This window comes from Prionailurus viverrinus, chromosome B1 (assembly GCF_022837055.1).
Source record: "Prionailurus viverrinus isolate Anna chromosome B1, UM_Priviv_1.0, whole genome shotgun sequence".
NCBI lineage: Eukaryota > Metazoa > Chordata > Mammalia > Carnivora > Felidae > Prionailurus > Prionailurus viverrinus.
Genome location: NC_062564.1, coordinates 67,610,876 through 67,755,054, shown reverse-complemented (window position 1 = coordinate 67,755,054; position 144,179 = coordinate 67,610,876). Strand labels below are relative to the sequence as shown.

General features: G+C 34.9%; 2 pseudogenes; one reads left to right on the top strand and one right to left on the bottom strand.

Moving 5' to 3' along the window:
• The first annotated feature begins 45,298 nt into the window (after positions 1-45,298).
• LOC125164776 (ubiquitin-conjugating enzyme E2 E1-like) lies at positions 45,299-81,704 on the top strand (annotated as a pseudogene).
• Positions 81,705-83,818: 2,114 nt separating this feature from the next.
• Positions 83,819-84,160, bottom strand: LOC125164130 (60S ribosomal protein L35a-like; annotated as a pseudogene).
• Positions 84,161-144,179: the final 60,019 nt, after the last annotated feature.

The following is a 144,179-nucleotide window of genomic DNA, read 5'->3' as shown; positions in this document are numbered from 1 at the left end:
TGGCAATCTGCAATCTAGGAAACCGCTGCTTCTTCCACTTCCACCATTGCTACTTCGTGCTCATGATCCTGGTGGACAGACCCTGGAATTGGAGCCCAGAACCCACAAATACTCACAGCTATGCAATTGTGTTTGCCAGACTCCACAGCTGCAGGGAGATGGCACCTACCTCACTTCTAATTCTGTGCCATTGCACTTTACTCACAGAAGCTGTTTTCCATCAGAACTCGAAATGCAAGTGAGGATGGGAAGTTTGTTTTTACCCTTCCAGTCCCTGCTATACAAGGAGAGAACAGATTGACAGGAAGGGGTGAGTGAAACTGGAGATACTTAATGCCCATATTTTTCACATGCGAACTCTCTTTATTACAGCATTCAAGAGGTTTAGTGCAAATGTCATAGCTGAAGTTATTTTTTAAGCTCATTCGGAAATGTTTTCTCTTTTAGTAGGAAAATTCAGTCTTTTTATTTTGGGAACAGTATGGCAAATTGACAATTTTTTTTCTCTCATCCAGTTATAAACAAAATGGTTTGAGTGAAATCTTTCTTCTGTTTGACTTATTGATAATAATTCAAAGTACTATTATTCTTCTCAGTCTGTGATTCCTATTCCTTTAATGTGAAAACAAGATATCAAGTAATTCCTACATTAATAACCTGCCTTACTGCTCTCCCAACAAAAATGTATCCTTGTGAAAATAATTGTTTTCTCTCATTCCTGTGGTCCAGTGAGACCTCTAGACAGTTTGAATTCTTCTCCTTGTTCTTTCGTCTTCTCCTTTTTCTTTCTTTTCTTTTCCTCTTACCCTCCTTCTCTCTTTCCCTGTCACCTACTTTCCTCCAACCCTGTGTCTTTTTGAGATAATGAAGTACTTTTGGCTCCAGGATCAGTATGTAGTACTTACAGTAGGCATTCCTACTGTGTCCCTCACTACCCATTTAGTAATAATGGAGAGTCTACTTCAAGAATCCCACTTGACACTTCTGTGGCCCATTCTTAGGTAGTGTACTGTTACCATTCAGATTTCCTAGTAGTTGGCTGGATTGATACCAACATTCATTGGTCATCCACGCTTCCAGAGCTGTTCATCCATATAGAGGCAAAGGAAGCAAAAGTTGTTTATTATTCTGATTCCAGATAGGTATCACCAAGTAGATATAAGAATTTTGTAGGAAAACACATGACTTCGAAGAAAAAAAAATGAGAGTTTTCAGGAAAAGAATTGTCAGTCTGACAGGAGGAAGTCAGGTCTTGAGGACTTTTAACAACTGTTACTTCCAGTGAAATGGAGAATAATGCATGACACTGGCAGAGAGTTGTTGCGATGGATTGATTATTGAATAATTTTATTTTGAGGGGATCACCAAGAAAATTTTTAAAGGTTTTATAAATTATAAAATGATATAAAATATAAAATAATATTTAATCTCCTTTCCCTTCTCTCCTGTTTGCTGTTTTTATCTTTTGTTTTCCAATATGATTATCATTATCATTAATTATTGTATTGTCAGACACAATAGCAATGCCAATATTTGTCAATATTAGTATCAGTGTGCTATGTGTTAGTTTAACATTTACTAAATATTAAAGATGTTTTTATTCATTTTTGTAGTGTCTATTTATTTTTGAGAGAGAGAGGGAGAGAGGAAGCAGGGGAGGGGAAGAAAGAAAGGGAGACAGAAAATCTGAAACAGGCTCTGCACTGTCAGCCCAAAGCCTGACATGGAACTTGATCCCACAAACTGTGAGATCATGACCTGAGCCAAAGTCAGACACTCAAGTGACTGAGCCGCCCAGGCACTGTTAAATATTAAAGATGTTTTGAAAATAACATGTAAATATATCATAGAACACAAAGTAGAATTGTAGCTATGAAATATAAACTTTAAAAATCTTTATCATTCTCATATATAAATTATTAACAGCAGCATATACAAAATGTAAATACAATATAAGTGAAGAATATTTAATTAATCATAAAATGTTAAATGAAACAATGTTATATAACTTTATTTTGATCCTTCAATATAAATTTGTCATTTATGTCATAATCAGACCTGGAGCATATTCTGTACTAATTTTCCAGCTACCAAAAGAATTCTTTTTAACTCTATATGAGACTTGATGAAAAATTGTTATAATCCAATTCCAAATACCGTCCCCTTGACTTTTTCATCTTAAAATAATCTCATCTTTTTCTTGGTGCTTTGAGATACCCAGATTCATTGTGTATAGATGGGTATTTCAAGTAGAATTAATTATATCATTTTGATTACCACCACATTAACTTTTAACTTAAGAAAGTCTTTACACTAGAGGAAGAATTCTTGTATTTCACACTTTGTTTATCTCTTATTCTTCCTCTTGAAAATTCTAAAAGTTTAAGACAATGCACAAATACTTGATATACAATTTTAATGTGTATATCTCAATTGGTATATTTTTATGTTTTATGTATTTTGAATATATATAAATGAAATTTTATACTAAAAACTATGGGTACTGTATAAACTGTATTGCATACTGGAATTTGGAAATTAAAAAATATATTACAATTTTTACCTTCACTATTGTGATCATCATTATTATTTGATATTTTTAAGAAAGTTAATAAACAACAGTGTAAAGGAGATCATGAGTGAGGTATACAGCCTTTTTGAAACAGAAAAAAAGAATTCAATTAGAGAAAGGATTGTAAAGGTGGACATAATTTATATTGACTAAAATAGACATTGATCATTTCTCTCTCTCTCTGTCTATATCTGTCTCCTCTCTATCACTCCATTGTCTATCATCTATCTATCTATCTATCTAAATCATCTGTCTATATAGCTATCATCTACCATTTTTGCACAACTTTTTCTCAGTCTTTGAAGATAAAACATGAGTATACTAAAATTTTCTTTCTAAAATTTGGTACTGTTTCAACATATATAAAACACATTAAAATAATATTACCACTTAACTGTGTGAAGTCATCAACCAGACTTTTCCTCATGTTACAGTACTGTCCCCTACCCCTTTTGTATAAGCTATACACAAACAAAAATACACACCCCTACACACACATGCAAACTGACAGAAACTTTGCTGACTGATCTACTCACATTAACTGCCCTCTTTTCCTTAATCATCCTTTAGCTAGGGATGGCTGTGCAACATATTTCCTGAAAGTAAAATGTAGGAAGGCACTCATTCTTAATAGAAGGCAAACTTTCCTATAACATAGACTCCTTCCATGTGTTGTCCATGTCCCGAGTATTTTAAAGTAATTAATCTGATTCTATCCACATAAACCAGGAAACTGACATTGCAAATAAAACGAACTAAATGATAATGTATATTTTGGAGGCGGAAAGAAAAGCACACACTTACTTCTTAACTAGGAATGAGGGGTGAGGAGCATGGACTGAAATGGAGAGTGAAAAGTCAAAGGAAAGCAATGTCTTTCTGATTTTGAATAACTGACTAAACTGTGATTCTACAAAGTAAAATCAAGAATCCAGGAGCCCCAGCAATTTGGGGAAAATAAAATTTAGTTGACTACAGGAAATCCAAAGAGAGATCTCCTAGGTCATTTTATGTAGAATCTAGATTTTCAGAATTAGAATTACATTAGGAATATCCATTTAGGAATTATGGTAATTGAATACATACAATTGTATATATTCTTGATAAAGACTGAAGTGACATGAAGAGGGAAAATAATCTGAGCAAAAATCTGAACTGTAAGAATGTATTTGGGGTGTAAGGAAGAAAGTAAGCCAGCCGAAAAAGCTGAAGCATAATGGCCAAAATTACAGGTGCAATGGAAAGGCCTCTGTAAAAGTTTCAGGAAAGAAAGAAATGATGAAAATAATGAATGGTCCTCACTGAGTATAGGGAACCAAAAGTAATTCATGACCTCAGCAAGAAGAACGTATATGGTGTAGTAGTGTAGAAGAGAGTCTGTCAATAAATGAGGGGTAACTGGGGAATGGAAATTGAAGATGATGAAGATACAACTGCTTTGTAAAATATTGAATGTTCAAGAGTGTTGGATGCAAGAAAGGGTGTAGGACCAAAGCAAAGATTTTGTATTTATTTGTTTTTAAGATGTGAGAAATGTGAACAAGTTTAAATGTACGTGGAGGCAAGAAAGAAAAGGAAAAAAAAGTAACATAGAAGAGATTTACACAAAAAAACATACAATTGATAGAACAAGATCCTAGAAAAGTGGGAGATTAAACAATCCAGAATAGAAAAATTGGAGTGCTAAGACTTGTACAAGAAATGGGACATATTGTCAACAGGAGAAGGGGGAGAAAGCAAAATAGATGTGTGTATGTGTTGCCAGGAATATTTGCAGATTTCTGTGAAATAACCTCCTGTTTTGTGGCTTCTATTTTGTCTCAGAAGGAAGTAGTGTTCTTTGTGAGTTGTGAATGCATGAGTTTGAGGTTTCAGGGACTTGAAAGATTAAGAGAGTGTGGAGAACTGGGAGCTGATTGCAGAAACATAAATGGATTTCTTGATATCGCTGAGAATCTATTTGAGGTTGCAGATTAAATTGGTCCCATATTCAGTGTAACATAACTTTTCCCAGGTATAATCAGTGCAGGGTTCTCAGAGTTCAGTGAGAATGCAGAGTTAGACTAAGGCTATTGAACTTTTTTAACCTTTTGAGGACCATTTCAAATAAGATATTCTGTATAAGAAATGATCTGATCTATGTTTTCACCCCTACTGAAATTGTTTTTCGTCTGCATTTGTGTTTACTTTACATTTTGTATTTAACATCATAGCACTTTTCTTGGTGCATTAGACATATCCCCTTATGACTTATCTCAACTGAAAAACAAAAAAAAACCCTTTATTCATACTTGTAGTTCTAGTGTCCAGTGCATTTCCTGGTATTATCTGCTTACTGCTGGCTAAAAGTTGATAACCCGAAAGAAAACATTGCTGAGATTCTATCAAGATAGGCTGTGTAAAGGAATATTTTCCCAGACTCTATAGGATTACAAAGAGAAAATCTAGAGTAAATTAATATGATAGATCACAATGGGAACATTTATATTGTGAACACTAGATACTTTATTCACTGAGATATCTAAAATTATGGGGCTGCTGGGTGGCTAAGCTGGTTAAGCACCTGACTTCAGCTCAGGTCATGATCTCCCATTTCGTGAGTTTGAGTCTCGCATGGGATTCTCTGCTGACAGCTCAGAGCCTTCAGATTCTGTGTCTCCCCCTCTCTCTGCCCCTCCCACACTCACACTCTGTCTCTCTCTCAAAAATAAAAATAAAACATTAAAAAAATATTAAAATAAAATTAAAACTCTGCTGTCCGATGCCTTAATCACATGATGCTATTGAGAACTTGAAATGCATCTAGTTCAAACTGAGATGTATTTTAAAATTAATATATACCCAGTTTTTAAAAAATGTCATCTATCTCCTTAATATTTATATGGATTACACACTAAATTTAAAATATTTAGATATATTTAAATAAATAAAATATTGTATTAAAATTAACTTCACTTATTTCTTTTTACTCTTTTTAATGTGGCTACTAGAAAATTTAAAATTAAATATGTGGTTATTATTTAAGGCTTGCATTATATTTCTATTGGATGCCAAGCATCTATTCAGAAAATAATACCAAACTAAAATTTATAGTTGTGTTGTCTTTTATTAATACTTTCATTTTTTCATTATTTTTCAATACTTTTCATTATAATGGTATTAACCATCTAATATCTTTGATAATCCAATTTTCAAGGGTGACTAAAGAGCCTTCATATTCTTCATATGGCATATCACATAATACATTCAATTTTTATATGAAATTAGTTTGAATAACTGCTAGATTTGCAATCATATAACCCAATATCAGCATTTTGTTCTTCTTTCAAGTCACTGAATTTCTAGTTGCAGTATAAAGACAATTTGAGATTATTTAGTAATATATTTACACCCGTAACAAAATATCTTTTGAAATAAGATAATTTTAGGGGCGCCTGGGTGGCGCAGTCGGTTAAGCGGCCGACTTCAGCCAGGTCACGATCTCGCGGTCCGTGAGTTCGAGCCCCGCGTCAGGCTCTGGGCTGATGGCTCAGAGCCTGGAGCCTGTTTCCGATTCTGTGTCTCCCTCTCTCTCTGCCCCTCCCCCGTTCATGCTCTGTCTCTCTCTGTCCCAAAAATAAATAAACGTTGAAACAAAAAAAAATTTTTTTGAAATAAGATAATTTTAAAATATTAAAATCCTGCAATGGTCATCAGACTATATAATAAAATCTACATTTATAATCTTATAAAATGGTAACAAACATACCATATGAAAAGAAACAAAATTGACATGACTAAACACCAGCATAAATGATAGAAAATGCTGTTTTCAATAGTGTATAATAACTCTCACTGACATTTAAATGTAAAAAAAATAGTGTTTTATAAGTTGATGTTATATAAATGAAAAATTTGTAGCCATTTACAAAAGAACATACCATCTTTGATCCTACACGTGCTTACAAAATATAAGCCATATATTTATCATTTAGAATTGTTATGTTATGAAAACTTCATTTATACACTAGACACAATAATCTGAAATTCATTTAGATTTTTATAATATTTATTAAGCCTGACTTCTATTTTCTTTTTTTTTTTTTTTAACGTTTATTTATTTTTGAGACAGCGAGAGACAAAGCATGAACGGGGGAGGGGCAGAGAGAGGGAGACACAGAATCTGAAACAGGCTCCAGGCTCTGAGCCATCAGCACAGAGCCCGACGCGGGCTGGAACTCACGGACCGTGAGATCGTGACCTGAGCCAAGTCGGCCGCTTAACTGACTGAGCCACCCAGGCGCCCCCTGACTTCTATTTTCTTTTACCATCAGTCCATGATGCTATTAAAGCTGTTCAAGATACCGTGATACCAGAACACACGATAGAAAGAAATTTGTAAAAATGCTTTTAAATGTTTATTTATTTTTGAGAGAGAGAAAGAGAGAGACCACATGCAAGCAGGGAAGGAGCAGAGAGAGAAGGAGGAGACAGACTGCCAGCACAGAGCACCATGCAGGGCTCGAACTCACCAAGCCACCAAGCCTTGAGATCATCACCTGAGCAGAAACCAAGAGTCTGACCCAACCAACTGAGACAACCAGGTTCCCCTAAAACTGCTTTTAGATAAGTAATTCATATATACTTGTATTCAAAAGACTCCTCATTTTCTTGTATTTTTATAGTTTTCTTATTACCTTTATAAGAAAGTGTATATACTACTAAATCTATTACTCAGTTTATTTATCCTAAAATATGCTGGGTGAAGCAGATGACATGCAAAGTAAACGTTTATTCTACTGATACTTGTAATATTTTCACCATAAGGAGTATAGTTTGTATGGACTTGCCCTCAATTTCAGTTAATAATGAATTATGTAACAGAATCAACACTTTATTAGTATTGGATATTAGGTATCAAACCGGTAAGTTTTCTCTTTGACTTAAGTTTTCTCTTACAAACCGGAATGATAGAACTCTTTGAAGCCCCTTTCTGAGGAGTAACAATAGATATAAAAATTATGGAACCATAGGTGTTTGCAAATACCTATCATAGTGTTCATTTGCCTTATTTGTGGTCACCCTTGTGCATTGGATTATTAGAAAATCAACACTATCATGGAAAATAAATGTGACTATTAAAGAAAATGCAAACATAAATCTTAATTCAGTAGTATTCTCCGTATCAAGACACTCCAATGGAAACATAATTTTTAAACTTTCTGGTAGTCACAAAAAGAAGATAAAATAAAATCAGATGTTAGTATTAGTAATTAGTAATATAGTTTTAGTAATTAGTAATATAGTTTAATATACCCAAAATGTGTTTTAGAGTGTAATCAATATAAATATTTGAGATCTCTAAGATACCTGGGTTTTTTTACTACTAGGACTTCTAAATATATAGTTTATTTTACACTTACAGCACAACTCAATTAAGATGACATATTTCAATAGCATGGCTAGTGTTTTAGTCAGGATATCTTCTGTTAAGAAAGATACATCTTCATAACTGTACACTCTATACATATGTGTGAATTATTTATTTATCAAATTCCTGGAGCAAAGATAAATGTGAGAAAAAAATGTGGAAGTGTTTGAGGAGGATAGAAATAAAGAAATGACTTTTGTTCCACATAGAATTACCTGGTTTTGATTTGATTCATTCTAATAGAGGTTAGCAACAGCTGCAGAGGGAGAATACTGGTGAAAATCAGGGCTCAGTAATCAGCCCTATCACAGAATTATGAAGGAATTCTTTCTCTTCAGTTCTGCATACCACTTATTACTCTCTTGGACTCTGAGGAAATAAAGCTATGGGAGTATGAAGGCATTACATCATAACCATAGATGAAGTTTTCTCTTCAAGAGAGCCAGAGAAACTTTGCAAGAGGTTTTACAAACAAAGCAGACATTTAAAAAATGGGAGCTGGAATAGAAAAGAAAAGAAAAGTCAGACATCTAGTGTAGACTGACACTAAGGAAACATTGAGGAGATTTTGCTAAGGAATACAGAAAGAAAGAAACAAAGAAAGAAAGAAAGAAAGAAAGAAAGAAAGAAAGAAAAGGAAGAAAAAAAGAAAAGGGAAAGAAAAGAAAAGAGAAAAGAAAAAAGAAAATAAAAAAAGAAGAAAAGGAAAGAAAAGAAAAGAAAAGATAAGAAAAAAGAAAAAAGAAAAGAAAAGACATTTTGGTTTAGGAGTGTAGAAGGTAGAAATATTGCTACTAAGACTATGAAGAAAACTACTTACAGGTATTTATGCTACATGTATTTGAAATTGAATAGTAACTTTTTTATTACTTGCTTAGCAACAATAAATGCAGTAGTTGGAGATGGTTCTATTTCAAATACCTAAACTCTCATACCTACATTTCTGTCGTTCGTGTTATTAAAATATGGTAACTATAGGTCCTAGGACATAGATTGCTGTTTCTGAAGCAGGAATATTTTTTTAATGTTTTAAAAAAAATTTTTAATATTTATTTATTTTTGAGATAGAGAGACAGAGACAGAGTGCGAGGAGGGGAAAGGCAGAGAGAGAGGGAGACACAGAATCCAAAGTAGGCTCCAGGCTTTGAGTTGTCAGCAGAGTCTGACGCGGAGCTCAAACTCATGAACCGTGAGATCATGACCTAAGCTGAAGTCCGACTCTTAACCTACTGAGCCACCCAGGTGCCCCTAAAACAGTAATCAGTTTTAAAAGTATATGTAAGTAAATAAATAACTCAAAACTGAAAAGCATATTGCCAGCAAAGGCTTCAGAAGTGTAAACAATATCATAGTCAAGAGTCATCTTTTGAGATGATAAAGTAGAGTGACCATAGCTAGAAGTTGAAGAAAGTGAAGCGTATGAAATCCTTATGTCAATAAGAAAGTCTTAGTAGTTTGTTGGCAAAAATAGGTGGTAGAAATCACAACTTTGCAGTGTATTCGATAATGGGAATTTTTATTTTCAATCAAGGCTTTGACAAACCGTGAATATTAGGAAAATATGAGAGACAGCATTAGTTAATAAAATATAAGGTCCCAATCATTTTCAAAATTATTATAAATCAGTGGACAATACTCTATAGACATAGTAGCCACTACAAAGTTTGTTAGAAGAAGATTGAACATAAATTCTGTCCAGAAATATTCAAAACATCGCTTATACTAAAATAGTCTCAAAATGCTGAGGAACTGTTTAATAGAAGCAAATATAGGAATTCTTTGAATGTAGTATATTGTATTCTGAGTAATCAGTTGCAAATTAAAATGAGATAGCATTAATGTTTTTTTCTTATGAAAAAAACTATGAGAATACTGTCCCTGTCTTTTTTTTTTTTTAATGTGAAATTTATGGTCAAATTGGTTTCCATACAACACCCAATGCTCATCCCAACAGGTGCCCTCCTCAACGCCCATCACCCACCCTCCCCTCCTCCCACCCCCCCATTAACCTTCAGTTTATTCTCAGTGTTTAAGAGTCACTTATGGTTTGCCTCCCTCCCCCATGGTCTTCTGTTAAGTTTCTCAGGATCCGCATAAGAGTGAAAACATGTGGTATCTGTCTTTCTCTGTATGACTTATTTCACTTAGCATAACACTCTCCAGTTCCACCCACGTTGCTACAAAAGGCCATATTTCATTCTTTCTCACTGTCCCTGTCTTGATCTAAAGCCTCAAGAATCTCTAAACACATAATATTTAATAATATAAAAAAGTTTGTGCAATGTATTTATACTTATAAGTTAATAAGTAGCAAAGTCAAGTAACTGTGTTTTTTTTTATTTTAATGCTTATTTATTTTTGACAGAGAGAGAGAGAGAAACAGAGCACGAGCAGGGGAGGGGCAGAGAGAGAGGGAGATGCAGAATCTGAAGCAGACTCCAGATTCTGAGTTGTCAGTACAGAGCCCCACGCGGGGCTCAAACTCATGAACTGTGAGATCATAACCTGAGCTGAAGTCAGACACTTAACTGACTGAACTACCCAGGAGTCCCTAATTACATATGTTTTCTTTAAAGCAACGATAATTCAATGAGCACTTTTGCCTATATGACGCTGAGCTAAATTTTATAATGTAAAGAAAGATGAGTAAATGCACAATTCTAGTTTCAAGGATCATACAGTATAAAACAAGATATATCTGATCAGTATTTTCATAAAATAAGCTACAAAAAGAAAAAGTAAAGAAAATAAAGTGTTTATAGTAATCATAACAGAACATTCTTAGCCAATGCTCCCTTGTTACCAGTCTGGCTAGGTCCAATAAGGGTAAACAGTGAAAGGGGACGGTCCTACGGATACCGTAGGGTAGCGGTGTCTTCTGTCAGTGGTTTGGATCTGCAAAGCTGGGAAGAAGACAGCCATAGCTGAGATCCAAATACTGGTGTTCTCACACCAATCTATTAACCCTGACTTTCTGGATCACTATTGCAGAGAAAATAATAGGCATAGCCAAGATGAATCATCAGTTGTCTCTGACTCCAGAGCTGGGCTCTCAAATAATGTGCTATTCTGCCTCTGCTGTGCTCAAATGTTACAAACCTGTACATGCTATGAAATGAGAGGAAGACAAGTAGAAAGTAACTGGAGAATTTCAGAAATGTAGTGAAAGAAACAGGACAGGACTCTGATATGAGAGTGAAAGGGACGCTATTTTAGTCGTATAATACAATACTACAATGCAACATAAAGTTTATATTTTGTGCAATTTGCCCTTCTTTTAATCTAAATATCAGAAAGTAAAAGGATAACTTTAACAAATTTATGGAATTTAGAACAGCTTCCTTGGGGACATTTTGCTAAGTATCACTGGCAGTACTCTTGGGAAAACACCTAATTTTTTTTGGCTTTCTTTGTTTGCTGGTTTACTTGTTTACTTTGTTTTGTTTTGTTTTTGTTTTTGTTTTTGTTTTTGTTTTTGTTTTTTGAGAACATTAAGGAGAGAACCTATTTTATTCTCCTTCCAATCTCACTTTAAATATTTTTCCAGCATCCCAAAGTATTAGTGATTTAATAGTTGGTATTTTTTTTCTAAATTCAATGTTGTGGTATCTTTCTGTATATATTTTTGAACTACCCATGTTAATTTATATTCCTGCTTACATAAGTGGTTTTAGCAAGTCCATAGGTATAATTGGATGAGCACTGTGTGGATCCCTCTAATTAGAATTTTCAGCAAGTTGAGCAGGAACAGCTTCTACTCTGTTATGCATGTGTAATTTCCACTAAAGTGAGCAAGCATAACTAAGGACAATGTTTTCCCCTTTGAGCACTTTGAATTCTATGTGCTCCAGATGCTATGGAGACTCCTATGACTATTCCCTTATTCAAACTGTTGATTTGTTATGGCAATATAATTCCTTATGAAATCACTTTTGTTTGTTTAAATGAAGTTTTAGACCCCTCCAAAGTAATATAAGTTCTGGTTATAGAGGCGTTAACTTTTCAGTGATGGAAGAAATATTTGCTAAGTGAAATGGAAATATTTGTCAAGGCCATCATGCTTCTAGTTTGATGATTCTGGACAGGATGCTGATACTAGCTGGCAGAAAGAGATGAACATCCCTGCAGATTAAAATGCAAATTTTATTGCTGAAAACAGCAATACACAGAAAAGCCATAGAGCCTTTCAGCTTTCTGACAGCAGCTTGCAGAATCAGTGCACTGAATCACTCAATATCTTTAAGTGTCTATCCTATTCTGGAATTCTCATAAACATCTGCTCACACTGTACCCATGCCAAGTTCCAGTTTTAAGAATATACAGTCTTCAAGATTAAATAACTGTTGGGCTAAGCACTTTCTCTAGAGTACATTGTGATTGAATATACTCTTAATTAAAAAAAATAGAGTGTGAAAAAATACAAGGTGATAATATAACATCATATAGAAATCTAGACCGATATACAATTCCTATTCTTAAAAAAATCACAAATTGAACTTGATTTTTACTGAAGGAGAATATTCTTTTACATACAAAAAGTAAAATACTTTAATTGTGCAACGGAAAGGAGATGATAAGGGGATTTCAACAAACACTTAGTAAGTGATTTGTAGATACCAGGGCCTTTACCAGGTTGAGTGGATACAGAGAAGATGATGAACTAGGCTGTCCTTCAAACACTTAACCCCAAAAGCAACTAAGTCCAGTAAAATGTGGTAATACTTTGTTCAAATGGCAAACTGTAGGCTCAAGATTGGTTTTGCTGCAATCTCTCAGTATAGAGAAGTCACTGTTCCCTAAATGGAAGAAACTTTTATCTTAAGCTGGTCCCTGGTGATACATATTCAGAAAAAAAGTTTAGTAGATAATCACAGAATGGAATGCTGTTAACATCTTATAATGACCAGTTGTTCTTTTGAACAGAGCTACTAAGAATACCAAACTGGACCTTGGCTAATATTGGAAACATAGTGATAAATCTGCAGCTCTTTTTCTTGGGTCCTTCTTGACTTGATTTATTAAAGGATATGCTATAGTCACTTATTAAGTTTAAGTTTATTAAGGTTTACTCAGATATCCATTGATATATCATTTGTGGGGGGGGATGTCACCTCCAGAAATCGCTGATTACATTCTTTCATTTCCCCATATTAAATTTGTAGAAGAGGACTTTAATTTCAAATATGTAAGCTACCTTATTGTTGCCCCCTGCACTTCAAGTAAAGTCACAGTTTTTGCTTTTGCCTGAATTGTGTGCAGCACAGTCAAGACTGAATCATATATAGACATTTAATATGAAGCATACTTCACATTCAAGTTTCTCCCATCAACCAATATAATTCTAGATTACTATAAACCATCCACATATTAATTTAATATGGCTGGGCAAAGTATCATTATGAATGTATACTTGTAAAAATCTCTATATGTATTTTTAATTCAACTTAAAATATGTTTTTTAATGCAACTTTAATTCAACTTACTTTTTTAATTTATTCATGCCTATGTTTATCTCCCTCACTTTGAATAAACCAGAGTTAATTGCATTTGACTTTTCTTTAATTCCATTTATATGTACTTTAATTTTGTTCCTTTCTCTTCTACTATCTCTAACTTTCATTAGGATTTTAAAAGTGTTACCCAACATAAATGAGTTTGTAAAGTACATTTCTGACATTTTCTTATAGTGTTCTTGTAGCTAATATTGTCCTATTTTATCACTACCGTTCCTAAAAAGTATGAAACATGCATTGTATTTCACAAATCTGTTCCTCGTTTACACATAGAATAAATCATCCCACGTGGCAGAAAGCCCAAAGAGAGGCTCGGAAAACAAATACACATTAATGTGATTATTGTTTAATACCCAGGAATATATATCTTCCCCTTGCAGGTGGAAGGAGGTCTTACAAAAGAAAAGAGGGCTTAATATTGACCTGTAATCTGAGGGCAGAAAATAACATGGAAAAGTCATCACAAACTAATGTTGACTTAATTTTTTCACTGTGTGAGGGAGTCCAAGAATTAAAAATTAACGAGTGTCAGCCTTAGGCATTAAAGACAATAGTAAAACAAACTATGCATGGATGTATTAGATGGTTTCAGTATAGTCCTATTCCTTTAATAGTTTTTTTACAATTAACACTGTTGAAAGAAGGGAAGGGCTTTGTCCTCAAGTGTCCATGCGTGTCAATGAGAGCTATCACTGCCATCATCTAGAATTAATGGGAGAGAAAAGGTCTCAGAGATGTCGTCTCTTTCTATAGATCATTCTATGAAGAAAAACTTTCAAATACCAAGGACTAAAATAAATACATTTTTTTTACCAATTTTGGGGTTTACATATATTTGATTTAGTGTGGAAGAAGTGCCTTCTCTCAGCAAATGACCCTTCCTTATAAGCTAAACCTTTTTATGCCTATAAATCTGTGAGTTAGAGAAGACACACACACACACACACACACACACACACACACACACACACATATATTCCACAACACACATACTTAGATTCAGGTAGTTATGGCTTCATTTAGATTTTTCCTCCCCAAAATTTTATTGATGGTTTTAAATTTAGCTTTAATGTTCTCTTTTATCCAATTGATCTGCTTGAAAAGAGACCAAGGCCAAACATACCATAACTAAAGAATTCATGGTTCCTTGGCCATAGGACTAAGCCTGGTCACATCCCAGCAACTGTAACTCAACCCACACAGTTGTTACAAGTCACTGACAGGTAATAATCAACACATGATTGATATATTTTGAATGATAGCTTGTCCATTTTTGTTTTAAGGATACAATGGCTTTTCATTTCCTCTGGACAAGTTTATCTCACAAAATTCTATGGTTTTTATATTCTATTTGAAAGTCCATGTTATTATATTTAAGACATTAAGTTTGTTCTATACTTTAAAGTGAATTTGGCGGGTCCCTTTATGACATTTTGTCATAATTTGTCACATTTTTGATAAATTTTGAAGACAATAATATTTAACTAATTGGAATAACCTGCAGTTGAGTTGAGAAAACAAAGTAAACATGGGTATGAAAGATACATATCCCCGTATATTTTTAAAGGGCAACACAGAAAAACAGACTGTCATAAGACAATGAATGGGAATCAAGTAATAGTGTACATAATTACAAGAAATGATACTATATGTCATATTTATAAACAACATATCTATGTATAGTATTTGAAAGTTATTGAATAGTTAATGTTTACCAGATACTGGACTAAGCTCCTCATATCATTCTATCCTCACAAAACTTATAAGTTATGTAGTAAGTTTGTGATTCCAGAAGATACTAACAAGATCAGTTTCGCAGTTGGAAAATAGTGAATGCAACAGCTGGGAATTACTAGGATTTTGGAATGAGGTCTTCAGAGAATTTTGTGCACTTGGCTAAGATTGCTATTCTTATGTGTTGCTTACTATATGTCAAGCATTGCGTGAAAGGCTGTACACATAAGAAATAACGCCTTTTACATTTATAAGAGTCATATGAGATGGGTACTTCTATTACCTCCATTTTACCATTGACAAAACTGAAGCACAGAGTTTTGACTTGCCCAAGGTCACACAAAACGTGGCAAAGTGAATTTTCTCAGGTAGGAAATAGGGATTCGTGGTATCTGATTAAATTGTGCAAGAGTGGGAGGAAATAAAGATTAAGGATGACTGAGTTTTTGAGGCTAGTAAAATGTGAAAATTATTTCACCACTGTCAAAATAAGAAGTCAAAAGGAAATCCAATAGGGAGGACTTAACTGTAATAACATGCTTTCTTCTACATTTTCAAGACATGAAGGAACTAGGTTAAAAGTCTCAAGGGCACTATTATGAAAATTGAATCAAGACCTACTCTTTTTTTTTTAAACTTTACTTGACTCTCTACAAAGATGGAATCACCATAAGAATGTTAAAAATCCTCTGAGGGATAGTTCCAGACGATATATTATTAGAAAATAGCCTCTAATTTACATGTAAGTGTCAGAGTTTGGTACACAGACAATTTATTTATATATTTTAGAGTTATAAAGTGAAAGCATAGTCTCAGGAGAGGAAAAAGAGGAAAATCTTGGTAGTATATTACACTAAGAACAATAGCGTCAACCATAGGTCATGTATGTATTATTTTTCAATTGTTGAAGATATTGCATGCTAGGATGTTAGCAATGGATCTGTGTGTCTCCTGGGGAGCAGGGTCAAAGTGATCACCTGTGGAGAGAGAAACTCCAAATCAGGTTGGGTTCTAATACTTACTAATTTGACAATAGGCACATCTGTTTTATAGTCTCAGTGTGCTTGTTTTAAACATGGGAATAATTTTAGAGATTGCCAGATTATTGATTAAATGAGATAGTACATGAAATGTACTTGGTAAGTTACTATATAAATGTGGAAGGTCTGCATAATAAGCCTAACTTCCATTGATATCCAGTGTAAGTGGCAGACATACACTTTTATCAGTAGAGGGAGAATGTGTAACACTGAAATTCTCTTTGATGGTTGAAAGAGACTGGTCTCATTATGAAACAGTTCAATTTCCTGGGTTTTGAGTTATGTGTTATAGAATGTAAGTCAGCATTAGTTAAATCAACAGCAAAATTTAATTTTTGTTTTGAGAAGATTTCCTGGATCATCCCATGACTTATTTTAAATTAAAAATAATTATAAACAATGTATTTCTACATTGCCCTAGCTCTCTGGTGTTGGGGTGGGGAGAATTAAACCAAAACATTTCTGTGTGAGGTTCTGTGTGTGCCTAACCAATGTTCAGGTTAATCAAAATAAATAATAACTTATTTCTGTAATTTCATTCTTTTAATACAGTCACTAATTTACTTAATATTTAATTTCCTGCTTTATTTTATTGCAGCACACTTCCACTGAATTAGACTTTGAAGTAAGCATTTGCCTATTTTTGCAATTTTTGTCTGATTTAAAATGTTTCAATATTTATCTAATCTTACTAGTCATTCACAGCTGTCCAATTTGAAATCTTTACAGGTCAAAATTAATTATAAAAAGTGTATTATAATTAGAACTTAAGCCTTGAAAACACAATGCCTAACCAGCTTAGAATGCCATTGAAGAAATGTCCTTGACACCTACATTATCAAACAACATCAATTGGGTTGGCAAAGGTTAAGACTGACAATTACCTCTGGTTGCTGCTAAAATGGTCACTGTGCATCCTGGAATTTTGTTCATCTTATTTCTATGGAATGAGAGTTTAAGTATACAAAGTAATTACCTGAAGCCTGAACAGATTGGTTGGACGTTGCTTCCTCATCAGAATTCAGTAGCGGTGTAAAAGAATGATAATGAGCATAAAGTGGAAAGGAAAGAAAAGATTGGTATAGAGAAAGAAAAATCTATGTTAGTCCTTAATTGATCTGAGGAAGAAAGGGTGTTTGTATGACTTTAAATTTTCTTTTCCACCACTTCTTAGATTGACATATGACTATAAACTTAATTGCCTTGAAGATTTCTAGTTATCATTCATGCAACCTTAAAGAACTAAGTCTGGTCAGAAAGGAAACAGATGGAGAGGGCACTGCCATATACCCCTCTGTGAGCTTTGTCACTACATTGTCATTCAAAGCATAAGCCCACAGAGTTAAAACAGCATCACACACAAAAAAAATGCACCACCCATCATAATTGAGCTATATGCAATTGTGCAGTAAAACATAGCTGTATTTTTAATAAAGATCCTCAACGTATCCTGTCAGGTGATTTTCCTTAAATTAAAAGGATCTCTGGAATAAATCCAGCTTATATTAAAAGGAAGCAGATGTTTTATTTTATATTTACTCAGACTTGGATTGACACCTAATTATTTTACATGTGAGTCTGGAAGTAAATATGTACTGCAGTTTGTTTCTCAGAATAATAATAATAAAGAAATGTTGACAAGTGAAACAAGTAATAAATACAGCAACTACTTCTCATAGGAAATTCTTTGTAGTTGTCATGAATTTCAGTTATGAGATACTGTCACTAATTTAGAAGCCCAGAAATAGTTTGGATAGATAACATTAAATGTAGCTGACTATTGAGGGAGAACTTCATGATTGAGCTATGTTGAATGTATTTTTAGTCTGAAATTGTTCTATGAGCATACACATAGCAGTGGGAAAACAATCGCCTTGAGATGTGGTGAGTGTGCCTTAAACACAAGATGAGCAGTGTGAAAGAGAACATGGAAGTTATACCTCCTAAGGTACACAGTACAGTTGCATAACAAATAGTAGAAACATACACATATACTAATTCTTTGTAGGATCCTTGCTAATAGAATGAAAATAGAGTTGAGAATGAGATAAATATTCATCAATACATAGTAAATTAAGGGACCCCCATAAGATGAAGTAACATACATTCCTAAAAAAAGAATGAAGGCAATTCATATGCAGTTAACATAAAAAGCTTTTTATGATCTATGCAAATTTTAGAACAGGGTTTCTAGTAAAATCCTACTTGTATGTAAATAATATAGAAAATAAAGTTAATGATTGAAAATTTAAATAAACATTTTGAACGAAAAAGCCAGAAACTGCAATTACCTCTAGAAACTGCAAATGAAAATAGATATGGGGAGGGACCTTCTAATATTTTCCTTATAAAGTTTACAAATTTTAGCATGATAAAATAGTGGAGGTATGATAAAATATTTTTTTCAGAGATGACTGCTTCATTTCACTTCACCTCTAATTGTGTTCATCTTTCATAAACTCTAGCTTCATATACCTTTGGCCTTTCAAAAAACACAAAAATGCTCTTTCAGGATATATTCTGAGGTCTTCTATGTGGTTCATTATATTATTTTGGTAATTAACATTATTTTGTTAGAAAATTTGTATATCTAATTTACCTGATAGAGAAATTGATTGCTGAGGAACATATTTTTTGTTCCTATTTAAAATGAATTAGAACATGGTAGTAATGGACATTCAATTTAAATACCTCTTAGAAAATATGTATAATGATATTTAATGACTACCTTAAAAGCATTTCAATAAATTAATTACTTTAGTATTGTTTAAAATTCAACAACCATTTTATGATCTGTATTATAGAATGCTGCATATATAATGGTATAAAGGAAATTATTTACATCTTAAATATTTAACCAAATGGATATATAATTAAATAGCCATTGTGCTACCTGAATGGATTTCCCCTTGTAGATTGATCTTTAGTTTTATTTGTTCCTGTGGTTCTAAGCTTCACATATTTAATAAAGCAAGCTATCTGTTGAATACCTTCTAAATTTAAATTTCTATTACCTAGGTTTCAAAATGTGTAGTTTTCAAACACTAAAAATAGCTTTGAAAAAAAACACACCAAGCTAATGTTGCCCAGTAAAGATCGGCAGAACTAAGCAAATAGTCACATAGTATACACTTTGGCAAATTTGAGTCAAAGTTTCAGAGACATTAAAGATGTAAAATCAAAATACCTATGAAGTAATTTGATAGACTCCTACTTGGCTCTTGAAATGAGATTGGTAGTAACACATTCACAAATGGGGAAGTTCGAGCGAGATCAGTTTTGAAGTTAATATTCTTTAGTTTGTAATTTTTAGGTTTTGAGGACGATGGACAAGGGGAGACAAACTAGGTTTGAGATGCATCGCAGCCCTCAGTGTATTGGATCACCAAAGGTCAAGTATATAAAGGGAAAAGAGTAGAGGAACAAGATACCAGGATTCAAAAGGGAGCCATAAAGGAGACTAAGAAAGAAGGTGAGGTTGACTAAAAGAAACCCTAGTAGGAGTTTTATCAAGGAAAATAAGAGAATTTTTTCAGAAGGTGGCGTGTACAGCAAAGCAAAATTCATCAGTACCTTATGGATACAGACTAAAAATGTTTGTTAGTGATATTTTCCTATAAACCTGATTTCCTGTCAACACTGTTCTACTAAGCAACATTTGCAAAACTACGAGAACAGTGACTTTGCAGTGACTTGATGTAAACACCATGGAAGTGTTTGATAAAGTTACAGTGGATATAGAATTCAATCACAAATGATTCTCATGATAAGCAGATTCGGTAGGGGTCAGATTTCAGTGGATTGAGAGCCAAAAGCAGAGACAGCAAATGTGCACTCTTCTTTCAAAAAGATTTTATATAAAAGAAAAAGAAGAAGAGGTATATTTAGGGTATAAGACTTGTAGACACAGGAGAATTAATAGTAAATAAAGGTTGGTGACAGAAGTTTGAGAGTTCATACATGTGATCTTAATTTTACCATTTAAAGTGGAAAAAAAAAGGTTACCTGTAGTGGGGTCATAGGACATAAATTGAGTGGCAAAGATACAGAAACATCATTAGGTGGGGATGGATTTTTACAAAAGAAAATTTTAAAAAACAACTGTTTTTGTTTTTGTTTTTGTTTTTTCCTGTTGTCAGTAGGGGCTTAAGATCACTGCTTCCATCTCCTGATTCCACCCTGGAATTTCTGCTCCTTCCACATGAGGAGAATGAAGGAGGAAATTGTCCAGTCCCAGCTGTGATCATGCACAGTGATATTAGCCTATTCTCTGTGAAAATGGTAGCATCTGTGTCCTCGGTTAGCATTAAAATTCAAAGGGGGCCAAAATATTTCACAACTTTTATTCTGCCTCAAATAATCCCAACTTTTAATTTCATGGTAGAAAAATGGGTAAAAGAGATTGAGTGTCTAAGATAAGATCAAAGCAGGTTGAGGGCATAGGCCTCGGAGGTCTCCTAATAGATTATGTTGGCTGCTATTGCTTGTAGGGACAAGCTGGGTGGTCTGAGAACAAGTAACTTATACCTTTGCAGGGGTTTGCTACTCGTGACTTAATTGTTATATTGATAAGGGAATACAAGGGAAGTTTTCAAAGCATCTGTAAAGTGATGATTTTTTTTTTAATTTTTTTTAACATTTATTTATTTTTGAGACAGACAGAGACAGAGCATGAACGGGGGGAGGGCCAGAGAGAGAGGGAGACACAGAATCTGAAGCAGGCTCCAGGCTCTGAGCTGTCAGCACAGAGCCTGATGCGGGGCTCGAACTCACGGACCGTGAGATCGTGACCTGAGCGAAGTCGGACGCTCAACCGACTGAGCCACCCAGGCGCCCCTGTAAAGTGATGATTAAAGACATTGGATTATCTTCCTTCACAAAATCTGTTTACTTTCATTTTTTGATGCCTTCAGAACTCATTATCTGCAATTCTTTATGATGAACACAGAAAATAAGGGGAGAACTCTTCCAAATCATGATTTTATTTATTTATTTATTTATTTATTTATTATATAATTTATTGTCAACTTGGCTAACATACAGTCTATATACTGTGCTCTTGGTTTTGGGGGTAGATTTCTGTGATTCATCGCTTACATATAACACCCAGTGCTCATCCCCACAAGTGTTCTCCTCAATGCCCATTACCATTTTACCCTCTCCTCCACCCTCCCCATCAACCCTCAGTATCATGGTTTATTTTAAAAAGGACATATAGGGGCACCTGGGCCACTCAGTAGATTAAGTGTCTGGCTTGGTTTCAGCTCAGCTCAAGATCTCACGTTCCATGTGTTCGAAGCCCATATCTGGTTCCATGCTGACACTGCAGAGCCAGCTTGGGATTCTGTCTCTCCCTCTCTCTCTCTGCCCCTTCCACACTTGCTCTCTCTCTCTCTCTCTCAAAATGAATACATAAGTTAAAAAAAAATAAAAAGGACCGATAGTATCACGTATAATTGACAGGAAAGTCCTCTAATAGGAGTGTCTTCTTCATCTGTGCAGATAGCTTCGGTTAGGAATGATACAGCATAACAAAAATAAGTAGGATTAATTCAGAAACAGTCAGTGAAACTTACATATCACTTCATGAAAGGCTAGAAACAAATCCCCTGAGCGACTCCATGGCGGAAAACATAGTGTGCCTCATTGTCGCATTGAATACTGGGGAAGCTTCTCAGAAATCTGGCTCTCCTTCAGTAGACTATCTCATAGAATAAAAAGACATCAAGTCTCCATATCCCTGCACATGAAACGAGAAATCTTAACGAGAAAAAGCTGCAGCTGCTTTTTCATGAGAAGAGGTGATGATGTGGTAACAGATGTTTAGCTTCTCCCTTAGTGACAGAGCATATTGGTGATTTCAAGTAGGGCTGGCATCTCAGAGAAAGCAATTAGGTTCTTCATGAGTGATGGTGGTAAAGAAACCAAAGTAATTAGGACAGATTAAAGCAAAGAAAGATAAATATCTTGCCCCAACAGAGGTCGAAGCTACATGACCACAATTATTTTGGCAGGAAACAAAGCAGTACATATGGTCATGGGCAGCAGTACCTTAATATCCCAAAAGTATATTTCATAAGTAATGGTTATTAAAAGCCTTTAATTTAAGATGTCTTATGTAGTCACATCAGGAAAGCATATTTGCTGAAAATATTTGTTGATTGCCTTTTAAAAGAAGATATGGGTATGTTTCAACACTACCATTTTTGAGAGGAACTTTTAAATTTTATATCGTAAATACACTTACAGCAGATTCTAGGAAAATAATAATTATGAATTTGAAATCTATCTTATGTAGGTATCATCTCGTTGAATTGTAAAAAGCTCTTTTTTTTTCAGACACACTTGCCTATTTGTACCTTGTTACTAGTCCGCTATCATGATGTAGTGAGCGAGCATCCTGATTACTTGCTGGCAAAATACAGAAGCACAGGAAATGATGCATAAAATTATTTAGTTTAGGCATTGCAATAAATAAATACACCTGAAAGAGAGGCTTAATTGTAGGCTTTTTTTTAGTTGTTTTAAAAAACTAAATTAAAGGTAAGAGTAATTCTACGGTTCTAAGATGAGCCAATTGAAGAGTTAAATAACTATATGAACTAGCGTCAAAGGCACAGATTAATAAACCAGCCTCCTTCAACAGGGATTAAATTTTCAGCTATACTGTATCATGGTCAGCTTTAGGATGATATGAATAATTCCTATTTGTCAGACCCTTCTCTGATAGCATGCCCCTCTCTCCACCAGCATTCACATGGCTGACACTTTTTTTTTTCCTGGTGACTTTTTCTTTTAAATTTTTATTTTAATTCAAGTTAGTTAAAATACAGTGTTATATTAGTTTCAGGTGTACAATATAGTGATTCAACACTTCCATACAATGAGTGTTTTTTTTTTTTGATGGAGATGAAGATCTTATATGATACTTAGGTGAACCATGGAATTAAGAGTTAATGCTGAAACTATGCTGGTAAAGTGGACTAACAATAAAGTGACAATTTTCACTACTATTAACTCTACTTATTTCTCTCTTCTACACACAGTTTAGATGGTTGGGTCCTTTGGGAGACTAAGAAAATATTACAAGATTGAGAGGCACACCTATTTTACTCTGAAATTCAGGGAATGACCATGTCCAAAGTTGATTCTATAAAACTGCACTGAATTTCTATGAAATTCTATGAAACTGAATGTATATAAATTTTAAAATATCACTAAATCCTCCAATCTCTTCCAAGTTCTTTCTCCCACCAACATCAGGACCACGGCAATCTTCACAATAATAGAGGTGAAAGGCAAGATTTCTGATGCTTCTTTTGGAAAGCCTCCTTAATTTTTCCTTTGATGATTCGCTATTCATAGCACTTAAAAATAATTTAGGCATTGTACACTAAGTATTACAAAACACACCTTCCCTTTTCCTCCTTCAGTGTATTGAATTGAAGCCAAGAAACTGAAATAAGAAACATCAGAAGAGACCAACAGTAATTGAAATGGCATGGGCATAAAAAGGCATCTTGGGAATGACTGAAACAAAGAATAAAGGTACATATGAAAGATTTTCTTCCCGTTATCTGATTTTGTTTGACTTTTAAATATTCCTCAACAAATATAATCACTGACATACTAATTGTTATAGTTTATACCCTCATCATGATGCATAAGATGAAAAAGCTTATGCTTAAAGCTCTTAGTTTGGCAATGATACATTATTCATGACATAAGAAAATTAATATAAAAAACACATCTAAAGCATATTTTAAGACCTATTTTTTTAATCTAGAAATCAACTACAGATATAAAATTTAACATGTGAGTAAGACAAAAATGTTTTGAGTTTAGAAAAATAAGCACACTGAGTACAAATACATCTGAAATTTTAAGAGATATATACAATACTTTATGAGAAAGAGTAAATTAGAGGCTACCAGAAAGGAAAACAATGATAACTGAGATTCAATAAAGAAACTAAAACCGACCTTTAAGGTTTTTAACATCAGCAATTTCACTTATGAGTTTTTCTACTATGACTAAAATCCTTCTTTAATCCTCAAATTTGGATTCCAGATGTGATGACATATAAATATGGCTGCAGTTCCATTATGAGACTAATGAAATAATCTACAAATAGATGGCATTATTTTATAACTTAACTGACATCATTTAAAGAACATCATAGTTATTTAAATAAATGATACTACATTTAGATCCTAAGCAAGCAAAGAGCTAGGAATTACTTGATAACAATTAACATCAGACATCCTAAGACATTTGAGTCTTCATTAAACTTTAGAAGAATGAACACTAGGTATTAAATGCAGAAAAGACAATAATCAAATTGACTCATTGTTTCAAACTTTGAAATGAGTGGAAGGCAGATATGATGGGGAACACCAGATAATTTGGAAGATATTAAAAAAGGATGAAAGCATTAGTTTTGGTATACATTTTGCTCCATATTTTTGGGAAAGAGAGTTTGAAATTAAACTAGTGTTCAGAAATATGTGTCCTGTGAAATACAGACTGTATAAAACAGAGTGACTGTACCTATAAGCAGTCCTCAGAGGATTAGAGCCAGAGTGGCGTGGGTTGGAGTTTAAAAAAAGATGAGGTGGGGAGCCTGGGTGGCGCCGTCGGTTAGGCGTCCGACTTCAGCCAGGTCACGATCTCGTGGTCCGTGAGTTCGAGCACCGCGTCGGGCTCTGGGCTGATGGCTCAGAGCCTGGAGCCTGTTTCCGATTCTGTGTCTCCCTCTCTCTCTGCCCCTCCCCCGTTCATGCTCTGTCTCTCTCTGTCCCAAAAATAAATAAACGTTGAAAAATTAAAAAAAAAAAAAAGATGAGGTGACAGAGATGAGAGAATCACTATAAGAAGAGACTATTTATAAAGAAACAAAACACATCCACAACTCTACAGGGTTTTGAAAATAAAGAATAATTTTGTTCCTCTTAGTAGCAGAAGTATTTACAAGTCAAACCAAGTACTGGCAAGCAATATGTAGCCCTTCATCAGTCTTCAAATCTTTTTATTTTTTTAACATTTATTCATTTTTAAGAGACAGAGTGGGATGGGCAGAGAGAAAGGGAGACATAGAATCTGAAGCAGGCTCCAGGCTCTGAGCTGTCAGCACAGAGCCTGATGCAGGGTTTGAACCCACAATGACCCCAGCCGAAATTGGACGCTTAACCAACTGAGCCACCCAAGCACCCCAGTCTTCTAATCTTAATTAATAAAAATTCATGACCCATAATCTGTATGGATTCTATATGAATTATGCAACTCACGTAGGTGGATTACAAAACGTAATTTTGGACTAAAATACCGTTTAGGTTGAAATCTAAGTCGATTGATAATCCCTTAAGAGTAGGAATTTTTTCAAACTAACCCTATTATATACCTTTCATTCAAGGACACAGGTACTGCAATGAACAGAAAATAATCTAAACAAACTGGGGGCCATTTGCTGAATGTACTGACTAAAATTAATACTTTATTCATCATACCACTGCCATCAGCTTTTTTTACATCATAGGATGCCGTAACTACAAATGCATAATCCAGGAGAACGTAGGTCAAAGGAAAGTGTGAAAAGCATCCTAAAATCCTTAGACACAGAGGAGAATATATTGACACTCTGAACAGAGTTAGATATAATGATGATATCGATACATAAGGGATGTAACTTTTCATGCAATACATTCCAAAGTACCCAAGCTACATTTAAAGCGTATCTGATGATCAGAAGAAGGGGAATTCTGGTGTTCCTAAGGTCAGCAGAGAGATTAGTGCATGCTATACATCACCAATTAAACCAGGTTGCTTTACATCAAATTTTGTGATTTTAAACTCTATCACACAGAAAGCAAATATTTTATGATGTCCTTTTATTAGCTTGAAATGATATCTACAGGGAATATAACTTACCTAGATACATAATTTTTACAATATAACCCACTATATACAAAATGGGTAAAATAAAAATAATTATGCATAATAAAATCTATTTGCTATGCAAGCTTAAGTATTTTCTACCAGAGCAATAATCTGTAAACTAGGGACAATATACCTCTGTAGATACACAGAGACTTATTAAAGATCTTAGTGGGGAGCCTAGTGGCTTTGTTGTTAAGCATTTGACTCTTGATTTCTGCTCAGGTCATCTTACGGTTCCTGGGATCAAGCCCTGAGTCAGGCTCTGCAACAATAGATCCTGCTTGGGATTCTTTCTCCCTCTCTCTCTATCTCTGCCCTGCCTGCACTCTCTGTTTGTCTCTCTCAAAATAAGTAGACATTGAAAAAAATGTAGTATTAAGTTTTGGAAGAGTTAGTTATTCACAATTAAATAAGTGGAATTATAACTGTTTAATTATGACCTCTAAAAGATGGTTTTAAAATCTAAGACCCTGATCTATATATAAAATTACTGAAAAATAATATGCATTTTATCATGATCATTATAATGTTTTAGTTATACTTCATTATTACAAAATAATTCATAAAATATGACATAACTTGGTTACTCTTATATGATAATAAATAACTTATACTAGATCTATGTCATTTTACCTTGAACCTAGATATATTTGTTACTCCATTTTATATAGTGCATTCAACAAAGTTGTTTTTTTTTCCCCCTTATATAACATAGTGGCTCTTATAATATGCTTGAAAACACATTAATGTGTTCATTTCTGCAGAAAACTGTAGTAAGGTTTATATTTCAACAGAAAGTAAGTATTACTGGTTGAATGAAAATGCAGACTGCTTTTTCTTTTATGTTATGTGATGAATATTTTCTGCATGTCAAATCTGTAGATCTAAGCACAGGTATGGTGAAAGTATTTATATATGGAATCTAAAAAAATTAAGAAGAAAAACAAACTTATAAGAAAAGAGATCAGATCAGATTTGTGATTACCAGAGGCAGAGGGTGAAGGGAGAGGAAAATGGAGGAAGATGGGTCAAAAGGTAAAAACTTCCATTTATAAATAAGTACTCGGGACGCAACGTACACCATGATGACTGTAGCTAATGCTGCTGCTGCTATAGTTGTTAAAAATAAATCTTATGAGTTCTCTTCAGAAGGAGACTTTTTTCTTTTTCTTTTTTCCTTTCTTTTCTTTTTATTGTATCTATATGAGAAGATGGATAAGCTGAACCTATCACAGTAACCATGTATGTAAATCAAACCATCAGGCTGTATGCCTTCAACTTACACAGGGATGTATGTCAATTAATTTTCAAATGGGAAAATTGAGAAAAATCTCCTCCACCAATTTTTTTGTTCGCAGAAATATATTAAAATGAAATAATTAATTTCCTAATCTTTTCTGAGTTTCTCTAAGTAAAAGAGTAACAGGTAAAATTAACTGTTGTTTTACAAATCTTGATAAAAGCCTTGGTTACATTTCTCAGCAATTACAAAAGCAGCTCTAATATTGGATAAAAAAAAAAAACCTTTAGAATCCCTATGGCTTACAATCTTTGCTTTCAAAAATTGATGGTAAACATATTCAAAATGTCAGCTTAAAGATCACTAAAAGTCATCAATGTTGCTAATTCACTTTGCGATTTTTGGTGCATACCAGGGAGTTGAAAAAATTGAGTGATGTTGCTTTATGAAAGCAAAGTTTCTCAAAATACTCATTTATAAGAATGCAAAGTAGAAAAAGAATTGATGGTAAATCTTGCTTTTATCAGAACAGTAATAAGCATCCAAGAAAACAGCCAAAATCATCTAATAAAAAAGTATTCATTTAGTTTAATATTTAATTACCAAAATATGCAATATATTTAATTTGTAATGTATTAAATTGTATACCAGTAATACTTGGGATTACAACTCATTCAGAAAAAAATAAAGTCAAAGTGCTGTGGACAAATGGAAAATATTGTTTAACTTTATACACATATTTTTCTTTGGGAGTTGCATGCTTATATATTTGAGATGTCAATTTACTAACAAGGAAATGTAGTTATTTAAAAATAATTTTAGCAGGCACAAAAACAAAAGTGTCCAAAGACCATTTTACTGAACAACGTAAAAACTGCTATATTCTCTTTCCCACACATCCCCTTACATACATACGCAGACACGCACACACACACACACACACACACACACACACACACTTTTCCATAATATTCCTGAGACAGTGCTATTGCTTGTAGAAATTCACAATTCCAATGGCAAACCTGAGGAACAACGTACTTGCATTCTAATGCAAAATAGAGATGGAAATACTGAATATACACCTTTATATTCAAAGATAGACATAAGAAAGAATAAGTAAAAAAGTATACCACAGAACTAATAAAATTATATCATAAAGAAACAGCAACATTGCCTAAAAATCCAGAGTAAGACCATCTATCTAAATTGAGATTTTTTTTGAGATAAACAGCAGATATAAAAGCCACATTCTTGCTATATTAAAAGATGCATGAATGAATGTGAATGACTTCAATAAAAAAGAAATAAAATTACATAATAAGAAAAAAAAACTTAAGACAGGTACATTTCTACTTTTATGCCAATACAGAACATTAAAACAAACAGAATCTTTGCAGCCAAAAGAGAACAGACTATAAATTACAAATATCAACAAACATAGGAAGGATATAGTATGAAATAAGAATATTCATACTATTATTTATTTACATTTATGTACTTACTCATACATTTAATAAATATGTGAAAATACATTACTTAAACAATAAAGATATTATAATGATTAAAATGGATAGGATTCCTGATTCTAAAATCTAAAAAAAAGGAGGTATACTATAATCAATTAATGATAAAGTAAGTGTAATATTACAACTGCCCTTAGTTTGGACAAGAGCAGCACATGGTGACTTGATAGAATAAAACATGGGAATTTAGCCTGATTTAGAAAGTTTTCCCAGGACTGATGATAGAGCTGAGAGCTGAAAATTGAGTGAAACAAAAACAAAAAGGGAAGGGGCACAAAGCTGGGAAAAATAAGATTTGCAAAACCCCATCATGTTACCTAGACGGGATGTGTTGCAGGGGTCATATAATTCAACATTAAAAGTATTATACAATTACTAAAAATAAACCACAGAAAAACCAGAATTATCACAAAGAAATAGATAAAATACACATATCAATATACATATATTAAATGTATTAGGGGCGCCTGGGTGGCGCAGTCAGTTAAGCCTCTGACTTCAGCCAGGTCACGATCTCGCTGTCCGTGGGTTCGAGCCCCGCATCAGGCTCTGGGCTGATGGCTCAGAGCCTGGAGCCTGTTTCCGATTCTGTGTCTCCCTCTCTCTCTGCCCCTCCCCCGTTCATGCTCTGTCTCTCTCTGTCCCAAAAATAAATAAACGTTGAAAAAAAATTTAAAAAAATGTATTCAAGTATGTGCATATTATATGTATATATGTATTTATTATATGCATATACTTTATATATTTTTGTAAATTTGAATCTTTGTGTTTTATAGACACATGTTGTATTACGACTGCATGTTTAATCAAGAAAGATGTGACTTGTCCCCCTCACACACGCATGTTTTGGTAAGCTGTAGTAACAGTAAACTGTGAAGCACTCACAGTTTATGTCATACAAATAGTCATATGTGCAAAATGGGTAGATCTCCTGGTTCTGAAATTTGTAATTACTTTAACCTCTGTTGAGGATTTTACTTTTCTTATTATATTTATTTGTGTTGGTTTTGATTTGTCTTCTTGCCCATTCAAGCTTTTAGTACTTCCATGTCGTATTATCTACAAATTCAATTAGAGTTTGGTGTGTTAGAAAAACATATTGACCGGCATATTAATGTATGTGGCAACCTTCCACATATATCACTAGAGAGTTGCTTCATTATACCCCTAAAGGTCAGTACTATTAAAGCTTATCGTATTTTTAAAAAGATACTACTACATAAAAGCTAGATAATCAAAGTTTTCAGGAGAAAGTAGTTGTGTTTGTATATCTCGCTAAAAAAAAAAAGGGAATGTTGTATTTAGTAAATGGTGCTAAAGGTGGCCATCTCTCTCTCTTCCCCTCTTTTTTTTAGCCATGAAAAAATGAATTCAAAACAAATAAAACTGAGAATAGCTCAGTTGAAAATGGTAAAGACATAGTTTCTGTGTCCATCTGATTTTGGATATAAAATTTGAGTTTTTCATTAAATAAAATCTAATATGTAAAGATGAATTTATTGCTTGGTCAACATTACTTTTACTTAAAAAAAAGCTTTTACTTTAACAGCAAAGTAATGAAAAATAAACATAGAAGATCAAATATACATGATGGTGGAAGCAAGGCAGTTCCTTAGTACTTCCTTATTTCTTCAGTGGGTGCTTTTGAAATTCAGTGGTCTCAGCAGCTAACATGGAGAGAGATGCCTCCTGGGACAGATGAGCCCAGAAATCCGTGCTACCTGCTGCCTTGTTTCCCATTTATGTCCAGTTTGGGGTAGGATACATGTCAGTCTATCTAACTCAGGATTAACATCTGAGGTTTATAATTTCTTACTGCCCCAGTCTCATATTCCAGTTTGATAATACTTATAAAGTATCATATATTATCCAACCATATCTGAGCTATATATTTTATTTCCTGCCTCACCACACACCCATTTTCACACCTATTTTCTGATTCAGTGTAACAGGACTAGCTGCTGCCTATGAAAAACTGGCACTGGGAGATTTCTCCTTTAATTTTTTTTAACGTTTTTATTTATTTTTGAAGGAGAGAGAGAGACAGAGCATGAGCAGGGGAGGGGCAGAGAGAGAGGGAGACACAGAATCCGAAGCAGGCTCCAGGCTCTAAGCTGTCAGCACAGAGCCCGATGTGGGGTTCAAACCCACAAATTGTGAGATCATGACCTGATCTGAAGCTGTAAACTCAACCGACTGAGCCACCCAGATGCTCCAGGAGATTTCTCCTCTAAATGAGAACTTGGATGATGAGAAAGACTACAGAATTGGTCTAGGACTGTAACAGCTAGTGAAGTCTATTCTAGACCAAAAATCCAAACCAGTGATCTTTTTATAATTCCTTTTTAGTTCGTGTAATTCTAATACTTTATGTAATGCTAATTATTTCACTAGAATTAAGTTTTAAAGTTCTTTCATAAGGCTTTTTTAAAGAGAGGTATTTGTGTTCTAATAGTACTAATGATTACATCGCAAACTTTTATCTACTTTGAGATCTTTTTAAGCCTGTATCTCATTTAACAAGGGTGAATAACTATAAAATCTCAGAAAAATCCTTTTGCATTTAAGAGAGCTAGTAGATTTGTATTACTATTATTATTATCTAATTAAAATCAAGTAAAACGGCACGTATTGACACAACTGAAGAAAACGTTAAGCTGAAATAATTTGATATATTTTAATAATCTAGATTTACTCTGCTTATGTGATATAGGTTGGATTTAGTAAAGCTATCATCTGCTGTAAATTATAGAAAATCATTTGGGAGATAAAATATATATTTGAATACAGCCAGTTTAAGTTATGCCATACAAATAGTCATATGTGCAAAATCAATGTAGGACATGGGATGACAGTGTATATTTTTACCTGCATTCATTTTCTTACATTGTGTCTCTTCAGTGAAAAAGTATCTACTGGGGGCTCTTTTAACTTATAGAATAAAAAGGGAGAAAAATTGCATTCCAATTAACAATAAATTATTTTCCCTTGAGTCTGATGTAATATTTATTCTGTAGTATAGCACAAGTTGGGAAAGTAGAAAAATTGCAAATATTACTGTGTTGTTATTAATATTTTTCTATCCTTCTGAACATTGCTGAAGGTAGCCTCATCCACCTCTGTTGAGATGTTAAATAATATCTCGAGTGCCCTGTTCATGATGAGGTGACAAAGTGCTTTTTAGAATTTGCAAGGTGTTAGCAGTGAGATTCCAAAGCAAGATTTATACTCAAGTTCCTAAGGTTTTTTTTTTTTTTTATCATAGATGGGAACCAAATAGATCTTAATAACTCTGAAGGTTACTGATTCCTTTTTGACAACATTAAAATCAATTAATGTTTTAAATTTTTTTTTCAATAAATGTTTCCTAAGACTTTCCTTACAATGGATCAAGTCGTATTCTAGGAATTAGGAATGCAATATTAAACTGAGAAGTTACATACCATTGAAGGAGACAACTTATAATTCAATAACTACATAAATACTTACATGAGAAATTGGACCAGCTGTTCAAGTGCTATACAAAATGTAAATCAGTGTGATATGCTATAATGACAGTGTGGCTCCATTAGGTTGAGTGGTTAAAGAATGCCTGTCTGAGTGGGTAACACACATAGCCAAATTTAGAACTATTCACGGGAGAATCAAGTGGAATGGTATTCCAAACAATTTTTCTAAAATAAGAATGGGCTCCATGCATTCAAAAAAACCATAGGAAGGCAATGTGACTGGACCATAGAAGCAAGAGAAAGAGCATTATAGGGTGAGATCATCTTTAAGGCCTTGTGAAGAAGGAAGATGATGTAGAGCTGTTTTAGCTAGAAACAAGTTTAGAATTTGTCTCAAATGTCAACGTGATTCTTGGAAGAGTTTTATGCAACTGTGTGGAGAATAGTTGGTAAGGGTGAAATGTGAGAACATAGAAGGCCAATTAGTTAATCCAAAAATAAGTTGTGGTTAATACACTGATAGTAAAGATAGTGCAAAGTGGAGACATTAGAAATTAAGATAGATTTTTTTTATATAGGGAAAATTATGAGTTACTGATGTACTGGGGTGAGGGAAGGTAGTACTCAAAGACAATTCTTCAACTTTTGACTGAGCAACTGATTGGAACCAATGATCTTTAATGAGTTGGGCAAGACTGAAAGAAACATAGGAGTGTCAAGAACAGGAATCAAGACATTTGACATGTTAAATTTGAGATCACTCTAAGAAGTCTACATAAGCCTATTGAGTAAGAAGTCTGAGGGAGGTTCAGAGAATTTAGATATAAAATTAAGAATCACCAACCTATAGTCCCATGTTGAAGTGACAATTGAAATGGAGAAACTGATAGTGCCAGAGAGAGTAGAAATAACTTCTTCAAATAAAGAGAGGAGAGAGCCCAGGGTATTAGTAAAGAGACTTTACTTGAGTGATAACTACAGGGACATTTTATCCATGGTAGCAAGATAGAAGGCAGAGAATGCACGTGCATGTGCATTTGCTCTTGATAAGGTGAAATCAGTCCATTCAGATTGGTTCTGTTTTCCCAGTGAAGCATGGATCAAGGCTATTAGCTGAGAATGAAGAAAGAATAGCAAAAAGAAAATTAAAAGGGATATAGAAAATGAGCAAGAGATTAGGGGTAGTATAATTTTTTAATGTAAAATATAGTCAGATTTATGAGTTAGGTGTAAAGTGATTATTTGAAATTTGTAGTCTTGAATTTAAGGTGAGACAAATCAGTTCTGATGTGTGCATTCATGGAGAAGGCAGACAATTGAGTTTAATTAGGAATCAGGTAAAACAGATGGAGAAGGGGGAAGGGAGTTAAAAGTGTTTGCTAGGGTGTTGTTATCATTCTGGAGCATTGACTCTAAGCTGAACAGGAAATAAAATGAAGACATAGTTTGGAGAAAGAGGAGTTCATAGAAAAAAAATCAATTGGAGTTTTCCATAAGGTGAAAATATCAATAAAAAAGAAACTGAATTAGAATCATAGGAAACATGTTCAGAGAGTGCTTTTTGTTTTCTTTCATTTTTTTCACCTATCTTTGAGTCCTAATTTATGTAGTGATTAAAGAAAAACAAACAAACAAAAAAACCCAACACATTCATTTGAGAAGGCTTTACAGGTGGTGTTGTCAGGATATGATTGAGTTTCTGTTAGAAAGAGGTGGATGGACATGCAGAGTAGTTTGAAAATTTGAGGAAATTTGTTGATCATAGATCTTATCAGTCAAAATATATCATAGGATGGTCCTGGAGATGGTTAAACATAAGGATTTATGCCAGATTAATACATATGTATGATTGGATGTGGGCCTGGAGTCATGGGTTTCTAATGGTGTATAAGGTATAGGAGGTGTCTATGGTGTATAGATTTTTAATTGTATACAGGAATGTATGACACTTATAAAGTTCATCATGGTAGTCTGTTGAGGAAAGACAACAACCATTTTAATATGGATGGTGTGGAGCCTCAAAGCATTTTCATTTTAGTCCTGGGGGGGCGTGGTATCCATGATGATGAGTGTGACTGAGTGCCTGCTCCAGATATGGCTTCTTTAGGTGACTAGTTCTACTGAGGCCTTTTTATCCAATAACCTTGCTCCATGGCACCCAGCGTTCCTCCAGTAGGAGCTAAGAAACTTTCTCTTTTTTCAAGTGGTAGAGTATGGTTGTGGCTGGACTCAGAGGGGCTCAGATGGTACTTTTTCTCTGTACAACAGTGCTGTGAAAAGAATGATATATATAGATGATGTAACATGGTTTAATATTTGTCTGTGGGTACTTCAGTCACATTTAGTTCATAACTTCTAACAGTAGATCTCAGATATTTTTCATTGTGCAAAAGAATGAAGAGGTAACACACACACACACACACACACACACACACACACATATATATATATATATACACTCATGCACAGATAAATAAATATATATACATATATATTTATTATATACAAATATATGTATTTAAAAATCAAAAAATGCACATTGGCCCAACTGTATGTGTTTTGCACCTAAACAAAAATAGATACTCTGACAGCAAATTTAAATTGTGTATAGGTAGGAGTCCTAATAGTTTCCCCAAAGAGGGTGCCTGAGTAAGCTTTTTGGAACATGGCCACCCCGTTTTAGAAACCACTCAAAATATGCCCACTATCAGAATTATATTAAATATTATTGATATTATATTAATACAATATATTAATCAGAATTATATTAAATATTATTGATATTCAATAATATTTCAATATTGCAGAATTAATCAGAATTATATTAAATATTATTGATATTATATTAATATAACATATTGATATTATATTATCAGTGGGTTAAGAAACCCACTATCAGAATTATATTAAATTAATTCATAATTATAGTCAGGTATCCTAGTATATACAAAATATATAAGGATATATTTAATTTTTGTGAGAAAATCATAGGATGTCTTCAATTCACAAAACAGATAAGAATGAATCTGTCCAGTAGATTCTCTGTTTTTCAAGAGATTAAGCTTATTTTAAGCTTGTAAAACCTGATTTCAGGATTTACTGTTTATTACAAAACTTTTTAATCTGCCCCTGACTGCTTTCAGAGTTAACATGTGTGGAATTTAAATGTTTTCTAATGCTCTAAATTTTATGCGTAAACGTAGATCCAGCACGTGTGTTAGCATGGCATGCCATTTGATTCCTCTCAGTCTTCACCTGCACTCTCCTTCTTTTTCCCCATTGTCCCTCCTTGATTTGAAACCCAGTCATCTCATATTTGGTTTGCTTCAATGCTTTCTTTTCTGTCTACTCACACTGTCTTTCACCTTTGACCCAGTCTGTGACCCATCACCACATTTCTATTCTAAATTTAGTTCTTGTACTTTGTAACTGTCACTATTGCTGAGGCGCTGCTGATACTTATTAAGTTGGATTCTAATCTCTCAGCAAAACATTCTAGAGTGCGAAGAAATTTTTTTGAATGACCTGGCTTTCTATTATGATTTTAAATTTATCTTCCTCTATATGAAACTTTACTCCAAAAGTTTCAACTTTTTATTTTGCTGTCCACTATTCATTTTTATTTCTTATTCTGGGCTTTGTTTGATCTTGTCAATTTAGGCTTCTCCTTTTAAGAGTCAATCTGTATATTATAGTAAAAAAGAACATATATCTCCATTTGTAAATTCATTTGTAAATTCATTTGTAAAAGATTATATTTGTTAGTGATAAATTAGCTTAAGTGAGAATACAACCACGAGTATGTTCAAAGACACAAAAGTGTACTCTAAAACTGTACCCACTGGAGGATGGATCCTGGAAAATGGAAGCACTTCTGTTTGAACTGGAATATGCAAACTTAAAGGTTAGACATGGGCTTGGGCTGAGATGTTCTGCATAATAAACAGGAGATTTTGAATGTCTCTGGAAAATCCAGGAGAGACAAAATTTTCTACCAAGGTTGTCACTGCATAAGAAATATGTGAGAAGAAATCAGAATAAGGATATTGGATATTAGAAATATACAGATATGACTAAGGAGATTTGGGTTTGATTTAAATTATTTTATAGAAATGAATAATATATTTTTCCTTTACATACACACTTTAGTAAAATTTATATTAACCAATTAATTTTTTTAGTTACTCTTTTGGGAAGAATCAAAGAGACACCGATATTTATTCTTGGAGTGATAGGGAAAAAATGGAATGCATGGCTTCAGAAAACAGAAAATGAGAACTTAGCTGGAATCTTAGACCCAAAAGTCCTACAAAGTACATCTAAGTACCATCTCTCTAATATATCCTCCTTTAATGTTTATATCTCACAATGTCCCCCTCTAGGTCTAGCTTTCTTGTATGAATGTTTTAGCAAATATAGCACTTGTTCCTGTACCACCACATATAATACTCATTATTCTATTTTATAGACCCCATTTTCTCCATTACACTACACAAATATTTGAAGACAGGAAAATATAATCTAAGTGTTCTTTAGTCCTTTAAAAGACTGGAATTTGGGCATAATCAACTCCTTATAATTGTGTATCATTAGTATTAGGGCATTTTCAATACATAGCTTCTTTATGCATTAAATAGTAAAAATTATTAAATACTAAGATTACTTGTTATTTTATGCATATTCTAAGTAAATATGATAGGAGAGTGTTTACTGCACATGCAAGAAATATTGCCAGAAAATTAGAATCTTTCATTATATGTCTTCATTTTGTATTTTAATTTTTTGAAAAGTTATTTTATAAGCTATCAGTAGCACTAAAAATCTCCAAATATGGGTCCTGGCGATAATTTGGTGTGGACAGATGGATAAATGCTAACATAACTGTTTGAAAGAGCCAATAGGGCTCAGAGTTTTGGTAGTCTCCCCCCCCCCCCACCCCTGAAAGTCTCCTATATCAGAAAATGTAATCACAATTAAGCAAAGAAAAATCATGGTCCAAATCCTGGCCACAAATAGCAACACTGTGAGTATAACATGCTAATTAACTTTTTGTGTATTGTTTGAATTGCTTGGCTTTATTTAGTCTTTCCCTCCATCTTTTCTAAAACTGAAAGTGGGACTGAGCCAAATAATTAGTTAACAAGTTGAATTGTTATCACAAGTCAGAAGATGCATAAGCATAAATGACATAAATAATACTTGATTTTTAAAAAAAAACCTAAAATCCATTCTTTACCATATGAAAGATTTGTGAATATGTAATGACAAATCAAATTACCAAAGTCCAGCAATAGTAGAATTATGGAGATCTATCATTGAGGAGTGAAATAATTATGAAATTTTTGACGTTTTGCTAGCTTTTCAATGTATTTTCAATTTTATATTTTTATTTCACAATATGTGTGAGGTAAGTAGGGAGAATGCTTAAAAATTAGTGATTTTTTATTGATATTAAAAATGTGCTGCATTGGTATGGGGGGGAGCTAAATGGGTGATAGGTATTAAGGAGGGCACTTGTGATGGGCGCTGGGTGTTATATGTAAATAATGTATTACTAAATTCTCCTCCTAAAACTAATGTTACACTATATGTTAACTAAGTAGAATTTAAATAAACACTTGAAACATTAAAAAAAATTTAATGTGCTGCATTGGAAAACCTGATCATTTCCATGTTATTATAAGTGCATTAAGAACAGGAATTCTGGACTTCTCTTTGCTACTAATACTAGTGATTTTTATTTTTCAGTACCTAATTGTATGAAAAAATAGAGTGAAGTTATATAATATATACAACCATTCATTAAATCTTGTTGAGTAGCATCAATTGCCATAGTACCATAAATGAACCATTGACTAGAATGTACAGTACCACATGATAGCTTACTCTTCACTAGTGGGTGTATGAAAATCTGAGATGGTCATAAGACATAATGTATTGTAGTGAAATCCTTGAAAGAATTACAAGGCAAGAAAAATATTTATTGATAATGATGAGCTAAATTAATTCTAATTAACTGATTCCAACATGTGTTGAACTCTCTCATGCAGTTAATTGGTTTTGATTATTTTACAGATAAACTTCTAATCCATTGTGGTGCCCAGTTTACCACAAAATTGGTTTTGTTGAACACTCAGATCATAGTTGATGTTGCAAATGTATGCCTTTGATAATCAAAATCTAAAGATTCTTGTTGATGTAGTAGTTGATGTAGTAGTAGTATTTCAAACATATTTTCCCAAATCATCAAAAAAGTAAGAGACAGTGTAAATAAAACACTAGGAACTGCCATGGTTTTCCTGTTTCTGAATTCACTGAATTATGATAAAGAGGATTATAGACGTAGCAGCAAGTTTCTAAAGATGCCAGCAGGAACCTAAATGTCTACTACTGAATCTATATCTACTAAATGGATTGCTACATTCCATCATGTGATAGTACTTTCTTCCTTTTCCCCATGTGGCTATATGATTATAGTTTCCAGTGATGAGCTTAGAAAATAAACATTCTTCTTAAATATATTGCTGATGCAAACAATTTTTTTTTGTATTTAGATGACATCTTTTAAAATAAAATATTAATGATTTTATAATTAAACTACATTATACAGCAATTATTTGACAGTCACAATTTGGTTTAGGAGATAAATTGATCACACTCTTAGAGGCTGGTGGCAGATCATGCATCTAATAACTGTCCAGTAAATGAAGAGCGAATTATGCAGATAACAGCAGTCCATGAGCACATTCATCACTATATATTTACTAACTATAAAAATACCTATATTATTTTCAAGTCTTCTTCCATAGCTAAGGAGATGAAATAATCAATACAAAGCTCTTGAATTACTAAACCAATTACTTTATGATAAAATTTTTAGGATTTTGATGAGAAGCCTTATTTATCTCTTCTGTCAAAGTTCTTTATAAATTGTATACGTACATGAAAAACACAATACATACGTGTGTGAATGTGTGTTTGTGTCTATCTTTCTATCTATCTATTTATCACATCAGCAACGACTCTTTTAAAAAACTGAGAGAAAATGAGTTGAATAAGACATTTTCCTCACTGGCAGAACTGTCCCACCAATTATAGAAAACAATGAGAAATTTTGTGAGTTGTTAAGGAAGACAAACTTAAATATTTTGAAATGTTTACAATTCACTCATCCTGAAATAAGTTGAAAAAATATGAAATTGCTCTACACCTCAACATAAAATAAGTCTTCTATGCAACTGATAGGAAACACTGCTGATTTGGTTGTACTATTTTTACAAACAGGCTGGAAACAACCTCTGGATGCCCAAGATTGATCTGGATGGATTAACCTTGAGAGCAAATAGTAGCAGTGCCACACATCATACACACCATCCAATATTTTGCAGTGGAAAGGCTGCCTGAGGCAGCATATTGAAAAGACTGAAGTATAGCTTAATACTTTGAACTGTTAACGGTTCCAAGGACTTTGCCACAATTGCTTACTTCTTCCTAATCAATGCTTTTAATATTAGATTATTATGCTGTTTTTGGAGCTGCATACTTCATGGCCACGTATTGCTACCTTATACATTAAAAGCAGTAACACTCGAAAGTATTTATGTTGGCTGTATTTTAAGTTTATGCTGAGAAATTAACTCAAATTAGTTATTCTCATTGCTTTGTGAACCGGTTAAATATACACTGTCTCACCTTGTCCCCCCAAAACAGCCAGTCTGTTTAGCTCTCATTAAATTCTACACATCTAAACTCCTTAGAAAAAGCAGCTGCCCATGATCCTTTAATTTTTTGATAATATACAAAGTATGTTCTATAAGAACTCTATCCTACAAGCGGTCTTGCAGTGCATTCCCATTGGTACTTTTGAGTATGACTTCAGTCTTCTATGTATGCCTTTCCAAAGACCTAGGGCTTCCTCTCTTCTATTTTTCACCATGCAAAAGTTTGCAGTCTTTTCCAAACATCTGTACACAAGTCATACTAATCAACTAATTAAACTTCCTTTTTTAAAAACTTACTAAGTATGAAGTACAGTTTTAGGCATTGAGGGAGACACTAAGTAAAATTAAAATAACTTCCTCATCTAAATTTACAAAACTGGCCTCACAAGGTTTAGATCTACAATTTATTTTCTTGATATTTCTAAATTCTTGTCATATATATATATATATACACACATACACACACACATATACGTATATACGTATATATGTATATATATGTATATACATATACATACACACACATGTATATATGTATGTGTATGCATATATGTATATGTATACATATGTACATACATGTATATAGATGTACATATGTGTGTGTGTATATATATATATATATATATGTATATATATGTCTTCTTTCTCTACAAAGGTTTTTTTTTTTTGGTTTCCTTGGTGGCTCAAAATTTAAAATTGAATCTGAATTATTCCTAATTTTTTATTCAGTCAGTGGCTAAATTCTAGCCTACTTCAATAAGGCTTTTCAAATCCACCCTCTTGTTTAGCATGTCACTGCACAAATTCAGGCCCTCATAGTCTCCCACTACTAGGCAAGAGTAGATGTCTCCTAGAGAGTTTCCTTGCCTTCATCCTCTTCTTGGTATAATCCATTCTAAAGATAACCTACAATGCATTTCTTAGAGTTCAAGTTACTACTCAGCCCCTAGGCAAGCTTTTGACAAAAAGCATATGATAAATAGCTTCCATATGATTCAATAGACTTTAATTTCCAATTTGATCATGATCAATTCGCACCAAATTCGTCAACAACAGGCACATTATTTTGTATGTTAACACAACTACCTGCCCACCCCCATTGCCTACACTGTTTCTGTCCTAGACTACCTGCTTTGGCTCTTATTAGCTAGTTCATATTTTTCTGCCCTTATTCCCTCTTACCTTCTGGGACTCTAATACATACGGTAGACCATTTTATATTATTCCACAGGTCAGTGAGGCTGTGTTTATTTTTTTCCACTTTGTTCTATCTCTACTTCTGTTTGGATAACTTCTATTGTTCTACTGTCATTGTCTCTGATCTTTTATTCTACATTTAATCTGTTGTCAATTTAATGACATATATATATATATATATGGCTTCCAAGTTCTAAAAGTTCCATTTGTTTCTTTTTAAAAATGCCTTTCATTTCTTTCCTCATTATCTTCACTGTTCACTTCAAATTTTTATGTTATTTTAAAGTCTTCATTTATTAATTCTTCCATCTGTGACTACTCCCTCCCCCAATATTTGCTATGTGGCTCTGACTTTTCCACCGTTGTCTAACTCCAAAGGCTGCTGCAGGACATGCTGGGAGATGTAGTTCCCAACCCTGTAAGAATTAAGATTCTGGAATGTTTACTTTGCAACCAGATTTTGCTTTCTAGAATACAGATATTATTATTTTTTTACTTAAATTCTTTTTTTTATGAAATTTATTGACAAATTGGTTTCCATACAACACCCAGTGCTCATCCCAAAAGGTGCCCTCCTCAATACCCATCACCCACCCTCTCCTCCCTCCCACCCCCCATCAACCCTCAGTTTGTTCTCAGTTTTTAACAGTCTCTTATGCTTTGGCTCTCTCCCATTCTAACCTCTTTTTTTTTTTTTCCTTCCCCTCCTCCATGGGTTCCTGTTAAGTTTCTCAGGATCCACATAAGAGTGAAACCATATGGTATCTGTCTTTCTCTGTATGGCTTATTTCACTTAGCATCACACTCTCCAGTTCCATCCACGTTGCTACAAAAGGCCATATTTCATTTTTTCTCATTGCCACGTAATATTCCATTGTGTATATAAACCACAATTTATTTATCCATTCATCAGTTGATGGACATTTAGGCTCTTTCCATAATTTGGCTATTGTTGAGAGTGCTGCTATGAACATTGGGGTACAAGTGGCCCTATGCATCAGTACTCCTGTATCCCTTAAATTCTTTATTGAGTCCCTGTTGTCTCCAAGGAAGACTCCAAAATGCCAGCACATTTCATGATCTGTCTATGGTTGCCTCTCCAACCTCTTCTATACTATAACAAATGCTTGCGGAAAGGGGAAAATTATATTTTCTTACCCTTTCTGTGTTAAAACACAAATCAAACAATTGAAGACTCAAAAAGTGAGTTTTTGAGAAAAATATATTGGGCTAGATATAATCATCAATGATCATTTTGTATCCATGGCATATTTTTATGGTGTTCTTAGAATTATCTATTTTTTAAGTTTATTTATTTATTTTGAAAGGGGGAGACAGAGAGAGAGAGAGAGAGAGAGAGAGCACAAGCAGGGGAGAAGCAGAGAGAGAAGGAGAGAGAATCCCAAACAGGCCCCATGCTCAGTATGGCTCAATCCTGAGACCAGAAGATCATGACTTGAGCAGATATCAAGAATCAGAGGCTTAACTAACCACCCCCCCCAGGCGCCATGGTTCTTAGAGTTAGCTTAATTATGTCTTCACACAGTGAGTCATACAGAGAAAGTGGGATTTTCAAAAATGTTTCTTCAGTTGAATCACAGAATTTTAATAGAATTCACTAGAACCTACCCCAGAGGTCTGAAACACAGTCTCTGCAAGAAGGGTTAGATGTCTTAATTTTAATAGCTCTATAAGTAATAATGAAACAGCCATGGTTACAAATCACTGTACTAAAAAGCAAAAGATTGCATTCCTATATTTCTACTGTTTAATATGATAGCTAAACTTCAGTAGGCAGTCAGGAAATCTTTGTTGAATTTATAAAAAAAATATAGCTTTTTGCATTTTACATATGTAGTTTACACAGTTAAAATTTTCTTAAATCATATTTGTGTGTAACTGTATTTGTTCTGACTATCATTTTAAATGGGGATCTGATCTGAGGTGAACAATCAATGCCTATGCATTCATGATCCTTAAGTTGGTGTCAATGGATTTATTCTTAACCATAATACACTGACACACAAAATAGTCAATTGCATATTCTGTTCTGTCAAATTCTTTCATTCTGTTTAAAGGGCATGTTGTACTATGTTTGTCTTTGTTAAATGCACATTAGCTAACTTAACATGACCAAGTTGTCACTAGAGAATAAATCAAGAATTACAGAATAAAATAAATATTCTCATTTTAAAAGAAAAATACCACCACCATTATTCAAATTAAAAGGTAAATGTGAACCTCACTCTGGTTTTGCAATCTCTCTTTATTTCAGTCTAGTGATTAGCAATGTAGACGTATAATCCTATCCGATGTTCATTTTTATTTTTATTGTATTTTGGCAGACTTGCCAACCCTTCAACCAAAGATTTAACCACAAAGAAAACAGAACGACATCAAAGTATTAGGCAAGCTGTGCTGTGTCTGCTTTGATAATAACGCGCTTTCAGAAATTCAAAAGCTTCACGAATAATATATTTTAGAAATAAGTATGTGGTCTACACTGGATTTGGATGACCTTATTTTAGAAACCTGCCCTTGCTTTACTTTCAAATAGGAAAATCCAGCAGTATTATTTGCATTCCTTGCCTTATCACAAATAAATTTAATAATTTGAATGAGGCTTGTCTTTCAGTGTTGGTTATGTTAAGTCTTTATTTTATAGACTAGACTTTTTCCTTCTCATTCATTCACCTTTTCAATGATCACCTGCTGACAACCTATAATGTGAAACATTGTTAGAGGTTACTTGAAATGTCTATAATGTGGATCATGGTCCTTGCCCTCCAGGAGATTTAGGGTAGTAATAGAGAGCAACACTGCAAAAATGACCACAGAAAGTTAATAGATGATAAAATCAGCACACATTTATTCTAGTCTCTTCAAAACTTCCAATTATATATTAAGCGGAGGTGAGTAATTTGATCTTTCTGGCTCTCAGCTTTCCCACCTATTATATGAAAATAAGTTAGATTAAATTCTCAGCAACCATTCAGGCACAGCTACAATGTATACTCTTAGTTGGCTTCATAATTGTGCTACCAGATACAAATCACTTGATCAGTATTTCCTCAGCCATAAAATGAGAAGACCTTTCTTACCTTAGGTAGATACAATCCTAAAATATGCTGTGACCACAGTGAAATGATTTTTTTTAATTTTTTTAACGTTTATTTATATTTGAGACAGAAAGAGACAGCATGAATGGGGGAGGGTCAGAGAGAGAGGGAGGCACAGAATCCAAAGCAGGCTCCAGCTCTGAGCTGTCAGCACAGAGCCCGACGTGGGGCTCGCACTCACTGACCGTGAGATTGTGACCTAGCTGAAGTTGGTCACTTAACCACCCAGGCGCCTCAACAGTGAAATGATTTGTTGTGCAAAGGAAGACACAGTGTAAGCCTTTTCTCCAAGGACTGCAATTAGGATATTTAGACATGCTTATTATTATTTATTTCAGATAAACTATGAAGAGAGACCCTAAATTTAATTCTGTAGCCAGGACATAAAGTCCTTAGTTGGAACATTATTCTGAAAATTAATTTTTGTTCTATAATCTTGTCTATTCTATTTATGAATAAAGAAGAAAAAAGATAGCTAATGAGAATTACTGTGTTTGAAGTCTTTGCTACAATAATCTGGGAATCTATTTTTTGGCATACTAGTTGATACTATACTCAGCTATACCAACCATCATTTAAAACATCACACACCCAAGAATTTCTCAACTTTTGTGTTACACTTATGCCAATATTTAATCTAGATTTTCTAAACCTGTATCTTTTTCGGTAGATACCTTCCTGGGAGTCTCCAGCCCAAACAATTATAAAAACTAGACTAGTCGTATGTATCCCCAGATTGTGACTGGTGGGAAATTCTTGCTGATGGAGTGAAAAATACAATATCACCCTTGAGGATGGTTTCTGCAATTACCAGCAAAAGGTCTGCTCTCTGGAGCCATCCAAAATGACTGGCCTCAGCATCAAGCTCCTTAAATTTGTTCAGGTTACAATTGTTCTGTTAAGTGAGAAAAGTAGAATTTTATCTGTCCATCTTACACTAATTTAAGGATGACTTAAAAAAAGAAGCCTTGGGGCACCTGGGTGGCTCAGTCAGTTGAGCATCTGACTTGGGCTCAAGTCATGATCTCTCAGTCTGTGAGTTCGAGCCCCAAGTCGGGCTCTGTGCTGATAGCTCAGAGCCTGGAGCCTGCTTTGAATTCTGTGTCTCCCTCTCTCTCTGCCCCTCTACCACTTGTGCTCTGTCTCTCTCTGCTTCTCAAAAATAAATAAATGTAAAAAAATTAAAAATAAATTTAAAAAAGATAAAGAAGAGTGGTCTCCAAAATTGTAAAAATGTGCAGAGGAATTTATATTTCAATACATACATATCAATGCAGATACATGCATGCACACATCACACATACACACACACACACACACACACACACACACACACACATTTTATTGCCCCAAGTCAATTATAATGCCTGGGGTTTTTCCATCTGAATATATTCTATTGTATCTCATCAAAGCTAATCCCAGAAATTTGTCTTTTCCCCCAATTCCACACACCTGGTTTTCAGGAAATTCCCAAAAGGCAGTATACCAGACACATCCCAAATTTTTCTCCAATGAGCTATACTTTTGTACAATTCCCTCTCCTTGCATTCAGGTGGAATCTTGATTTGGTTTTAGCCTTTAAAATATAAAAAAGGTAAAAATATTTTAAAAATGTACTTACAATACTTAACCAGTTGATTTTAAGTTATTCAAAAGAGATAATATTCTGTATGGGCCTCACTTCATCAGATTAAAACCCTTAAAGAGGAACTGGTCTCCCCTAGGTCAGACCGATTCCTCTGCTGGAGTTGAAGAAGCAAATGGCCGTGATTTAAATAGCCATGTAACCACCTATAAGGTAGGACAATGCAAGCAGACTAGGACATAAGGGCATATGCGGGCTGAGAGCCAGAAAGATAATGGGAACCTCAGTAAATTCTGTCAACAATGTGCAGGAGGAGGTTGGAAGTGGCTCCTTTCACAGTCAAGCCAATGGTGAGCTCTCAACCTCAACTGACATCTGGATTGCAGCCTAGGGAGACTCTGAAACAGAAAAACCATCCAAAGCATACCTAACCCCTGGTCCATAGAAACTATGAGGCCATAAATGTGTCCTGTGCTAAGGTCCTAAGTTTGTGTAATTTGTTTTATAGCAATAAAAAACAAATAGAGGTGGCATCTTCCATCTATAGGAGGAGCAGGTTTTCCACATTCTGCGATGCTAAGCCATTCACAGAAAAGCAACACCAATAGACTACTTAAGGGAAGTTCCTGACCATTGTGTGAAAATGGAGAGCTTGCTTGTGTGAGCTCAGAGCTTTTCTTGGGAGCTTTCTGAGCATCTGTTTGTGTGCACATAGGTTTTTGTGATAAATGACCCTGTTCTCAAATCTTGTTCATATTTTATCGCTGGCATTGCTTCTGTTCAGCTTCATATTGAGCATAACTTCTCCAACCTCAGTTTTTGTCATTTCTCCATAAAGACTGAATCCAGACTTGTAGATGGGGGCACAGACCGGTAACATCCACTTGTTTCCATTCCCTTAGTACTCCGTGTATTTTTTTGGTGCGTCATCAAACTGAAAACAACCACCAGCCAAAACAAAAACTGTTAGAACAAATCAATGAATTCAGTAAAGTTGCAGGAAAGAAAATCAACATACAGAAATTGTGTCTCTAAACACTGACAATGATATATCTGAAAAAGAAATAAAACAATCCCATTCACAATAGTATTCAAAACAATAAAACACTTAGAGATGAATTTAAGCAAGGAACTCAGGGATCTGTAAAATTGATACTAACAAGACAGTGATGAAAAAAGTTGAAGAAAACACACACTGGAAAGATAACCTGTGGTCATGGATCAAAATAATTAATGTTAACTGTCCATATTACCCAAAAACATTTATAGATTGAGTTCAATCCCATTAAATTCCCATGGCAGGGTGCCTGAGTGGCTCAGTCGGTTGAGCATCTGACTCTTGATTTCAGCTCAGGACATGATCTCACAGTTTGTGGGACTGAGCACTAGGTTGGGCTCTGTGCTGATAGTGAGATTCTGCTTGGGATTCTCTCCCTTTTTCTCTGCCCCACCCCCACTTGTGCACTCACCCTCTCTCTCTCTCTCTCAAAACAAATAAACTTTTAAAAAATATTTTAAAAATTTCAATGGTGTTTTTCATAGAAATAGGGGAAAAAAGAACAATCCCAAAATTTGTGTGGAACCACAAAAGGCCACAAATAGCCAAAGGAATCCTGAGAAAGAACAAAGCTGGAGTCATCATACTTCCTGATTTCAAACTATACTACCTATGGAAAATAACTCATGTCCATCAATGGATAGAATGGACAAAGAAGATGTGAGATATATATATATATATATATATATATATATATATATATATTATAATGGAATAAGATTTAGGCACCCAAAAGAAAGAAATCTTGCTATTTGTGACAACATGGATGGGCCTTGAGTGCATTATTCTAAGTGAGATAAGTCAGACAGAGAAAGACATGTACTGTTTAATATCACTTATATTTGAAATCTAAAAAGGCTGAACTTGTAAAAATGGAGGGTTGAATGGGGGTGCGGGAAATGGGGAGAATGTGATCGAAGTGTACAAACATACAGTTAGACTAAGTTCTGGGAATCTGATGCACAGTATTGTGATTACACTTAACAATTCTGTATTATGCACTTACAAGTTGCTAAGAAAGTAGATCTTAAATATTCTCACCACAAAGAAGAAAAGATAATTCACTGATGTGATGGAGGTGTTAGCTAATGCTACAGGGAAATCATGTTGTAATATCTAAGTGTATCAAATTAACATGTTGTACACCTTAAACTTACAAAATATTATGTCCATTATGTCTCAATAAAGCTGAAAAAGAAAAAGATTCTGCCCTTGGTCGCACATAAGTAACTCATACTTATACAGACAAAGGGTAGAGGGAATGATGATGTTTAATTCTTCTCACTGAAAGCATCTGAATCAAGACTTGTTCACACAAGAGGCTCAAGAATCCTTGTTTTCTCTATAGCTGTTAGAAGATGAATCATTCTAAAAATAAGAAAATCTAATTTTTGATTTTTCATGCTCAGTAGCATATTATTTGCCTAAGTAATGTTTACAGGCACCTGAAAATTCCTTTACATTATACATATTGTATCATTATCATAAATTAATAATTATCTACAAATTATATAATTACAGTTATAATAAATATTTTATTATATTTTTGTATTACAATATTGAATTCAGGAGTAGATAACTCTCATTTTAGATATATCAGTTGCTCTTAGAAAGGAATGAAAGGGTCAATGATTGAATTAAATTTTGGTGAGAAAAAAATCATGATAGATTGATTAATTTGACATTTTGGTGTTGCTATCTTTGAATTAAATGTAGATATGCATATTTTATACATGTGTGATATTGATATCCTTGTAATACTTATGTAGAAAATATCTAAGAAATGCAGATATTACCCACATTGTTCTCATATTATTTTCATATTATGTCTATACTTAGTTTTATACAACCATTGTTTAAGTATTAACAGATTCATTCAATTTTATCCCTGGAGGTGAACATACATAAAAGCACCTTTTACCTGGGAAGGGAACAAAGGCATTAGAAAGATCAATGACTTCAGTGTATTTACATAGCAACTAAGTCGTGGAGTCAAGGTTCATTTTCTTGGTATAAACAACTATACCTCACACTGCACTGTGGTTTATAGGGTTTATTACTATTCTTAATATATGTTATATAATCTATATTACAGTTTTATTCAAAATTGCAATATATTTGCTGAATGTTACATAAAACTGTCAGTCGTCTATCCATTTATTTTTCTCCCCATAAGACTGTTTATCTATCATCTATCTATGAATAGTCTATATTTTGTGTACATTAATATTGCTTAACATATGGGACTACTCTCATCATTACTGATTTTAATAATTTGTTTTACATTTCTCATGCTAAATGTAGAAAAATCAAATTCTCCTAATCAATCTAAACATTTTTCTTTTGGTTTTACTTTATGGAAAGGAAGCACACTTAATTTGTGATGTATCTCATTATTATTTCAATTTTTTTATTTATTATTTCAATTTTAAATGTAATGTTTTTCTCCCCAATACCTTAAACAATAAAGAAAATAATGAAATATCCCTGAAAATGTGGGCATCTGGGTAGTTCAGTGGGTTAAATTTCAGATTTCGGCTCAGGTTATGATATCACAGTTTGTGAGTTCAAGTCCCGCATCGGGCTCTGTGGTGGTGACAGCTCAGAGCCTGGAGTCTGCTTCAGATTCTGTATCTCCCTCTCTCTCTCTGTCCCTCCCCTGCTTACAGGGTTTCTCTCTCTCAAAATAACCATTAAAAATAAAAAAAAAACACGAAATATCCCTGAATATGTTCACACCTTGAAATTGTGATTCCTTTTATTGTGATTCTTTTTTTTTTCTTTTTTTTCAATATATGAAGTTTATTGTCAAATTGGTTTCCGTACAACACCCAGTGCTAATCCCAAAAGGTGCCCTCCTCAATACCCATCACCCATCCTCCCCTCCCTCCCACCCCCCATCAACCCTCAGTTTGTTCTCAGTTTTTAACAGTCTCTTATGCTTTGGCTCTCTCCCACTCTAACCTCTTTTTTTTTTTTTTTTCCTTCCCCTCCTCCATGGGTTTCTGTTAAGTTTCTCAGGATCCACATAAGAGTGAAACCATATGGTATTTGTCTTTCTCTGTATGACTTATTTCACTTAGCATAACACTCTCCAGTTCCATCCATGTTGCTACAAGGGGGTATATTTCATTCATTCTCATTGCCACATAGTACTGCATTGTGTATATAAACCACAATGTCTTTATCCATTCATCAGTTGATGGACATTTAGGCTCTTTCCATAATTTGGCTATTGTTGTAAGTGCTCCTATAAACATTGGGGTACAAGTGCCCCGATGAATCAGTACTCCTGTATCCCTTGGGTAAATTCCTAGCAGTGCTATTGCTGGGTCATAGGGTAGGTCTATTTTTAATTTTTTGAGGAACCTCCACACTGTTTTCCAGAGTGGCTGCACCAGTTTGCATTCCCACCAACAGTACAAGAGGGTTCCCGTTTCTCCACATCCTCTCCAGCATCTATAGTCTCCTGATATGTTCATTTTGGCCACTCTGGCGTGAGGTGATATCTGAGTGTGGTTTTGATTTGTATTTCCCTGATGAGGAGCGACATTGAGCATCTTTTCATGTGCCTGTTGGCCATCCGGATGTCTTCTTTAGAGAAGTGTCTATTCATGTTTTCTGCCCATTTCTTCCCTGGATTATTTGTTTTTCGGGTGTGGAGTTTGGTGAGCTCTTTATAGATTTTGGATACTAGTCCTTTGTCCGATATGTCATTTGCGAATATCTTTTCCCATTCCGTTGGTTGCCTTTTAGTTTTGTTGATTGTTTCCTTTGCTGTGCAGAAGCTTTTTATCTTCATAAGGTCCCAGTAGCTCATTTTTGCTTTTAATTCCCTTGTCTTTGGGGATGTGTCAATTAAGAAATTGCTGCAGCTGAGGTCAGAGAGGCTTTCCCCTCTAGGATTTTGATGGTTTCCTGTCTCACATTCAGGTCCTTTATCCATTTTGAGTTTATTTTTGTGAATGGTGTAAGAAAGTGGTCTAGTTTCAACCTTCTGCATGTTGCTGTCCAGTTCTCCCAGCACCATTTGTTAAAGAGACTGTCTTTTTTCCTTTGGATATTTTTTCCTGCTTTGTCAACGATTAGTTGGCCACACGTTTGTGGGTCTAGTTCTGGGGTTTCTATTCTATTCCATTGGTCTATGTGTCTGTTTTTGTGCCACTACTATGCTGTCTTGATGATGACAGCTTTGTAGTAGAGGCTAAAATCTGGGAATGTGATGCCTCCTGCTTTGGTCTTCTTCAAAATTACTTTGGCTATTCGGGGCCTTTTGTGTTTCCATATGAATTTTAGGATTGCTTGTTCTAGCTTCGAGAAGAGTGCTGGTGCAATTTTGACTGGGATTGCATTGAATGTGTAGATAGCTTTGGGTAGTATTGACATTTTGACAATATTTATTCTTCCAATCCATGAGCAGGGAATATTTTTCCATTTCTTTATATCTTCTTCAATTACCTTCATAAGCTTTCTATAGTTTTCAGCATACAGATCTTTTACATCTTTGGTTACATGTATTCCTAGGTATTTTATGCTTCTTGGTACAATTGTGAATGGGATCAGTTTCTTTATTTGTCTTTCTGTTGCTTCATTGTTAGTGTAGAAGAATGCAACTGATTTCTGTACATTGATTTTGTATCCTGCAACTTTGCTACATTAATGTATCAGTTCTAGCAGACTTCTGGTGGAGTCTATCAGATTTTCCATGTATAATATCATGTCCTCTGCAAAAAGTGAAAGCTTAAATTTATCTTTGCCAATTTTGATGCCTTTGATTTCCTTTTGTTGTCTGATTGCTGATGCTAGAACTTCCAACACTATGTGAAACAACAGCGGGAGAGTGGACGTCCCTGTCGTGCTCCTGATCTCAGGAAAAAAGCTCTCAGTTTTCCCCCATTGAGGATAATTTTAGCTGTGGGCTTTTCATAAGTGGCTTCGATGATCTTTAAGTATGTTCCTTCTATCCCGACATTCTCGAGGGTTTTTATTAAGAAAGTTTGCTGAATTTTGTCAAAGGCCTTTTCTGCATCGATTGACAGGGTCATATTGTTCTTATCTTTTCTTTTATTAATGTGATGTGTCACATTGATTGATTTGTGAATGTTGAACCAGCCCTGCATCCCAGGAATGAATTCCACTTGATCATGGTGGATAATTCTTTTTATATGCTGTTGAATTCGATTTGTTAGTATCTTATTGAGAATTTTTGCATCCATATTCATCAGGGATATTGGTCTGTAGTTCTCTTTTTTTACTGGGTCTTTGTCTGGTTTAGGAATCAAAGTAATACCGGCTTCATAGAATGAGTCTCGAGTTTTCCTTCTCTTTCTATTTTTGGAATATCTTGAGAAGGATAAGTATTATCTCTGCTTTAAACATCTGGTAGAACTCCCCAGGGAAGCCATCTGGTCCTGGACTCTTATTTGTTGGGAGATTTTTGATGACTGAATCAATTTCTTTGCTGGTTATGGGTCTGTTCAAGCTTTCTATTTCCTCCTGATTGAGTTTTGGAAGCGTGTGGATGGAATTTGTCCATTTCTTCCAGGTTGTCCAGTTTGTTGGCATATAATTTTTCATGGTATTCCCTGATAATTGCTTGCATCTCTGAGGGATTGGTTGTAATAATTCCATTTTCATTCATGATTTTATCTATTTGGGTCATCTCCCTTTTCTTTTTGAGAAGCCTGGCTAGAGGTTTATCAATTTTGTTTATTTTTTCAAAAAACCAACTCTTGGTTTCAATTGATCTGCTCTACAGTTTTTTTAGATTCTATATTGTTTATTTCTGCTCTAATCTTTATTATTTCTCTTCTTCTGCTGGGTTTGGGGTGTCTTTGCTGCTCTGCATCTATTTCCTTTAGGTGTGCTATTAGATTTTGTGTTTGGGATTTTTCTTGTTTCTTGAGATAGGCCTGTATTGCAATGTATTTTCCTCTCAGGAATGCCTCGCTGCGTCCCAAAGCGTTTGGATTGTTGTATTTTCATTTTCGTTTGTTTCCATATATTTTTTAATTTCTTCTCTAATTGCCTGGTTGACCTATTCATTCTTTAGTAGGGTGTTCTTTAACCTCCATGTTCTTGGAGGTTTTCCAGACTTTTTCCTGTGGTTGATTTCAAGCTTCATAGCATAATGGTCTGAAAGTCATGGTATGATCCCAATTCTTGTATACTTATGAAGGGCTGTTTTGTGACCCAGTATGTGATCTATCTTGGAGTATGTTCCATGTGCACTCGAGAAGAAAGTATATTCTGTTGCTTTGGGATGCAGAGTTCTAGATATATCTGTCAAGTCCATCTCATCCAATGTATCCTTCAGGGCCCTTGTTTCTTTATTGACCGTGTGTCTAGATGATCTATCCATTTCTGTAAGTGGATTGTTAAAGTCCCCTGCAATGACCACATCTTTATCAATAAGGTTGCTTATGTTTGTGAGTAATTGTTTTATATATTTGGGGGCTCCCGTATTCAGCACAGAGACATTTATAATTGTTAGTTCTTCTTGATGGATAGACCCTATGATTATTATATAATGCCATTCTTCATCTCTTGTTACAGCCTTTAATTTAAAGTCTAGTGTGTCTGATATAAGTATGGCTACTCCAGCTTTCTTTTGACTTCCAGTAGCATGATAAATTGTTCTCCATCCCCTCACTGTCAGTCTGAAGGTGTCCTCAGGTCTAAATTGAGTCTCTTGTAGACAGCAAATAGATGGGTCTTCTTTTTTTATCCATTCTGATACCCTATGTCTTTTGGTTGGTGCATTTAGTAATTTACATTCAGTGTTATTATAGAAAGATATGGGTTTAGAGTCATTGTGATGTCCGTAGGTTTCATGCTTGTAGTGATGTCTCTGGTACTTTGTCTCACAGGATCCCCTTTAGGATCTCTTGTAGGGCTAGTTTAGTGGTGATGAATTCCTTCAGTTTTTGTTTGTTTGGGAAGACCTTTATCTCTCCTTCTATTCTAAATGACAGATTTGCTGGATAAAGGATTCTCGGCTGCATATTTTTTTCTGTTCATCACATTGAAGATCTCCTGCCATTCCTTTCTGGCCTGCCAAGTTTCAAAAGAGAGATCAGTCACGAGTCTTATAGGTCTCCCTTTATATGTTAGAGCATGTTTATCTCTAGCTGCTTTCAGAATTTTCTCTTTATCCTTGTAATTTGCCAGTTTCACTATGATATGTCATGCAGAATATTGATTCAAGTTACGTCTGAAGGGAGTTTTCTGTGCCTCTTGGATTTCAATGCCTTTTTCCTCCCCCAGATCTAGGAAGTTCTCAGCTATTATTTCTTCAAGTACACCTTCAGCACCTTTCCCTCTCTCTTCCTCCTCTGGAATACCAATTATGCGTGGATTATTTCTCTTTAGTGCATCACTTAGTTCTCTAATTTTCCCCTCATACTCCTGGATTTTTTTATCTCTTTTTTTCTCAGCTTCTTCTTTTTCCATAATTTTATCTTCTAGTTCACCTATTCTCTCCTCTGCTTCTTCAATCCGAGCCTTAGTTGTCTCCATTTTATTTTGCTGTTCATTGATAGCATTTTTTAGTTCCTCCTGGCTGTTCCTTAGTCTCTTGATCTCTGTAGCAAGAGATTCTCTGCTGTCCTTTATACTGTTTTCAAGCCCAGCGATTAATTTTATGACTATTATTCTAACTTCACTTTCTGTTAATTTGCTTAAATCATTTTTGATCAGTTCGTTAGCTGTTGTTATTTCCTGGACGTTTTTCTTAGGGGAATTCTTCCATTTCCTCATTTTGGATAGTCCCTGGAGTGGTTCAGAACTGCAGGGCACTTCCCCTGTGCTGTCTTGAATAACTCGTTTTGGTGGGTGCGACACAGTCAGACCTGATATCTGCTCCCAGCCCACCGCTGGGGCCACAGTCAGACTGGTGTGTACCTTCTCTTCCCCTGTCCTAGGGGCGGGATTCACTGTGGGGTGGCATGGCCTGTCTAGGCTAGTTGCACTCTGCCAGGCTTCTGGTGCTGGTGATCTGGGGTATTAGGTGGGGTGGATTTGCAAGGTGCACAGGTGCGGGAGGGGCAGGCTCAGTTCCTTTTACCTTCGGAGATCCACTTCGGGAGGGGCCCTGCGGCACCAGGAGGGAGTCAGACCCGCCAGAGGGATGGTTCAGCAGAAGCACAGCATTGGGTGTTTGCGCGTTGCAAGCAAGTTCCCTGGCAGGAACTGGTTCCCTTTGGGATTTCGGCTGGGGGATGGGCGAGGGAGATGGCGCCGGCAAGCGCTTTTGCTCCCCGCCAAGTTGAGCTCTGTCATCCGGGGCTCAACAACTCTCCCTCCCATTGTCCTCCAGCCCTCCAGTTCTCCGAGCAGAGCTGTTAGCTTATAACCTTCCAGATGTCAAGTCCCGCTGGCTGTCAGAACACACTCTGTCCGGCCCCTCCGCTTTTGCAAGCCAGACTCGGGGGCTCTGCTTGGCCGGTGAGCCGCCCCTCTGCCCCAGCTCCCTCCCGCCAGTCCGTGGAGCGCGCACCACCTCGCCGCCCTTCCTACCCTCTTCTGTGGGCCTCTGGTCTGCGCTTGGCTCTGGAGACTCCGTTCTGCTAGTTTTCTGGTGGTTTTCTGGGTTATTTAGGCAGGTGTAGGTGGAATCTAAGTGATCAGCAGGATGCGCGGTGAGCCCAGCATCCTCCTAGGCCACCATCTTCCCAGGATCCTCCTCATGATTCTTAAAGAATGACATTATACTGGAGAATATTTATATGACAAATTTAACAAATTTAACACTATTAAGTTTATTAGGTTCCTACTGCTACTGTAACCGATTATGACAAATTTAGTGGTTTAAAAGGCACACATTTATTCTCTTACAGTTCTGGAGTTTGTAAATTTAAAATGGGCTCACCTGGGCAGAATTCTTTCTGGACACATTGGGGGAGAGTCTATTTCCTGTGCTTTCCACGTATCAGAGGCTTCCTGTAATTTTGGTTTGCAGCCCCTTCCTCCATCTTGAGTGAGCAATGAGGAATTTCAAAATTCCTTCCTGACTTGCTTCCCTCTCTTCTGTCACTACATCACGTTCTCTCTAATACCCATTGCTCTGCTTTCCTTCAAATATAACCTTTGTGGTGGCATTGGGCCACCACAGATTTCCTTGAAATATTCTTCCCATTGCAAGGTCCTTAATTTAATCACATTTGCAAAGTCCTTCTGAACTTGAGCATAACATATTCACTAGTTCTGAGGATGAGGATTGAATATCTCTTGGGCCTGCTGCCTACCCCACCACACTTGCTACATCTCCCAGCATTTTGGTGGAAGTAATTCATTCTAAAAACCTTCAGCTGCAAAATTTTATCATATCTCCCAATGTATTGTCATCTCTGGTAATTGTTGACAGGTTAATATATTTGGTCACTCATCTATTTATTAATTAATGCATTCAGAATGATTTATGAAGCACTTACTATATGGCAAGTTCTGTGCTATGTGCTAGGAATATAATGGTAAACCAAACAGACATCATGTTTCATTCAAAAAATATTTCTCAAGACCTTCTTTGTGCCAATCTCTGCTCTGTTGATGGGAAAACAGAAGTGATCAAGAGAATTAAGGTTTATTTTTTTCCCTCTCATTCCATTACAATGTGGTGTAAAAGATAGATAAAGGTGAAATAAATTAGAAATTTGTCAGAGAGTGATGATTTCTATGCAAATAGTTACAATATGATAAGATGTGATAGATATTTACCATATAGCCATTTGTGAGTCAAAGGTAGGGAAGGCTTCTCTCAGCTCGTGACATTTAAGCTACAAAATGGATGATATTAACGACCCATCCATGCAAATATCATGTTTTAAACAGAAGAAATAGCTATTGTAAAACCTTTAGGGAAAAGAAGATGGTCTTTTTCCTCCTAAGCGCCAAAGAACATAAAATGTAATATCATTTTTAAGTAAATGTGGTAAGGGCAATGAGTGAGGAGGTGTCCAGTTCAGAGGGAGGGACTAACCCCACCTCATTGCCAGGAGCACTCACACCTGTATCCCATTTCAGGGCTGCTCCCTCTGACCTTGTTCCACTCAGCCTCCTCATTGTGCCACCTTCACAACCATTTGATTCTTCTCGTATCCTGCACATAAGGTCTCCAAGCCTGCACAGAAGGTCAACATGATCTTCCCTCACAAAAAGCATAACTCTTCCATCCACATATCGACTCCTCAGTGGCAATCTTCTGTGTCCCCCAGGCAATATCCAGACTGCTACTTTCCCCTCCAGCTCATGTTGTTTAACCTTATTATCCCTACTTTATCAGTCTAAATATCCATCACTAAATTCTGGTTTCCTTTACTATTCCAGTTTCCTAAGCCTGTGTTTCATGTTAAATCATGCCTACCCCCATTTCTATGTTAAAAGCTTAACTTCTCAAACTTCTGAATGTGATCTTATTTGGAAACAGAGTCATAGCAGTTGTAACTAGACAAGATGAAGTTGTTAGTTTGTGCCCTAATCCAATGTGACTGTGTCCCTATAAAAATGAGAAACTTGGACACAGAAATATGTACTTTGGGAGAATGTCAAGTGAAGAGAGAGACAGGCACAGAAGGAAGACAATGTGAAGACACAGAGACAATACCATCCCCAAGCTAAAGATACCTGAGCCTACCAGAGGCTAGAAGGCCTGATAGAAATCCATCCCTAGTGCCTTCAGGGGAGCATGGCCCTGCTGATACCTTGATTTTGAACTTCTATCCTCCAAAACCTAGTGATAATAAATTTCTACTCTTGTCAGCCACTCAGTTTGGGATATTTGTTTTTCAGCAGCCTGAGGAAACTAATATACCATGGTATGTCGGTCCAGTGCAGGGACCTACTCAAGATCCTGGACCTTATCAAACTTATACACTTGAACCATATGAAATCTTAAGTTTGAACTTTAACTCTGACTACAACTTCCTATAATTCCAGCATTTTGCTCGCCTACTCCCTCTAAATCTTTGCTCTTACCAGACTTGACCCTTCTATATTTGCCTATTGATTTCCTTCCAATGTTTAGTTCCTTGCCTCTACAGTCAACCCCTATAGTCTTTTGTTTTAATCATGCCCTTTCTAATAATTTCAACTTCCTTCTCTTGTTCTCTTTGACAAACTCTAATTCTGAATTAACTTCAGTTTTTGCTTTTAATGTTCCTTTACTTAAACTACTGAGTAGAGTGGGGAGAAAACCTGCATTAGCCTAGATAATTTTTGTTTACAGTTCTTTATTTTGAGAAAAATGCATATATAGTGGGAAGCATAAATTCTACTCATAGAATTTGTTAGGTTTGAAAAGCAAATTCACCCACATAGCCTACATCCCTATTGAAACTTACTATAGTACAAGACTCCAAAGTTTTCCCTTGTGATACTTTTCTTTTTCTTTTTAAGTTTTATTTATTTGAGAGAGACAGAGATAGCATGAGTGGGGGAGAGTTAGAGGCAGACAGGGAGAGAGAGAGAGAGAGAGAGAGAGAGAGAGAGAGAGAGAATCCTGAGCAGGCTCCACACTACCAGAGCAGAGACCCATGTGGGACTCAAAATTATGAAACTATGAGATCATGACCTGAGTCAAAACCAGGACTCTGATCCTTAACTGAATGAACCACCTATGCACCCCTCCCTTGTGATACTTCTCATTCAACAACCACAACCTGGTCATGCTGAGGCCAGCAGGGTATTGTTGTTTTGTGTACAGATTTTTTTCCACAAAGAAAGAGAAATAAAAATCATCCATATTGTATATACCAGTAGCTCAATCCTTTTTATGTTGAGTAGCAGTCCTGTTCATAAATATGATTAGTCCACTTTACAATTTATTGTGTCATGTCCAGGTTTGGCTATGATGAACAGATTTTCCATGAACATTCTGTATATACAAGCTCTTACATGGACATATGTTTTCATTATAGTTGAATACATAACCAGGAGTGTAATCGTTCTGTGGTGTGGTAAATGTATTTTTAACTTTACAAAAAATGTCCTTATCTTTTCTGAAAAGGTTGTAGCATTTTACATAACCACTAGTGATAGATACGAGTTAGTTACTCCACATTCTTGCATATTCTTGGTGTTTCCAATACTTATAATTTAGATATGTTGGTGGATACACAGTGATTCTTAATCATAAAACTGAATATTGCCTTCCAGAACAACTGGACTTGCTTGGAAAACACTATGTTTTCATTAATGTGACACTTTATTAATGTCAAAGTAGCACATGCTGCTGTCTACCTCCCACAAAATCCATCCTACAGAAACTGACTATGAAGAATCAGATGGGACTGGACAGCAAGAATCATGAACTGACAAAAACCTGTGAGAAACCCCATGAAATGTCCTTTTTCCAACTAATAACTTAACCCATCTGCATAGAATTTTTCTCCATTTGTACTGTTACAAAAATTGAAGAAATATCTTTCCTGTCTAAGGAAGAATTTGTCTAAGGCAAATTCTTGGACCATCTGTTATGTTTAGTGGCTTCCCTAGAGATATTCTATTCTATATCTATATCTATATCTATCTATATATCTATATCTATATCTATATCATCTATATCTATATCTAGATATATAGATAGATAGATATATAGATAGATGGTATATAATATATGTCATAAAATACAATGCATACATGTATTTATTATTGTTAGCAAAACTTTTCCTTTTGTAGGAAAGAAATATACCTAGCTATTATAGTAAAATGGCAAATAAAGGTGGCATTTGTGTTGTGTGTATGTGTGTATGTGTGTTTAAATAAGTAACCAGTGAGCTTATCCCTGTCCAGGAAACTGGAGAAAAATATCTTATACCATTTTTATGAGAGAAAGGTGTGCTAATTGTTACACACTTGAGATATATTTCCTGTCAATGTTTCTTTGTCATAGTTTTAGGAACTGATATGCAGTTAAGATCAAGATTTTCTCTCCTCAAGTGATAGATTTATTGGGAAAACGTTTCTAGTAGCTAACATTCTTTTCTTAAGATCTTTAAAGAATTTTTTAAAGTTTATTCATTACTGAGAGACAGAGGGAGACAGAGCATGAGCATGGGAGGGACAGAGAGAGATGGAGTCACAGAATCAAAAGCAGGCTCCAGGCTCTGAGCTGTCAGCACAGAGCTGGACACGGGGCTCAAACTGAACTCACAAACTGCAAGATCACAACTCGATCTGAAGTCGGACACTTAACTGCCTGAGCCACCCAGGCACCCCAAGACCTTTAAACATTAAAACCACATTTCAGTTTTTCTCACAGGTATTTATTTATGTCAGCAACTTAACTGAAGGTTATAGAATTTTTTATATTAAACACTTTTTATATTATACTTTTTAAGAAAAATTGAAACATAAAATTAGATTTATTCACAAAGTAAAATATTATACATTGATGAAAATGAATGAGGCAGAAACATGGTTACAAATGGGTAAATCTTACACTTTTATATTAAACACTTTGTTTTAAACTTCTTATCTAGCAACAACAAAAAAATAATTATTTGGCTGTGGTATGTGGTAAGAATGGCCTTTGATCATTGCTTACTTCAGGGAGACTGGTAAACTCTATGCTCCTTATACTTCCTGTTCCAATACACTGTTTAATAGAGTGGACTTAGGATCTATGGTAACTGCTTGAATATTTCATGAGAGTTTTATGATAGTTTAATGATGGTTTTTGTACTTGCTTATTTGTCTTTTAAGGTGGCTGGTGACACGAGTGGCAAAAAACTGCACAAAGAAGAGAACAACAGGATAAAGGCCCTGAAATTGAGACAGGGAACCATCAAAACCCTAGAGGAGAAAGCAGGAAAAAACCTCTCTGACCTCAGACGCAGCAATTTCTTACTTGACACATCTCCAAAGGCAAGGGAATTAAAAGCAAAAATGAACTATTGGGGCCTCATGAAGATAAAAACTTCTGCACTGCAAAGGAAAAAATCAACAAAACTAAAAGGCAACTGATGGAATGGGAAAAGATATTCGCAAATGACATATCGGACAAAGGGCTAGTATCCAAAATCTATAAAGAGCTCACCAAACTCCACACCCAAAAAACAAATAACCCAGTGAAGAAATGGGTAGAAAACATGAATAGACACTTCTCTAAAGAAGACATCCAGATGGCCAACAGGCACACGAAATGATGCTCAATGTCGCTCCTCATCAGGGAAATACAAATCAAAACCACACTCACGCCAGTCATAGTGGCTAAAATGAACAAAACAGGAGACTATAGGTGCTGGCAAGGATGTGGAGAAACGGGAACCCTCTTGCACTGTTGGTGGGAGTGCAAACTGGTGCAGCCACTCTGGAAAACAGTGTGGAGGTTCCTCAAAAAATTAAAAATAGACCTACCCTATGACCCAGCAATAGCACTACTAGGAATTTACCCAAGGGATACAGGAGTGCTGATGCATAGGGGCACTTGTACCCCAATGTTGATAGCAGCACTTACAACAATAGCCAAATTATGGAAAGAGCCTAAATGTCCATCAACTGATGAATGGATAAAGACATTGTGGTTTATATACACAATGGAATACTACATGGCTATGAGAAAGAATGAAATCTGGCCTTTGTAGCAACGTGGATGGAACGGGAGAGTGTGATGCTAAGTGAAATAAGCCATACAAAGACAGATACCATATGTTTTCACTCTTATGTGGATCCCGAGAAACTTAACAGAAGACCATAGGGGAGGGGAAGGAAAAAAAAAAAGTTAAGAGAGGGAGACAGCCAAACCATAAGAGACTCTTAAAAACTGAGAACAAACTGAGGGTTGATGGGGGGTGGGAGGGAGGGGTGGGTAGGTGTTGGGCATTGAGGAGGGCACCTGTTGGGGTGTGCACTGGCTGTTGTATGGAAACCAATTTGGCAATAAATTTCATATTTAGAAAAAGAAGAAGAAGAAGAAGAAGAAGAGAATGACAAGCAGGACAGAGTTTATTCACTCTCCAAGGGAGGAGAGAGGCCAGACTTCAACAGAGATGAAAGCCAGCCAAGTTTTTGTTTGTTTCTTTGTTTGTTTTTCTTTTAGCTTTTTTAAGGATGTGAGAGCATTGCTGTGCCCATAGAAGGTGTGGGGAGCAGGTGGATTCTTGGCGGGGTAGGGGAGGAGGTGGCAGGTGTCTCAAAGGGCTCTGTCCATGGCTCATCTGGGATAGGGGATGTGGTCAGGCTAGAAAATATGTTTAGTAGTTGGGGTCTATTTTTTGAGAATGTAGGGCCCTGTGACCTAGAAAAGCAATGACTTAGGGCCAAGTGCAGATATCTGTGAATTTTGTCTGTAAACTTGATTGGTGAGGGTGGAGGGGGTGCTTTGAATAGATTCCTTTCACTATCTATGTGTCCATGTTTAATTGTGTCCATCTATGTATCTATGTATATATGTGTCTATGTATCTATCTATCTGCCTATCTATCTATCTATCTATCATCTATCATCTATCTATCTATCATCTATCTATCTATCTATCTATCTTTCTTTCTTAATTTTAACATAATCTAATTTGTCATTTCACCCATTACAGTTATTTTGTCTATCATCTATCTATCTATCTATCTATAATCTCTATTATATCTATCATCTATTTATCTATCATCTATTGATTTATCTGCATTATGTTATAGCAGACCTAATTGTTTCTAGGGAACTGAATACCAACAGTTAATAGTGAATTCTCTAAGACTCCAAAGGAAACAAATAATGTGATTACAATTCTCTTGGTGCACATTTTTTTTGATGGATAGCTGGAAATATATAAAAGTAAGTTATTTAAACCTAGTACAGCAGAATTCTAAGCCATTGGATAAATTCAGGGGATTTTCATACATTTGGAGTCTTGTAATTTGGGGAAAAAACTCTAAGAAAAATTTACATTTCATCTGCTTTGCTTTTCTTCACTCTCCCTCCAGGAGGGAAAAAAATGTGTTTATTTAGACAGTTAATTCAAGAACATTAATTGGGTCACCTTACTAAATGATAGATTTAGCAAGAGATGTAAAAACAAGTTGGCATGCAGCAAACACTTGTTTATCTTTTTCCTAGAACTGGCTGAGGTGTAAACTTTTGTGTATTTTTATCTCTATAATAGATACTAGCTGCAATATAGATGCTAAGGAAGGGTCTTCAGTACGAGAGTGCCTGCTGACATGCAGATGGATGATCAAATACTATTTTTGTTCCATTTCCTCATTATAGTTCCATTTTCTCTCAGCAAACAGTATAACTAGATTTATTCAATAATACAGTAATTGCCAGACTAAAAAGAACATCAGAAATACAATCTTTTGCTGTCAATTTCAAAGGGATTCCATGCCTATAGTAATTAAAATTAAAAAGTATCATTATTCAAGGATGTTCTGGGTTTTTTTTGAAAAATATTTTACTTCATTAAATTGGAAGTGAGTAGGAGAGGAAAAAACGAGTTGGTGTCATTTTCTCAACAGAGTATAACGAAATGGAAAAATCACGTGTTAAATCCAGTCAAATCAAACATCAGGCTGAGGATATTAAGTTTTCCATTTGTGTATATGCTAAATGCAGGTAATTACTATTCAGCAGCTAATTCTACATTCTTTAAGCCTTAAATGAAGTATGAAGCATATATTAAATACAAAATTTATCCATGAGAGATGAAAACTGTTAACAAGCAGATACCAGAATATTATCCAAATCCAAATGATTTTAAAATAATTTTCATTTTTGTAAATGTCCAGATGCTTATATCACTTCATGAACATTATTATAGTGTACCCTTGGGGAAATTAAGTAAATATTTCTCTAAATTTCTGGATATATATCTTCTAATATTATTATTTGTTATTATACCAAACAGAATAAAATTATAACACACTTATTGAGTTTGGGAGTCGCTCACATTTTAATATTTACAAAACAAAAACACTTTTTATAATTGGAGATATGTCACAATTTCATTGGGTGCTTTTTATAATATTTTTTTTCTACATGCTACAGAAAATAATGATGTCTCTTGGAATCTATATTTTTTAGTTTCATTAAAAATGACATGGATGGGAGCACTTGGGTGGTTCAATCAGTTGGGCGTCCACTCTTGATTTCAGCTCAGACCATGATTTCATAGTTCCTAGGTTCAAGCCCAGTGTTGGGCTCTGCACTGACAGTGTGGAGCCTGCTTGGTATTTTCTCTCACTCTCTCTGCCCTCCCCTGCTTGAGCACTCTTTCTCTCAAAATATAAACATAAAACATTTCTTTAATTAAGAAAAAATGGCATAGATGATAAAAGTAATTATAAGAGAAGGAAAAGTATCTCTTAGATTTTTAAAAGCTCTATATTTGGTAGCTTGATTCTTTTATCTTGACATATTTTAAAAATATAATTTAAATTTAATTGATTTATATGAAATTTGTGTTATTTATTTTCTTTAGAGCAGTTTACTTATAATGCAGAGAGAAATCAGCTCTCATGTATTTGTAAACAGGAAAATAATTAATTAGATTATGTAAATTGGCATAGTGTGGATCACACTATATATTACACAAAAACTTCATAAAATACTTACCTGAAAATAGTATCTGATATAGTAATAAGAAATATAACAAATGGTTTTCTAGTACTATGTCAAACTAGTCTCTATGATTTTCAAAATAGTTGGCATAATAATATTCATTATAATAAAATACATATTATTTAAAGAGTTTACAAACCCGATATGAACATCTTAAACACATATATGAAATTATAATAATTAGTTAAGATAATAATTTTCTTATCAATTTCTTTTGGTAATATTCTAAATCGATCTGCATTTCCAGCTATTGCACGGAAAAAATATTTTGCATATATCTTGAGAGAAGCTTAAGTAAGGGAGATTAACATGTAGAGGACATTTTGTTATGTAATCTAATTATAACTTTGAAAAGGTGATTTGGGATGAGTTTGTTCATAAAACAAACACATATTTTATAATGCAAATGTCAATGGAGATTTATCTAGAAAAATAAAAACTATATAAACAACTATTTTACTTTATGTATAATGCATTTTAAGTTATAATAAAGTATGCTAATTATTAAAATGAACAAATGGTAAATCAACTGTTAATTTATTTGGAAGTTTCCTAACACCAGTAAGATATATCTTCCATCATTTCAAGTCGAATTTTCAGTCTGACCATAAAACATTTAATTTTACCCCAAATCTTTGAAGGTATAATAAACTTCTCAAGGGCCTCTTTCATTTACCCTATTGATACTGAATCTCCTTTGAAGAACTTATGATACCATCATTCCTATTGATTTTCTCCTTTTCACAATTTTGATGACCAGGTCCTTAATTGTCAAGGACTTTGCACATGACTTAGGAATTTTTAACGTTACTTTCTTTGCTCTCTGTAAAACTCAGTTATATGACCCTGTACACTTCTGTAACTTCTAAGCTTTTTATTATACTGTGTCCCAGAGAGGTTAATGGTTTAACTTGCCACAACTACTTAGCGACAGAAATAATATAATTAATAAATAATTATAGAGATATTTACATTAAAGTCAATAAATCTACGTGTGTCAGTTTACTAGAGCTGCCACAGCAAAATGCAATAGACTCTCAAGCTTTAATCACAGAAATCTATGTTCTCACATTTCTGGAGCCTGGAAATCTAAGATCAACATGCAAGAAAATTTGGTTTCTTCTGAATCCTCTCTCCTAGGCTTGTAGGTGGCTGCCCCCTTGCTGCCTTTTCACATGGTCAATCCTCTGTGTACATACAGTCCTGGTGTCTCACCTTCTTACAAGAACACCAGTTGTATTGGATTCTAGAAATGCTCTAATGGCTTTATTTTAACTTACTGACCTCTTTAAAGACCTCGTCTGCAAATATGGTTGCATTCTGAGGTACTGGGGTTTAGAGCTTCTATACATATGAATTTTTGATGGGATACAATTCAGTCCAAAACAATATGCAATGCCAATATTTTATTATAATTATAATTATTATTATTATTATTGTTTACTATGTATTTTATTATTCATCCAACATATTCAGTGCTCCTGTTTTATTGTTATTACTGGGCTAGCAGTGAGGATAATACAAGGAAAAATACAAACATAATATGCCACTTTTTTCATAATATAATAAAACTTAATGTATGAAACTCAAATTTCTTTTTTTTTAAATTTTTTTCAACGTTTATTTATTTTTGGGACAGAGAGAGACAGAGCATGAACGGGGGAGGGGCAGAGAGAGAGGGAGACACAGAATCGGAAACAGGCTCCAGGCTCTGAGCCATCAGCCCAGAGCCCGACGCGGGGCTCGAACTCACGGACCGCGAGATCGTGACCTGGCTGAAGTTGTACGCTTAACTGACTGCGCCACCCAGGCGCCCCTGAAACTCAAATTTCTAATAATATTTAACATAAATAACTAAACTCAATTCCTTGAAGAATTTTTATTTTCCTCATGACTTCTCTCCAATCATAATTTTCTTGCTTCTTCCAATCTCCTTTTCTTGCTCTCACTCTTCTATTTACTGTCCAGATGAGATAAGATCTAAGAATCAATGCTAGATGCTATTACCATTTCTACCTTCACTCACTCCTTCAGTGTCTCGTGGCTATAAATGGCAATATATGCCATAAACAGGTCTATTAATTACACTCTTTTCTCCAAAATTGCTCCTTGTCAAATCTCCATTTCACATGATGGCATTGATTGCTCAGACAAAAACTTTACTTTTTTCAGACAAAAATATTTATAAAAATCCTTCTTACTTTCCCTTTTCCCTTAAAATCCATATAAAATTAATCAGTAATCACTGCCAATACTAACTCCAAAATAGGTCCCAAAACATTCTATATCACCTTTTCTTCATAATAATCACTGCAGCTTAGGGACAAAGCTATAATTGCCCCTAAGTTAGATTCCTTAAATTTCTTAATTTCTCTAATTTCTTAGTGCTCATTATTCAATCAGTCTGTAAAGGAATGTAGAATAACATTTTATACTATTATATATAATATGAACAAGTTATGGACACCTTAGTTACAACATAGTGTCTATAGCTACAATTCTGGATTGTACACTTCAAGTTTTGTTAAGAGCGTAGAGCTCATCTTAAGGGCTCTTACCATATGAAAAAATGTGAACAAAATCACATCAACAGACTAGAGACAAATTTTTGTATGATTATATCAAAAGAGTCAGAAAAACTTTGACAGCATCCAACACACTTTTATGATAAAAACACTTAGCAAACTAAGAAAGAAGGGAACTTCTTCAACTTGAATATAGTTTGAAATTGCACCAAAATCAATAAGATACCTAGAATAAACCTAACCAAAGAGGTGAAAGACCTGTACTCTGAGAACTATAAAAACTTTGATGACAGAAATTGAAGAAGACACAAAGAAATGGATATTCCATGCTCATGGGTTGGATGAGCAAACACTGTTAAAATGCCTATACTGCCCAAAGCAATTTATACATTTAATGCAAGTCCTATCAAAATGCCAACAGCATTTTCCACAGAGCTAGGATAAACAGTCCTAAAATTTACATGGAATAATAAAAGTCCCAAAAAAAGCTAAAGCAGGCTGGAAAAAGCAAAGCAAAGCTGGAGGCATCACAATTCCAGATTTCAGGTATATTACAAAGCTGTGCTGATCAGAACAATATGGTACTGGCACAAAAGTAGACACATAGGTCAACGGAACAGAATAGAAAAACCAGAAATGTACCCATAACTACATGGCCAATTAATCTTTGACAATACAGGAAAAACACCCAATGGGAAGAAGACAGCCTCTTCAACAAATGGTTGGAAAAACTGAACGGCAGCATGCAAAGGGATGAAACTGGACCACTTTCTTACACCATACACACACAAAAAAATTGAATATGCATGAAAGACCTAAATGTGAGTCAGGAAACCATCAAAATCCTACAGGAGAACACAGACAGTAACCTCTTTGACCTTGGTTATAGCAACTTCTTATGAGATACAGCTCCTGAGGCAAGGAAAAGCAAAGCAAAAATAATCTATTGGGACATTATCAAGAATAGTATACAAAATGTATAAATAACTTATCAAATGCAACAGCCAAAAACTGAATAACTTGATTAAAAATGAGAAGAAGACATAAATAGACATTTTTCCAAAGAAGATATACGGATAGTCAACAAACACATGAAAAGATGCTCAACATCACTGATCATCAGGAAAATACAAATCAACACTACAATGACATATCATCTCAAATCTTTCAGAATGGCTAAAATCAACACAATAAACAACAGGTGCTGGGGACCCACTTTGCACAGTTGGTGAGAATGCAAACTGGTGCAGACACTCTGGAAAATAGTAGGAGGATACCTAAAAAAGATAAAAATAGAACTACCCTATGATCCAGAAACTGTATTATTAGGTATCTAGTCTATGAATACAGAAATACTAACTCAAAGGGCTACATGCGCCTCGAAGTTTATAGCAACATTATCTACAATAGCCCAATTATTGAAAGAGCCCAAGTGTTTACCAACTAATGAATGGAAAAAGGTACACACACACACACACAATGGAATATTACTCAACCATACAAAGAATGAAATCTTACCATTTGCAACAACATGGATGGAACTAGAGAGTATTATGCTAAATGACATAAGTCAGTGAGAGAAAGACAAATACCATATGATTTCACTCATATGTGCAACTTAAGAAACAAAACAAATGAGCAAAAGGGAAAAGAGAAGGGAGAAAGTAAACCAAGAAACAGAGTCTTAACTATAGAGAATAAACTGACTTTTATAAATAAAAGTGAGAATCTAGATTCTTTCCCCTAAGATCAGCTGCAAGACAAGGATGCCCCCCACCCTCTCCTCTTTGAGCACTCCTATTCAACATCTTAGAAGTCTTAGTACAATAGAGCAAGAAAAATATACAAATCCATACAGATTGGTTAAAAAATGATTTTTTTCTTATAAATATAAGAAAATTAAGTAAATCATTAAGAATCAATATCAACAACAACAACCAAAAACTTCTGAAACAAATAAAGCCATTATAGAAAGGCTGAAGGATACAAGGTCAATACAAAATAGTCAACTGCTTTCCTATATACCAGTAATGAACAATTAGAGTTAAAAAATTAAAAACACAATACCATTTACATACACATAAAATACCTGAAATGCAAATATAAATCTAATAAAAACCATGTACGAGATCTGTATGAAGAAAACTATAAAACTCTGATGAAAGAATCAAAGATGTAAGTAAATGCAAATGATAATAATTAAAAATATTCACATTTATGAATAGAAAAAATAGATATCTTCAAGATGTTAGTTCTTCCCACTTTGATATACAGATTCAATACCATCCCAATCAAACTTCTAGAAAGTTATTTTCTGAATGCCAACAGAGTCTAATGTTTATATAAAATGGCATAAGATCCAGAATAGCCAGAAAATATTAAAGAAGAACAAAGTGAGAGTACTGAAGTACTGAAACTACCTGACTTCAAGACCTCCTGTCAAGTTACAGCAATCAAGAGTGTGGTATTAGTGAAATACAGAAAAAATGATCAGTGGAACAGAATAGAGAGTCCAGAAATACAACTACACAAATACAGCCGACTGATATTTGACAATGGAGGAAAATAATTCAGTGGGGGAAAAAGAAAGTAGTCTTTTTAAGAAATGGCTTTGGAACAACTGAACATCCACATGCAACACAATGAATGTAAACACAGGCTTTACACCTTTCACAAGAATTAACTCAAAATGGATCATAGACTGAAATATAAAACACAAAGATATAAAACTCTTAGAATATAACACAGAAGAAAAACGAGGTAGACATTCTTGGTTTGGCAGTGACAATTAAGATAAAACACTAAAAACATAACCCATGAAACACAAAATTAATAAATTGGATTTCATTATAGTTAAAATGTTCTGTCTTGTAAAAGGTTCTGTTAGGAGAATGAAGAGATAAAACACATAAGAGGAGAAACATTTAGAAAACACAATTGGCAAAGGATTTATATTCAAAATTTCCAAAACTGTTAAAACTCAGCAATAAGAAATCAAACAGCTTAGGTAATAAATAGGCGAAAGATCCGAAGAGATGTCTTACATAAAGGAGATATACACATGGCAAGTAAGCATTTGAAAAGATGTAAACAACATGTTTAATGCCATTAAGGAATTGCATGTTAACAATCCGATGCTATAGCACAGCTATTAGAATAGCTAGAGTTCGAACTACTGACAACACCAAATGCTTATGAGTGTGGAGCAACAAGAACTCTCATTTATTGCTGGAGGAAATGAAAAATGGTACAAGCCACTGTGAAAGATAGCCTGGCAGTTTCTTTCAAACTAAACACACCACCTTTATGATCCAGCCATGATATTTACCCAAATGAACAGAAAACGTCTGTCCAAACAAAAACCTTCACATGAGCGTTTGTAGCAGCTTTATTCATAATTCCCAATATTTGGAAGCAACCAAATAGGTGTTTCAGTAGGTGAACAGATAAATAAGCTGTGATGCATTCAGATTATGCCATATTATTCAGCACTAAAAAGAAATGAGCTATCAAGTCACAAAGACATATGGAGGATCCTTAAACGCATATTGCTAAGTAAAAGCGGCCAATTTGAAAAGGTTATGTACTCTATAATTCCAACGATATGATTTTCTGGGAAAGGCGAAACTAACGAGACAATGAAAGGATCAGTAGCTGACCAGGAGTTCAGAAGGAGAGACAGAAGGATGACTAAGTGGAGCACAGTGGATTTTTAGGGCCGTGGAAACGTTCTCAAAGATACTGTAACGGTGGATTTATGTTACACATCTGTCAAAAATATATAAATATGCAACACAAGGCGTTAACCTTAATGTAAAATGTGGACCTCAGTCGTAATAAGGTATCAATACTGGCTCATCAGTTGTGAGAAGTATATCACACTAATGCAAGACATTAATAATAAAGGCAACTGTGTACAGAAGGAGAGAGGGTATATTAGAAATCTCTATTTTCACTCATTTTTTTTTTCTGTAAACCTAAAAATTCTCTGAAATATAAAATCTATTCAATTAGGCAATTTAAAGTCATGGATAAAAGGGATATAATAAGAAGGTTATGAATCAGAAATAAAACTGATATTTCATGAGACAACTGCCAAAATTTAATGAAGTAGTTTATCACAATACTAAAATAGAAAAAAAAGGAAAGAAAGAAGGGGACAATATGAAGCGTGGCATTGCACAAGAATGAGTTCCAGTACATAGACTGTGTTCACATGTTATGTCTGTTTTTCTTCAAAATTTTTACTTTTCTCACCACTAACATATAGATAATGGAAACAAAATAAACATTAAAGTAAGAATTTTCAAAATTACCTAGAGTATTTTTATTTGCATTTTTTTAAAAAAGCTCTCTTCTTGTCTTCCCAGTACGCATCTGACCTTTTCTATTTTCTATCAACCTCCTTCATTGTTTTAACCTTCTACATGACATAAAAATTTCCTTTTCTTGTTTTCTTTTTAAAGATTACTGAACTTGCACTTTTCTATGAACATTTATCCAATATTTTCCCATATTGTTCCCTGCCCTCTTTGCAATAGTTTCAACCACCAAGAAATGGAGTCCCTTTATGTCTTTCTGAATGTTGGCTGGTCTTGTTTGACAAAATGCAATAGAAGTGGTAGTATACTTCTCTCTTAGGCTTAGGCTTTGTACATTCCTACTCCTTCTGTTAAAAATCTAAAACCATGTAAATGAACTTAGGCTAGCATGCTGAAGGGTGAGACCATTGGGCTGTAGCCCAAGTTTTCCAAGGTATCATTTGTGAATGACATTTTTAAAGAGCCATCCATGGCCAATCTACCAACTGACTGAAATACATGAAGCAAGACCAGCTGAGACTAGTAAGGATCCAGTAAGAACCACCTAGATGTTTTGCTAACCTACAAATACACGTGAGCTAAATAACTACTTAAATTTCTTTAAGCCACAAAGTTTTAGAATAGTTTGTTACAGGAGAGAGGGAAGATGGCGGCGTAGGAGGACGCTGGGCTCACCGCGCGTCCTGCTGATCACTTAGATTCCACCTACACCTGCCTAAATAACCCAGAAAACCACCAGAGGATTAGCAGAAGGGCGTCTACGGAGCCAAGCACAGACGAGAGTCCCACGGAAGAGGGTAGGAAGGGCGGCGAGGCGGTGGGCGCTCCACGGACTGGCGGGAGGGAGCCGGGGTGGAGGGGCGGCTTGCCAGCCAAGCAGAGCCCCCGAGTCTGGCTGGCAAAAGCGGAGGGACCTGACAGACTGTGTTCCGACAGCAAGTGCGACTTAGTGTCTGGGAGGTCATAAGTTAAGAGCTCTGCTCGGAAAGTGGGAAGGCTGGAGGACAAAGGGAGGGAGAGCTCAGTTTGGTGGAGAACAAAGGCAGTCGCCAGTGCCATCTCCCCCCCGCCCATCCCCCAGCGAAAATCCCAAAGGGAACCAGTTCCTGCCAGGGAACTTGCTCGCTCTGCACAAACACCCAAGTCTGTGCTTCTGTGGAGCCAAACTTCCGGCAGCGGATCTGACTCCCTCCTGCTGCCACAGGGCCCCTCCTGAAGTGGATCACCTAAGGAGAAGCGAGCTAAGCCTGCCCCTCCTGCCCCCATTCACCTTGCCTACCCACCCCAGCTAATACGCCAGATCCCCAGCATCACAAGCCTGGCAGGGTGCAAGTAGCCCAGATGGGCCACGCCACCCCACAGTGAATCCCGCCCCTAGGAGAGGGGAAGAGAAGGCACACACCAGTCTGACTGTGGCCCCAGCGGTGGGCTGGGGGCAGACATCAGGTCTGACTGCGGCCCTGCCCACCAACTCCAGTTATACACCACAGCACAGGGGAAGTGCCCTGCAGGTCCTCACCACTCCAGGAACTATCCAAAATGACCGAGCGGAGGAATTCCCCTCAGAAGACTCTCCAGGAAATAACAACAGCTAATGAACTGATCAAAAAGGATTTAAATAATATAACAGAAAGTGAATTTAGAATAATAGTCATAAAATTAATTGCTGGGCTTGAAAAGAGTATACAGGACAGCAGAGAATCTCTTGCTACAAAGATCAAGGGACTAAGGAACAGTCACGAGGAGCTGAAAAGCGCTTTAAACGAAATGCAAAACAAAATGGAAACGACGACAGCTCGGATTGAAGAGGCAGAGGAGAGAATAGGTGAACTAGAAGATAAAGTTATGGAAAAAGAGGAAGCTGAGAGAAAGAGAGATAAAAAAATCCAGGAGTATGAGGGGAAAATTAGAGAACTAAGTGATACACTAAAAAGAAATAATATACGCATAATTGGTATTCCAGAGGAGGAAGAGAGAGGGAAAGGTGCTGAAGGGGTACTTGAAGTAATTATAGCTGAGAACTTCCCTGCACTGGGGAAGGAAAAAGGCATTGAAATCCAAGAGGCACAGAGAACTCCCTTCAGACACAACTTGAATCGATCTTCTACACAACATATCATAGTGAAACTGGCAAAATACAAGGATAAAGAGAAAATTCTGAAAGCAGCAAGGGATAAATGTGCCCTCACATGTAAAGGGAGACCTATAAGACTCGTGACTGATCTCTCTTTTGAAACTTGGCAGGCCAGAAAGAATTGGCACGAGATCTTCAGTGTGCTAAACAGAAAAAATATGCAGCTGAGAATCCTTTATCCAGCCAATCTGTCATTTAGAATAGAAGGAGAGATAAAGGTCTTCCCAAACAAACAAAAAATGAAGGAATTTGTCACCACAAACCAGCCCTACAAGAGATCCTAAGGGGGACCCTGTGAGACAAATTACCAGAGACATCACTACAAGCATAAAACATACAGACATCACAATGACTCTAAACCCATATCTTTCTATAATAACACTGAATGTAAATGGATTAAATGCGCCAACCAAAAGACATAGGGTATCAGAATGGATAAAAAAACAAGACCCATCTATTTGCTGTCTACAAGAGACTCATTTTAGACCTGAGGACACCTTTAGATTGAGAGTGAGGGGATGGAGAACTATTTATCCTGCTACTGGAAGCCAAAAGAAAGCTGGAGTAGGCATACTTATATCAGACAAACTAGACTTTAAGTTAAAGGCTGTAACAAGAGATGAAGAAGGGCATTATATAATAATTACAGGATCTATCCATCAGGAAGAGCTAACAATTATAAATGTCTATGCGCCGAATACCAGAGCCCCCAAATATATAAAACAATTACTCATAAACATAAGCAACCTTATTGATAAGAATGTGGTAATTGCAGGGGACTTTAACACCCCACTTACAGAAATGGATAGATCATCTAGACACATGGTCAATAAAGAAACAAGGGCCCTGGGGCGCCTGGGTGGCGCAGTCGGTTAAGCGTCCGGCTTCAGCCAGGTCACGATCTTGCGGTCCGTGAGTTCGGGCCTCGCGTCAGGCTCTGGGCTGATGGCTCAGAGCCTGGAGCCTGTTTCCAATTCTGTGTCTCCCTCTCTCTCTGCCCCTCCCCCATTCATGCTCTGTCTCTCTCTGTCCCAAAAATAAATAAACGTTAAAAAAATAATTTAAAAACAAGAAACAAGGGCCCTGAAGGATACATTGGATCACATGGACTTGACAGATATATTTAGAACTCTGCATCCCAAAGCAACAGAATATACTTTCTTCTCGAGTGCACATGGAACATTCTCCAAGATAGATCATATACTGGGTCACAAAACAGCCCTTCATAAGTTTTACAAGAATTGAAATTATACCATGCTTACTTTCAGACCACAATGCTATGAAGCTTGAAACCAACCACAGAAAAAAGTCTGGAAAACCTCCAAAAGCATGGAGGTTAAAGAACACCCTACTAACGAATGAGTGGGTCAACCAGGCAATTAGAGAAGAAATTAAAAAATATATGGAAACAAACGAAAATGAAAATACAACAATCCAAACGCTTTGGGACGCAGCAAAGGCAGTCCTGAGAGGAAAATACATTGCAATCCAGGCCTATCTCAAGAAACAAGAAAAATCCCAAATACATAATCTAACAGCACACCTAAAGGAAATATAAGCAGAACAGCAAAGGCAGCCTAAACCCAGCAGAACAAGAGAAATAATAAAGATCAGAGCAGAAATAAACAATATAGAATCTAAAAAAACTGTAGAGCAGATCAACAAAACCAAGATTTTGTTTTTTGAAAAAATAAACAAAATTGACAAACCTCTAGCCAGGCTTCTCAAAAAGGAAAGGGAGATGACCCAAATAGATAAAAATCATGAATGAAAATGGAATTATTACAACCAATCCCTCAGAGATACAAACAATAATCAGGGAATACTATGAAAAATTATATGCCAACAAATTGGACAACCTGGAAGAAATGGACAAATTCCTGAACACCCACACTCTTCCAAAACTCAATCAGGAGGAAATAGAAAGCTTGAACAGACCCATAACCAGCGAAGAAATTGAATCGGTTATCAAAAATCTCCCAACAAATAAGAGTCCAGGACCAGATGGCTTCCCAGGGGAGTTCTACCAGACGTTTAAAGCAGAGATAATACCTATCCTTCTCAAGCTATTTCAAGAAATAGAAGGGGAAGGAAAACTTCCAGACTCATTCTATGAAGCCAGTATTACTTTGATTCCCAAACCAGACAGAGACCCAGTAAAAAAAGAGAACTACAGGCCAATATCCCTGATGAATATGGATGCAAAAATTCTCAATAAGATACTAGCAAATCGAATTCAACAGCATATAAAAAGAATTATTCACCATGGCCAAGTGGGATTCATTCCTGGGATGCAGGGCTGGTTCAACATTCGCAAATCAATCAACGTGATACATCACATTAACAAAAAAAAAGAGAAGAAACATATGATCCTGTCAATCGATGCAGAAAAGGCCTTTGACAAAATCCAGCACCCTTTCTTAATAAAAACCCTTGAGAAAGTCTGGATAGAAGGAACATACTTAAAGATCATAAAAGCCATTTATGAAAAGTCCACAGCTAACATCATCCTCAACGGGGAAAAACTGAGAGATTTTTTCCTGAGATCAGGAACACGACAGGGATGCCCACTCTCACCGCTGTTGTTTAACATAGTGCTGGAAGTTCTAGCATCAGCAATCAGACAACAAAAGGAAATCAAAGGCATCAAAATCGGCAAAGATGAAGTCAAGCTTTCACTTTTTGCAGATGACATGATATTATACATGGAAAATCTGATAGATTTTCCACCAAAAGTCTGCTAGAACTGATACATGAATTCAGCAAAGTGGCAGGATACAAAATCAATGTACAGAAATCAGTTGCATTCTTATACACTAACAATGAAGCAACAGAAAGACAAATAAAGAAACTGATCCCATTCACAATTCCACCAAGAAGCATAAAATACCTAGGAATAAATCTAACACAAGATGTAAAAGATCTGTATGCTGAAAACTATAGAAAGCTTATGAAGGTAATTGAAGAAGATTTAAAGAAATGGAAAGACATTCCCTGTTCATGGATTGGAAGAATAAATATTGTCAAAATGTCAATACTACCCAAAGCTATCTACACATTCAATGCAATCCCAATCAAAATTGCACCAGCATTCTTCTCGAAACTAGAACAAGCAATCCTAAAATTCATATGGAACCACAAAAGGCCCTGGATAGCCAAAGTAATTTTTAAGAAGACCAAAGCAGGAGGCACCACAATCCCAGATTTTAGCCTCTACTAAAAAGCTGTCATCATCAAGACAGCATGGTATTGACACAAAAACAGACACATAGACCAATGGAATAGAATAGAAACCCCAGAACTAGACCCACAAACGTATGGCCGACTCATCTTTGACAAAACAGGAAAGAACATCCAAAGGAAAAAAGACAGTGTCTTTAACAAATGGTGCTGGGAGAACTGGACAGCAACATGCAGAAGGTTGAAACTAGACCACTTTCTCACACCATTCACAAAAATAAACTCAAAATGGATAAAGGACCTGAATGTGAGACAGGAAACCATCAAAACCTTAGAGGAGAAAGCAGGAAAAGACCTCTCTGACCTCAGCCGCAGCAATTTCTTAATTGACACATCCCCAAAGGCAAGGGAATTAAAAGCAAAAGTGAATTACTGGGACCTTATGAAGATAAAAAGCTTCTGCACAGCAAAGGAAACAACCAACAAAACTAAAAGGCAACCAACGGAATGGGAAAAGATATTTGCAAATGACATATTGGACAAAGGGCTAGTATCCAAAATCTATAAAGAGCTCACCAAACTCCACACCCGAAAAACAAATAACCCAGTGAAGAAATGGGCAGAAAACATGAATAGGCACTTTTCTAAAGAAGACATCCGGATGGCCAACAGGCACATGAAAAGATGTTCAATGTCGCTCCTTATCAGGGAAATACAAATGAAAACCACACTCAGATATCACCTCAGGCCAGTCAGAGTGGCCAAAATGAACAAATCAGGAGACTATAGATGCTGGAGAGGATGTGGAGAAACGGAAACCCTCTTGCACTGTTGGTGGGATTGCAAATTGGTGCAGCCGCTCTGGAAAGGAGTGTGGAGGTTCCTCAGAATATTAAAAATAGACCTACCCTATGACCCAGCAATAGCACTGCTAGGAATTTATCCAAGGGATACTTGAGTACTGATGCATAGGGGCACTTGTACCCCAATGTTTATAGCAGCACTATCAACAATAGCCAAATTATGGAAAGAGCCTAAATGTCCATCAACTGATGAATGGATAAAGAAATTGTGGTTTATTTACACAATGGAATACTACGTGGCAATGAGAAAAAATGAAATCTGGCCTTTTGTAGCAACGTGGATGGAACAGGAGAGTGTGATGCTAAGTGAAATAAGCCATACAGAGAAATACAGCTACCATATGTTTTCACTCTTATGTGGATCCTGAGAAACTTAACAGAAACCCATGGGGAGGGGAAGGAAAAAAAAAAAGAGGTGAGAGTGGGAGAGAGCCAAAGCATAAGAGACTCTTAAAAACTGAGAACAAACTGAGGGTTGATGGGGGGTGGGAGGGAGGGGAGGGTGGGTGATGGGTATTGAGGAGGGCACCTTTTGGGATGAGCACTGGATGTTGTATGGAAACCAATTTGACAATAAATTTCATATATTAAAAAAAAAGAATAGTTTGTTACACAACAAAAGTTAACTAAAACAAAAAACTTCAAAAGACACAAATATAATAATGACCATCAAAACTTTTTTTCTCATGAATTTTCTGGTAAAGGTGAAACTAATGAGACAATGAAATTTTATTTATTTATTATCTCCAACTGGATATCCCACTGGCAACTTAAGCCTTATCAATACTGAAATCATTGCTCCTTTTCCAAATTTTTATATTTTATATTTTTTCTTCGGCCATATTACTTAAAAATCATACACATTTGAAAAATTATTTTAATTACAATTCTTTATCCTTAATATATCACCAAGTGGATAGTGTGTCACCCCAAATGTCTCATAAATGCTTTCTTATTTCCTGTTTATAGTATAATAGTGTTCACTTAGCATATCTTGAACTCTAACATGGATGATATAATCTCTTTTTAACTGCTCTTTTAATTTGCAGGGTTTCTTCAATCCAAATCTTCTAGAAGTATATTTCTATATTGAAATCATTATTATTTAAATACCTCATGAAATTTATTTTTTCTTGATACTATTTAAGGAAAATTGTATTATATCTGATATATGAAAACAAAATCCACTATCATGAGTTCCTAGACTAGTTAGGTTATATTTCGACCTTAGTTTGATCCCTGATTCTCTCATTCTATATTGTAACTACTCCAAGTATACTCATTTATTCCATATCTCCTTGTCTTTGTAAAAGCTGTTTCCTCTGCCTAGAATTCCCTAAATTCAATGTTATCATATGTTGACCGTCCCACTTTTTCTTCAAGTGACAGTTCATGTATTATCACCTGTAACTATAGATGGAACATATTAGATAGAAATAAAAAAAAATATGATAGCTTAGAGAGTAAACACCATCACTGAGGCAATATTGATTATGTCGTTATTTTTTTGATGCTTATTTTTGAGAGAGAAAGTGTGAGCAGGGTAGAGGCAGAGAGAAAGAAAGAGAGAGGAAGAGAAGCTCTGAAGTGGGCTCCACGTCGACAGCAGCAAGCCTGATGTGGGGCTGAACTCACGAACTGTGGGATCATGACCTGAGTCAAAGTCAGACAATCGACTGAGCCACCCAGGCGCCCCTCATTTTTTTAAAATATATTAATTTATTTTGAGAGAGACAGATAGAGACTGAGTGGGGGAGGGATAGAGAGAGAGGAAGAGAGAGAATCCCAAGCAGGTTCTGTAGCTGTTAGTGCAGAGCCCTACGTGAGCTTGAGCTCATGACCTGAGAGATCATGACCTGAGCAGAAACTAAGAGTCAGATTTTTAACTGACTGAGCCATCCAGGAGCCCCTCTTTCATTATTTTTTTTTAAGTCCGTTTCAATCACTCATCCAAAAACATGTCCTGTACTTATCTGAGACTACTATTGTTTTCTCTGATATTATGTCAAAATATTCCCAGCACTTTGTTTTTCCCTAAAGCCTCTACTGGCTTCAAATAAGCCAATATAATATTCACTCTCTCTCTCCCTCTTTTTTTTTTTTTTTGAGACATCACCATATTCAGCTCAATTTTAAGCTTTTATAATGCTTTAAAAAAACTATGAGTAAAATTTTCTTTGGGCAAATAGATCTGATATCATTGGATGTACCAAATCCTATCTTCTCTGCCCAATCATGTAGTTAATACATGTTCTACACAGCCCGATGCTTTAAAGAATTACCAGTGTATTTTTTTCCAAAGGTACTGACAAAAATTAAAGACTGTTTTTTTTTCAGTGTAGTCTTCTTTGAAAAGAGACACTTTCTTTGATAATATTTAACAGTTGTCATTCCATCACACTTTGATATCAATCACTCACTCCACATTAGTGTTAAGTCCCCCCTATAATCAGCAGATGTATCATTTCATAGTGTCCTTGAGCTTCTAATTGACTGTCAGTTCTCAGTTCCATCTTCCTAAATTCTACATTTGGTGACAGCGCTTAGAAAACACTCAATTTTACTGATGCTCTTTAGGGATTTTCTGAGATGTGGGAAATTAGGTGATGTCTTTTTTATTCTCAGTTTGTCATTTCTGTGAGTCTAGATTCATCACTGAACTTATCCAAAAAATAATGCAGTGATAAATGACTAAAGGGACTAACGTGCTAAAGACTTTAGGGTCTATAGTTTTTCCTATAGTTGATAATAGTTAGTTATAATTCATAAATAATTGCAAACAATTTCAGTATTATCAACGGCAGTAGCCAGTGTGATAAAATCAATTTAGCTAATTGTATACATCCACCATTTTCAAAAAACTTGAATAAAAAGCTTTACTGGAAGATATTTATCTTTTATGACTATCATTTTGAGACATTTCTTCTTATAAGAAAATCTCAAGATTGTACTTAGAATTGGCATAAATTTTATTGGAAATTTACATTTTGTTTATAAATTACATTATAATTTTACTTATAATTTACTGGTTTCCATGTCTTAAAGTATATTTTTTCCTAACATATAATGTTTTTATCAAAAAACTTGCAGTTGTGGAACTTAGCAAAAAATTCAATAATTTTCATAGTAAGTATTTTTGTATTTTTAGCATTTGATTTATTAAATAAAATATTTATTGTATAGATTTCCTGATCCTCAAACCACAGTCAAAACTCACTCATTTAGCGATAGCCCCTTACTATCTCTCATGTAATTTAAACTAGTATTTTCTTACTTTAATATTATGCAGTGATATTTACTCAAACATCACTCAGTTTGACTTCTGCTCCTCTCCCACCAACAGAAGGACAGACCAAACCCAGCCCAAGGAGCAGGAGCATCCCACCAGGGCAGTGGCACAAAGGAGTCAGACACAAAGAGATGGGCTTTTTCTTGGGTGGGGTGTGGGGTTCGCTTCGCTGGATGACGTTCGGAAGGACAGCACTAGTTCCTCCTCATCTTTGTCCTCCAACATAAACCAAGAAAGAAACAAACGCCCCCAAGAAGAAGGAGAGTAAAATTAGTGTGAGCAAGAATTCTAAACTCCTCCATACTAACGCAAAGAGGATTCAGAAGGAACTGGCAGACATCACTTTAGATCCTCCACCTAACTGTAGTGTTGGTCCCAAAGGTGGTAACCTCTATGAATGGAGATCCACAATGCTGAGGCCTCCAGGATCTGTATTTGAGGGCGGTATACTCCTCCTTTATACCACTTTTATACCAGAATACCCCTTTCAACCTCCAAAGGTTACATTTTAGACGATAATCTCTCACTGTAATATTAACAGTCAAGGAGTTATTTGCTTGGACATATTAAGAAGATAATTGGAGTGCAGCACTAACCTCTTCTAAAGTTCCCCTTTCTATCTTCTCCCTTCTTAACAGACTGTAATCCTGCTGACCCTTTGGTGCATAGTGTTGCCATTGAGTATATGACCAACAGAGCAGAACATGATAGAATGGCCAGACAGTGGACCAAGAGATATGCTACATAAATTGGGTTTTCACAATTCTTATGTTGTTTGTCAGAGAGAGCTACTTGTGATTTTGAAGGGGTGGGGGAGGGCGGGAATTGGTAAAAATTAGGGTATTTCTATAACAGATTTTATTCAGTTTATTTCCTAAGATTTTGTTGTAACTTAAGGTATCTTGCTACACTATACAGAATTGATAATAGCAACTCTTAAAACTGTCATTACTTCTGCAATATTAGCTGAAGTGTAGAACAGAGAATAGGCATTTGGGTTCAGTTGCTTGTAGTCTGTAAATTTAAAATAGCTTCATTTTGGGCAGGTTATACACATGGCCCTTTATGTAAAGTCTTTCCAAGACTATATATTTTTTGGCTCAAAAAATGGAATTTATTTTTCCTTATTGGGAGGGCACATTGATATTTAATGGTTTTTAGAGACTGTCACCGTATATATATATATATATATATATATATATATATGTATATACACACACACACATATGTATACATATATATACACGTATACGTGTATATATATGTGTATATGTATATATGTGTGTGTATATATATATATATATATATGTATATATAATGGACACAGGGCCATAAGACACCATAGAAGAAATGAGTAGTTATGTATTTTATTTTATATGCCAGTCTACTTTACTGTGCCAAGGTGAGAGGTTTGAATCACTTGTGAAAACCTGTAGTAAACTACATTAAGCTGTTAATTGTAAGGTATAAAATAGGAGTTGCTCAGTGGATTGGTTATATGTTGTGCAGTACTTACATCTGCATTTGTTAGTGTGCTAGTATACAATAGTAGAACAAGCAAAATGAATCTCTTAATTTATTAAACTCTTTAATATATATTCTCATTTAATCCTCTGACGATGTTTCCCAACAAACTGTCCTACAGACACACTCTTTTCCTGCCTCTATCATTTGTTTTTCATCAGCATCTACAAACATCCAAACACCCCCAGCTTAACAACTGCTTAAAAATACTTAGGCATAATTAAGTGATTTAAAGCTATAGTTTCTCTTTGTAAAATTGTTACTATTGTAGTTACTCTTTGTATGCTCTATAGGTTCTTTCAATAATAATTATTAAAGTATATTTGGCTTGATACCAATTTGTATAGATCTCAGGACTTCCTCCATGGACTGTAAGTTTCAGGAAGGCAGTTTTGTATCCTCACTGAGTCTAGTACAATGATTTGCATAGAGTAAACACTTTAATGCTTTGGCATAAATGAAAGATACATACTATGTTATGAGTTACAAACAATGAAGACATCATTGTTGTATCAACAATTTTTATTGTAAAATTTCATGTCTATAAATGTAATTTAAATAATTTTATATCATTTAATGTCATTATTTTTCAATGAAATATTAGAAGAAGCATACTTTCTAAAACTCTATGTTTCAAAAGAGTGGAAACCAAAAAAAGAAAAAAAAAGAAAAGAAAACAAGAGTGGAAACCAGAGATAAAAATACATAAGTCTATCTCATATTTGAGAAAGTGATCTAAGGAGGATGTTGTAATTCTCAAGAGAGAAAGGTTCTATTTTCATGTAGGTGGCTGTCAAACCTTAATGTGGTTTTGTGCATCACCTTGCCAACTCACTGAAAGACAGGTTACAGTGTCAATAGCTCAATAATTCCAAATAAACAAGTCTGAGAAATGTCCAGGGCCCTCCATTTTAAACCTTATAAGTGTTTCTTGTAAGTATCATACACAATGGCTTTTACTTGCTTGCTTGTTTGTTTGTATTTGTTGTTATTTATTTGGATGGGGAAGAAGGTATACTGAAATTAAAACAGAAAAGCAATTTAAGAATTACGTCACTTCATATAACCTAGTAAAAATGCAGAAATTGGGTTCTCAAAACTCTGCAGAAAAGATATTTTTAGGAATTTGGAAATGGTTATTGAGGGGGAAAATATCCACATAATGTTGGAAAGGTTGGATTTGGGGATAATCAGGAATGATAAGAATTATCAATTGGCAAGGGTGAAAGATGAAAAAGGAACTTGGAAGAATACTAGTATTTAATTTGTTTTTTGTTCTGACTTGGGCTTTAATCTTTTTTTTTTCAAATCTACACCTTTATTTACTTTTCAGTTAGTTTAAATCCTTGAAGGGTACAGCATCACATGGATTCTGTGACCAATGGCTTTAGCAGGAATGTTGCTTCAGAATTTGGCATGAGCCATGCCACTATTTCCATGAGCATGAGTTACTTTTCCCCAGATTACTCTGGTTTTACTCGGTTTGCCACCAGGAGTCACTGTGTTGTTCTTTGGTTTGTACACATAAGCACATCTTTTGCCTAGATAGAATTCAGTTTCATCTCGAGCATAAACGCCTTCAATTTTAAGAAGAGCTGTGTGCTCCCTCTGGTTCCAGAGACCCCACTTACAGCCAGCAAAAATGACTTTGGACTACAGCATTCCAGACATATTTGTCATTTCAGGAGTCTTGTTCCCACCAGGCAGGTTCCAAGATGGCAGAAAGAGATGGGTTTTAATCTTTACTTTCCCACCACATTCTTATTATCCTCAAATTTTCAAAGTATTACTGATATAGACTTGCATTTTTTTGTTTTTGTCTTTATTTTTTGAGAAATTGAAGCTGAAATAAAGCATACACATGGACAAAAGAGGACAGCTCTAGCAGGTGACAGCTGAAACTGGGTCTGAAAACAAATATCAGGGGTGTGAAGGGGAGCCTGGGTGGCTCAGTCGGTTAAACATCCGACTTCAGCTCAGGTCATGATCTCACAGTCCGTGAGTTCGAGCCCTGCGTCAGGCTCTGTGCTGACATCTCAGAGCCTGGAGCCTGCTTCGGATTCTGTGTCTCTCTCTCTGCCCCTACCCTGCTTATGTTCTGTCTCGCTCTGTCTCAAAAATAAATTAAAAAAAAAACATTAAAAAAATATCAGGGGTGTGAAGTCATAGAACATAACCAACTTTTGAGGCATCATCAGAAGTGATGTAATGGTAGAAGGAGATTTTTGATAGGACCAGGGATGGAAGCTGAGGCCATTCTATTTGGATTAAAAAGTAATTTTGTACCAACAAATTTGTACCAACAAAATTCAGAAAAATGGGGTGGTACTTGGATAAGACCAAATAGAAATTCATGAATGAAACATATAAAAGAATGCAAATTCCAACCAATCTGTTTCCCCATCCTATTTTCTTGGTACACTGTGTCTGACTTGAAAGGAAAGTAGCTTAACTAACTTCCAGAATAATTAGAAGATCTACTTTGTCATTGAATCTGGCACTGAAATTGAGGAAATGGTTTGTTCTGTACTTCTGGAAGACTTCACATTGGGGACATGTACATGAGATGTGTAGGTCTGATACAACTTTTACAGTACAAATACAAAAAGTTGCAGCATAGTTTATGTTTAACAGGCTATTTATCCATAGTCTAAGTTCTTTAAAAAAGAAGAAAAGATATTTTCTGAAACTCTGATACCAAGTCAGAGACATCACAAAATCAGCTTTGAGCTGTTACCAGGGATGACATGTGAACATGCACGGAGAAGTGATGAGGAGCTCTAAATTGTTTATTTAGTGAGGAAACCAATTCATTTGATCCAATGCCTGGCAGTTTCTTTTCATTCTTTCTTTTGTCTTGTTTCTTTGTTTGATGCAGGTCAGGGAGCCAATGCTATTATATCCTATGCAATTGGTAAGCACATTTCCCCCTCATTATCACATCATTCTTTGTTCAAAGGATATTTGATGTATGTGGCAGCTTTTGAACCTTAAAGATGAATATAAAGAAATATTCAAATAATGCTTTGAATTAACATCAAATACACATCAACATTTCAGAAGACAAACTGATCAGAATTTACTAGATGCCACAGAAAATTCATTCTGGATAAGGGAAAATAATTAGCTTTGGAAAAGTCACCATGTATGATTAAAAGAATAAACAATTATAAGAGGTTTATTTAGTATGGTTTATTCCAATTAAAAACAGCTACCTCTACTCAAATACCTGCAAAGAGCCCTCGAGATAACTAGAAATTTGCCTTAGTCTGAATTAGTTTGTATTTTTTCCACAGAAATTATATATTTTATTTATTTTTAATTTCCTAATGAAAATACTCATATCAAAAGCATCTTCATATTTCTGCCATTGCTGCTTCAATTTTCTTCCCCAATTAGGAACAAAGATTAGTGTTGTGAATTTAATGCTAATGAGGGAATAGAAAAGAAACACGAGGCACACTTCTCCATAATTAAACATAATTTTCTCCTAAAACTAAAAATCAAGGGAAAGAATGTGATTAAAATATATTAAATTTATTTTAGGAATTACTAATTCAAAAAAGTATTTGAAGTTTTGGGACAATAAAATATAAATACATTCTCATTGCTATTATTAAAAGAAAAATAATTTCCTATTTTGAACATAAATAACAAAATCATAAACAAATAAAAAAATGCAAGCAAGTCCTAAGAGAAAAATGTTACTAAAAGTTGAAAGGTTAAAAAAATGCAAAGAAAATTGTATATCAATATTTTGGAATTTACTTAAGAAAGGAAAATCCATGTTGATCACTCTAGAGAAGTCTTACTAAACTCTGCATTAAATTATTGTGTTGGTTGTTCAACATTAAGAGACATTCTTGATCAATGATTGTTAGAGGTAGAATGTCCTATGAACAGAATTCATGAAGAGTAATGTAAGTGAAAAATGGTTACAAGTGCTAATATGTCTGTGTATTACTTTTTAATGATGATAAATTTATGGAAGCCACTTTTCAAACATATAACAAGGGTTATAATGGTTTATAAACTTATTAAAAGTATATCCTTAAGGAACAATCAATGAAGTGAGAATAAGGAAAATTAAACTATTAACCAGTTAATACAAAGAGAATGTGACCTCCAATTCTTCAGATTTTATCTCATATTTTTCATTATTTTTTAATAGAGATTTAATGATGAATCTGGAATTTTTATGGATTGGTTTAGTTTCACTTCAACACCACTTTATGGCATTCTTTCCACTCTATTTCATAGTTTCTCTGTCTGATATAAAATCCAAAGATAGTTCAAAGAATTCACATGTTTTATTTCATAAAATCTATCTTTATGTAACAAATATTGGTGCTTAAAAAATAGCATTTTGTTAGTAGTTTTTACATAGTTAGAACGGTCACATCAATACTCATTTTACACCTGCAATTAGTCTTGAGGGTTTCCTAAAATATATTTTTTGGGGATTCAATTGAATAATGATTGAATTCACATATGTTTAAATAATAAAGTAATTCGTGTGTGTGTGTGTGTGTGTGTGTGTGTGTGTTTTATTCACACATTCTTATGCTGTTAGTGATAGGTTACTTAGTGAATTAAAGAAAAAAATACTAACAATTAACTTAAAGTAAATTTATATTATAGGTGCTCGAATGTATATAGTTATTTTTGGTACAAAAATGTATTTTTTTTCATTTTTAGGGGAATAAACTATTTGTTGAACAAGTTTTATCAGGCAGCACTCGGTGCTAAACATTTAATTGTATTAGTAAACTCGGTCCTCATAGTGCTTATATTGCAGTGTAGCCAAACATTAATACAATAATGTTATAATATATTATGTATAGTATATTATATATTAAATAATATTAAAAATATTGAATATATAATAATTAATAACTGTTATATTATTATATGTAAATATATTTGTTTCTATATTTATATATAAGTATTATAAATAATATTATATTATATATAAATATAAGTCATTTATAATATATAATAAATATACATAATATATAATATACATTTTAAGTAATATATAATAAATAATATATATTAAATGTATATATTTAATATATTAATATATAATATTGTGTAAATATTAATAAATAATATAGCATTAATATATAATATTATAATAAGTATAAAATAATATATAATATGCTAATGAATATGATATAATAAATATAATATAATGAATAATACAATAAATATATAATATAATATAATGTAATGTAATGTAATATAATATAATTAATATATTATATAAAAATAAACACAATATTTAATAAATATTAAAATATACAGTATATTAAAAATAATAGATGCAAGAATAAAAATAAAGCTAAGAAGGAGGACATTGAATGCTGGGGACTACTTGCAATTTAAAGTAGTCAGAGAAAAAAGTAATCTGACAACGCCTCACTGACCAATTGACAATTAAAGATGTAATGGGATGGAGGACAAGAGATAGGCAGATGGACCTAGGAGGATCCTTTTTTCCAGGTAAATGAATCAGCATTATGCTTATAGTGAAGGAAGAACAGAAAGAGAGCAAGAGGTACTGGATGAAATGAGTAAGAGGGAGAAAGGAAATGATGCCCAAGAGGTAATTATGCATATTGCAGAATCCTGATTGTGAGAACCTTGCAGGACAATGCAGGGTGTTGGATTTTAAATCTGAGTGATGTAGGAAGATAATGGAAGTTTGTTTTGGTTTTGGTTTTGTTTTGTAAGAAGTAACATAACTATGGATTCTGATGGATTTGAACTTGTTATTCTAGCACCAAGGAAACATACGGGAATGAACATTGTTCCCTAATCATTTATAGTGAGTACCTATAAGTATGATGAACCAAGTAACTCTGCAACCAACCTTGTTTGATACTACAGAATGTACAAAAGTGGTATAAAACTTAACCAATTTTACACCCACAATGATCAGAGATTCTTCAAAAATTCTAAGCATTACTGAAAAATATTTCTGAATTTATAAGAAAAAAAAATCTTCAGAAATATGGCACAAAAATAATCTTTTTTCTTTGCCCAAACTATAATGAAATGGATCTAAAGACACACGTGCATAAGGATATATTACATTTTCTATTGAAGACACCTGCTATTTTTTCACCCTAAAAAGGCCATATCAGTGTGGACCCTCTTATTGGTTCGGTTCAGCATACTTCCCCTACTCTTTTATTTTTTAGTCATTACAAGTTTTTAGTAAAAAGCAGCTATGAATTGGACTTTGGGCTATTATTTAGGTCATCTTTCCTCTATATCAAGGAGAATGTATTTGATATTTCTGAACTAGTTCTGTTCTAAGTTCCCAGAAGTAAGGGATACTTTGTTTTCATATTTTTATGCCCCACCTGTTATTTCAAAGGGTATGCAAGAGTGAAAGCTATTTTAATAGTAAAGGAGTTAGAGGCTTCTGGGAAGATGGCGGCGTAGGAGGACTCTGAGCGCACTGCGTCCTGCGAGTCACTTAGATTCCACTTACACCTGCCTAAATAACCCAGAAAATCGCCAGAAGACTAGCAGAACGGATTCTCCAGAGCCAAGCGTAGACGACAGGTCCACGGAAGAGGGTAGGAAGGGCTGCGATGCGGTGCGCACTCCACAGACTGGTGGGAGGGAGCTGAGCTAGAGGGGCAGCCCACTGGCAAAGCAGAGCCCCCGAGTCTGGCTTGCAAAAGCAGAGGGGCCAGATGGAGTGTGTTCTGACAGCAAGCGGGACTTGACATCTGGAAGGTTATAAGCTAACAGCTCTACTCGGAGAGCGGGAGGGCTGGAGGACAATGGGAGGGAGAGTTGTTGAGCCCTCGATGACAGAGCACAGTTTGGCCCGGAATAAAGGTGCTCGCCAGCGCCATCTCCCTCGCCCATCCCCCAGCCAAAATCGCAAAGGGAACCGGTTCCTGCCAGGGAACTGGCTTGCACCATGCAAACACCGAACACTGTGCTTCTGCGGATCCATCCCTCTGGCGGGTCTGACTCCCTCCCAGTGCCACAAGACCCTCCCAAAGCATATCATCGAAGGAAAAGCGAGTTGAGCCTGACCCTCCCACCCCTGTGCACCTTGCCGATCCACCCCGGCTAATACGCCAGAACCGCAGCACTACAAGCCTGGCAGTGTGCAAGTACCCCAGATGAGCTACCCCACCCCACAGTGAATCCCGCCCCTAAGAGAGGGGAAAAGAAAGTACACACCAGTCTTACTGTGGCCCCAGCAGTGGGCTGGGGGCAGACATCAGGTCTGACTGCGGCCCTGCCCACCAATACAAGTTATTCAAGACAGCACAGGGGAAGTGCCCCGAAGTTCCCCACCACTCCAGGGACTATCCAAAATGAACAAACGGTAGAATTCCCCTCAAAAAAACCTTGAGGAAATAACGACAGCTAATGAACTGATCAAAACAATTTGAACAATATAACAGAAAGTGAATTTAGAATAATAGTCATAAAATTAATCGCTGGGCTTGAAAACAGTATAAAGGACAGCAGAGAAGCTCTTGCTACAGACATCAAAGGACTAAGGAACATCCAGGAGGAACTACAAATGCTATTAATGAGCTGCAAAATAAAATGGACAATACCACAGCTCAGACTGAGGAGGCAGAGGAGAGAATAGGTGAACTAGAAGATAAAGTTATGGAAAAAGAAGAAGCTGATAAAAAGGCAGATAAAAAAAATCCAGGAGTATGAGAGGGAAATTAGAGAACTAAGTGATGCACTAAAGAGAAATAATCTACGCATAATTGGTATTCCAGAGGAGGAAGACACAGGGAAAGGTGCTGAAGGTGTACTTGAAGAAATAATAGCTGAGAACTTCCCAGATCTGGGGAAGGAAAAAGGCATTGAAATCCAAGAGGCACAGAGAACTCCCTTCAGACGTAACTTGAATCGATCTTCTGCACGATATATCATAATGAAACTGGCAAAATCAAGGATAAAGAGAAAATTCTGAAAGCAGCAAGGGATAAACATGCCCTAACATATAAAGGGAGAACTATAAGACTCGTGACTGATCTCTCTTTTGAAACTTGGCAGGCCAGAAAGGAATGGCAGGAGATCTTCAATGTGATGAACAGAAAAAATATGCAGCCGAGAATCCTTTATCCAGCAAGTCTATCATTTAGAATAGAAGGAGAGATAAAGGTCTTCCCAAACAAACAAAAACTGAAGGAATTTGTCACCACTAAACCAGCCCTACAAGAGATCTTAAGGGGGATCCTGTGAGACAAAGTACCAAAGACATCGCTACAAGCATGGCATCAAAATGGACATCAAAATGACTCAAAACCTGTATCTTTCTATAATAACACTGAATGTAAATGGACTAAATGCACCAACCAAAAGACATAGGGTATCAGAATGGATAAAAAAAGAAGACGCATCTATTTGCTGTCTACGAGAGACTCAATATAGACCTGAGGACACCTTCAGATTAAGAGTGAAGGGATGGAGAACTATTTATCATGCTACTGGAAGTCAAAAGAAAGCTGGAGTAGCCATACTTATATCAGACAAACTAGACTTTAAATTAAAGGCTGTAACAAGAGATGAAGAAGGACATTATATAATAATCATAGGGTCTATCCATCAAGAAGAACTAACAATTATAAATGTCTCTGTGCTGAATACGGGAGCCCCCAAATGTATAAAACAATTACTCACAAACATAAACAACCTTATTGATAAGAATGTAGTAATTGCAGGGGACATTAACACCCCACTCAGCAATGGATAGATCATCTAGATACATGGTCAATAAAGAAACAAGGGCCCTGAAGGATACATTGGATCAGATGGACTTGACAGATATATTTAGAACTCTGCATCCCAAAGCAACAGAAAATACTTTCTTCTCGAGTGCACATGGAACATTCTCCAAGATAGATCACATACTGGGTCACAAAACAGCCCTTCATAAGTATACAAGAATTGAAATCATACCATGCATACTTTCAGACCACAATGCTATGAAGCTTGAAATCAACCACAGAAAAAAGTCTGGAAAACCTCCAAAAGCATGGAGGTTAAAAAACACCCTTGTAAAGAATGAATGGGTCAACCAGGCAATTAGAGAAGAAATTAAAAAATATATAGAAACAAACGAAAATGAAAATACAGCAATACAAACACTTTGGGATGCAGCGAAGGCAGTCCTGAGAGGAAAATACATTGCAATCCAGGCCTATCTCAAGAAACAAGAAAAATCCCAAACACAAAATCTAATAGAACATCTAAAGGAAATAGAAACAGAGCAGCAAAGACACCCCAAACCCAGCAGAAGAGGAGAAATAATAAAGATCAGAACAGAAATAAACAATATAGAAACTAAAAAAAAACTGTAAAGCAGATCAATGAAACCAAGACTTGGTTTTTTTGAACAAATAAACAAAAGTGATAAACCTCTAGCCAGGCTTCTCAAAAAGAAAAGGGAGATGACCCAAATAGATAAAATCATGAATGAAAATGGAATTATTACAACCAATCCCTCAGAAATACAAGCAAACATTAGGGAATACTATGAAAAATTATATGCCAACAAACTGGACAACCTGGAAGAATGGACAAATTCCTACACATCCACACGCTTCCAAAACTCAATCAGAAGGAAATAGAAAGCTTGAACAGACCCATAACCAGCGAAGAAATTGAATCGGTTATCAAAAATCTCCCAACAAATAAGAGTCCAGGACCAGATGGCTTCCCTGGGGAGTTCTACCAGATGTTTAAAGCAGAGATAATACCTATCCTTCTCAAGCTATTCCAAGAAATAGAAAGAGAAGGAAAACTTCCAGACTCATTCTATGAAGCCAGTATTACTTTGATTCCTAAACCAGACACAGACCCAGTAAAAAAAAGAGAACTACAGACCAATATCCCTGATGAATATGGATGCAAAAATTCTCAATAAGATACCAGCAAATCGAAATCAACAGCATATAAAAAGAATTATTCACCATGATCAAGTGGGATTCATTCCTGGGATGCAGGGCTGGTTCAACATTCGCAAATCAATCAATGTGATACATCACATTAATAAAAGAAAAGATAAGAACCATATGATCCTGTCAATCGTGCAGGAAATGCATTTGAGAAAATTCAGCATCCTTCTCAATAAAAACCCTCAAGAAAGTCGGGGTAGAAGGAACATACTTAAACATCATAAAAGCCATTTATGAAAAGCCCACAGTTAATATCATCTTCAATGGGGAAAAACTGAGAGCTTTGCCCCTGAGATCAGGAACACGACAGGGATGTCCACTCTCACCGCTGTTGTTTAACGTAGTGTTGGAAGTTCTAGCATCAGCAATCAGACAACAAAAGGAAATCAAAGGCATCAAAATTGGCAAAGATGAAGTTAAGCTTTCACTTTTTGCAGATGACATGATATTATACATGGAAAATCCGATAGACTCCACCAGAAGTCTGCTAGAACTGATACATGAATTCAGCAAAGTGGCAGGATACAAAATCAATGTACAGAAATCAGTTGCATTCTTATACACTAATTATGAAGCAACAGAAAGACAAATAAAGAAACTGATCCCATTCACAATTCCACCAAGAATCATAAAATACCTAGGAATAAATCTAACCAAAGATGTAACAGATCTGTAGGCTGAAAGCTATAGAAAGCTTATGAATGAAATTGAAGAAGATATAAAGAAATGGAAAAACATTCCGTGCTCATGGGTTGGAAGAATAAATATTGTTAATATGTCAATACCACCCAAAGCTATCTACACATTCAATGCAATCCCAATCAAAACTGCACCAGCATTCTTCTCAAAGCTAGAACAAGCAATCCTAAAATTCATATGGAACCACAAAAGGCTCCGAAAAGCCAAAGTAATTTTGAAGAAGAAGACCAAAGCAGGAGGCACCACAATCCCAGATTTTAGCCTCTACTACAAAGCTGTCATCATCAAGACAGCATGGTATTGGCACAAAAACAGACACATAGACCAATGGAATAGAATAGAAACCCCAGAACTAGACCCACAAACGTGTGGCCAACTAATCGTTGACAAAGCAGGAAAGAATATCCAATAGAAATAAGACCGTCTCTTTAAAAATGGTTCTGGGAGAACTTCAACATGCAGAAGAATGAAACTAGACCACTTTCTTACACCATTCACAAAAATAAACTCAAAATGGATAAAGGACTTGAATGTGAGACAGGAAACCATCAAAACCCTAGAGGAGAAACAGGAAAAGACCTCTCTGACCTCAGCCGCAGCAATTTCTTACTTGACACATCCCCAAAGGCAAGGGAATTAAAAGCAAAAATGAACTATTGGGACCTCATGAAGAAAAAAGCTTCTTCACAGCAAAGGAAAAAATCAACAAAACTAAAAGGCAACCAACGAATGGGAAAAGATATTTGCAAATGACATATCAGACAAAGGGCTAGTATCCAAAATCTATAAAGAGCTCACCAAACTCCACACCCGAAAAACAAATAACCCAATGAAGAAATGGGCAGAAAACATGAATAGACCCTTCTCCAAAGAAGACATCCAGATGGCCAACAGGCACATGAAAAGATGCTCAACGTTGCTCCTCATCAGGGAAATACAAATCAAAACCACACTCAGATATCACCTCACGCCAGTCAGAGTGGCCAAAATGAACAAAGCAGGAGACTATAGATGCTGGTGAGGATGTGGAGAAACGGGAACCCTCTTGTACTGTTGGTGGGAATGCAAATTGGTGCAGCCACTCTGGAAAACAGTGTGGAGGTTCCTCAAAAAATTAAAAATAGACCTACCCTATGACCCAGCAGTAGCACTGCTAGGAATTTATCCAAGGGATACAGGTGTACTGATGCATAGGGGCACTTGTACCCCAATGTTTATAGCAACACTCTCAACAATAGCCAAATTGTGGAAAAAGCCTAAATGTCCTTCAACTGATGAATGGATAAAAAAATTGTGGTTTATATATACGATGGAGTACTACGTGGCAATGAGAAAGAATGAAATATGGCCCTTTGTAGCAACATGGATGGAACTGGAGAGTGTGACGCTAAGTGAAATAAGCCATACAGAGAAAGACAGGTACCATATGTTTTCACTCTTATGTGGATCCTGAGAAACTAACAGAAACCCATGGGGGAAGGGAAGGAAAAAAAAAAGAGGTTAGAGTGGGAGAGAGCCAAGGCATAAGAGACTCTTAAAAACTGAGAACAAACTTAGGGTTGATGGGGGGTGGGAGGGAGGGAAGGGTAGGGGATGGGCATTGAAGAGTGCATCTTTTGGGATGAGCACTGTGTGTTGTATGGAAACTAATTTGACAATAAATTTCATATAATAAAAAATGAGATAAAAAAAGAGTAAAGGAGCTAAATATATTAGCTCACAAAGTATGTTCACATTGTCATCTCTCTCCAAGGCTTTTTATGACATAACAATAAGATATCTGAACCATCTAACATTGTTGTAGAGAGTTGCATTTTTACTTTCTTATTTCTCTGAAAAATGTGTTTTTCCCTACGCTTAACAATACATGAGTATTAAACATCCTTCATTATATAATCTAATCATATGACAGGAATGTGTACTCTTTATGAAGCATCAATATTTACAAAAGTATGTAATGAACTGATACTTAGAAGATAATAAACTCCTGAATGCTCAAGAAATGCTAGCATATTTCAACAGAACTGCTAACTGAAAGGCCATTTATGAAGATGAAAATGTTTGAATACTTTACTACCATGTGCTCTATGACACCTTGCTGACCTTCAGACACTGGAAAATATGTGTAAATCTCTAAAGAAACTCTATATCTGAGATTAGCCACTCTGTTGTAGATTTTTAAAAACATGAAACACATTATTAATATGATTTTATAAATCTCCAAACACCCCAAATAGGTAATTTCTATATAAACACACTAATGTACATGAACACACATACATAAATAATTATTTTAATATGTAAACACTGATTATTTTATATGTGCTCCCATATCACCCCTGACTCTTTAACTTCCATAAACTCACCCATGTTCTCCATTTGAAGTTAGCCAAAGTATAAAAAAAATAGTAAATTAAATAGCAATCCAGCTTGTGCCACATCAAGAAAGTTACAGATATTCTATTCCTCAATTTCCTCAATAAAGTGGAGAAAATTATCACATGTAACCTACTAGGGTTTTGCATCTGTTAATTATTAATACATTTAAAGTCTTTGGAGTTACCTGCAAGATAGTAAGCTTTCACAATGGTTAGCTATTATTATTTTTACCTCTTTGGAATTGATATAATTAATTAAACATTTTTTAATGTTTATTTATTTTGAGAGGGAGCAGGGGAGGGGCTGGAGACACAGAATTGGAAGCAGGCTCCAGTCTCTGAGCTGTCAGCACAGCGCCTGATGGGGACTCTAACTCTCTAGCCATGAGATCATTACCTGAGCCAAAGTCAAATGCTTAACTGACTGAGCCACCCTGGCGCCCCTGATGTAATTAATTCTTAAAAAAGAGTTAAGAAGAATGATATTTTGCATTAGTAGAGGACATGGCATTAAGGGAATTGAGTCAGCAAATTCAGAAGCAACAGCACCATTCTCAAAATCTGTGGGAGACACCAAACAAGCATAACTGCATAATAAGGCAATGACAGTCTTTATATAATTTTGCTGAAAATATCTGCATTTAGACAATTTGTAAAGAACTAAGACTTAGGAATGAAGAAAGGAACACTTGAGTCTTATCCTCTACTTTTCAATCCTTTAGGTCTATTGACTGACTACACAGTTGATATTTTGGAAAGGGGCGTAATGTCGTTAACTCTGAATTTGTAATTGTTTGGATTTAGAGTTGATAAGGGTTATCTGTTTTTAATATCTACACTATAATGGAAGCAGCATAAGACAAGTGAGTTCTAGGAAGAAGATATGATATTGAATTAGACAAAGAATGCCACAGGAAATGTTTAATGATAATATAATGGATGTTTCAGAAAAGAGAGGGCCACATTCTAATATTTGATTGTTATTCCATCTGTATGATGAAAGTCGTATAACCCAAACACTTAACAATATTCATACAAATGGAAAAGCTAATGAGATACATTTTTCTGCCAAAGGCCTTATATATTCAGACCTGTCAGGACTGAGATGTTGCAGCCACAGGTATATGTTATGAACAGTAAACTGGTGTCTTTCATGGTTGAACAAATTTTGCAGAAAATAACCTTGAAAGTATAGAATCAGATTTGGGTCCCCAAATGAAAGCCAGTAATATCACAATTGTCACTTTTTGTTAGATATTTAATAAGTGGAAATAATTCTGAAAAGTGTGTATGCAGTTATTATAGGGTCTGTCAATAACATTATGTACTGGGAGCCCCTTTTTTTCATTCATAGTTAGGTATGATTAGTTTGATCACTTGAATTTCTCCAATATTCATTGAGGTTTTTTTTCTAATTCTTTTTCCTAAATTATTTTCCCCTAAAATCTTTACTTGGTCCTACTTCCAACAACAACAAGAAAAAATGCAAAGTGTATTTACTGAGATATATTACTTTAAAACAATAAGATTTTTCATTGGTGTGACTTGAGACAAATCTCATTTAAGCACAGATATTATCTATATTCATTTAATTTGATCACTGAAAAACTTCCTTATTTCTTTAGAAAGGTAAGTTGGTTTCACCTTAATTTTCAGTCAATCCCAAGTAATTATATTTTATGAACAACTGTGACAGTAATGTTTTTTTAATCAAAATTTCATTTTTTCTCACCCCCTCTCCCTCTGGGGAAGAGAATACTTTCCTAGCTCATTGATTTGGGGATTTTTCCATGTGCGTAGCACTAGCTGAAAAAATAGAGATGGAAGTGACACTGTGCTTGTTCTAAAACTAGGTGTTAAGACTCTAAAAGTGTATGTTCATCTCCGTGGGAGCTTCTTTTCTGTCAAAAGAACATTCTCTAGAGTTGCTACCCCTTCAGCCTGAACACTGGGGTACGACATGCAGAGGAAAATCCCTCTGACTGATCTGCACATCTGCATTTTTTTTACTGTTGATATATTTATTTTGAGAGAGAGAGAGAGAACTCAAGCATGGATGGGGGAGGAGCGGAGAGAAGGGGAGAGAGAATCCTAAGCAGGCTACACACTCAGCACAGAGCCCAATGCAGGGCTTGATCTCACAACCATGAGATCATGACCTGAGCCAAAATCAAGAGTCAAACTTTCAACTGACTGAGTCACCCAGGTACCCTCAGATTTGTATTTTGAAGCAGATCTATTTTTTTTTAATTTTTTTCAACGTTTTTTATTTTTTTTGGGGACAGAGCGAGACAGAGCATGAACGGGGAAGGGGCAGAGAGAGAGGGAGACACAGAATCGGAAACAGGCTCCAGGCTCTGAGCCCTCAGCCCAGAGCCCGACGCGGGGCTCAAACTCACGGACCGTGAGATTGTGACCTGGCTGAAGTCCGACTCTTAACCGACTGCGCCACCCAGGCGCCCCAGAAGCAGATCTATTTTTAATCCACATACTTGTAAACTATAAACACTTATGCCTTATGCTAATAAGCACTGAGGTGATGAAAACAGCACTATGGTGAAAATGGTTAACAAGCACAGCAACTATCTGCAAACATAGTAGGAAAATAATCTGGTAGAAAATATTCTGGATTAACAATTGAACTAGTACAAATATTCCAGAAAACAATCTTAATTTACAAGGTATTTTGTTAAGTAATACTCTTTATATAACACCTAGTGCTTCATCCATGATGTGCAAGTGTTAGAATTTTGTATCTGAGACTCAGTGCTTGCTACAAGCATGTATGTAGGGTGAATAGTGAAAATATTTTGGAATCATTCAAAAGCCTGTATAACATTTACAAAATCATTTGTTATTAACCTTCTTAACAGTGCATATTTTAACATGTAAAGTATGTTAAAAAATATTTTTATTGAGATAATAAATTATTCCTGCTATGTATAGTGAAAAAATTGGCCTAGCCCAAAAGAGTTTGGCATTTGCTCTTTGTTTTGGGGCTGTAATTGCTGTACCCTTGAAATGGCATTCTTTGCAAATTTGTGGTCATTCTGATTATTATAAGCCTATGTTATATTTTATAAAGTATTTATTAAAGATTTTTTAGTCAATTGAGAATTTAAAGAGCTATAAATCTTAATTTCCTGCTCTTATATTGAAATAATAATCTTGGTTTATATCTATCACTTTGTTTTGTTTTTATATTCCCTTATTAAACTTTTTCATAGTTCTTAAAAATAGTGTGTCATTGGATTTTCTTTTCTGAATAAATTGGAGAAGCTTATATATTCAAAATATGGCTTGTTTTTATTTTGTTAAAAAATATTCAGTTGCTTTTGCTCTTCTTATCCCATTTATGATTTTCTTTGAAAGGTAAGCTCTATAAAGCACTTCTTATATTTCAAAATAACTGTTTTAGGTTTTGATTTGTATTTCATCAAACATATAGATTGAGGTAGATTTAGTTGTTACACTTAAAAGTAGTATATTTTAGGGGCGCCTGGGTGGCGCAGTCAGTTAAGCATCCAACTTCAGCCAGGTCACGATCTCGCGGTCCATGAGTTCGAGCCCCGCGTCAGGATCTGGGCTGATGGCTCAGAGCCTGGAGCTTGTTTCCGATTCTGTGTCTCCCTCTCTCTCTGCCCCTCCCCCGTTCATGCTCTGTCTCTCTCTGTCCCAAAAATAAATAAACGTTGAAAGAAAAATTTTTAAAAAAGTAGTATATTTTACCATTTATTAAAAACTTTCCCATTATGATTACAAATAATTGTATTCTTTTCTTCTGATGACTCAAATATGTTTCTGATTAAGATTACCCCTATGTGTTTTATTGCTCTTCAGTAGACTTTCTGGAAATTTATTCAAAATTGAACAATTAATTATCTCTTGCTTAATTTGTGCCAGGTACTCTACCAGATATTTGACATACTTTGTTAACCCTTTCATAAAAGCATTTGTTCAAATAAGAGAAAGGAGTACATGTTCTATGATAACAATGTTTGAAATACTTTCATTGAACTGTAAAGTAATACTGGAACGTTATTACTTTTTCTGAACCTGTATTTCTCCGAGGAAATATATTTCTCAGAAACCTTCTAGAACATGGCTTCTTAAATTTCGATCAATAGATAAATGCATAAAGAAGATGTGTGTTAGATATATATATAATGGAATATTACTCAGCCATTAAAAAAGAATAAAATCTTGCCATTTGCAATGACATGGATGGAGCTAGAGACTATAATCCAAATAAGTCAGTCAAAGAAAGACAAATACCATATGATTTCATTCATATGCGGAATTTAAGAAACAAAATAAATGAGCAAAAGAGGGGGGAAAAAGAGAGAGAGAGGCAGACCAAGAAATAAACTCTTAACTACAGAGAACAGACCGAGGGTTACAAAAGGGGATGTGGGTGAGGTGGTGGGAGAAATAGGGGATGGGGATTAAGGAGGGCATTTGTGATGAGCACTAGGTGTTGTATGTAAGTGATGAATCACTAAATTCTATACCTCAAACTAATATCACACTACATGTTAACTAACTGGAATTTAAATAAAAACTTGAAAAGGGGGGGGGAAATTTTCAGATATCTGGTTAAAAATATCTGGTTAAAAAATATCTGGTTAAAAAAACCTGAAAAGAGAAAAAAAAGAATGAAATTTGCCATTTATAACAACATGGATAGAGTTAGAGAGTATAATGCTGAGTGAAATAAGTCAGTCAGAGAAAGACAAGTACCGTATGATCTCACTGATGTGGGATTTAAGAAACAAAATAAATGAGCAAAGAAAAAAAAAGAGAGACAAACTCTCTTAACTATAGAACAGACTCTTAACTATAGAGACTGACTCTTAACTATAGAGAATAAATTGGTGGTTACCAGAGGAGTGGTGGTTGGGGTATGGGTGAAGTAAGGGAGGGGGATTAGAGTACAAAAATAAACCACAAGTAGTTGAGAGAAAAACAAAAAAAATCAACTTGTGTGTACAAATTAAGACTGTGATATTATTTCTCTTCTATTAAGAAACAGATATCTTTTAATATAATGTCATACAAGTTAACAGAGATCATAGCCTTTATCCATAGCATCTTTATACTCTGCAATCCTTTTTGCTTGGTCCTTTGGTGGCCAATCTGCTTCAGATTCTGTCTCCCTCTCTCTCTGCCCCTCCCCCACTTGTACATGCGCTCTCTCTCCCTCCCTCTCTCTCTCTCTCTCTCTCTCTCTCTCTCTCTCTCTCTCAAAAATAAATAAATATTTTTAAAATGGGTTTCTGTTTGACACAGAAATTTCAATTCTCATTTCTGGGAATTTATACCAAATAAAGTAAGTATAATATTGTAATTATGAGAATGTTTACTCTTAGATGAGAAATAATCTTAACTGCTCAAAAATAAAGATTTGGTTAAACAACAACAACAAATAAAGCACAGCTATTTTCTCTCACATTGGTCTATGACAAGGTCAGCTATGTGCTCTCCTTGATTCTTATCGCTGGCTCCTGACATTAACATTTTTGCCTTAGATGATATCAGTAGCCATGTTTTCTTGCTATATACATCCTCAGCATCCATTTCATTCCCCATAAATTCTTAATATTTTTCACTGATATATTTCTTAGTGCTTCAATAACTACATAGATGCTGTTTTTCAACATACTGTCTACTTAGTTCCTAAAACTTCTTTTGCCCACCATTGATCTTTACCCTATTTTTTTTTTCTCTTAAGACTTTGTCCTTGGCAATAAAAATCTACTCTTTGCGTCATTCAGGGCCCTGACAGGCATAAGGCCCATTAAATTTGACATACTTTATGGGAGATTTATTTATTAGATGGATATTTGAGAAAGTATGGGAAGGGAATAGAGGAATCTTAATCATAGTGAAAACGCATGTGGTTAGTAGCAACAGAGTTTTATTGTTCTTAAGTCCCAAGGATGAGGCTAAACTAAAAAGATGTCATGCAGAGAAGACTATCTAAAGAGGAACAGTGTCCTTGAATTGAGAAATATAGCAGTCAAAAGGATCTCACAGAGAAATAGTCCATAGAAGGATATGCTGATCTTATTCTCTCTTCCACAGTGATTTTATGTTTGGGTTACTCATTGGCTGGACTTAATCTGTATTCGTAGAGTGTGGTGAGTATTGTCCATAGAGGTGAGTCTCCTGGGGAAAAGATAACCATGAAAGATAGAGAGTAGATCAGGAGAGGCAAAGAGAATAAATATGCCCCACATCCTATAATTTCAATTTAAATAATTTTACTGTGTATTCTTCTATCTCACTCTTTATAAAATCCCAATTGCAATATTTTAAATCTGTTACCTAAAATCCCATGATTCTGCAATACCCATTTCTTTCTCAGTCTATGCATGTCTAATTTTACTTTGGCACCATTAGTTTCCATTGTCAATCATAGTATTCACAACCTTGCATATTTCAGTAGTTCATTTGCCCTTTATTTTTCTGTTTTGAACTAAATTGGCATAATCCAACCCTTGTTAAATTCAATTCTCCACTTACTCTGTCTAGCTGTAGGTGGTGGTAAGAAAGCACACAATTATGATGGCTGATTATACCATTAGTGCTTCTGAGCAAGTGTGTTGGTTTCCTAGGGTGACTGTAACAAATTATGACAGACATGGTGGCTTAAGACAACCAAAATTCATTCTTTCACAATTTTGAAGTCAGGTACTCCAAAATCAAGGTATTTTCAGAGTTGATTTCTTTTGGGGGCTCAGAGGAAGAATATGTTCCGTTATGTATTTCCTGGCTTCTCGTAGTTGCTGGCAATTCTTGAATTCCTTGGCTTGTGGTAGCGTGAATTCAGTCTCTGTCTCCATCATTATGTGATGCTCGTCTTTTTGTGTATTTCTTTGTCCAAGTCTCTTTACTTATAAGGAGTATAGTCTTATTGTATTAGAGACCACCATAATCCAACATGACTTTATCTTAACTTGATTGCACCTGACAAAACACACACACACACACACACACACACACACACACCACACACAATAACTATTTCCAAATAAGGTCATGTTCACAGGTTTTAGGGGATGTGAACTTCTCTGGGACATTATTCAACCCAGTACTGCATCATACAATTTTTCCTAAGGACAGTCACTGTGTCACTTTTTCTAAATTATTATTTCACTTTTTCTCTTCTTGCTTGTTTTTATTCCAGATAATGACCATGGTATATATTTAATTGGGAAAGTATAAAACATAGAAAAATTCCTCCATGTTGCTATTACAAGGTCTATTGATAATTTGCCTCTTATTCCTTATATTCTGCCTTCCCTGCTCTTATTGGGGCATAGATTTCCTTGTCTTCCAACTAAGTTGAGTCTAACTACTTAGAAATTTTTACATGAGTGTGTTGATAAACCGTTTTACTTTCTTGAAAGTGCCTTTATTTTACTGTCATTTTGAAAGATAATCTCATTATTTATATGAGTACATATTAAGAGTTACTTTCTTTCACCTCATTAAAGTGTATGGACTCATCTTCTGAAAAGTCTTAAAAAGAATGGAAAATTATGAAATATACATACTGTCAGTGAAGAAGTGATTCGCTACAACTCTGCAAATCTGACATCAACTGTTATAACTGAAGATTTGCATCCTCAGGCTGTGTAGATATGCAACAGAGGAAGCATAAAATAGCTTCTAATGCTACATAGAATAATTATCCATGATCAAAATATGGAAACAATCCAAGTGGCCTTGAACACTCAATGGATATGTTTTTTTGTGCTATTTCCCCCAATTACCTACTGACCCTTTCTATGAGGGAAAAGCACATGCACTCCACACTTGAGCTCAGGCATGGATGTGTGAGTTGTTTGGGAATGGAAAGGGAAACAGACATGTGCCATCAAAGTTTCATGAGACATATGGTTCTTTTATTTTTTTCCCCATTGCTATGAAAGTAAATATCTGAGATAGGGCCTGTTCTTTAAAGGCTGGAATGCAGAGGCCACATAAAGCAGGAAAAAGAGAAAGAAATGCGCAATTGTTGTAGTACACTGAGATTTGGAAGCTGTTCCACTGAGTATCTCTCTTGTTTCCAGGCAGAAGCAGCTAACACCACATATTAAAAGCCCCAACGCAAGAAAAAAATTATGATATTTTGGAAAAGTCTATAACAACTTTGTTACTTAGAATCTAGTGTTTACTCATGGCACAGCATAACCCATAACCCTAAACATCAGCCATAATGACTAAAAGAGATTAGTGCTTCAAACAAAAGACGACTATTTCTGAACACTATAAAAGTTTGTGGTTTGTGAAACTGCCAACATTAAAGTCAAACACTGCTTTGGAGTGAGGAGACATTTGAATGGCAGAAGTGTGTAAGTAAGAGCAGAAACAAATTAATCCACTCTCAAAGCTCTTCCTCTCAGATATTGAAATGCAAAGAAGTAATATTTTCTGTCAGTAGCAAACATCCATTTCATTCATTTGCATCCATGAAGCAAAACTCTTCATGTTTTGTTTGTGGTTCTGAAGGAACTCAAAATTAACATAATATTGAAGAGTTTTACACAGAGCCTAAGGAACATTTGCAATATTATGATTAATAGTACTTTTGAATATATATAGTTCTAAATGTGACAAACATTGTTTTTCACCTACATAATTATAAATTATCATTGGATAAAATGCCACCACCATCTTATGAAAATTTGTTAGTTATTTTCTGCTTCTTTTTTCTTATATCATCTATCAACTCTCTTTGTATCTATCATTTCTCTCTCTATCAATCATCAACTATCTACCTATGATGTATCATTTATCTATGTAATAATATTCTTGTCATTATATTGGTTTTCTGGTAATGACAGGAGAGAGTTTTGGGATCAATATATTCTTGAGTATGACTTACTAGCATTTGCCACTGATCTCAATATTAATCAATTCATACAAAAAATAATTTGACAATTATGGAGTGACTACCAATTATATTCCAGCCACTCTCTTAAGACCCTGAGAAAATGCTGTAAGCAAGAGCCACAGAGTACAAGTTTGGTTGGGGTGGGGAGAGATATTAACAAAAAAAACACCATGTAATTTCAGTTATATATTTATAAGGAAGGGAAAATCTAATCTTGTTTGGTGGAATCTTGGGAGATCTCATTGAATGAGAAACAAGTAAGCTGATGCAACAAGGATATTACGGAGTTAGCCAGGTAATGTAGCAGGAAGAGAGTTCAAAGCAGAAGGGTTTACATTTGCAAAGGCCATGAAACTTAGATAAAGTCTTAGGAAATTCACAGAATATGTCAGTAACAGAGGTTTGTCTATATTTATTTTATGTAGCTATAATATTAATATTTCATTAAAATTTTAAACAGCATAAATAATTATTGTTTTGATATAAATTATTTGTTTTGATATAAATTATTTGATATAATTATTGTTTTGATATATCAAAACAGCATAAATAATTGTCAATTATATGCTATTTCTCACTCTATTTTATATATATTTTCTAATTTATTTATTCATTTATTTTTGGAGAGAGAGAGCAGAGGAGGGGTAGAGGGAGAGGGAGAGAGAGTATCTTAAGCAGGCTCCATGCCTAGTGATGAGCTCAACACGGGGCTCAATCTCATGAACCATGAATCATGAGACCATGACCTGAATCAAAATCAAGAGTCAGATGCTTAACCGAGTGATTCATTTTATTCATTATTTTATTTACTTGATTAGATTTCTGAAAGACTTTTCATTAATCATATTTCTAAGCAGAGGTATGACCAGGTCAAGCGATTACAATATTCCAAAAACTTCTCAAACTCAAGATTCCAAAGAATGTTGCTGGCAGTTTATGGACTTAATTTATATCAAAAGCTGTAGCATGCATTTTTATTTTTTTCACTGTCGTATCATATGGATCTATGAAAACCTCAGACCTTCCTTTGTCCTGTTTTAGTTCACTTTTTGTAGCAGAAATTCTAAGGTATAGTACCTTTCAATTCTATAGGTGTCGAGCCAGAAGAGGGGCTCTGGCAAGAGACTGTCACAAATGTCCTACTGTCTTTGATGAAGTTGATTTCATGCTTGCCTGGCAAAAAAGATCCTCTTAACTGGTTTCTGGATTCCCCACAAAGGGTATCAATCCTTGGTTTGTTGAATCAGTGTCTTTGTGGTTGAAGGAGGGTCTGGGCTTCCTATTCCACCATCTCTCTGATATAATCTCCAATTAATGACTATTATTCACTCAGGTTTTGCATTATATATATATATATATATATATATATGTATGTATATGTATATATATATATATACACACACATATATATCACTATATATATCACTATATATCTATCATTATATATCTATCACTATATATATCACGATATATATCATGATATATATATATCACTATATATGTATATATAATATGCATATATATGAATATATATAGTGGTTAATACAGTTTGGAGGAAAATGCAGCTTGCATCTGTAACTATGTGCAAAAGAGAGGGATGGCTGGTTTACAAGAGAGAGGAAAAGAGAGAGGGAGAGAGAAAGTCTGGTAAAGCAATGCAGAATTCTTTCAGTATCTATGCCAGCTGGTTGGAAATCAGGCAGGTTTTAATTCCAGAGAATAGCTGCAGGGCTCACTATGACCCCATTAAGTTGGCAGAAAGTAATATTTTTATTTATGACCATAAACACATTGTGTGTTTCAAAGAATGTCATATTTTAAACTTAAGACAGGGAGACTAAGAGCAAGTCCTTCCCTGGTAGATCACAGCCTAGAATTGTAGTATATTCTCCAATCAGGTATATTTCAATAATGGATATGAAAGCCTATAGATTAACATTTTTTGTGTGTTTGTGGAAGGATAGCTCTCAGATTTTGTTATTATTATAACCAATATAGATTTGGTTCTTAATTTTCAGGCTGAAACATAGATTTAGAAGTTTATTTAAGCAGAAATATATGAGAACATGTGGATTTATCAGGAAGTTACAAACATAAAATAAAATAAAAACATATATATATATTTTTTTGAGAAATGAAACATCCTTTCATACTCTAATATCTTCCCAGAAAATAAGACTAAAAGTCATGTTGCTGCTGCTTGAAAATAAAACATAATGAGATTAATTTATCTTTTAAAAGCAAAGATTTTAGTTGAATTTTGGCTCCTCAGTCATATATTTTACTTACTGTGATCTGGGAGGCAAGATGGGTACAAGAGATTGAAAATTACATTCTATTTTAATCTCATCTCACTGCTTGCTACAAAACTTACCTTAAGATTTCTAAATCTAATGTGTTCTACTCAAAGTTTAGGTAGATTTTAATGGCAAATCAGAATATGGTCTATCAACCAACTGCATCTGAGATGAGAACCATGGGGATTATTATTTTTAATGTAATAATTTTCATTTTTCCTTGAACCAGCCATTAAATTGTGGGTTGTAATTGGAGGGGGTGGGGGGCAGGTCAGCCTCCAAACTTTGACATCAGAAGTTCCCTACTTGAAAACCTCAGTTTCAGGGATGATGACAAAGTTTGTGGCTTTCAAATGTCCCGTCTGGGAATGCTGAATAAAATAGAGAATTCATTTTCTTGGAGTCATCTGAAAGTGCTGTCACTGAGGACAGAAGTTGCTGTAAAACTAACTAGGGGAGAACCTCACAGAGGTAATCTGATTTTTCTAGCCATTTTACCCTGGAGGTACATGCTAATTTGGGTGTGGGAAGGAGACTGAGAGGCTGAGCAAAAAGCTACAGATAAACAAAGCGGGAGGACAGAGAAACCAGAGTTTGGAACAAAAATTTTGGAAGCTTCTAGGATTAACTAGTGTTTATCTCAGGATAGTTTCTGAATTTCAGCAAAGAATGCAGCATAGATTTAATTTAGCAAAATCCATAATTTAATCAATATTTATCACACTAAATACCTAGTTGAAGAATATAATTTTATACACATGATTTCCATCTAATAAAATCACTAGAAAAATCAAAAAACAGTGGAGTATGATTTTTTTTTTAATCAAGAGTCTAAACAGACAATATAAAGGAATTCACAGGTGTTTGAGACATTGATGATAGCTGGCAGGACTCTAAGAGAACTGTGAATAACATTCAAAATGTATAGAGAAAGAGAAAAATACAAGAAAAATTGAAGGAAGTCACTACAAATTGGAACCAACAAAAATAAAAGTTCTAGATATTATAATTATAATATCTGAAATTGGATCCCATTGAAACAGTTTAAAACCACATTAGGCACAGAAGATACGTAACTGTATTGGAGAACAGATCAATATTACTGTGATGTGGGGATAAAGAGTGCCCCATCCTGAGAAGAGAGAGGGGGACAGAAGATGCATCAGAGAGTGGAAAATTCAAACATTATTGTATATTGGAATTGGAGCCACATAAAAGAAGAAAGTATGACAATTTCAAAAACAATACTTAAAGCAATAATGATCAATCATTTTTTAACGGGTACAATATAAACAGATTCAAGAAGCATACTACATGCCTCACAGAATAAGTACAAAAAATACCATGTGTAGACACAACACAGTGAGAGTGTTAAATACTAAGGAACTAATAATAAAAGCAATAAGTGTGGAAATATACATTTTCTTCAGAAGATAATCACTAATACAAATTATTGTATTAGGTTATAATATGTCAATGATGCATGCTATAATTTCTAGAATAATTTCAAAAGAAGAATAAACATATTGTATAACCTACAATTTAATAGAGAGATAAAAATGGAACAATGCTAAATTATAGATTGTTATATAGCATATGTAACAATAAAAAGTTATACAGAAAAGAGAGCATAAAATAAGAGACAGAATTAACTGTGAGATGGTAGTCAAATCATAAATGCATATGTGTGTAAATACATAATAGAAAGCATAAGTCAATTAAATACTACAAATAATAGAATGATAATGTCAGATTGGGTTCATAAAGCAAAATATGGAAGAAGAGATACATTTCAAGTATAAGGACACAGAAAATTTAAAAGTAAATGGAAGGAAAAAGATAACATGGCAATGTAAACTAAAAAAAAAAAAAAGCAAACCTTGTGGACCTGTATTGACTCAAAGGGTACATGAGGAGTTCAGCCCCACATGTGATGTTTTTAGGTAGGCAATTACAAAGGTTTTACCTGGCAGGACTCCCCCCGGGAGCCTGCCCTCCCCACACCAAATTTGGTGCACAGGGAGTGCATCTCCGTCTCTGAAGTGAGTTGTAATCAAGACTGAGTTCCCCTGGTCAGCCATGCTCTTACAGATAGCTGCATTCCTAGGCCAAATGTCTTCATTTGGGGGCCCCTTTGTTTGGGGCCTTTGGCTGGGGCTTACATGACGTTCCTCTGCTGAGGTATTTTTATTGGAGAAGCGGTGAACTTGAAGATACTTCTCTACCTCAGAACTTTTTCTCTCCTAGACCTTCCTCCTTCCCCCAGTCCACAGGTTCATAAAACTGCAGAAGCCTTCTGTTCAGGAGTTTCCTTGAAATGAGACATTCCCTACCTGTGTCATTCAGTGTGGAAAGAGAATGGAAAGGACAGGAAATCATTGCTTTCTTTGGTTGAGCCTCTTGCTTATACATACTATCAAAGTAAATGATTAAAGGCTTGATGGTTACTTTCATATTGGCTTGTTGTCTTAATGGGAGACTCTAATATCTGGTAGCTGAGTTGTCTTGAATTTTGCTAAGCTTGTATGACAGTATACATTAAGAAGAGAGGTATCCTAGAGATAATGAAGGAATGTCATAATGATAAAAGAACCAATTCTCTATGAAGAAATCACTATTCTACATCTTTAAGCATATAATCTATGTACAGCAAAAATTGACAGAACTTAAAAGACAGTGGTTGCCACCCACCTACCTTTCTTTTTTTTTTTTTTTTTTTTAATTTTTTTTTTTTCAACGTTTATTTATTTTTGGGACAGAGAGAGACAGAGCATGAACCGGGGAGGGGCAGAGAGAGAGGGAGACACAGAATCGGAAACAGGCTCCAGGCTCTGAGCCATCAGCCCAGAGCCCGACGCGGGGCTCGAACTCACAGACCGCGAGATCGTGACCTGGCTGAAGTCCGACGCTTAACCGACTGCGCCATCCAGGCGCCCCCACCTACCTTTCTTAATAGCTAATAGAACAAGACAAAACATCAGTAAGGATACAGTGCATTTGAAGAATATAATTAACCAACTTTACCTAGCTTGCATAAATGAAATACACTACAAATCAATTTTGAAAGTGATTTGGCACTAATAACTACAGCTCAGTGCATATACATGCTGTAGTTATTAGTGCCAAATCACCCAAGACCTCACTATTCCACTCCTAAGAAAATACTATATAGAATATGTAACTTGTTTCACCAAAGACATGAACTAGATGTTTATTAATATACAAGAACCTGGAAATTGTCCAATGCTCACCAAGAGGAGTATGGATAAATGATTGTAATATATGTTTACCTAATCAATTATGACTCAGTAAAGAAAATAAATTAACTACAGCCACTCAACAATTTGGAGAACTTGCAAATATGATGTTAAGCAAAAGAAGTCAGATACTGAAGCTCATATACTGTATGATTTAATTGACATAAAGATAACAAAAACTGGAAGAACTAATCTCTGCTATGAAAAGACTGGATACCAATCATCCTTTAGTGGGAGACACTAAAGGGAACATTGTGTGGGCCTCTGATCTTCTGGATCTGTGTACAAGTGACAAATGAGGAAAAAAATTGAGATCTTGTTATACTTTAATCAAAAATTTAAAAATAGCAATGTTAGAGTTCAGGATTTAAAAACTTTAAGGGACACCTAAGTGGCTCAGTCAGTAAAGTGTCCGACTTCAGCTCAGGTCATGATCTCACGGTTTTGAGTTTGAACCCCATGTTGGGCTCTGTGCTGACAGCTCAGACCCTGGAACCTGATTCAGATTCTGTCTCCCTTTCTCTCTGCCCCTCCATCGCTTTTGCGTGCTCTCTCCCTCTCTCAAAAATAAATGAACATTAAAAAATTTTGTTAAAGAATTTAAAAATAAATAAGTTAGAAATAATCACAGAAGAAAAGATACTGTATTGCCCTTGTTATCTATGTGAAGTCCATAGAATGGGACTTTAATCTTTCAATGAGAGCAGAGTATGCACTATATACAGACACTACCAGTAGAAATTGTATTTCTACTGCCACAGATAAGTCGCTGTTGACAATAAAAGCTGCTGATACAATCACTGCTATTGCTGCATCCAGAAAATTAATGCAGTTGCCACCGTTATACCCAATACTCCCCCTTCCAACTTCAACTATAAATAAATTACTCAACACGTTCTTAGTTCTTCATGTTCTTGGGTTCTGATTCAAAGTGCTAGTGGGTGATTCATAGCCCCACATTGCATCTTTAAAGGAATCTTGGACACTAAGTTCAGAGCTTCTGGGTAGAAAGATTTGCTCTGTTTCATGAAGAGGGAACTTGTCCAGTAATAGAAACTGAGGGCAAAGAGAGTATTAACTGGTGAGTTTCATATCTTAATGTATTTGTGCCAGATTGTTCTATTTCATTTTGGTTACACTGAGAATTTCTCAGAATTACCTTCTGCATATATTCCTAGGTTAGAGCTCACTAAAAGTAAAGATGAGGTAGTTTAAGGGGTAAAGTGAAGCAGCAACAACTATGCTTTTTTGGTTGGAGGTGGTGAGAGACAGATCCCCAGAACACAAAGAAGTACTAACTATGAAGAGCCAAAAAGTTTCGGTAGGCTTTTATGCTGGCTTCTGTAGCAATCAATTATTCTAGTTGGACATTCTTGGCTTCCAGATTTACCAGCAAACTCAGGGAAAGCTGGTTTATTTGTACCAGGGTGTACAAATATTATATTGTCAAAATAAGCTAATGCCATATGCCTATTGATTAAGAACTTGCTCAATTTTTTTCTTAAATATTTAGATTTAGCAAGTAATAATTTTTAGAAGATTTATAAATAAATTTTAGAGTAGTGAAAATACTCTATATGTACTATAATGGTAGATACATATTATTATACATTGCCCAAACCAATAGATTACATAGCACCAAGAGTGAACCCTAATATAAACTATGGACTTTGAATGATAATGATATACTAATGTAGCTTCATCAATCGTAGCAAATGTACCCCACTGATGGTGGATGTTGATAATGGAGGGGGCTGTATATGTATGGGAGCAGGGCTACATGGGAAATCTCTGTACCTTCCCTTCAAATTGCTATATATAAAACTGCCATAGAGCACAAAGTTTTATAAAAAAAGTTTTGATAGTTTCAGAAATCAATCTTCCTTCTGACCATAAGTAGTTTATTAAAAATAATAGGTTAGTAGTTTTGTTATTATTTGTGAAATGTAATAAGTTCTTAACTTTCTAACCATAAAAAACTTTCAAATAGAAGCACCTGGGTGGCTCAGTCAGTTGAGCGTCCAACTTCAGCTCAGGTCATGTTCTCATAGCTCCTTGGTTCAAGCCCCGCGTCAGGCTCTGTGCTGACATCTCGGAGCCTGCAGCCTGCTTCAGATTCTGTGCCTCCCTCTCTCTCTGCCCCAACCCACTCGCATTCTGTTTCTGTCTCTCTCAAAAATAAATAAACCTCAAAAAAAACCTTTCAAATATTTGGTAAACTTAAAAAAGAATGAATAAATATGAGTTATAATTCACACTTAGCAAAACAATTTCTACATGAATTTCATTTGGAGAATACTTGTAGAATATTCATTTCCTCTCTCCAAAGATGGTGATCAACATTTAAGAAATTTAAAAATTTACAATACATAAAATATGAGTATGTTTATCTTCATTGTTATATCTATTACAAAATATATTATATTATATCATTATTTAAGCTTATTCTATAAATAAATGTATACCTTAACTTTCTGCAATGTTCCCCTGTAGCATCTTTATAACTTTCTGAAAATGTGGTCACAGAATATGACATTTACCTGAGGGCAATAGTTCTATTCCATTTTACAGCTACAGCTTACATGTCAGAAGGTGAATATTAGAATCATAAAGCATTTCTCATCCAAAAAAGAAAGGTCAAATTTATGATCCAATGTAAATCCTCAATCAATTGGAAATACCAAGAAATACACTCCTTACGCATGGGCCATTTTTTTTAACCTAGATAGAAAAACAAGACACAGTAAAAGATCAAAAGCATTTGGTGTGGTTATGTGAACTTTAAAATATAACTTTTGAGTTTATTTAGAGCACATGTGATCAAAAACATTTTTAAATTTTTGGAATCAGTTTATTACTCAATTTTATTAATTATTTTTATTGTGCATGCTGTTGTAATTAATCATTTTCAAGGTTTCAAATGACTGAAATACTAAACCACTTAATTTTACTAAATACTAAACCATTTAGTATTTACTAAATACTAAATCACTTAAGTTTACTAAATACTAAACCACTACCTCCTTAAGTTGCATTTGGATGTGTAATATATCAGAATAGTATTGAGTTATTTCTCTAAATATTATGAAATGAATGTAGACATTATTTTGTATATCAAAATAGTTTTACTTTGATAATATAAGCAGTAATTGAGGATCTAACAGAGATAATGCATTATGAGGTATGGTTAGCATTACAAACTTAATAACACCAATATCAGGCCAATGGTTGACCATATTTTTATCTTAATTAACCAACAGAATGTCTATAATTGCTTTCCAATGTGTTTTATACATGCATTTAAAAAAACACATTTTGGCTATTTATGACAATGCATTGTAATATACCTTGGCTCATCACGGCTTCCCAATCCATTATTTTCCTCTGATTTAGAATCAAGCACATGTTTTTAATGGGGAGAAAGGATTGACAAATGGGTGGGGTTTTTTGGGGGGGGGAAAAGGAGATTTAATAATGATAGTGCTTATGTTAAAAGAAGATTGTATGTTGTTTTGCAAATGCATCAAGTATTTAAAAATACCCCCTCTGTATCGTTGGAAATAAAACAAACTAAAATTTGATAGCTGATATTTCTTAGATGAGTTTGTGATGTTGTACGCATTGTAGGAGATGGGGGAGACTTTAAATTTGACAAGTTCTTGGGATTGAGGTACAAACAGCAAACAAAATGCAGTCCCTATGGCTTCAAAACCTTGCACAGTCTCTGAAATGCCAGAAGCACTATTTATTTCTTCCCTTTTTGCCTTATTGCACACTGTCCCCAGATGATGTTGTGTGTGGTATAAATTAGACAGACAGTTTATTGAATCTGCTTTTAGTCCATCTTCTATAACACACAAGGCATCACTTTCAAGGTGTCACTTCAGAGAAATAAAGGCAGACTAGAGCAATATTTCAAGTCTGACTGGGTAAAATATGGTTTGGAAAACTACAAGTGCAACATTATTGGGATAGCTCAGCAAGATACAGAGCACATTGGATGCCATTTGAAGTGTGATTATCGAGTCAGTTTCTTGTATTTGCATAAAATCAGGTGGAATAGATACATACCACTCAAGAAGAAATTGGGGGTTCAGCATAAATGTATTCCAGTCAGTTTATGTTTTGCCCTCACTACCGTCACTATTTCCAAATCATGATATATGTGGGTCTCTGATTTTTGCTGCATCGTGCAGCTGAAGAGACACAAATAATGGTGAGTTTGGAATACCTTACTAATCCTGTGCACTTGATTATTACAATGCTGACTATTCATATACTCTACATTTGTAAGAAGATATCCTTTAGAAGGAATGGGTCTGAAAAACTTGCATTTCCTGTTAAGGCAGGTAATATTTCCTTAGAGGCAACAATTATAAGAAGAGTAAATAAATGTATGTCTAAATTCTTATAAAAGTTCTGGGAGTCACATAGCAGTAGATCTAGTATTTAAGACACACAGACAAATGGGGCACCTGGGTGGCTCAGTCGGTTGAGCCTCTGACTTCAGCTCAGGGCATGATCTCACGGTTTGTGGGCTCGAGCCCCACATCGGGCTCTGTACTGACAGCTCAGAGCCTGGAGCCTACTTTGGACTTTGTGTCTCCCTCTCTCTCTGCCCATCCGCTGCTCACACTGCCTCTCTTTCTCTCAAAAATAAACATTAAAAAAAGATATATAGACAAATGAAAGAAAAGAAAAGCTGTATTTAATAAATTATACTGTTTTGAGAATATGCAGCTCCTTGTAGCTTAGCTTAGCTTTCCTTTCAGAAAACCTGAGATAAAGATAAATAATATAAAATGGGTAGAAGGGATATCAGTATAACTACAGTGTAAGATGTCCCTCTTTTTGTCTGCCTTTATTACTAGCCTCTTAGGCATCTATCCATAACTAAAGTGCCTATGAGGGAGTTGTGAGACCCAGTGCCATATATCAAGCAACCCAGGAGGAGTCTTGATACCTATGCATTTGGTAATAGGCAGATAGACCTTGTTATGGGCTGCAAAACATGCCTCATCTCATCCCAGCCCTGGTCAGAGAAGACCTGGAGAGTGTTAACTTGGTCCAAAACCCATGGACAAGAGTTTGTAGAAATCTAACTTTGGAAGGAGAAATTATAGCACACCATTGAAAAAAAAAACAAACAAAAACCACTTTGGATGCATTGGAGATGGTAAAAAGTTGGTGCTCAACTTTGACAGTGGGCATCATCTACAAAGTGACATTGTGTGGAGCAGAATTAGCTGGTGGTAACCTTGTTTTTATTTCTCTTCTTTTCTGAATTACTAAAGGGAAAGGGGATCCAGAGGGAGGGATGATGGCTGTTTCCTCTTAGAAGGGAGTACTCAACAATCTGGAACTCTATGTGTGTGTCTGTGTAGATGATGTGCACCAAATTTAGTGGTCCTGCTGATATTATATTTCAAATAAACCTATCTTCTCCTTTGTGTGGATAAAGATAGAGTACAAGGCTGTTGCTGTTCCTCAGAGAAGGGTAAGTACAACACCAAATTGGGTTCATTCTTGGGAGCCAGTAATTTCACACACTGTGCCATTGACAAGTTGCCTGGAAAGGTTGTTACTGTCAGACCCCATTTGTCCCCTCTAGACTTGGGATCTGTCTGGCAGTTATGATTCTCAGCTCTCTTTCATCTTCTGTAGCCCTGGTCATGTCCTGAATGGCTTCTGATACCTCACAAAATCTTCCTTCAGGGGAATTGGCAACTCTGTTTTGGAGCAGCAGGATAGACCTTGACAGCTCAGTGTGTTCCTGGAAGTTCCCTCCCCCTGGGGGCCATTGTATGTCTACAAGGCCCAGATAGGGGCCAATTTCATGGAGCCTGATTGCCAAGGCTCATCCCACTGCACATGCCGTCAGGCATCCAAGACTTCCCAGCCTGTGTGAATAGCACCCCTCCCTGACTCCACCAGAAGTCTGGCTTCCAGCACTCCTAATGTGAAGTGGGAAAGGTCATTGGAGCCAGTTTCCTTAAGGCCCTTCACTGGTAAAGTACACAGGGCCTGTGTGGGTCAGATCTCCTGGGTGACTCTCTGGCTCAGCAGGATGACAAGGCTAAGGAGTTCTAGGGAGATCTGGCTTCAGGGGAATAGGCTTCCTATCTTTACCTTTTCCTACTCCCAACCTATTACTACATGTGTAGCATCCAAATCAATGATTCCTTGAAGCGTCCTCCTAGAAAGGAGGGTTTTTCAGTGATTTATCATCTTTACAAATTCAAACAGCAACTCATGGATTTGATAAATTCAATGTGGAGCTGTTTTGACTAAATCCTTGATTTCTGATTCTCTCATCCATCAAAACCCAAAGTGAGAATACTATCAGTAAATTTTTTACTTGTGTCTCCATCTGCCTCAGTCACTATAATTTCTGGTTGCCTCACTGATCCTTTTCTTGAATAGTCCAATACATGTTATTTGTAATTTCTACCAGTTGAAGACAATTAAAATGGTAATCAACATTCTCCTGTGGGCATTTCTTTTAATCCATCAATCTAATTAGACCACACTTTCTTCCCAAATGTGATACTATACAATTTGGTAATATTTAAAAGTTGAATTAACATTCTTCTGTTTTCAACAACATTCTCTCCTCTTCTCATCTTGTCATTTTTCTGATCATTATTTTCCACTCTCATTCAACAATTCTTCCTCAGTGTTTCCATGCTGATTATATTTACTCAGTATTACTAAAATATATATCAACCATATTTCTTAGGGAATTTTGCATGTAGTTTAGTCCTTTTTGAAACCACTATTTCCAAAGTGAATTTCTCTATCAGACTTCAATTTATGCTATAGCTCATTTTCTTTTCTATGAGATCTCTCTATATTTTTCATAAGGAGTTACTACCATGAATACTGATTGTCAAGTTCAGATACCATTGCTTCCCCATTCAGACATGTGTAAACTTAATGGATGTTCACCATGTCTTGTAGTAAGTAGGTAAGAAAGCCAGAGGATCAACTTGTTAATGGTGAGTGGTCTTCTTAGGGCTTTTCCTAACCAACTACAACACCACTTTACAGTTCTCTCCTGTTGGTGTGGTACCTCTGTGGGGCTCTCTTTACCTATCCTGGAGTTCCAGAGTAGGAGATGAAGGATAGGGATCATGGATACACTGTACTGTCTAAACTCTGTTGCTCTTCTCTTTCCCTTCTCTTTAGAAGACTCCTGTCACTTTCCCAAAGGATTAGTATAGATAATACATTTATCTGATAATTCTCCTTTTGATCTATGGTTGCACTTCAAAATCTGGCAAGGATTTTAATTCTCCATCAAGAGTCCATTTGAAAAATCAGCAATTAAAGTAGTAACCAGGGACCCCAAATTCTGTAGTAGGACCAGATCTAAGGGCTGTGATTTTTGGCAACACAACCAGACGTTATGGTAATTTTTCCCCTCATGTATAGCATTTTGCTTTTCTATAGAAATACCACTTTATAAGTTTCTTGAAATTTATCTCATATAACTTAAGGTTATCCTACGGTGTTATTTTCTCCTCACTGCTTCAGCTCCTTTTTGCCTTCCTTCCAGGCACCAAGAATGTAATAGAGTCCTTAACACTATTAACTGAATGAATAAAAGAATAAACTGTCCACGCCTCCAATAGAAACTGGACTCTAGTTGTTTCATCATAAAATTAGATTTTATAAATCAAGTCCATTACTTCTTCTGATTGTTCTTTTTTCAAAATGTTCTAATGATGTTACTTCAAGTACATTGTCTAGCAATTATACTGGCTTTCAGATGATATTGCAATAAAAAGTCTTATTTCTGTTAACCTGCCAAACAATGAGGCTTTCACACATAAAAAGAATCTCCTCTTGGGAAAGGTAGGGGGCAAAGTAAAACAACTGTAAGATTAAGTAAATATTGCGGCCCAAACCATACTCCTAATAACACACCAGTGCCTTTTTACTCCCTGAAAAATGCTGTGGTAGTTTTTGGATATATTTCAGTCTTGTAACATGCTACTTTAATAAGTCAATACAGATCTTTAAGACTAAAGTAACAAAAGAAATATATGGGGTGAATTTTCACATCAATCTGAAAGACATCCATTTTACACAATTTTGTCATTCAGAAAATAAAGAAAATCACTATTTTTTTTTCAATAGGCAATTTGAGGCCTTGGGAGAGAATATTGGTATTTCACTGTCAACAATGAATTAAGAATATGGTATTTCAGATAGACAAGTTAGTTGCAAAAAACAAAACAAAAAAAAGCAAATGAATGTTTTGAAAATGCTCAAAGTGTTTGTAATTTGTGTCTCATAAAATCATTAAAATAACATTTTACTTTTAACTATAGGATTAAAAAGAAAAACAAAACCACAAACTTAAATGTCATAAGTACCTTCAAAAGTAAAATATTTAGCTCAAAACAGAGCTAAGCATAAAGTTATATATATATACATACATATATATATTTGTATTATACATAAATACGTACACATAAAAATGTACATACATGTATGTGTACATACATATGTATATTACATATGTGTATATTCACATAAACATATTATTAAGGAAGATTGTATTCAATATAAGGGTGGAACTTAAATTTCTTGAGTCACATTATTTTTCATTTCAAATTCAAATGCATATTGGAATTTTGTACAATTAAAGAAAAAAAGTCAGCCAATTGAAAACTTAAACACATTATGCAGACCAATAAAGGAAGAGTAAATATCAAAACAGAGACTCATAGAAATATAAACGGAGAGTTTTAAGGAAAATGTCAAAATATCCAAGATTAATGATAATTCAGTTCTCAAAAAGAACATTTGATTTGCTTAAAATGTATTAAAACAATACACCATATAGTAATTTTATTACAGAGAAATAATAAGATAATGATTTTTAAAAAGCCAAAATGTGTCCCCCAAAAGTAAATGCTGAACTTGGATACAAATAAATGCTATCCCGACTTTATACCCACTTTATATCAAATTTATATAAATATGCAGAGCAAAAATAATTCCTATAATTTTGAAAACTGTATTCTAATTGTACACCTTTAATGGAGCAGTAGTTAGAATGGATATAATCCAACACATTTCAATTAGCAGGTTCACTTGATTTAATTAGATAGTTATTATCTGCTTATGCTCCAGGTATAGTACCTAGTCTGGGAACATGTGGATTAACCAAATTTGTTTCTAGACTTTAAATTTCCAGGTCTACTCTCCACATGTAACAGCTACATATGGTATGGAAGCACAGAGTTGGATATCTTTTGTGGGCATTGGAAGAATTGGAGAGCCTTCATTAAAAAAAAAAAAAAAAAAAGGAGAAGCTGAAGTGAACTATGAAGAAAAAATTAAATGAGCTAGGTTAAGAGAAGGAAATAACATGCATAGGTGCTGAAGATGTGACATGAAGATATCAGTTGACTATCAGACTATTCAGCTAAACAATAGAAATGGCTCTGTGTTATGTAATATTATCCACCAAATGGCAAAAAAATTAAGGCTGCATAAGACAGCTATCACCATACAAAGAGAAGCTTCAAACCTATCCAAGAATTTGCTGTGTGTGTGTGTGTGTGTGTGTGTGTGTGCGTGTTGATTTTTAATCTCTATCTCAGATGCACAGAACTGAATTACTCTTTATCTAATTCAGACATTATTTTATCATTAGCCAATACATGGTTCACTTGCATGCGTGAATGTGTGTGTATGTGTGTGTATACTTGTTTTTAAGAATATAAATATCTATAAACTGCTCCTCCTACATTAAAAATAAAATAATGACAAGAATTCATTTCCTCCTGTGTAATACTACCTTATTCAATTTTCCTATCTCCCACCACCCAAGATAGGCATTCTCTTAATCTTATCTTTATCATTATCTTTGTTAAAAATGTGGTTTGATCACATTCAAGGCATTTCTTGCCTTAGATATATTGCCTTAATATATATTGTCTTGGTAATAGTCTTAGATATATTGACTTTATAAAAAATAATATCAGACTTTATGCAGTCTTTTGGGATTTTTGACCAAATGCATTAATAGAATTCACCTATATTACCAAGATTAGCTGAAGATCATTTACTGTTAACACCATTGTTTGAATATCCCATACATTTTTTATCCATTCTCTTGTTGATGGGCACATTTTTGCTATTCTAAACAGTGGCACTATTAACATTCTTGTACCCTAGAATACGTTTGTGTTGTTTTTCTTTTGTATGTACTTAGAAGTGAAATTCATGGATAATAAAAGAGGTTGGTAAATGTTAAAATTTACAGGATAATGTCAGATTATTTTTTAATGTACAAAATAGCCATATACAATACGTGAGAAGTTCCAACAACAATTTATAAAAGATTGTGATGAATCATACTTTTTCAAGTACATGGTATTGACATACTTGATTTTTGCTATTTGAAAATGTGTAAAATTGAATCTCTGTTTTCAATTTACATTTATCTGATCATAAATGTGATTGAATACCCCTTCGCATCTTCACTAACCATATATATTACCTATTCTGTAAAGTACTTTCTTATGTATTTTTTATTTTTTATATTGGGTTGTTTGTCATTTTCACACTGATTTGTAGGAGTTCTTTATGTTTCTTTATTGGTTGTATGTATTGCAAATATCTTCCTCTAGTTTGAAACTTGTATTTTCAATTTCTACAAAGTGGTTTTTGATTTAGAGACTTTTTCATTTTAATGCAATCTCATTTGTCAATCTTTTGCTTTATAAATGGCAATTTTTGCCTTACTTAAGACATACTTCACCACTCCAAACTCAGAAATAGAACCAATTGATTTTACATCAATTTTTTAAATTAATATTTTTGATATTCAACTTTTTATTTCATATGCATTTTACTTTGGTAATGGTGTGAGAAAGGAAACCAACTTAATTTGTTTCATATAAATAATTATTTTCCTGCTTTATTTAGTTTTTTAAAAATTTCCCAATTTCAAAAAAAATCCTACCTTCCTCCCTGATTTTCCAAGCTAATTCATCATATTTCAAAGAGATATGAAAATTGTCTGTGTTTGGCTCTCTGTTCTCTTCTGTTAAGTATAATTATTCAATCATGTATATTAATATCTTCAAATTACAAACTATATTAATTATTGTAGTTTTAGAAATGTAAATATCCCATAATGCAATTTCTTGCTCCTTACTTCTGGGGTGTGTCTTATTGTTGTCCTATTCCTCTCTCTTATAAATATTTGAATATTTTATCAAGTAGTATAAAAAATGTTAGTATTTTAAAAAAATGGTTTTTGATGTTTAGATTTTGAGAGAGAAAGAGAGACAGAATGTGAAAGGGGGAAAGGCAGAGAGAGGGGGAGACAGAGAATCCAAAGTAGCCTCCAGGTTCTGTGCTGTCAGGGCTTGAACTCATGAACTGTGAGCTGAAGTCATATGCTTAACTTACTGAGACCCCCAGGCACCCCCAAACTGTTAGTATTTTAATTTCAACTGCATTGAATTAACAGAAAACTTGTAAATAAATTGACTGCATTGCAATATTTATTTTCTTATTCATATATGTAGAATTTCTCTTCTTTATTTTTTAAATTTCCCCCAAAATGTTAAAAATTCTTTAAATAGAATCATTAAAAAAATTTTATTCTATATATTTTGAAATAATTTATACTATTTAGTGTTATTGTAAATGATATTTTTATTAGTTTATTTTAGAGGTATAAAATTGCGACTGACATTTCTTTTTTTTAAGTTTATTTATTTATTTTGAGAGAGAGAGAGAGAGAATGCTAAAGAGGCAGACAGAGAGGGAGGGAAGGACAATCTCAAGCAGGCTCCGCACCATCAGCGTGGATCCCGACGTGGGGCTCAAACTCACAAATTGTGAGATCATGACCAGAGCCAAAATCAAGACTCAGACACTTAACCAACTGAGCCACCCAGGTGCCTTACAATTGACATATATTTAGCCATATTTCAAAATTTCCATAATATTTTAAATTTTGTTTAGCATAAAATTGTATAGTATCAGTTTTTTTGAAAAGTATTTTAATGTCCTCCTAACCAATGTTTTGCTTTTTCAAAAAAAAATGTTACTTTATAGGTCTTTCAATAGGAAGTGAAAAAGAAGTGATAATATAGTTATTTTTGACTCTTATCTTGATGGGAATGAATATGATCATGTCATATTTAGGATGATATCACGCAAAAAAGTGCCGTATTATTCAGTGGTGAGAGTGGATATCCCTGCCTTGTTCTTGATTGTAGAGGAAGAGATCTCAGTTTTTCCCCATTGAGGATGGCATGAGCTGTGGGTCGTTCGTATACAGCCTTTATGATGTTGAGGTATGTACCTCTATCCCTACTTTGTTGAGGGTATTTATTAAGAATGGATGTTGTACTCTGTCAAATGATTTTTCTGCATGTATTGAGAGGACCATATGGTTCTTATCATTTCTTTCATTAATGTGGGATAGCACACTGATTGATTTGTGAATATTGAACCACCCTTGCAGCCCAAGAATAAATCCTACTGGATCATGGTGAATGATTTTTTTAATATACTGTTGGCTTCAATTTGCTAGTATGTTGTTCAGAATTTTTGCATCCATGTTCATCAGGGAAATTTTTCCTGTAATTCTGTTTGTTTAGTGGAGTCTTTGTCTGGTTTTGGAATCAAGGTAATGCTGGCTTAGAGATGAGTTTAGAAGTTTTTCTTCCCTTTCTACTTTTTGGAACAGTTTGAGAATGGGTATTAACTCTTCTTTAAATGTTTAGTAGAATTCCCCAGTGAAGCTATCTGGTCCTAGACTTTTGTGGGGGTTTTTGGGGGGAGATTTTGGAGTACTGATTCAATTTCTTTGCTGATTATCGTTCTGTTCAAGTTTTCTATTTCTTCCTGTTTTATATTCTGGATCAGGCATATTATTTATGTCTATATTTCACCAATATGTGTAATGCTAGCTACAAGAACTTGACCTGTTTAAGGAATTTTCCTTCCATTCTTGTGTTTGAGTTTATTTTTTTAATTTATTTTATGAAAAAATGGTGTTAAACTTTTAAATAGTATTTCTGAATGCATTGAGGTAGTCATATGTCTTTATTTTCTTTTATTCTGTAATTATTATGGATTATATTCATGGATTTTCAAATGTTAAATCTTAACTTATTTTCTTTTTTATATTTTCTTGGTGATATTTGCATCTACATCTTTTTCATTTCTTGGAATATCTTCATTTGGTATAATGGTAATGAGCTTTATAAAATTACTTAGAGAATACTTCCTTTTTCTCGATCATTCTAAAAGTGTTTGCATAGGAATGGCATTACTTTTTCTTCCTCAGTTTTTTATAGAATTTACTGCCATAGCCATCTTGGCCTAGTGTTTTCTTTTTTAAAAAATTTTTTTTAATGTTTATTTATTTTTGAGAGAGAGAGAGGCAGAGTGCGAGCCGGGTAGAGACAGAGAGAGAGGGAGACACAGAATCGGAAGTAGGCTCCAAGCTCTGAGCTGTCAGCACAGAGCCTGACACGGGCTTGAACCTATGAACCATGAGAACATGACCTAAGCCAAAGTCGGACACTTAGCCGACTGAGCCAACCAGGCACCCCGACCTAGAATTTTCTTCGTGGAAAGATTTTATTAGGAATAATTTCTTTTAAAACAGCTATTCAAATTTCTTATTTCTTTTTAAGTCCGTTTGGGTTTTTTGAGTATTTCAAGGAACCTATCTAAATTGTCAGATTTATTGAAATAAAATTGTTCATAATAGTTTTTTATGATCCTATTAAAGTATACCAGTCCATTGTGACATTGTCACTCTCATTATTGGTATTGCTTATTTGTATCTTGTTTCTTTTTATCTTTATCAGACTAGCTAATAGTTTATAAATTTTATTAATTATGAAAAATAACTTCAGATTATTGATATTTTTCTTTAGCTGTTCATTTTCTATATCACTTATTGGTTTTATTATCGTCTTATTACCTATTTTTTTCAAAAATCCTTAGAGATAATTTAATTTTGCTCTTCTTTTACTTTTCTTTTTTCCATAATGAAAGGACATTTCACTGTTCTCTTTTTTTTTAATGTTTATTTATCTTTTGAGACAGAGAGAGGGGGGCACAGTGAGGGAGGGGCAGAAAGAGACAGGGAGACACAGAATCCAAAACAGCTTCCAGGCTCTGAGCTGTCAGCACAGAGCCCAATGCAGGGCTTGAAGCCATAAGCCCCAAGATCATGACCTGAGCCGAAACTAGACACTCAACCAACTAAGCCACCCAGGCGCCCCTTGCTCTTCTTTTTCTACTGTCTAAAGTAGATGATACGACTATTGATAGGCCTCTCTTCTCCTCTAACACAAGAGTTTAAAACTATCAATTTTCCTCTGATCACATATAGCTGTATCCCAGAAATTTTGATATATTATGTTCTTATTGTCATTCAATTAAAAATATTTCCTAGTTTTTGCTGTGGATTTCCTTTGTTCCATGAGAAGTATGTGGTTTAATGTCCAAATCGATGAGAATTTTCAGGTAAATTTATGTTGCTGATTTCTAATTCAATTCCATTGTGTTTAGAAGACATATTCTCTATGCTTTTAATTAATTGAGACTTATATCACATAATGGCCAAACATACCTTCTATGAGGGCGGATATACCATATGCTATATAAAAATGTGTGTTCTGTTCTGTTGTGTGAAATGTTCATTAAATACCTATTATTTCAAGTCAATTGATAAATTTGTTTAAATCTTCTATATACTTACTGATTTTCTATCTACTTGTCCTAGGGATTAATGAGAGAGGAGAGGAGTATTGCAATACTCAACCATAATTGCCAATTTGTCTATTTTTTTTCCAAATTTGTGGGCTTTGCTTCATGTGTTTTGAGCTCTTTATTTAGAGCAATACTTTTAGAATTGCTGTTTATTCCTAATGAATTAATGTTTATTGTTATAAATATCATTATTTATCTCTGGTAATATTTTTTTCCTGAATACATATTATCTAATACCACTGTAGCTTTTTTATCCTGTGTTTACTCCTTCTGTAATACATATTATTTTTGCTTTATTTTTAAGCAATTTATATCTTTATAATTAAAGTGGGCTTCTTATAGAGAGCATGAAGTGGATAGATGTTTTATTTTTCCAGTCTGGCAAATTCTGTTTTTTTAGTTGGAATTTTTGGTTAACTTAATTTTAGTATAATATCGAATACAGCTTTATTTAAATCTAACATTTTACCTTTTGTTTCTTTGCATGTCCAAGATATTTTTCTAATTTTCTTCTCCATTTTTATTATAAATTCTTATGATTCTATTTAATCCCTACTATTAACCATTAACTATACCTAATTTAAAGTTACTCCTTTTTCTATGATATATAATATTCATCTTTAATGTATCACAGTCTACCACAAGTAATATTATATCCCATTACCTCTGATATGAATTCTTATAGCAGTATATTTTCACATACCTTCCTTTCTTTGTGCCACTGTTATAGAATGCAATTCAAGTGTACAAATGTTATATACTGCATAATACTTTGTTGTTGGTTTCTAATGTTTGTGTTAAGCAATTATATTTCATGTTTCTAAAGTTCTTTTCTACTTATTCTCTTCTTTCCTGGACTGTGATCCAAACCTTTCTCTTGGAACCCTTGGTATCCATCTCCTAAACTCAGTGAGGCCCCCATGCCTTATTTGGGTTCCCCTCCCTGCATCTTTGATTTAGAAGTTGTCTTCTAGCAAATAGTGATAGTAAGTGTAGGGATCTCCTAGATTGTTATCCTTCCAGAGATCACATCCCTGCACTGATTCTCTTCTAAATTCTAAAAACATACATTTATATACTAGTCTAGTTTTATAATTGTTGACAGTGAATGATTAATTCCATTCCTTATATCACTATGAACAGAAGTGAAACTTCATGATGGCTGTTTTTAGCTACAGTGATAAAGTTAGCAGAAAGTTGAAAGGTAACTTAATAATACATATTGATAAATACTAAAGTTATGGAGGTAATGCAATTCTTAAATTCCAAAAGGAAAATGTATTACTGTTTAGCATTCTGTATATTGCCTGGGTACTATGTCTTACATGAAGAACAGCTTTTAATGATGTTCACGGTAAAGCAGGAAGTCATGTGGCCCAACAAAAGAGTGCTCTTGGTAAACACCGTACACACTCATGTAGGTCCTAGGACAACCACTGAGGAAGGCTCTGAATTCAGTTTCCTGTATAACAAGGACAGTCTAGGTTATCTGTATTACCTGTACAACAGCAGAATATGTCTTCAGCTGCTTGAAAACAAAATGTATTTTGTTTCCAAAAAAATATAAATGTTATGTTAACCTTCAGTGGTGTATTAGTTTCCTTGAGTATTTATAGTGCGAGAAGAGAAGTTCTATAAGGGCCTTTTGTAAATTTTTGTTAATGTCGCCTGCTATGAATAATCAGTTCATATACAAATGTCTAACACACAGTAAGTACTTAATGTATATGTTAAATATATGAAAGTGAAAATCAAGAGTAACCGCACATGGCTAAATCTGGCCTTGACTGTAAGCTTGCCTAGTTGAAAGCAACCCCTGCTTCATGATCTATGTACCTTAAATACAGGCATACACATAAAATATATTGATAATTATATATGAAAATTTTAAATTGTCATAGCATTATAGTGGAATCAGTCAAAGAATTTTTGCTTCATAGGAGACCATATATAAACTCCCAACATCCACTTTATATATATATATATATATATATATATATATATATATATATATATAATTTGCACCAATCATTGTTTTTCAATCCTCAACATAACCTTGTGAAATTCTCTATTCCTAGAAGATTATTGTCATCAGATTTCAGCATTAAATTTGATAGAATATGAAAGGCAAATTTCATTTAGTACTTTTCTCCTGCACCTCTTCCAGGAAAGAAAAAAAGAAAAAAAAAAAACCTGGGACAATTAGCAAATCAAATTCGAGGATGAATCCAGTTCAATTACTCTTTTTAATAGTGTGGAATGATGTTTCATGCTACATTTTTTCATGAAAGAGATAACAGAAAAGAAAATTGAACATGACAATTCTACTTTTATGGCAATTACTAAGTGAGAAAAATGTTGCATATAAAAATTCTTATTCTCCTTATTAGAAATTTGAGTCTGAGGCTCCAATGCTGGCTCCTCTTTTGAAATTATCCCTTGGGTCATCTCCAAGATAAGATAAAAGAATGTTATAAATTAACTCCTATTGCCAGTGTTTGTAACATGAAATACTCTATAAAATGATTTCTTTAATGTAATATATTAATAAAACTAGATTCTATCCATACATATACAATTATTAGTATTGAGAGGGGAAAAAAGCAAACCAACTCAACAATGTAAACTTCTCTTCTTTAATTAAGTAAAAATTATACCTATATTTACTTTAACCTGTTCATTTCACTCATATCAGTTATTAAAAGTGAAAGATTAAAAGCATGGAAATGGTGGGGTGCCTGAGGGGCTCAGTCAGTTAAACATCTGATTCTTGGTTTAGGCTCAGGTCATGATCTTGTGGTTCATGAGTTTGAGCCCCACATCGGGGTGTCTGCCTTCAGCACAGAGTCTGCTTTGGATCCTCTGTCCCCTTCTCTCTCTGCTCCTGCCCCACTTGCACTCTCTTTCTCTCTCAGAAATAAGTAATGTTAAAAGAAAAAAACATTTAAAATGGTATTATATTAACATGATAATATAGTAAGGGTACACCAATAAATATGTGCTGCATTTTATCCAGATTCATTAGAGATTCAGCTTCTAAAATAATACTTGAAACAGTTTCTACAATGAGGCACAAAGAAGAAAGTCAAAAGAATTACATTTGTCTCAGTCACTTTAGTTTTAAAAGACTTAATTTACTCAAAAGTAAAATAGGAATAAAATATCTATTTACTGAATATATTTATAGATACTTGTGATTATAAAATTAAGTTACATTCATGAAAGTGTTTCAGTGGTTGTGAAAAAATACATATGTAGCATTTGACTTTAAGTATTATTAGTAAACTCTATAACCCAAGTACAGAATCTCTGAAAAAATTTTGTTCAAATTCAAAGAAAAACATTTTAATACATTTGAAATCAGTCTCATATTTTGCTGGACTTTGAAAAAATTTAACTGCTTAACTGTTATTCATGGTAATTCTCTATATTTTGCTATTTTACTTTTAAATATTCTCCATCTGTTAGCAATGAAAAATGAGTATTATTTTCTGTATACTTGGGAAAGCCTGGTTTTCTCTAATGTACATCTTTCTAGAAATACATGAAAAAATATTAATCCTTGAGTTTTTGTAAAGTTGTCACTACTAAACTTACACACAAAATTAATCACAATTTGACGATCTCTATTCATTTTACCAAGTTTCATAAAATATGGTCAGTAATCTAACAGAAAGATCTAGAAATATTACTGGAATAAGTGTTCTTTATATACAGTCAATAATCAATAATATTTTCATCTTAAGAAAGTTTTAAAAGGAAGGAAGATGACAATACGCAAAGCTATTCCTTTTCGTTTTATTGAATTATCACATACATACTAAAGTGCATAAATTATAATTGTATATACAACATAGTGCATTTTGAGAGTGAACACATTCATGTAATGAGCACTTAGATCATGAATGAGAACATTGCCCGCATTCCAAACTCCCTCTCCTACCTCTACTTAATCACCACCTATGTATACGTGACCACCTTCCTAGTGTCTAAAATGATGCATTATCTTTGCCTCCTGAAAAGAATATACAAAGAAATCATACAGACAGGACATTGTATTTTATTTTATTTTTAAATGTTTATTTATTTTTGAGAGAGAGCGAGAAGGGGAGGGGCAGAGAGAGAGGAAGAAAAAGAATCTGATGTGTGCTCCAGGCTCTGAGCTGTCAGCACAGAGCCTGAGGCGGGGGTGGAACCCAGGAACCACAAGATACTGACCTGAGCCAAAGTAGGATGCTTAACCAACTGAGCCACCCAGGCACCCCCAGACAGAACGTTTTAATATCTGGCTTCTTTTAGTTAACATTTTGTTTGTGAGCTTCATCCAGGGTATTATTAAAATTTTGATTTCTAAATTCTCAATGCCATATGACAATGCATTAATTTACCGCAATTTAATTATCCATTCAGCTTTTGATGAATACTTGAACCGATCTTTTTAGTTACTGTTATGAATATCACTGATAATAAAGATTCTTGTGTATGTGGTTTGAAGAATGTATACACACATTTGTATTGCCAAACCATTTTCTAGAGTTTGCTCATAAAACATTTATTAAATATTATCAGACTGAGGCTACTTTCAGTTAGATTCTCTTTTTCTCTTTTTCAAATCACACAGAGACCATGAATGAATCCTTAAAATCTAAGCATGAGGCAGTTCATGACTATGAATTATGAGGGACAGGGGCTGCTCTTTTTTTTTCCCCTCTTTCCAGTGCCAAGTTTGAAACAGTTCTGTTGAAACTTCATTCAGGGGGGGAAGTTCTTTTCCCATTAGTCCTTACAAGGAAGGTGTAGCTCCATGAGGATCTAGACTTAGAAAGTTTATATCACTAGATTTCTATTTGGTTATGACTTGTTCTTTATCATTTGATTCTCTGGATTCCACAGAACATGAAAGTATATTTTCCAAGTTTCAGATGGAATTGTTTATATCAAAGTTAACTCTGATATTTGCATACTTCCTAGTGTTTCCTTCTATTTTGAAGAATGGTTCATATATATACATATATATATATACACACATACACACATATACACACACACACATATATATACACACACACATATATATGCATATGTGATATATATGTGATATCTGTATGCATATTTTATCTATATGTTATATATTTAACAAATATATGAGGTATATATATTATGTATATATATTGTATATAGTATGTATTATGTATAACATATATATTACATATACCAGCGTAATGATTTACTGCAACATTTTGTTGTTTTATATTTTCATTTTATGTCAAATATTTTATGTGCTAAGTTCTTTGGTCAGGAGGCTCCCTCTGAGTGTCTAACCGATCATACTCCCTGATTTGTAAATCAAGGATTTTTTTAGGGTAGTTTATTAACAAGTGGAAGTGGCCACTTCTTTGGGAGGGAATTCCTGACCCCTCCATTGAAGTCTCATTACTTCTTTAAACTCTCTTTCTCATAATACTATTTTATTTTCTTCATACACTTATTTGTTTGTTTGTTTGCCACATTGTTTTTCCATTTGTTTGTTTTTCCATTACATTGTGAACCCAATTATGGAACTAATTTTTATGCATATGTTAGTATTTTCTTCCTCACCAGAACTTATTTTATTATTTTATTGTATGGCACATAAAAATAATTTTTGAAAGGGTGAATAAACAAATCAGGTCATCGCCTAAGACTGGAAATTTAAAAATACAGTACATATTTTAAAAAAAAGAAAAATAGTTCACCAATGAATGCGATCACTTTGTGGGGCAGCTACCATGTGGTTATACAGATGTTCTTGTCTTCTTCTTATATGTAAGTAATGAGAGATACAAAAAACTCATTAAAAAGCTGAAGATGAAATTTTAAAATAGAAAGGAAAATTTTAAAATGAGTTTTTCCATGGGTGTCTAAAAATGCTAATGTGCCTACTAAAATGATATACCTGATAAAATGATAAACTGGTATCATATTCAGTCTTTATGCTCAGGAAGAAAATGAGGGTAGTGGAATGTAATCACATCTGAAAGTACTGTAATTTGTTCTTAAATTATTTTAAAAGATAATAAGAACAACCTTACAAACTGCAAAAACCCTGTAAAAGGGCTCAACTTAAAGCTTTATTACTTCAGATTGATCATTTATCCCCTAATCAAAAGTATATAGCAATAACCCAGGAGGGATAGAACTAATGATAACATTTTGCAAACATTTTATGAGCAAGCAACTTGATCACCAAAATTAAACCTACTTATAAGAGGAAATTGATAAACGGGTTTAGCAATACTATATCATTTTGTTCAGTTACATAAATTCTTCCCTGATTGACAAATGAAATTCTCATGCCAAAAGGTACTGTACATTATTGTTACTTTATTTTATACTTTGCTTACCTATAAAATTGCTACACAGCCCTAAGCAAAACAATGAAAAAAGTGAAATTTCTTATTGGCCTATTCTTGACTTCCATTTGAATGATTTTCTTATTTTCTGCTTACTATGTAACCAAATAGCCGTAACTATTTTCCAGGAAAACACTATTTACAGAAAGAAGTTACTGCCCTGCTAGACCAAGTTTGACTCTCCCTGCTTTAGCATCTACGTATAATTAATAAGAATTAAAATAGAATTAGATCTGATTTTCTATGTTTTTTGTCTTTATTTACTTTTGCAAACATTGGTGTCATAAACATCTTTCTAAGATGAATCTTTGCTTTCATGTAATTATCACGTAAAAGTATGGATCTAGAATTAAGCTAGCAGGATCAAATTGCATACACCTTTGAAAAATATACTGTTCTGCTGGAGCACTGGGGTGGTTCAGTCAGTTAAGTGTCTGACTCTTGATTTAGGCTCAGGTCATGATGTCAAGGTTCATGAGTTTGAGGCCTGTGTCAGTTTCTGCATTGTCTGTGTAAAGCCTGTTTGGAATTCTCTCTCTCTCTCTCCCTCTATCTCTGCCCCTCCCCACTCATGCGTGCCTGTGCAAGCAATAGACTTTAAAATACTGCTTTCCTTAAAGATAGAAACAAATTATACTACCCCTTACAATGTGGGAAAATACACATTTTGCTACAGCATTGCCAACTCTGTTTTGCTCATCTTTTATAGTCATTGACACAGTGATATCACATTTTCTTTGTATGACTAAAATTTGCTCCAACCTGAACTGAAGCAAAATCTGTTTTTAGATTACCTACTCCTTTGGGAATGAATTAGCATTCTTGATATCATCTAAGCAATTTTTTTACACACTTCCATGAATTTAAGGAGTCCTCTGTAAAACCACTCAAATGACTACAGGAGAGGCTATCAGTGCCCCAAACATAACCTGCTGGCCTTTCCCAAATATCTCTTTGGTTTCCATAAGCACGAACAGGTCCTTGCATCTTTCTGTCAGTAGTTCTGTCCAGGCTACAGAATTGCCTTTAGTTGTCTTGTCTCCTTAGGCTTCTATTGGCTCGGATAGTTTCTCAAACTTTATTTTTTTTAATGTTTATTTATTTTTGAGAAAGAAAGAGAGAAAGAGAGAAAATAAATAAATGTTTATTTATTTTTGAGAGTCAGAGAGAGAGGTGGACAGAAGATATGTGTTGACAGCAGAGAGTGAGATGCAGGGCTGGAACTCATTAACCTTGAGATCATGACCTGAGTTGAAGTCTGACACTTAACAGACTGAGCCACCCAGGTGTCCCAGCCTTTCCTTAAATTGGATGATCCTGATGGTGTCTAAGAATACTGGTGAGGAAGGTTGTAGGAAGGTCCAGTTTTGGAAGCAATGTGATTCTTTTCTTATGATTACATTAAGGCTTGGGTTTCTGGGGGAAAGATCACAGAGGCAAAGTGCCAGTTTTATCAGATATGATAATATCAAGGGTACACACTACCATCAAGAGATCTGAGTGTTGATGCTGAACTTGATCACCTGGAGGAAGTAGTGTTTGTCAGGTCTTTCTTCTGTAATGTTACTTTTTCCCCTCTTTCCTTCCACATGGTGCTCTGTGGAAGGAAATCACTATATGTAGTGCAAGCTTAATGAATAGGGATTTTTTCCCTCCTTCCGTTCGGATGGAGTATCTACGTACATTACTTGGAATTCTTTTGTACAAGAGATGTGGCTCTTCTTCATTTATAAATTTATTCACTTACTTATTGTTATTAGTATGCACTTATGAATATTTATCTAAAGTGTGTTTGACATAACTCACTAATACATTTTTAATATCAGCAAAGTTTTATTGCCTTAAGATATCAAATTAAAATGCAGGTTTTGGGGGGTACTTGGGTGACTCAGTCAGTTAAGCATCCAACTTTGGCTCAGGTCACGATCTCACCATTCCCATGTTTGAACCCCACATCAGGCTCTGTGCTGACAGCTCAGAGTCTGGATCCTGTTTCAGATTGTGTCTCCTTTTCTCTCCACCCCTCCCCCACTCATGCTCTGTCTCTCTCTCTCTCTTAAAAATAAACATTAAAATGCAAGTTTTTTAATTTAAGAATTTGATTAATAATATATTAGTTCTGTAGTATATACTTACATATTTGACAGTAGCTATTTAAACTAATATTACATAAGTTAATTAATGAGTAATGTTTTTAAAGAATTTAAATGCATAAAGAATTTTTAGTCACCAGAAAACAATTGTTATCTTTGTGACCTTATCTATATGTAAATGTTAGCTCTTCAAAACATTTAAATTTAAAAGGTAAAATAGTTGTATTAAACAGACATTATCATAAATATATTTTGAAAGATTGCAGTTAGAATCTACAATTTAAAGTTTTAAGTGCTATCTACTATTATTTGCTTGACTCTCTATATATGCATACAAATAAAAGGCACACATATTAAGGTGTATGTTGATTTGTTTTCCTAAAAGAAGGAAGTGTATAGAGTGGAGAATACTTTATAATATTTGGGTAGGCATTTTCTTGTCATAAAGAAACAGAGAAGTTATTTTTTTTCTTTATATTTTCCTAGATGGGAGAGTTTTTTTAAAGGTTTCAAATGTACTTTATTTCTTCAATCATGCCATATTTTAATGGGTACACGGTGCTTTTACTTGGCATCAATTATGAGTTGGTTTCTAAACAATTCAATATTACACCAGCTGGTATGATTGATTGCTGATCTCTCCATTCCTTCGGGGTGACTCTGCCAACCAGGGACAGATTTTATTCTATTCCAATTTGTGTTGCCATATACGCCCACATAGCAACACAGAAAGTGGCTCCCCTAGCTGATACAGCATGACCGTATTTGTCATGGAAATCAGGTGTCCATTTCTGGTGACTCTGCCTTGCCTCTGCTGAATGCTTTGTAACTTGGAGGTGACTTAGAACATTTCTGGCCACGGGAAACTCAGTGAAGCTGAAGACAGAATGGTGGCACCTGCAGCTGCTGATTGGTTACAACTCCATGCCAACGCCCCTGCAAAGAGCTGGATGGCAGAGATATTGCCCCACTCAACTCAAAGTTGCACTCTTCAAAGGGTCATTTACCTGTTGTCTTGTTCTTGCACTAATAGAGAAGTCAGAAAAGCAAGAAAAAAATAACCCAATGTTTTCCACAACTAAAGAGAAGCTAAAATTCCTTGTGTCTGTGTACTTATTTGACTTTACATATGGATTATCCTCTGCATGCATTATCCCATAAGACCTTCTAAGTGTTTTTGAAACTGTTACAGGTAAGGTCTCATTGTATGTACCATACTGTCAACAGGGAATTCCTCACTCCCGGCTATAATATTGTTAGTTGCTGCAATAAACTAATTGAACTATTCAGTCTTATCATTATCTGGTGATTTCTGCTCTTCTCTAACACTAGCTCGAATGTCCTGAAATGAATTAGAAGCTGCAGACCAGATATTCTAGAAGAAAAATCAAGATGTATCATTTTTAAAAACTTTATTTTCTGATAAACATATGGTGAAGGTCTTTTACCTTTTTTCCTAATCTGCAATCTTTAATTTTGCAGGTTTCAGCTATACGTTTACAATGGTCTCAGCTTAGAAAAGCCACTCTTGTCTGTTGATCCAGGGCATTGGATTAAATTTTCTTAGTTCTAACTACAACACCCTTGTGAAAAATCAAACCATACTTTGCAAACAGTGTCACTGTTAGAATTTATAATGATTCTGTTGAAATATTATATATAGATGAACTTGTTTGCAAAACTATTCAGAATGGTTGCCAGACATTTTATACTTATTTTGTTTTCATGTGGATCTCATTGCCTGCATAGATCAATATGTATCATCTGTCTTTCAAACCAGGGTATAATTACATAAATGGGGTGTATAAAACTGAAGATGATAGAAGGATTATAGTTAAAGATAAATTGCATTTACTTAAGTACTTTAAGACATCTGTTAAGGAAACCACAAAGGTTTCATTTTATTTTTTTTCATTTTTAAAAATGTATATTTTGAGATAATTTTATGTTTACAGAAGAGTTGAAAAATAGTCGAGTGTTCCGTATGCCCTTCCCACAGCTTATATTTCCTCTTACATAACCATGGTAAAATTATAGCAACTAAGAAATGATCATTTACACATTCTATGAAGTAAAAAAAAAAAAAAGGCAATTTTGATTTCACTGGCTTTCCCAACATTCTTTTTCTTTTCCTGGCTCCAATCTAGGAGACCATTGGACAAAGGTTGTATTTTATATATGGAAATGGTGTCTGTAAAGTTCTCCCCCAAATTTAAACTTGTACTTGTTCCATACCTTGGAGATTATCTGTCCTATAGGTTTGAAGAATTTTATTCTCTGAAAAGCCAAGGACCCTCACAAAATTTAGAATCTTGAAGAAAGAAGGCAATCCCAAATATTTAAATCAGTGGGTACTTGTTTTTTGGTTGAAAAGTGGGCCAGGTGAGAAGGACAGCAAAAAGAAAAATATATAGGGGCGCCTGGGTGGCGCAGTCGGTTAAGCGTCCGACTTCAGCCAGGTCACGATCTCGCGGTCCGTGAGTTCGAGCCCCGCGTCAGGCTCTGGGCTGATGGCTCGGAGCCTGGAGCCTGTTTCAGATGCTGTGTCTCCCTCTCTCTCTGCCCCTCCCCATTCATGCTCTGTTTCTCTCTGTCCCAAAAATAAATAAAAAACGTTGAAAAAAAAAGTTTAAAAAAAAAAGAAAGAAAAATATATAATGACACTACAGAAGAAATCCAAAATTCAGCCCTGAAGTATTATATCTCCATAAAAAAGTTATTTCTCTGCCCTTGGTTTGCTTAACAGCTACACATGACCTTTAGTATTTATTTTGAACATAAGTCATGATATTTATTTCTTTTAGTTAATGAATTTTATATATCTATAACTCAGAGTCTATATAAATAAAACAATGGCAAATAAAATATGTATACTAGAAAAGCTTAAGTTTGAATAAAAATTCTCCCACTGAAACTGAGTCATCCTTATAATAATGATAATGATGAGAATTTGCCTGGAAAATATGCATAATACAGCAAATAATCTAAAGAAAAATGCCAATCTGTGAACAAATATTACTCACAGTGTCAGTTGTCACCATTTTATAAATATACAAGCTTACATCTACACATGTGGAAAATGTAAAAGCAAATTGACTCTAACCTAAATTCAAATGACATTAGCACAAACACATAAATCTTTAAAATTTACCTATTTTAAAAAGGGGCTTTGAAAAGTGTTCCAGTTCTAGAATGTGGCATAACTTTGTGGCCTAAACTCATTAGTTGATCTTCTGGAAACTGAATTAGCATTCTTGAAAGAATGCTCAATTTTCAGATGCGCTTTAATGAGCTGAATAGATGTTCTTGGAAATCCATTCAACAAAATGTCCATTTTAGGAAGAATCTTTAAAGATCTCTAAACAGACTTGCAAGGAATCTAATGATCGTCAACCAGTTTTTTTTTTTTTTTTTAATTTTTTTTTTTTTAACGTTTATTTATTTTTGGGACAGAGAGAGACGACAGAGCATGAATGGGGGAGGGGCAGAGAGAGAGGGAGACACAGAATTGGAAACAGGCTCCAGGCTCTGAGCCATCAGCCCAGAGCCTGACGCGGGGCTCGAACTCACGGACCGCAAGATCATGACCTGGCTGAAGCCGGACGCTTAACCGACTGCGCCACCCAGGCGCCCCTAGTTTTTTTTTTTTTTTTTTTTAATGCAGCCTAACAGCTGGTTACATAAAGTCTTTTTACCTCCGCTATAAATATCTCTGCCAAAAAGTGACCTTTGAATTAGCTAGACAAGATGACTCTTCTCTTGCAGCAAATTTGAAATAAAATTTTGATTAATGATCAAAATTAATTAAGCCTTGATTATCTTATTATGTATTTCGCTTCTACTGAAAATTAAGTATCTAAATCTTTTGCCTATATATGCTTTGCAATATTATTTCCAAATTGTCATCTGTTTCTAAACTTTATTTTATAGGCTTTCCCTTCATAACATTTTTAATTCCTTGCTTTATATCAATTAAAATTGCTAAAGTTATGTAGTTCCTGTTGTGCTTATAAAAATAAAGATAACAACAAAATACTCTGTTATCTAAATTGAATTAATGTAGACTATTTCTTTAAAAATGGGGCAAACTGGGGCGCCTGGGTGGCTCAGTTGGTTAAGCATCCGACTTCAGCTCAGGTCATGATCTCGCGGTCCGTGAGGTCGAGCCCCGCGTCGGGCTCTGGGCTGATGGCTCAGAACCTGGAGCCTGCTTCCGATTCTGTATCTCCCTCTCTCTCTGCCCCTCCCCCATTCGTGCTCTGTCTCTCTCTGTCTCAAAAATAAATAAACGTTAAAAAAAAATTAAAAAATAAAGTAAAAATAAGGCAAACTAACAAAATGAATAAAACACAACCTTTCTCCCCAAAGTGTGAATATTTGTTTTTCCATTAAATAATGCATATATTCATTGGTGTGTGATAAGGCTTCTCAGATAATAATGATGATTACAAAGACAGCATAATTAAGTAAGGTAACAATTTCTTCTTAGAAGATGATGTAAACTATACCAAAAGTCATCCACCATCAATAAGACTAAAATACATTTTTTAAAAAAAATTTTGAGAAAGTGTTATTCAAAATCAGAATCTTCATATTCTCTCAGTTGATCTTGGGGAGTAGAATATTAATTTCAAACCAACTTTAAAAAAGAAGAAGAGTAGTGAAAGAAAAAGAAAGAACAAGTAACTATTTTGAAATGTTCATATATCATGCAGGATAAAAAATTGTACTGGTACAGAATAAAACTATCATAAAATACTGAAAATAAAGGTCTTCTACATGTAATTTTTTTTTTTACATTTTTATAGACTTCTTAAAACTTTTTTTAAAGATTTTTTGTTAAGTAAGCTCTACACCCAATATGGGGCTCAAACTTACAACTCTGAGACCAAGAATTATGCTCTACCGACTGAGCCAGTCAGGTGCTACATAAATATTTTGCCTCTTAGAAAATGTATATCAGATATAATTTTCCATAATTTAATGCTTCTTAGAAAGAAGCATTTAATGAATACATGGCATTGTGCAAGAAATTCAATTTCCTGATATAGCAATATTATAGGTAGGGTTAAGGGTTACATACTTCTATTAAAAATATATTGGGGCGCCTGGGTGGCACAGTCGGTTGAGCTTCCGACTTCAGCCAGGTCACGATCTCGCGGTCCGTGAGTTCGAGCCCCGCGTCGGGCTCTGGGCTGATGGCTCGGAGCCTGGAGCCTGTTTCCGATTCTGTGTCTCCCTCTCTCTCTGCCCCTCCCCCGTTCATGCTCTGTCTCTCTCTGTCCCAAAAATAAATAAACGTTGAAAAAAAAATTAAAAAAATAAATATATTTCTACCATGTTGTACAGGGATTGAGAACTGTTTCCCTCCCTCATTTGTCTAATAGTTGTTTCTCCTATCAGGCTGTTTGCTCTCTTCTCTCTCTTCTACACTTTTCCAACATCTCCCCTGCATTTATCTGTTCTTGTCTTTGTCAAAGATACACCTCATTTTAAGAAGAGCATTTAAAGACCTTTAACAGATATGCAAGCAATCTGATTATTTGTAAACCCACACCCTTTTTTGTTGTTGTTGTTGTTATTGTCGGCAAAGGGAACCAAGCTCAAAGGTTGATTGAAATGTCTCTTTTTCATCAAATTTTTTCTTCTTTCATCATGCTTCTCCCTTTTCATTTTCCTCCTCTCACTTTCTAAGCCCTATGAAATTGTGTTCTTTTTTTCTTATAACAATTACAACTTTATGCTATTCTGTGAGGTCAAGGGTATGAAGCTTGAAATTTGCAATTTCTGATATTATGTTATTCTTTACATTATCACTTAATTTATTTTGTGTATGTAGAAAAGCTATTGATTTTTAGAGCATATTATGTTTCCAGCCATCTCGTAAATCTTTCAGTAGCTATGTTGTGCTTCAAAATATTGTCTTGCAAGGTTTTTTTTAGTAATGATAAGATCTCGAAATAAAACAATGACTGCTTTTTAAGTTATTTGTGAAAGCCTCCTGTTTGCTTTCATCACCTAGACCTTGCAGATGAATGTTAAGTAGCCATATAGTAGCAGACATTCTTAAATTGTTTGAGATGTTAATGATAAAGCCACCCCCTTATTGCTTCTAGGATTTCAAAAAAAAAATCTGCTGTCCCCAGGAGTTTGTCCTTCAGAGAAATATGGCTTGCTTTCAGAGGAATAAGAGGTCAAGTGAGAGCCTTAGAATAAGATTGCCACATATAATCTCTGTCTCCATGTATAGGTAGATGCTAAGAAAAGGCCAGAAAGACCATCCGATACTCCACCCCAACCAAACTCACAGCCTTCCATCACCATCTGCCTTGAAGACCCATAGCAGGAATCTGATGTGCTACTTACCTGCTTCTTCATTCACTCAAGAATCAGCTTTTCTCATTCACTCCAATCTAATCACCATACACTCAGCACAGTCCATCTCCCATCCAGTTTCCTTTCCCCACTTCTGAAAACTTTCCCTCAGTCCTGGAAATCCGTAAGTAATCACCAGAGAATAATTAAATGAGGCAACCTTACTCTTAACCTTTACTCTGAATAAAACCTCTCTTTTGTTGGGATCATTTTATACCCTGTAGATATATTCTCCATTCCTTATATTTACTGGAACTGAGGGTAAATAAGTACTCTTGGTTTCACATAACCACTATCTGGAAGACTTTAAAAATTACAAGGATGTGCCCAGACTAAAATCATCAGGATTGCTAGGGATGGGTTTTAAACATTAGCATTTATTCAGCTTTCTGAGTGATTACACTGTGTGGGTGTATTTGAAAACTGCTGTCTAGCTTCTTATTTCCATTTAAAATTCATCCTCATTCCCCTGTCCCTAAAGCCCCCCACTTTTATTTTAGTTGCATAACTTTATACAGCTACTCTGCTACTTGTCCTTTCTATTCAAATCACCTACTTCTCATCTGGACATTTTTCTACTTTTCTCTTAAGGTTTCTTCTCCAGGATTACTCTCACTCTGTATATCCTTATTATTTCTTCATACTTGTTAATTTAATATCTGTGTTGATGACTCTAATAAGGCTTTGTCTTCCCCTTCACTTGAATTTCTCTTCTCTAAAGTTCTTGTCTTTCACTCCAGTTCAGCCACCCATTATCATCGTCATTTCTAGCTTTTCATTAGCAATAACAATAATTTCTCCATAACTTTAATTTCAATTACTGCACTTTTTAACCTCATACTTTGGTGTTCTCAATGCTTTTTCTGTGGTATCCCAACATGAACAGTCTAGTTTTTCTTAAATGATCTCTGTTGATCTGAACACTTTATTGTATAACTCAACTACTTCATCACCAGGGAATACATGAAAATAGAGACAAGAAAGGAGTCCAAGAAATGAGCCTTGGGTCATTCTAACATTTCCAGTAAGGGAATTAAAGGGATAATCACTAGAAGAAAGAGAATCAGAGATGGAGATGGAGAGAGAGAGAGAGAGAGAGAGAGAGAGAGACATCCAGTAAAAAACCCAAGATAAGTCAAGTAAAGAAAATATTTGATGCAGGAAAAAGTGATTCTCAGTAGCTGCTGATAGGCTAAGCAACATGAAAGCTTAGAACTAAACATTGGGTTTGGTGATCTGAAAGTAAATGCTTCTGAAAAATTTTTATGTAAACTTGTGATTGGAATGAGTCTATTAATGACTATAGGTGTAAAATTTGGAGACATTATAGATAACTCAGTTGAGACTGTCTGAAGATCTTTTTATGTTGATGAGAATGACTTTATGTCTGGGAGCAAGAATTCCTGTCCCCTCAAAGGTCCTTCTGGATAGACTAAGAATCAAACTGATGTGAGTCAGATAAACAAATTTAATAGGAATATATACAGGGAATCCACACAGGCATGTAAATTCCAAAGACAGTCGAGCAAAAGGAGGTAGGTATGCCATTTTGATGTCAGGAGAAATTGGTGGGGAGTTGGGATTTCAGAGGAAAGGGATGACATACAAATGGGTCACTCAGATAAAATTTATCTCTGTTAATAACTCTGTTATTAATCCTTATTCTGGTAAAGGCCCCCAATTCAGATTCTTCTATGTGGTTAAGGGAGAGACAAAAGTTTCTCTTGAGTCTGAAGCGTCTTAAGTGACTTCAGCTCAAAATATTCCACATGCTATATAAAGTGGCACATTTGTGGGGAGGGCTGTCCTGAATCCCCTCACTTGGTAGGAGGGGGAATTTCTGGAGCAGTATCCTATATTAAGTAAGAGATAAGATTTGTAGATGATCTTAGAGGACACTGGATATTTAGCAACAGTCTCTATCTTAATAAATTTGACACCAAATTCATTATCTTTCTTTTAATGGGTTCTTCCTATATCCCTTCAATAATTCTTAGGAAGTGCCTGGAGACATCTTTGAGTCCTCTTTCCCTCACCTTCCAAATATAATTCGTCCACAAGTCATCTTAGCTCCAATTAAAAATATATTAAGAATAAAACTATTTCTCTCCACCTACACTACTATTCTCCTGATTCAAGATGTCGCCAACTCTAGCCTGGATTGCGATAGTGTTTAACCTGGTCTTTCTGCTTCCCCACATAAATTCTAGTCTCAGAAGAGCAGCCAAGTGATCCAGGTTAACAATGGGTTACATAATCTTTCTTCTATGCTTCAAACACTTTAATGTTTTAGGGGATTTTTTTAGCTTCAGAGTGGAAGCCGAAGGCCTTACACTGAACCTTTAATGCCTTTTATAATTTGTCCACAATCCATTTTCTATGTGTGCTCACTCATTTCCAGTCACACTGACTTTCTTGATGTTTTTTGAGTTCACCAGGCAGATTTATACCTGCTTCAGGGTCTTTCTCATATTTTTCTCCCTGTCCAGAAAGCCTTTGATGAAACAATTCAATCTACCGTTTTCTTCAAGTCATTTCCAAAATGTCCCATCCTCAGGAGCATTTTTGTACTGCCCAATTTAAAATGGTACTCTATACCCCTTATGCCCTTCTATCGTTTACCTTTCTTAATGGCAAATATCTCTTTCTAACATAATATTTACTTAAAAAAATTTATTTCCTGTTTTCTATCTGCCTCATACCCAGTAAGATGTAAGCCCTATTAGGACATAAATTTTATCAGATTACTTTTTCTTTTTTCATGGCTGTAACTTAAGCCTTTAGGTTCAATGCTACTGTCATATCTTTACAAAACTAGTTGCTGTAATAAAACTCGTGTCTAATTGGATTCTGATGTTCACCAAACATGTGCTAAGGATTTAGGCATTATATTTATTAAGTTGCCTAGGCATAACAAAATACTACATGGAGCTATTAGGTATTTATCTTGGTGTAAGTGTGCCATTAAAAAGTTAACATGACACTAAGAAGTCTCTGTGCTCTGGGCACCTGGGTGGCTCAGTCTGTTAAGCATTGGACTTCAGGTCATCATCTCTTGGTTCATGAGTTCAAGCTCCACATTGGGCTGCATGCTAACAGCTCAGAGCCTGGAGCCTGCTTCTGATTCTGTCTCCTTCTCTCTCTGTCCTTTCCCCACTAGCACTCTGTCTCTTTCTCAAAAATAAATAAACATTAAAAAAAAAGATAGAAAGAAAAGAAATCGCTGTGCTCTAAGAGCTCTGAAACTCTTATGCTACCGAAGAAATTAATTGTTAGTCAGCCTGGTCAGCCATAGGTTTCGAAGAATTTCTAAAGACCTGATTCTGACAGAAATCCCAAAATTCTGCTTCTGGCACCTTGTTTTATGTGTCCGATGAACCTTACATTCTAGTGCAGTGAGTGCAGAACTGGGACTTCATCAAGTCAGTGAAAAGACTGTACAAACACACTTATTCTCTGCTAATAATTATTTGTATAATAAATATCAAGACTTCCTGAATGTGACACATGTCCAAATTAGTTTAAATAAGTGTACAGCATCTGATTGAAATCTAATCATCCTTAGGAAAACAACTAAAATATTCCTTCTGTAAGTAGCAAGCTATCTCTATTAATATTTCATAGAATATTGCACTTTCTACATTTAGCAATTATAGGAATGGAAGCTTTATGAATTTAGTAGCTGGCATCAAAATTCCTTTTGAAAATGGAAGTTCTTTATTGGAATATTCTGTAAATTCAGATTGTTATTGTGAACTCAGAGATCCAGCTCATAAATTAATGCTTTTGCATATGAAAAATTAGAATACAACATTTTTGGGTTTTTTTTGTTTTTTTGTTTTTTTGTTTTTTTTTTCTGTGATGGAAGGAGAAAGAAAAGAGAAAAAGATAATTGATGCGTATATGAAATGGGGCAAAGGACAACAAATTGCATGTGTGTTTGAGAAAAAAAAAAGAAATGGAGGTGAAATGGTCAATGATGGATATTCACGGGTGGAGAATCTCAAATGTATCTTAAGAATCATAATGCTGGGGGCGCCTGGGTGGCGCAGTCGGTTAAGCGTCCGACTTCAGCCAGGTCACGATCTCGCTGTCCGTGACTTCGAGCCCCGCGTCAGGCTCTGGGCTGATGGCTCAGAGCCTGGAGCCTGTTTCCGATTCTGTGTCTCCCTCTCTCTCTGCCCCTCCCCCGTTCATGCTCTGTCTCTCTCTGTCCCCAAAATAAATAAACGTTGAAAAAAAATTTTTTAAAAATAAAAAAAGAATCATAATGCTGAAGGTATTTGCATGGATGTCATCTACTTTTCCATATATTTACACTTTTCCATATATTTACAAATATGAAATCAATTATGTTTTATTCACAAAGGCTCTAAAACTTTTGGGCTCGAGAGTGCCTGGGTGATTCAGTCAGTTAAGACTGAGTCAGACTTTGGTTCATGTCACAATCTTATGGTTTGTGAGTTGAAGCCCCTTGTCAGGCTCAGTGCAGATAGCTAAGAGCCTGGAGCCTTCTTAAGATGGAGTCTGTCTCTCTCTTTCTGTCTCTGTCTGTCTCTCTCTCTCTCTCTCTCTCTGCCC